Source organism: Capra hircus, chromosome 10 (assembly GCF_001704415.2).
Source record: "Capra hircus breed San Clemente chromosome 10, ASM170441v1, whole genome shotgun sequence".
NCBI lineage: Eukaryota > Metazoa > Chordata > Mammalia > Artiodactyla > Bovidae > Capra > Capra hircus.
Window position 1 is genome coordinate 67,620,450 of NC_030817.1, and position 144,179 is coordinate 67,764,628.

At 38.8% G+C, this 144,179-nt stretch overlaps 2 protein-coding genes and 1 long non-coding RNA gene across 3 annotated transcripts; all 3 read left to right on the top strand.

The window, feature by feature from the left end:
- On the top strand, nt 1,152-15,497 carry LOC108636998. Its single transcript, XR_001918703.1, has 4 exons — nt 1,152-1,301; nt 8,942-9,074; nt 10,037-10,181; nt 15,261-15,497. It is a non-coding gene; the product is annotated as an uncharacterized LOC108636998 (long non-coding RNA).
- LOC102174745 (fibrous sheath-interacting protein 1) lies at nt 20,173-75,112 on the top strand. Its single transcript, XM_018053766.1, has 9 exons — nt 20,173-20,362; nt 21,645-21,738; nt 42,341-42,439; nt 44,791-44,915; nt 46,370-46,480; nt 54,132-54,290; nt 64,438-64,578; nt 74,963-74,972; nt 75,078-75,112. The coding sequence occupies exons 1-9, from the start codon at nt 20,261-20,263 to the stop codon at nt 75,110-75,112; spliced, it is 876 nt and encodes a 291-aa protein (XP_017909255.1). The 5' UTR covers nt 20,173-20,260.
- On the top strand, nt 94,190-94,688 carry LOC102174478 (small nuclear ribonucleoprotein E). Its single transcript, XM_018054471.1, has one exon. The coding sequence runs from the start codon at nt 94,225-94,227 to the stop codon at nt 94,501-94,503; it is 279 nt and encodes a 92-aa protein (XP_017909960.1). The 5' UTR covers nt 94,190-94,224; the 3' UTR covers nt 94,504-94,688.

Genomic DNA, 144,179 nt, shown 5'->3' on the forward strand with positions numbered 1-144,179 from the left:
TGATTCCTAAGGTTTAACTCTTGCAGGAGAATTAGAACTCTCTGTCCAATTTTCCTGATTTCTCAACTGACTTTCTTTTAATTTGGAAAAACATATAAAGATTCTGAGAAATGTTGGGAAGAAATTCTTGAGTAGAAACACTAACAAGGAGGACCTTGAGGAAGCAATTATTATCTCAGGCCCCAAGGAGGGCCTGAGACTGGCAGGATGCAGTTATTGATTAGGTAAGATAGGTAAGATAGGTAAGAAGGTGAGGTGGAGGAGGGGCCGTGGAGAAGTTCAGTTTTTTGACATCTTAAATTTGAGGTCCTTCTTACATCGATGTCACCTAGTCAGATAAGCGTGTGGATTTCAGAGCTGGAGATAGAAATGCAGAGTTTAGAAGTATATGGATGACATTTAGAGTCAGGTTTTTACAACCACCACTGTCCTAGTCTGCACACATCACTTTTATCTATTTGATCTTCTGAAAAATACTTACAGAATACATACCTCACCACCTAACAATGAGGCTAAAAGGTCCATGTATTGAAAATGTCTTGTAAACTGTAAAATGCTGCTTATACTGGAAGAAGCAGACATTTGATGGCACTGAGGATGAAGAAAAGTCAATTTGAGGACCCAGGGAAATAGTCTTCATGCTCTGAGAATTATAGAACCACAAAAGAAAGAAAGTGCATATAGAAATTATTACCTTCTTTGGATTGTAGTCCAATCTGGGCAAAACTACTATTTTTTATTTACATGCCATCCAACATTTACTAAGAACTTCACAGAACATTATGTTTTTGAGCGCACAACAATGTTGTGAGGAAGCAATTATTACTACCCCATTTTACGGAGAAGCAAACTGAACTCCGAGAGGATGAGCTAACCTGTAGAGCATCATATTAATAGTGAGGACAGAGGCATACAAACATCCATACATCCTCGTTCCGGCTCCAACCTAAATACAAACAAACCATTCCACACCCTCCACTGTCCGCCCAGAAGACAGAGGAGACAGTAGAGATTCCCCAGGTCTCAGGGTTTCGTCAGGTTGTACCCCAGCCGTTCTTGGGCTCCCACGTCTTGTTCCTAGATGGTACTGTCCTTTTCTCCTATCGCGAGACTGGAAGCGTCCGCTTCTGGTTGCCAAGGGAACGGCGTTCCGAGAGGCAAGAGGGCTTAGGACCAGCCGCTTCTTCCACTTGTAGAGAAAGAGAAACTGCGGTGGCGGGAAAAGACCCCTCCCTTTCGGGGGACAGTGGGTGACGCTGTGTCAATGCTCTGACGACTGGACACTAGTTTTCGCCCAGAAGGTGAGGGACCGCACAGATTAGCAGCGGAGCTCTGTCGCCGAACTACAAGCCAGTGAAGGAGTGGAGCGTAGTCCCATCTGGCTGCTGGGCTGGGGATGGGCGGGAGGGTGTCCGCAGGGGGCCGGCCTGGAGTCCTGGGAGGGGGCGGTGGGTCCGACCTCGGAGAAGCTTCAGTTTCTTCGAAGGCTGTGCCAGGATTTCCTGGACACTGTAGCAAACGTTCCTGACCGTAAGACCTAGTACCAAGGACTCCCACTGTCCTAGCCCATAAGATCTAGAACTTGTGTTACAAATTAATTACCAGTCATTTAAAATAGTCTATAAGTGACAAAGGATGCCAATAGATATTTCACAGGGGGAAAAAAAAAAAGGTGGGCAGTAAACATTTGACTAGCGACAATTTCTTTGGTAATTAAAGAAATGTAACTCATAGATACTTTTTGACACGTACCAGCTTGACAAAGGTGAAAATCTTTGACATAATCAGATTGGCCCTGCTGGCGAAACAGACGCTTTCATCTCAGCATACCCTGTTGGTAGTAATGTAATCTGGTACAGTTCTGTTGTAGGACAATTTGGTAGTTTACCAAAATTTGAAATTCAAGTGTTCTTTGGCTCAACAATTTAAAAAAATTTATTGAAGTGTAGTTGATATACAATGTTAATTTCTTCTGTATAGCAGTGACTCAGTTATGCATACATATATATTTATATTCTTTTTCATATTCTTTTCCATTATGGTTTGTCACAGGATATTGAATATAGTTCTCTGGCTATACAGTAGGACATTGTTGTTTATTGATCCTATTTTTAATAGGTTGCCTCTGCTAATCCCAAACTCCTGTTCCTCCCCTCTCCTCTTTCCCCTCCCCCTTGGCAACCACAAGTCTGTTCTCCATATCTGTGAATCTGTTTCTGTTTTATGTATGTTCGTGTTGTACTAAATTCCTCAATAAGTGATATGGTGTCTTTCTCTTTCTGACTGACTTTGCTTAGTATGATAATCTCTAGGTCTATCTGTGTTGCTGCAAATGGCGCCATTTCATCCTTTTTAATGGCTGAATAATGTATTTAATGGCTAAATAATTGTATATATGTACCATGTCTTTGGGCTTCCCTGGTGGTTCAGAGGGTAAAGCATCTGCCTGCAGCGCGGGAGACCTGGGTTCAATCCCTGGGTCGGGAATATCCCTTGAAGAAGGAAATGGTAACCTACTCCAGTACTCTTGCCTGGAAAATCCCAAGGGTGGAAAAGCCTGATAGGCTACAGTCCATGTGGTCACAGAGAGTCAGACACGACTGAGTGACTTCAGTTTCACTTTTTCCCTGCCTCTTCTCTATCCATTCATCTGTTGATGGACAGATTTAGGTTGTTTCCCTGTCTTCGCTATTGTAAATAGTGCTGCTATGAGCATAGGGGTGCATGTATCCTTTTGAATTATAATTTTGTCTGGGTGTATGCCCAGGAGTGGGATTTCTGGGTCGTATTGCAATTTTTTTTTGACTTAGCAATTCAGTTTTATATTCTGGGCATATAAACATAACTAAGCAAAAATTTGTACAAAGAGGTTAACTTAAAATTGAGGTATTCTTTACATACCGTAAAATTTACCCTTTTAATATTGCAGTTCTGTGAGCTTTGGCAGACGCTTACAGTTTGTGTTTATGTTATTACCCATCACAGTCAAGATACAAAACACTTGCATCATTCTCCCAGAAATCCCCTGATACCAGTTTATGTAGTTAACCCTTCCCTATGCCCAGCCCTGGTAACAGTCATCCATTTTCTGTCCCTATAGTTTTCTCTATTCTAGAAGTCATATAATTGGAAACAAATACTATGGAGACTTTTGAATCTGGCCTCTTTCAACTTAGCAACATATAGTTGAGATTTGCCTAAGTTTTCTATCAGTAGTTTGTTTCCTTATGCTGTCGAGCAGTGTTCCATTGTATGGATGTACCACAGTTGCTTACTCATTGTCTAGTTGAGGGACATTTGGATTGTTCCTAGTTTGGGGAAGTTGTTAATGGAGTTGCTATGAACCTTTTTTTTTTTTTTTTTTAGTTTTTTATTTTTTAAATTTTAAAATCTTTAATTCTTACATGCGTTCCCAAACATGAACCCCCCTCCCACTCCCCTCCCCATAACATCTCTCTGGGTCATCCCCTTGCACCAGCCCCAAGCATACTGTATCCTGCGTCAGACATAGACTGGCAATTCAATTCTTACATGATAGTATACATGTTAGAATGCCATTCTCCCCAATCATCCCACCCTCTCCCTCTCCCACAGAGTCCAAAAGTCCGTTATACACATCTGTGTCTTTTTTCTGTCTTGCATACAGGGTCGTCATTGCCATCTTCCTAAATTCCATATATATGTGTTAGTATACTGTATTGGTGTTTTTCTTTCTGGCTTACTTCACTCTGTATAATCGCCTCCAGTTTCATCCATCTCATCAGAACTGATTCAAATGAATTCTTTTTAACGGCTGAGTAATACTCCATTGTGTATATGTACCACAGCTTTCTTATCCATTCATCTGCTGATGGACATCTAGGTTGTTTCCATGTCCTGGCTATTATAAACAGTGCTGTGATGAACATTGGGGTACATGTGTCTCTTTCAATTCTGGTTTCCTTGGTGTGTATGCCCAGCAGTGGGATTTCTTAAAAAATTGCAAATAGAACTACCTTATGACCCAGCTATGAACCTTTATATGCAGATTTTTGTGTGATTATAAATGTTCATTCCTTGGGTGAATATCCAAGTGTGAGATTGTGGAGTCGTAAGGTAAGTGTATGTTGAACGCTGTAAGAAAGTGGCAAGCGGTTTATGCAACACTGCTATCCCATTTTGTATTCTCATCAGCAATATATGAAAGTTCCAGTTGCTTCAATTTTGTCGGCACTTGGTATTGTTAGTTTCTAAAAAAGTAATTTTCACCATTTGAATGTGTAGCAGTATCTTATTATGGTTTTAATTTGAATTTTTCCCATAGCTTAATGATGTTGACCATCTTCTGTGCTAGCTTGTGTCTGCTCAAATCTTTCTTATTATTGAGTCTTGATACTTCTTCATATATTCAAGATGTAAGTCCTTTGTCAGCTATGTGTTTTGCAAATATTTTCTTCCAATATTTGACTTTTGTTTTCCTTTTCAGTTGTGTCACTTGAAGAGTGGTACTTTTAAACTTTGATACATTCCAGTTTATCAGTATTTTCTTTTATGAATCATACTTCTGATGTTGTCCGCCAAGGGATTCCCTGGTGGCTCAGATGGTAAAGCGTCTGCCTGCAATGTGGGAGACCCAGGTTCAATCCCTGGGTTGGGAAGATCCTCTGGAGAAGGAAATGGCAACCCACTGTAGTACTCATGCCTGGAAAATTCCACGGATGGAGAAGCCTGGTGGGCTACAGTCCATGGGGTTGCAGAGTTGGACACGACTGAGCAACTTCCCTTTCTTTTCACTTTCTGATGTTGTATCTAAGACATCTTTGCCTAGCCCACGATCACACATATTTTATAGAAAGTTTATAGTTTTGAGTTTTTCTTTTAGGCCTGTGATCAATTTTAAGTAAATTTTTGTTTTGCTTTTTATAGCAAATCTTCCATATAAAAGCTAAATGAAACTGATTTTTAAAATGCTACATCTATGCAATAGAGTATTATGCCATGATTTGAAAGCATGAAATGTATTTGTATGTGGTGGTACAGAAAAGTCTCTGAAATGCATTAAGTGTGAAAAAGCAAGTTGTGAAGCACCGTGCCATTTGTGTGTGTTTGTGTTGGGTAGCAATAGGTAGTTAAAGGATGGAAAGTTTGCATATGCCTAAATAAGTAAGACCTACAAAAATCTATTAACTGTTGTTTCTTGGGATGAGGGTAAGTTGAACTTGAAAAACTTTTACATTGTTCTATATTATGTGCTTTTCTTCCCCTCTCATAGGCAAATATTTCTTACATAATAAATATAGAAGGTAAAAAAAAAAACACCACAAATAGTTTTAGACATTAAAATCATGAAAATAAATGTAATTCTCCTTTTTAAAAAGGCTGGCTATTCATTATAACTAAACAGAGGAGGATTAATTTTCTTTTGATTCTTTCATTCGTCCCAAAACATCAAATTACATTGGCCCGGTGTCCCCATTTTGGTTTTAAATCATTCATGGTGGTTGCATTTCTCACAAGCCTATATGAAAAAGTTTAAATTAATCTCACTTGAAATGAATGTTATGAAAACTTTGTACCTCTTAAAGAATAGTGATTTGTTGCAAGTTAGAATCTGGTCATATATCCTTCTGTTTAATGGAATATCAAGAACTGAATAATATTCTATTTTAGAACTATCTTTAATGGAATAAGAAAATGCTGATCACTTAATGTTAAGTGAGAAATACATGGATTCAATTTTTTTGAAAAAATATACGAGGCAAAAATGGAAAAGAAATGTGCCAGCAGTGTTTAGCTCAGGGTTATTCCAGAACATTTACTACAATAAATAAATTCTTTAATTATGAATTTAAGATACTAGAAAACCAGCAAGTAGAGGTAAGCAAAAGGTAAAAGAAGACACAAGAACATGCGTGAACCTACTTATCCAGAACCCACCACTGTCACTTCTTTGGTTTGTGATCATCTTTCAGGTCCCTCTCTGTATATGTCTTTAATTAGAGAAATTGGTCTTGTTTTTTAAACAGGATGTCAACTTCCTTCCTTCCTGCTTTCTGCCTTCCTTCCTTGTCTATGCCCTTTGCCAATTTTCTATTGGAATGCTTCTTTTCCTTGTTGATAAGAGCTCTTTAAATATGTAAATGTATTAATCTTTTGTATGTTATCTGTATTGCATATATTTCCTCTAGTTTCTCATCTATCTTTTAATTTAAAGTGTTTTTTTTTTCTTTTTGCTTCGATACTCAAGAGCAGTCAATGTTATGTGATCACGTCTATTAGTCTCTTATTTTTTGACTTATGCTCTTGAAGTCCTGCTTGGTAAGTCACTAACCTCATTTTTGGGCTTCCCAGGTGTATTTGTGCATGCTCAGTTGAGTCTGATTCTTAGTAACACTATGAATTTGTAGCCCACCAGTCTCCTCTGTCCATGGGATTCTCCAGCCAAGAATACTGGAGTGGGTTGCTGTTTCCTCCTCCAGAGGATCTTCCCAACCCAGGGATGGAACCTGTGTCTCCTGCATTGGCAGGCGGATTCTTTACCACTGAACTTGTAAAGTGGCTTCCCAGGTGGCTCAGTGGTAAAGAATTTGCCTGCCAAGTAGGAGATGTGGGTTTGATCCCTGGGTGGGGAAGATCCCCTGGAGAAGAAAATAGCAACCCACCCCATGATTCTTGCCTGGGAAATCCCATGGACAGAGGAACCTGGCAGCTGTAGTCCATGGGGTTTCAAAAGAGTCTGAACAGGACTTAGCAACTAAACAACAAAAAACCTCATTATTATGTAAATTAGATGTATGTTTCCTTCCAGCCCCTTGGAGATTTCATATTTTATATTTATTTATTAAGCAATTTAAAAAACTTTTAATAAAGTAATGTGGTAAAATACGTCAAACTACATTATAATATTTACAATGGAAAAAAGTCACATCCTTCAGGGACAAATATCTTGAACTTGTAAACATTATGCTTGTTTAACTATTGTTTAGATTTATCAAGTTTTGGATATTCTCTTTGATTTCCTATTTTGACAGATTAGATTTTTTATACATTTCCTTTTACATACTCCTTCTCACATACACTCAATATAATTAAGGCATAGTATTTGGTTAAATCAATATTCAGTGCTTATATAATTAAAAGTATTTAATTGTCATTTGATTGTTTGCTTTCTAGTACAGTGCTTTATTTTTCTTGTGGAATTTCTCTATGGCTACTGAGATTGTTTTCTAATACGCTCAGATACATCTCTAAGTTCCTAATTCACTGCCCTTTATCCATACTTTTTTCTAGATGGCCAAATCATAAGATTGTTAGTTATATCCCTACCCATCCTGGGAAGTGTGTTTTATTTATGATTTTCAGGAGCAAACATAAAAGAACAGACCTATTTCTAAAGCAAATTGAGAGATTTCTGGAGCCTCTTAGCTGATCGTGCCATTGGTGGTTCGCTGTGCCCCTCCCATTATTGATGTGTATTATATGGGCTCTGCACAGGCTTCCATCTCATTGCTCCCTCTGTGCACTGCAATAAGTCTCCCTTGACAGGCTGCTTAGCGCATTACAAGACATTTGGCCTTTCAGTGACTTATGCTTTTTGATTGTGATGTGACGGGCCAGAGTGATCCGTCATCCCACAATAATAATGTCAGTGCCTTCCTGAGTGAGCCAGAAACCCTTTTACAGAGTTGAATAATGTTGGGATCAATGCCTTTTTCATTTGCTGAGATGGAAAGAGTTGACCTACTGGTCCTTGACGCCTCGGTACATTGAATGGTTGGGAGCTAAATCATATTATCCCTCTGTGTGCCTTGGAGGAGCATGGGGTTGTTCATGTTTGGGCTTCCTCCTGTGTCCGGAACTTCCTTGGACTCTGCCTTCCCTGTTCAAAAAGAGAAAGATAGATGAGTCATTTTGTAGGGTAAGAAAAGGACATTGTTTCACTTGCTGGGCCAGAGGCAGTTGCCTTTATTCTCTTATGAGAGAAATGGTTTGATTCATAACCAGTAGGAATTTAGGAAAGGATTTGTTGGAAGATATCCAGTCACACATATGTAAAGCTAAGTATTGAGAAGGCAAACTCTGAAATTCTCTCTGTTTCTTCCATTTTATTTGTCATGTATGCCACCCCAGCGTTACTGAACAAATCTGGGATGGTCCTAATCAAGGGCACAGTTTGGCAGGATCGAGGTGCTGGCAATACTCAAGTTTTCTCATGAGATTAAACCACCCTGCCTAATATCTCCTGCTTTAGGAAACAGTCCTGGGAACAGAGCAGCCAAACTGGTATAAGGCCTTTGGATGATGTTACCTGAAAAATAGTTAAGGAGATTGGCAATGTGTATCCAGATAATGAAAGTCTGTCCTCTAGTAGATAGAGTAGGTTCAGTTCTCTCTTCCTTCAGGGCAGAAGTGGAATTGCATGTCTCAGAAGGGCAGGGTTGAAAGAAGAGTGATTATCAGCAGCAGCAGCAGCAGCAGCAACAGGTACTCCATGAAGATTCCGTACCAAGGAAGAGAGGAGAAATCAGAGCTGAGAGGGAGCCCAGGCTGAAGGCTGAGCTAGAATAAGGAAAGCAAAACCAAAAGCAAGTAGAGGCCTTGGGAAATTATTACTATGAAGCATGAGTCTTGGCTGAGAGGTGTGGTTCTCTAAAAGGGTCTTCTAAGGCCTAGGACATAGTAAGTGTTTCTGTTGGAGATGCAGAAAGCCGCTGAATGGCATTCACTTCTGCACTTTTTTAGCCACTTTCAGAATCTAACATCCTGGGCAGCATGCTTTTTTCCACTTACAGTGATGTAAAATGTAATGATCTGTGGACATAGACATCTTTTGATGAAGTTAGGGTCCTGTGAGTTTGGTAGCAACATAATCCTTGTAATAAAGGCTCTGAGTTAACTGAATGTTAACAGTGATGAAACATTTAAACATACAAGTCACAGCTTGCTTAAAATTTTGTTTTAGGATATCAATGGATATTATAAAGGGAAACTTAGATGGAATTTCAAAACCAGCCTCAAATTCAAGGACACGTCCTGGGAGCCAAAGTTCAAATGCTTCTTTGGAGGTGCTCTCACCAGAACCAGCATCCTTCAAGGTACTTTGCTGTTTAGAAATGATATAAATGACTTCTTTCAATCTCTAGCAATTTGTAAACCAGAGCTGTTGCTAACATCCCCTTCTAATGTTCCTCTTTAAAAGGTGTGTTCTGGGAGCACTCATAGATTTCTTGTTTGTTACTTTAGATCTTTTAATGTGAAAATACTCTCCTTCTTTACTTTCCCGTCTTTTGGTGGGGGGGATAGAGTATGGCTTATTTTTTCATAGTTGTACATTGATAATACTCATTTGTTAACTTTTCTTCTTTCATAAGAGAGCTTTGTATTCCAATATCTACTATGCCACCATTGACACTTACTATGAAAAAGATTCATTAATTTAAAAAACAGAGTTTGGATCAAGACCACATGGTATATATTTAGTAGGTACATTACCTGGCTGTGACTCCCTTTATTAGTCTTTCTATCTTTTCTCAAAATATCTAATTCGATGTGTTTTTTTTTTTTTAAAGAATCTGTTTTTCTCTCTGTGATGTGGGGCAGTTTATTTGTCTTAAGGTTGTGGGAAACAAAAATTTTGAAGCTTATGGTGAAAATTTGCTTTGCAGTTTTATGACTCCTTTCTCACTTATTCTTTTGTCTTATGGGTTAGACTGCATTACGAAACTCTTAGAGGATTGTCTATCATGATTTAATGCTGGAAATAGAAAGCATTCTAGGCATTTCCAGCCCAGAATGTATTCCAGATTGAATACAAGAAATTCAGCTCCTAAATCAGTTGAGGGCCAGCTGAAAAGGAAATCACAGGAGGGACTTTTCTTGGATCATTGTTTCTCAGGTCACGCTGTGCATGCATGCTCAGTCACGTGCAACTGTTTTGTGACCCCATGGCCTGTAGCCTGTCAGGCTCCTCTGTCCATGGGATTTTCCATTTCCTCCTCCAGGGGGTCTGCCCTACTCAAGGATCAAACCCAGGTCTCCTGTGTCTTCTGCATTGCAGGCAGATTCCATACTCCTGAGCCACCAGGGAAGCCCAGTCACACCACCTTATCCAAAATCCAGAGATCTGAAAGCTGCTGCTGTTGCTGCCTCTGATATTCTACACATCTCTCAGAACCAGAAAACTGGTGGCTAGACATGCAGAGGTGACTGCCTTTGATATTTCTTGTCCATATTATAGGGGTTCCTTGGTGGATCAGTCAGTAAAGAGACCAGCTGCATATCAGGAGCTTAGCAAGATGGCTTCTACCTTATTCCTCTGGTATAAATTCTGTGCCGATGTACCTAATTGGATGAAACTAACACATATCCAGAATCCAGCCTGCAAGCAGCTTTGTAAAATACAGTTTCTAGCTTAACTCTTATGTTTTGTTTCACCTAATCCTGCATCATCACTGTGTGTTAACTCTTACAGCATTGTAATAATTCTTGATATCTGATGAGATCGGTCTCCCCATCATATTTTTCTCTAGGACTGTCCTAGCTGTACTTGGCTTTTTGTTGTTTTTATATTTTAGAACAGTTTTCAAGTTCTATGAAAAATACTGTTGAGGTTTTGATTGAAATTGCTTTGAATTTATAGATTAATTTGGAGATAATTTCTAACTTTATGATAGTAATCTTCCCATCCATTTATATAGCATCTCATTGAATTCTTTGCTTCTAATTTAAACATTTTACAAACTGTGCAATTCACTCTTTTTTGGTGTTTAATTCTGAGTTTGGCATGTGTGTGGAGTGATATTATCACAGTCACAATATAGAACAGTTCCATCATTACCTCTCAAAAATGCTAGCCTGTCAAAAACAGTCTCTCCTACTCTTAATCCCTGAAAACTCTGGATCTGTTTTCTGTCTCTATAGTTTTTCCTTTTCCAGAAGGTCATATGAATGAAGTTAGCTTTTGAGTCTGGCTTTTGTTTGCTGGCACAATGTATTTGAGACTCATCCATGTTGATGCTTGTTCACTTACATCTTTTAATTGCTTAGTAGTGTTCTATTGTGTGGGTAAACCACTGTTTGCTTATTCATTCCCCAGGTGAGGAACATTTGAGTAGTTTGCAGATTTTGGTGATTATGAATAAAGCTGCTGTAAATATTTGCATACATACAATAAGTATAAAGTAGTTTCTCATTGAGGGTGTAACTGGAATTTCCCTGATGACTAATAATGTTGTGTTTTTATGTGCTTATTTACAATTCACATATCTTTTTTGGAAAGTTTATGTTCAAAAGACTCTATCTAGAATACATAAAGAACTCTGAAAAATCAACAGTAAGTAAATAGTCTTTTGTCAGATATATGATTTGCAAATATTTTCTCCTAGTCTGTAGCTTGGTTTTTCTTTCTTTTAACTGTGTCTTTTAAAGAGCATTTAACATTTTAAGTGCAATTCATCATGCTTTTTTCTTTTGAGAATTGTGTTTTTTGGTTGTATCTAAGAATCCTTTGTCTAACCCAAGTTCCCAAAGATTTTTTTCCTGTTTTTTCTTCTGAAAGTTTTATAGTTTTATATTTTGCATTTAGATTCTTGCCTCTTTTGTTGCCAGTGAGAAGGCTTTTCTAAGCCCAATATTCATTCCAGTGTGGGTTGTCTAGTTTAGATATTTTTCTCTGGCCACTTTATTTTTTCCCCTTTGTCTTGATATCTATTATTACTCCCCTAGGTATGGACTTATTTAACTTGACTTTCTGAAGACTAGTACTACTTCAATGTAAGAATATGTGTTTTTAATTTATTTTTTAAAAAAAATTCTTAGCCACTGTATTTTCATATGTTTTGAATATTGCTTGCATTATTTTTTTCTATTTTGACATCCTGGAAGTCCAATAAAATTTCTGTTGAACCTTTCTCTTCTATTCTTTATGTCTCTTAAAATTTTTTTTAAAAATTTCTTTTATTTCTCTGTGCATCATGCTGGGGAATTTTAATATATATTTCTTGGAATTCTTTCTAATACTATGTCAAATCTGTTCTTTAATCTGTCCATTGAATTTTTAATCTTAATGATATATTTTTAATTTCTTGAAGTTCTTTGTCATTTATTTTCAGATGTATCTTAATCTTTTTGTGTTATTTGGATTCTTTCTTCAGACTCATTAGAACTATTTATCAGCTTTTTATAATAACATCTTAAGTTCTTTTGTTTATTCTGATAGGGATTCCCTGGTAGCTCTGTTGGTAAAGTATCTGCCTGCAATGCAGGAGACCCTGGTTCGATTCCTGGGTTGGGAAGATCTACTGGAGTGGGATAGGCTACCCACGCCAATATTTCTGGGTTTCTCTTGTGGCTCAGCTGATAAAGAATCTACCTGCAATGTGGGAGACCTGGGTTGGGAAGATCCCCTGAAGGAAAAGGCTACCCACTTCAGTTTTCTGGCCTGGAGAATTCTTAAAAAGAATATCTTATTCTTTTTGTGTTATTTGGATTCTTTCTTCAGTTCAGTTCAGTTCAGTTCAGTTCAGTTGCTCAGTCGTGTCTGACTCTTTGCGACCCCATGAATCGCAGCACGCCAGGCCTCCCTGTCCATCACCAACTCCCGGAGTTCACCCAGGTTCACATCCATCGAGTCAGTGATGCCATCCAGCCATCTCATCCTCTGTCATCCCCTTCCCCTCCTGCCCCGAATCCCTCCCAGCATCAGAGTCTTTTCCAATGAGTCATCTCTTCGCATGAGGTGGCCAAAGTACTGGAGTTTCATCTTTAGCATCATTTCTTCCAGAGAACACCCAGGGCTGATCTCCTTTAAAATGGACTGTTGGATCTCCTTGCAGTTCAAGGGACTCTCAAGAGTCTTCTCCAACAACACAGTTCAAAAGCATCAATTCTTTGGTGCTCAGCCTTCTTCACAGTCCAACTCTCACATCCATACATGACCACTGGAAAAACCATAGTTTTGACTAGATGGACCTTTGTTGGCAAAGTAATGTCTCTGCTTTTGAATATGCTATCTAGGTTGGTCATAACTTTTCTTCCAAGGAGTAAGCGTCTTTTAATTTCATGGCTGCAGTCACCTTTTGGAGCCCAAAAAATTAAGTCTGACACTGTTTCTACTGTTTTCCCATCTATTTCCCGTGAAGTGATAGGACCAGATGCCATGATCTTCGTTTTCTGAATGTTGAGCTTTAAGCCAACATTTTCACTCTCCTCTTTCACTTTCATCAAGAGGCTTTTTAGTTCCTCTTCACTTTCTGCCATAAGGGTGGTGTCATCTGCATATCTGAGGTTATTGATATTTCTTCCGGCAATCTTGATTCCAGCTTGTGCTTCTTCCAGCCCAGTGTTTCTCATGACGTACTCTGCATAGAAGTTAAATAAGCAAGGTGACAATATACAGCCTTGACATATTCCTTTTCCTATTTGGAACCAGTCTGTTGTTCCATGTCCAGTTCTAACTGTTGCTTCCTGACCTGCATGTAGGTTTCTCAAGAGGTGGGTCAGGTGGTCTGGTATTCCCATCTCTTTCAGAATTTTCCACAGTTTATTGTGATCCACACAGTCAAAGGCTTTGGCATAGTCAATAAAGCAGAAATAAATGTTTTTCTGGAACTCTTGCTTTTTCGATGATCCATCAGATGTTGGCAATTTGATCTCTGGTTCCTCTGCCTTTTCTAAAACCAGCTTGAACATCAGGAAGTTCATGGTTCACGTATTGCTGAAGCCTGGCTTGGAGAATTTTGAGCATTACTTTCCTAGTGTGTGAGATGAGTGCAATTGTGTGGTAGTTTGAGCATTCTTTGGCATTGCCTTTCTTTGGGATTGGAATGAAGACTGACCTTTTCCAGTCCTGTGGCTACTGCTGAGTTTTCCAGTTACCCCTGAATAAAAACCCATTCTCAGGGAAAGATCAGCTTGATTCATTTATGCCAAGATATAAATTACTGACAGGGCTTGTGTGACTTCTAGCAATTTCAGCATTTTCAGAAAACTATGCAGCTTTAAGAATTAACTAGATATTATGGAATTTTAAGTTTTACCTGGCCTTTCACAGAAGAATAGTTTTGAACAGGGAACCCTCTTTAACACTTCCCACATCACATAAAGTAAGCATTGTTTTGCTTATTATAAATTAGGTTTCTACTAGTTTCAGTCCATAATGTACCTGTTTTCTTCTCTGTTAAACTGGGGCAGTAAAACCTATCCCAGAGGGTCATTTTGAGATGTGAGAGGCAGTGTGTGTAAAGCAGTCAGCACAGGACCTGGCCAGTAGTATTTCCTCAGTAAATGTCAGTTATGATTTGTATAGTACGGACTCAGCTCAGTTCTCCTGGGGCTTATGTCCTAGTTCAGGTGAAGAGAGATGCTTGTGCAGTGTGTAAGCAGTTAAACCCTGGCAGTTTCATTCTCAGCACCACCTGCCTTCTGTCCTGGAGATTCACAAGGGGACCCAGATTGCAGTGATGGAGTGTAGACCATGAGCATAAAAGCCTCCAAGGGCTGAGTCCTTCAGGGCTGGAGCAGAGATTCCCTCCGTTGGAGGGGAAAGGTATGTCTCCACTCTCCCTGAGGTTTTGCCTCTCTTGTGGGCTCTGTTAATTTCCAAGGTGACTTTTACTGCCAAGCACAGCCTTCAAGCCCTGTGATCCCTGTTTTTGGTTCGTGCAGCCATGGATGTCTTTTCCTGTCCTCTCTCAGGAAAACACAGCTGCACCAAACTGGTGTCTTCACCAGTTTTTAGCAAATGAACTTTGCTAAAATGGAAAGAGATACGAAAATGAAATAGAAAAGCTGTGACTAGTAAAAGAGTAAATGATTAACCAAAGCACATGGTTCTGATTTGAAGAACTCCATTAGAAGCACACTGTGATTCAGACTATTCACTTTGCAGCTGTTCAATAGCCACATGTGACCAGTGACTCCAGTGACTACTATGTTGATTAGCCCTGCTCTAGATCCTTGATTCTCCATCTGAGAGTAAGCTCAGGCAGCAGGGACCATCATGCCTCATCCTCAGAGCTTGACAGAGAGAGATTCTCTTTGGGACTGATTCTTCTCTATTATTGGTAGAAATTGCTGAAGAGTGGTGCATATTACTTTGGTGCAAATGTTATTAAATTCAATTGTGTATGTAAATTGTATTTTATCAAGTGTTATAGAATAATTTAACACTTCTGTATGATGCATGTCCTTACATAAATACTTATATTTGAGTTAAAATAGTCTAGAAATTTAAAATAAAAAACATTATTTTTGAAAACTATTTCTTTGGAAATAATTTTTAGGTTGATACTGCAGTCAATTTGAACTCTGATAAAGAAGCCCACTCAGAAAGCAATAATGCAGAGAAAAGTAGAAACAGTAATGATAATAAAGGGGAAAGCTACTCTGAGAAAATAAAATTGCCTGAAGAGGGGTCAGATGAAGATTCAAACTTGGGTCAACATCAGATAGTCCCTGAATGTTCAGGTAGGATAATTACTTGGTAATTAGCTAATGATAATTACAGATGCTATAGTTAAAATATTAGAATTACATATGTTTTTTATTATTTATTTTTTATTATGTAGAAATAATATACATTTTTTTTGTGAGCAAGCAAATCAGCAAGTTTTTATTTACAAGAATATTGAGTTCTTAAGTACGTGTAGAAATATAATAAAATATGTCATATAATAAAATTGTTACTATAATCATTTTAATCAAGTAGGGAGTATTTTTGTATTTTATGACATGATCTTTTAATTGATCTTTTTGAAAATTGTATGATAAAATGTATCCTGTAATATATAAATGCCTTTTAAGGGATAATCTCATTTGATTTTAATAACTTCTGGATTTCAAAAAACTCCTTTTTTCTCATGGTTATTAATACTGGTCATAGTGAATTAGAACAGCAATTCTCAAAACATGGGCTGCAGAGCCCTGGGCTCTGAGGCCCTTTTAGGAACTCTGCATAAAAACTAGTTTCATTGTAATACTGATATGTCAGTAATATAATTCATTATAATACTGAAATTATTCTCTTTGCTTTTTTGCCCACTGAATGGTTTCACTGATGGTACAAAAGCAATGGTGGGTAAAATTGCTGGTGCTTTGACATGAATCAGGACAATGAATGGCATCAAACTGTACTAATAGTCATTGTGTTATTTAAGGCCTGGCATAGGCAGAAGAAAGACACAGCCGATGTTACTCAAGAATGTTCTTGATGGAGCATTAAAATTTTAAAATTCTAATTAATCTTGACCTTTGAGTACACATCTTTTTTATATCCTATGTGGTAAATTGGGAGGTACATATAAAGCAATTCGGCTGTATGCCAAAGTGTAAAGCTTGTGTTGAGGAAAAACGTTTGTTGAGGAAAAGTGTTTGTGTGGTAATTGGAGAGTTGAACTGGTCATTTTTTAATGGGACTCCATTTTCACTTGAAAGAATAAGTGGCAGACAAACCACTATCGTTCAGGCTTAAGTATTTGCCAGACGTTTTTGTAAAAATTGAAATGGACCTGTTGATTCAGGAAAACAATGGACAGTATTTTTTGTCAATGATAAAATTTGAGCTTTCAAGTAAAAACTTAGAATCTTAGAAAATTTGTGTATGTCAGTATGAGCTTTACAACTTCCTAGTACTTAGATTTTTCTGATAAAAATCAGTGGCAATATTAACAAATGTGATTTGTTGATATTGTATATTGAAATGTGTTAATATTTTGAAGGTTTGCGTAATTCAGTGAACCACTGTTTTCCAAATAACCAATGCAGGATAAAAGATCCATTTAACATGAAAAATAGATCCATGGATTTATGGAATAACTAGGGTTACAGATTTCACATTATAGCTAACCTTTAAGAAACTACCTCTTGTCCAGTTCTGATATTAGTATTAAAGAAGAATATCCACCATTATTTGAAAAGGGTATTTCTCCTCCCCTTTCCAACTACTGTGTAAGGCCAAATTTTCTTCATATACTTTTAACTGAAGCAACAGATTACCATAGATTGACTTTGAAGCAGGTATGCGAATCTGGCTGTCTTCTATTAATCCAGATACTAAAGATTGAAAATATCACTATTCTTAACAATTTTTTGGGAAAATATAGGTATTTGTCATAAAAGTGTTATATTTGTGTTAAAATGTAATAAGTAATGCCATGTTTATTATTTCAAAATGAATAAATATATATTTATAATATTCTTCAATTTTGATTTCTAATATGGTAATTATCCATAGACATAACCCATAAACAAAAGTTACTTTGGGTTCTCCCTAATTTATAAACTATAAAGGAAAGCTGAGCTTGTAGTGGTGGCCTCCCCAGCCTGAACCTGAGGCGTGATGGGCTCTTCCTTCTCTGGCACCGGCCTGTGGGCTCCTTCGAGGCAGGGGCTGCTCAGCTGCCCGTCTCCACTCAGGCCTTGACTAAGCCCACCAGGCTGGCTGGCTCCCGCTGCACAAGCAGCCAGGTGGGAGCTCCACTCCAGGGGCACCAGCTCTGAGGCTGTCTTGGGGGTCACCGGCTGGCTGGTATGGCCAGCAAAGGGCTGTGCTCACAGTGCCCACTGCCTCAGACAGTGGTTCTGGTTGATGGGCGTGTCAGCCACCTCCACATGGCCACAATGGTCTCTGCCACCGGCACACCTTGCACTGTGGGTTGAAGAATGATGTTGCTGACCAGCCGGGTGCTAGTTCAGACCTGGCTGCTTTCTGCAGTTGTACCTTTCTGCTTGGGGTACAGTAGCAGCGAGGCAGACACCAGCCATAGTGGCCCCACCCAGTCATTGGTTGGTGCCACAGTGGGCCCCTCCCCCAAGCAAGTGACTGTTAGTGAGCAACCGTCAATCAGCAACCATTAGTAGCCCTGCTCAGCCATTGGTTGGTGCCACAGTGGGTCCCTCCTCCTCCCCCTGCTGTATACTAAAAAGAGCCCAGGTTTGGACTGACGGGGAGATGTTTTTTTGAGATGCTAATCTGACATCTCAGTCTGCTAGTTTTTTGACTCAAGTTGTCATTTCTTGTCCCAACAGCTCGTTTTCTGATTTATTGGCCTGTCATGCGGTGAGCAGAATGAGTTTAGGTTCAGTAACAAGCTCATAAACTTTGAGAACTGATTTAAATTGTGTCTGGGGTGAGATCCGCTCTCAGACCAGGTGACTCAGGATTAGAGTTATTAGGAAACGAGGTATTAGAGTTGAGACTAGCTAGTGGCCCCATTTACATTGTAATGTTTATATTACATAATATTATATTGTTTCTGTGTAGCAAGAGTTAACTTCAAAATGCCTGCTGGATAAACCACCTGTATACATGGAGCTTGCGAATGCTAGGGCTGCCAGTTGGAATTAGAACTAGAGGCTTTTGCGTTTGACGTACATGAGCAATACAATTTGTAGAGCCTCCTTATTAGTAAGATCAGTATTCTTTTTGGGTAAGCTTCTTCCCTCTAAACATATCTCCTTTTCCTTTAAGAGAAAATGATATACATTATAGGGAAACACCATTGGACTCTTTGTATTTTCAAAAGTTGCAAAACTTGGCTTTTGCATAATATGACATTTCTGATGATCTAAGCTGGGGTAACTGAGACTTCAGGACTTGAACACCTATGCTCATTGCCAGGTTATCATCTTTCATCAGACTTTACAGAGGAATTATCTCCTGATGGTAAAGAGCTTTAGCTCTGAAGTCAACACAGATCTGGGCAGAGACTGACTCTGCCTTTTACTAGTTATAAGATGATAGATCTTGGACATATATTTAACTCAGTTACAAATTAGCCTCAGTTTACTAATTTGTAAAATAGGGGCAATGATTATTCCGTCTTGCTGGTTTATGGTGAGGATTACACAAAATAATGAATGTAAATTAAGCATTTAACACTGTGCCTATCAGGTAAATGTATAAATGTTAGTAGTAGTGATAGTATTAGTCTCTCAGTCATGTCTGACTCTTTGTGACCCCATGGACTGTAGCCCGCTAGGCTCCTCTGTCCATGGGATTTTCCAGGCAAGAATACTAAGTGGATAGGCATTCCTTTCTCCAGGGGATCTTCCTGACCCAGGGATTGAACTGGGGTCTCCTGCTTTGCAGATGGATTCTTTACTGTCTGAGGCATTAGTTGCTATTATTAATATGACCATTAATCATAATAATAATTATTAATATTATTAATCATAGTCATAAGTGAAAACTTAAATATCAGAAGTTCTAAATAGTTCCTAACTATCAATTATCCATAATTAAAGAACATTTTAGAGTGTTTTGGGCTTCCCTGGTAAAGAATCCGCCTGCAATGTGGGAGACCTGGGTTTGGTCCCTGGGTTGGGAAGATCCCCTGGAGAAGGGAAAGGCTACCAACTTCAGTATTCTGGCCTGGAGAATTCCATGGACTGTATAGTCCATGGGTTTGCAAAGAGTCAGACATGATGGAGCAACTTTCACTTTTACTTTAAGGTGTTTCAGGAAAATAACAGGAAGGGGTGTAGATAAAAGGTGTTTAGTTACATGGTGTACTTTTCTGAATTTGTTTCTAACATGGTGGAATTACTCTGTGTCTCTGACATGCTATACTTTACTATAGCTATTTGTGTAAGTGACTTCTCTTTCAGTTAGTCTGAAGCAATTTCAGGATAGGGTCTTTGTCTTATTCTTTGTTAACTATGAATATTGAAAGTATAGCAGAATGAAGGAGAAAGAATTTGGGGTTAAAAATCATATGAGACCCACTTCTGAATTCAGTGCTATAATTTATTAGCTATTTGAAAGGATTAAGTTATCTCAGCTGTAAAAGAGAACTAAATGTCTATTTCACAGGATTGTTAGATAATTATATGAAAAAAAAAAAAAAAAAAAAAAGCGAAAGCAGGCTTCCCTGATGGCTCAGATGGTAAAGAATCCACCTGCAAAGCAGAAGGCCCAGATTTGATCCCTGGGTTGGGAAGAACCCCTGGAGAATGGAATGGCTACTAATTCCAGTATTCTTACCTGGAAAATGTCATGCACAGAGGAGCCTGGAAGGCCACAGTCCATAGGGTGGCAAAGTGTTGGACACGACTGAGTGACTAACACTTTCACTTTTTTCCAAACCAAGATTCACGACACCAATGTTAGTTATTACACCAACCATAAACATCTGTTGAATGAAAGAACAAATAGTAAAAATAAAACAAGAAAAAAAAGCCTTCTGATTTTAATAAACTTCATGCTCGTTCCTACTTTCAACATAATGCAGATGAATTTGAATTAAAAGAATTAGATTTTCAACTTCAGGATGCTATTCGGAAGATGAAGAGGCTTGACAAGATATTGGTGAAGAGACAATACAGAGAAAAAGAAATTAAGAAGCAAGGTCTAGAAATGAGAATAAAGCTGTGGGAGGAACTTAAGGTAAGAATTGTATAATCTTATGCTGACATGTGAGAAGCAACTTCCTCTAATAAGTAGGAAGAGCATGGCCTCTGGTAGTGTTAGAGTGGTCTTCCTTAATTTATTTTGTGCAGGTAGGGCAGTAGTGTTTACATGTGTGTATGGGGTGAGGGAGCAGTGAGAGAGAGTTTTCTGGAACTGGAGAAGGTGATTTTGCCGGATTCCAGATTTCGGGCACTGCCCTGAGCATCTTCATTCCCCAGACAACAAAATAGGCTTCTCTCACCAGTGGACAGACAGCAAAATAGATTTCTCTCTCCAGTATCTGGCCTGGGTGCCTGGGTTCCTCCATATCTGGAATAGAAAGGAATTTGGTGCCTACGTTCATCAGCTATATATGTCAGCTTTTTCTTCAGCAAGCTTGCAGTTTGGAGATAAGTACACAAAACAAAAAAATCTAACTCCCTGGTTACCATTATTATTTGAGTAAACTTTTGTGACAGACAAGTGAGGAGTTGACTGTTTCACATGCTGGTCAAGATCTCTCTGGGAAGCTGTAAGATGCTTGTGATCTGTGACCATGCTCTATATACTTCTGTTTTAGTGCATTTCTAATGCTTGATTAACTCTCCTTGGCCTTCTTGGACCTTATATTCTCTGTAGTGTTGAGGGGTGGAAGTTGACCAGATGTTGGCACTGACTTGTGTACAGCCGTTGCACTTTTAAGATAAGGAACATTATAACAACAGATGAATTGTTTTTGATAAATTCTTCCTTGATTAGTTGACTAACTTCCAAGGAAATTTCCCAGGCAATGATGTGAATTAACAGTAAAGTAGTTAAGAATACATTTTTACAAGGTTCCCAGGAAGACCAATGGGATGGAAAAGTAAGTATATAAAATGCAGTGCTTTAAGCTAGAGAAATAAATTTTAGCAGGAAAAGTTAGTCTATCACTTACCTCTGTTGAATCTCAAAGCAAATTTTTACTTGCTTGGAAATATGAATTATAACTAGAATTATAATAATACCAATTTTGAAATGTATGAAACTTGCTTATTATTAAACAGAAACTTAAAGCAAGGTAATTATCGTATAGAGATAAACATATTCCAACTCTTAACTGGGAATACTCATTGACAGAATTTTGAGGGAATGGGAAACATGAACAGATTTCCTAATTAAAGGAGTAAAAATGACCTGTATTTATGAACAGAATTGGAAACCATCTTAGAATTAAAAAATATCAATGAATACAGTTGCTTTCTTTCCCCATGTTTAAGCTTTTATTCTCTTTTATTAGTCTGCAAAAAATGGTGAAGTTTTGCAAAGTAATGAGGAGATGGAAAATACAAAAAAGTTTCTAGCTTTGACTGCTGCATCAGAAGAAACTGTTGGTGAGTAAAACTGATTCATCTTTTTTTAAATCTAAGAGTCATAGAATATTTGGGTTAAATAAAATTCCCAATTCAGTTATCTTTTCTTTTTCTTTGTGAGTTTAATTGTTCTTTAGGAGAAACCATCATGTAAGGTAGGACAATATGAAACTATGGTGAATTTGAGTATGTTTCAGAGTCTTCTAGGGTTTGTGTCTGCTCAAAGATGAGGAGACAGGGGAGTGAAAAATCAGGAAGTAGACTAAGCATGTCTTTGCCTTTAATGGCTGAGCCTCTTGGATGTCTCTAGACACCCAGTTTATGCTCACAGTCCCCTAGTTGTGTGAGAACGTCCCGTGAGGTGTCTCACTCAGGCCTCTGCAACCTTTTGTAAAAATCTGTTACTGATTTGTCCTTTTCCTATTCTCTCACAATGCTGCTTTATGAGACCAGCTAGTTAATTCTGTGCATGCGTTTCTACTCCCCTTGTGTGTATGTAGCAGTTGATCCTTGAACATGTGGTGTTTAGGAGCACTGGCTCCCGTGCAGTTGAAAATCCAAGTATAAGTGTATTGTTGGTCTGCTGTCTCTGTGGTTCTACATCCATGAGTCAGTTCAGTCACTCAGTCATGTCCAACTCTTTGCGACCCCATGAACTGCAGCATGCCAGGCCTCCCTGTCCATCACCAACTCCCGGAGTTCAGTCAAACTCATGTCCATTGAGTTGGTGATGCCATCCAATCATTTCATCCTCTGTTGTCCCCTTCTCCTGCCCTCAATCTTTCCCAGCATCAGGGTCTTTTCAAATGAGTCAGCTCTTCGCATCAGGTGGCCAAAGTATTGGAGTTTCAGCTTCAACATCAGTCCTTCCAAAGAACACTGAGGGCTGATCTCTTTTAGAATGGACTGGTTGGATCTCCTTGCAGTCCAAGGGACTCTCAAGAGTCTTCTCCAACACCACAGTTCAAAAGCATCAATTCTTCAGCACTCAGCTTTCTTCACAGTCCAACTCTCACATCCATACATGACCACTGGAAAAACCATAGCCTTGACTAGACAGACCTTTGTTGGCAAAATAATGTCTCTGCTTTTTAATATGCTGTCTAGGTTGGCCTTAACTTTCCTTCCAAGGAGTAAGCGTCTTTTAATTTCATGGCTGCAATCACCATCTGCAGTGATTTTAGAGCCCCCCAAAATAAAGTCAGTCACTGTTTCCACTGTTTCCTCTTCTATTTCCCATGAAGTGATGGGACCAGATGCCATGATCTTCGTTTTCTGAATGTTGAGCTTTAAGCCAACTTTTTCACCCTCCTCTTTCACTTTCATCAAGAGGCTTTTTAGTTCTTCACTTTCTGCCATAAGGGTGGTGTCATCTGCATATCTGAGGTTATTGATATTTCTCCTGGCAATCTTGATTCCAGCTTGTGCTTCTTCCAGCCAGCGTTTCTCATGATGTACTCTGCATAGAAGTTAAATAAGCAGGGTGACAATATACAGCCTTGACGTACTCCTTTTCCTATTTGGAACCAGTCTGTTGTTCCATGTCCAGTTCTGCTTCCTGACCTGCATACAGGTTTCTCAAGAGGCAGGTCAGGTGGTCTGGTATTCCCATCTCTTTCAGAATTTTGTACAGTTTATTGTGATCCACACAGTCAAAGGTTTTGGCATAGTCAATAAAGCAGAAATAGATGTTTTTCTGGAATTCTCTTGCTATTTTGATGATCCAGCGGATGTTGGCAATTTGATTTCTGGTTCATCTGCCTTTTCTAAAACCAGCTTGAACATCTGGAAGTTCACGGTTCATGTATGCTGAAGCCTGGCTTGGAGAATTTTGAGCATTACTTTACTAGCGTGTGAGACGAAGGCAATTGCGTAGTTTGAGCATTCTTTGGGATTGGAATGAAAACTGACCTTTTCCAGTCCTATGGCCACTGCTGAGTTTTCCAAATTTGCTGGCATATTGAATGCAGCACTTTGACAGCATCATCTTTTAGGATTTGAAATAGCTCAACTGGAATTCCATCACCTCCACTAGCTTTGTTCGTAGTGATGCTTCCTAAGGCCTGCTTGACTTCACATTCCAGGATGTCTGGCTCTAGATGAGTGATCACACCATCGTGATTATCTGGGTTGCAAAGATCTTTTTTGTACAGTTCTTCTGTGTATTCTTGCCACCTCTTCTTCATATCTTCTTCTTCTGTTAGGTCCATACCATTTCTGTCCTTTACTGAGCCCATCTTTGCATGAAATGTTCCCTTGTCTAATTTTCTTGAAGAGATCTTTAGTGTTTCCCATTCTGTTGTTTCCCTCTATTTCTTTGCACTGATCACTGAGGAAGGCTTTCTTATCTCTCCTTATCTATTTTTGGAATTTTCAGATGCTTATATCTTTCCTTTTCTCCTTTGCTTTTTCACTTTTCTTCTCTTCACAGCTATTTTTAAGGCCTCCTCAGACAGCCATTTTGCCTTTTTTCTTTTTTTCTTTTTCTTGGGGATGGTCTTGATCCCTGTCTCCTGTACAGTGTTGCGAACCTCCATCCATAGTTCATCAGGCACTCTATCATGTCTAGTCCCTTAAATCTATTTCTCACTTCCACTATATAATCATAAGGGATTTGATTTAGGTCATACCTGAATGTTCTAGTGGTTTCCCTAGTTTCTTCAATTTAAGTCTGTGGATTCAACCAATCAAGGATTGTGTGGTACTGTAGTACACATTTATTGAGAAAAATTTGTGTATAAGTGAACCTGTGCAATTTAAACTTACATTGTTCAGGGATCAACTGTATATTGTGATCTGCCTCCTCTGCTTCCTTCTTTTCTTTTTCTTTTTCTGAAGAAGTACTGTGAATCATATAACTTATTTTAACCTTCTTAGTGATGAATGTTTTAGTGATTGGGAAGAGTTGGTGTGTTTTGGCAGAACACATTTTAAATCCTTTAAGTACATCATCTAAATTGGTCAAATAGTGTTGCTTGGGCATTAGACTGGCTCTGAGTAGGGCTTCCAGAAGTGGGATTGTGGGGTCATGTGTTAGTTCTATTTTTAGTTTTAAAGGAAGCTCCCTATTGTTCCCCATAGTGGCTGCCCCAATTTGCATCCCCACCAACAGTGTAGGAGAGTGCCTTTTTCTCCACACCTTCTCCTGCGTTCATTATTTGTAGACTTTCTGATGATGGCCATTCTGAATGGTGTGAGGTGATACCTCATTATGGTTTTCAATTGCATTTCTCTAGTAATTAGTGATGTAATGGAGCATCTATTCATATGCCTATTGGCCATCTGTATGTCTTTTTCGGAGACATGTCTGTTTAGGTCTTCTGTTAATTTTTTCTTTGGGTTGTTTGGTTTTTTGCTATTGGATTGTATGAGCTGTTTGTACATTTTGGAAATTAAGCCCTTGTTGGTCACATTGTTGGCAAATATGTTCCCCCAGTCTGTAGGTTGTCCTTTCATTTTGTTGATGGTTTCCTTTGATGTTCAGTAGGGAAAGATTGAAGGCAAAAGGAGGAGGGGGCAGCAGAAGATGAGATGGTTAAATAGCATTGCTGACTCGATGGACATGAATATGAGCCAACTCCAGGAGATAGTGGAGAACAGAGGAGCCTGGTGTGCTGCAGTCAGTGGGGTTGCAAAGAATTGGACACGACTTAGCGACTGAACAACAGTGATCAAAATCTGTATTCTAGAATGCAGGAGTTAAATGCTGATTTCTCCACTGAGGCATTTGTAAGAGGCCACACTTGCTGTGCTTGACTCTGGAGCAAGGACTTTAAGTCAGGCCTCTCTGTAAGGGAATCCATGGTAGTAGCCTTTTAACATCAGCCTTTTTGGTCACAGGGTTCACTACTGAGTGAGCTTTTGGCCCTGGAGGGTAAGACGTTTGTTTTCATCTGGCCTTTCTTCACAAATTTGAGCTATCAAATATATTTAATTTTTAAAGCCTATGGAAGGTCTATATGGTTAAGTCAATCCTAAAGGAAACAACCCTGAATATTCATTGGAAGGACTGCTGCTGAAGCTGAAGCTCCAATACTTTGGTCACCTGATGTGAAGACCTGACTCAGACAAGACCCTGATGCTGGGAAAGATTGAAGGCAGGGGGAGAAGGGGATGACAGAAGAAGAGATGGTTGGATGGCATCACAGACTCAATGGACATGAGTTTGAGCAAGCTCCAGGAAATGGTGAGGTACAGGGAGGCCTGGTGTGCTACAGTCCATGTGGTTTGCAGAGAGTCAGACGTGACTGAGCGACTGAACAGCAACAACAACATGGGGTTCACAGTTGTATCTCTGGAGTCACGTCACTACTTTAGACCCTGAGACATTTACATGAATACTGATATTCTAACATGGAATCTTCATAGCCTTCATGAGCTGAAAGCTGGAGTTACTAGAGGCTTAGAAGCTACAGCCAGAGACAGTCATTGCTTTAAATATTATTATTTCAAAGTTTCAGTTTTTAGATTTTGAATTCTTAGTTGATTATCATGTATTGGCAGTGTTTGTTGTGTGCAGAGCAGATAAGATGTAAAAGTAGGGTCAGTATAAAAGGAAATGGGATCAAAGACACTTTTGGGTAAGCCAAGTGTCTATTGTTTTTCATTCTTGCTATTGTCTGTCTGGATTAGTTCACACTTGACCAATTCACCAGAACGAAGAGATGTTATTATTGTATTCCTTGTTCTTCAGATTTAATTAGATGTTTTTGATGACTAGCCTTTTATAGGAGGCGAATTTCTTTTTTTTTTTTACTTTACAATATTGTATTGGTTTTGCCATACATTGACATGAATCTGCCACAGGCGTACACATGTCCCCATCCTGAAACCCACCTCCCACCTCCCTCCCCATCCCTGGTCATCCCAGTGCACCAGCCCCGAGCATCCTGTATCATGCATCGAACCTGGACAGGTGATTCGTTTCACATATACATGATTCAGTGCCATTCTCCCAAATCATCCCACCCTTGCCCTTTCCCACAGAGTCCAGAAGACTGTTCTATACATCTGTGTCTCTTTTGCTGTCTCACATACAGGATTATCATTACCATCATTCTAAATTCCATATATATGAGTTCATATACTGTATTGGTGTTTTTCTTTCTGGCTTACTTCACTCTGTATAATAGGCTCCAGTTTCATCCACCTGATTAGAACTGATTCAAATGTATTCTTTTTAATGGCTGAGTAATATTCCATTGTGTATATGTACCACAGCTTTCTTATCTATTCGTCTGCTGATGGACATCTAGGTTGCTCCCATGTCCTGGCTATTATAAACAGTGCTGCGATGAACATTGGGGTACACGTGTCTCTTTCAGTTCTGATTTCCTTGGTGTGTATGCCCAACAGTGGGATTGCTGGGTCATAAGGCAGTTCTATTTCCAGTTTTTTAAGGAATCTCCACACTGTTCTCCATAGTGGCTGTACTAGTTTGCATTCCCACCAGTAGTGTAAGAGGGTTCCCTTCTCTCCACACCCTCTCCAGCATTTATTGCTTGTAGACTTTTGGATAGCAGCCATTCTGACTGGCGTGAAATGGTACCTCATTGTGGCTTTGATTTGCATTTCTGTGATAATGAGTGATGCTGAGGATCTTTTCATGTGTTTGTTAGCCATCTGTATGTCTTCTTTGGATAAATGTTGGTTTAGTTCTTTGGCCCACTTTTTGATCGGGTCATTTATTTTTCTGGAATTGAGCTGCAGGGGTTGCTTGTATATTTTTGAGATTAATTCTTTGTCAGTTATTTCATTTGCTATTATTTTCTCCCATTCTGAAGGCTGTCTTTTCACCTTGCTTATAGTTTCCTTTGTTGTGCAGAAGCTTTTAATTTTAATTAGGTCCCATTTGTTTATTTTTGCTTTTATTTCCAGTATTCTAGGAGGTGGGTCATAGAGGATCCTGCTGTGATTTATGTCAGAGAGTGTTTTGCCTATGTTCTCCTCTAGGAGTTTAACAGTTTCTGGTCTTATGTTTAGATCTTGAATCCATTTTGAGTTTATTTTTGTGTATGGTGTTAGAGAGTGTTCTAGTTTCATTCTTTTACAAGTGGTTGACCAGTGTTCCCAGCACCACTTGTTAAAGAGATGGTCTTTTCTCCATTGTATATTCTTGCCTCCTTTGTCAAAGATAAGGTGTCCATAGGTGTGTGGATTTATCTCTGGGCTTTCTATTTTGTTGCATTGATCTATATTTCTGTCTTTTTACATCATAGACATGTATTCATTAGTCACACATATCTGATTTTTAAAAATCTTAAAACCCAAAAGAGATGGATTTTAGTATGTGCTAAGTGTCCGACTCTTTGTGACCACATGGACTATAGCCTACCAGGCTCCTCTGTCCATGGAATTCTCCAGGCCAGAATACTGGAGTGGGTTGCCATTCCCTTCTCCGAGGATCTTCCTGACCTGGGGATTGAACCCAGGTCTCTTACATCTCCCGCATTAGCAGTCGAATTCTTTACCACTAGCACCACCTGGGAAACCAGCATTTACTATAGATTATGTTATTAGCCTAATTAAACATTTTGAAACATTTTACATAACATAAATTATTAGCTTATTCCAAAAGAGGTAACTTCTGGAATCTTCAGTTTATGAAATGTATTATTAGCACATGTGAAAGAAATGAACAGAAAAGCAAGAGTCTGATTTGACTGCATGACACTAATTTTGACAGTCTCATATTTCTACTATTACAACATAGCCTCATATGATGAAATGGCGTGACACTGCTTATATCTGTTCCATCCTGAGGGTAGTTTCTTTCCCAGATAATTCTCTGAACTTCAACTATCCCCTCTTAATTAAAAATGTAAAAAATTGAAAACTTTAGCAATTATTTTGATCAGACCAATAATAGCCATAAAATTTAAAGTAAAGTGTTCCTGTAAAGCTTATTATGAAAACAAGAAACCTTTTGCTCTGTTTTCCTCCACGGTCATCTTTTTCTTTGTTACAAGGGAAAGCTCAACCCCTTGTAAACTGTCCAGTAGGTGGCGGCATCTAGTTAAAATAGTGCTTTAAGAGTACCTCTTGAAGAATTTAGAGCCAGGCTTATTTAGACTTGAACTTTAAACACACATTTACAATTATCCAGACCTACTATTTACCATTCTTTTAATTTTTCCCCTTTAAACTAAAGGAAAAATCTTAGAATGAGTATTCTTTATTTTCCCAGGTTATTTCCTTTACTTCTTACTTAAGAGTAATTCAAAGGACTTCAGGCTAGTGGCAGAATGGCAATTTCCAACCTGTTTTCCAGCCCCCCAAACATAAAATGCATTGTAGTCCCTTTCTAACATCACAAATAACCAACAGTAAAAAGAAAAGTTACTTGTGTATTTTTTATAGGTGCTAAACACAAATGAGGACTTGGCTCTAACAGATAAAGGCCACATTAAATTAATTTTTTAAAACCATATTTTAGCTTTATAAATGAGATAATAACCCACACTGAAGTTTTGAAAGGGACAGTATTGTACTTTCTAGATGTCTCAGAAATATTTTAAAAGTCTGTCTCACCACATTTGTGAAGGATCACTTTAAAGTTTTTCTAGAGAAATATGAAATTACCGAACTAGGAGTTTTCCCTTAGTTTGTAGCATTTATCTGACGGATAGAAATAAAATTCACTACTCTCTGAGACAGATATGTCCAGTGATGGGATTGTGTGTTACCGGTGTTTTGGACAAAGGTTCTTTGCCTCTGTCACATTTGTGACTTGTGTTTCCAGCTCCAAATGTTCAAGTTTGGGTAAGCACAAAACAGTGACATTTTAATCAATTAGGTTTCTCAAAATTTGCAAATACCTCTTTTAAAGTGCTTTTCTGTGAAATTCAGGAAATTGTTGCTTCTACTCTCGGATGTTAAGATGAAATTATTCCAAGAAAATTTGGTATTTTCTTTCTGCTCTGATTTGCAGAGGACTGGGGGAGAAAATCACATACCTGTGCTGACTGGTATAGCTAAGGAGTCTTTTGTTTTTTAACCTCTGCTGGATTCTCAGTATAGCTTAGCAGTTTCTCTTATATTCTCCAGTATGGCTCTTCTGAATTATTACTGTGTGCTTAAGGGTTCCCTTACCCTACTGCTCTCCATCCGGGTGCCCTTTCCCAATAAAATCTCTTGCTTTGTCAGCACATGTGTCTCCTCAGACAATTCATTTCCGAGTGTTAGACAAGAGCCCAGTTTCGGGCCCTGGAAGGGGTCCCCCTTCCTACAACAAATGGCGACTCTGGCGAGACTCTTCTTCGCTGAGACTGACATCCTGACCGCTCGGGGTACTCAGGAGCCAGCTTGCCTGCCAATGGACCAGACCCAGTGGCCGCAACTGGGTCCCTTTTGTCCCTGGTCTCCTCCTGACTCGGACGGCTGGCCAGAGTGCCCCGACCGGTAAGGAACAAGAGACTTTATTGACCTCTCTCCCCTTGCCTCTCTCTTTCCTCTTCTTAACCCTTCCTATCCTTCCCTGTTTTTCTAGTCCCCCGGTCCTGGATGCAGGAATCTGGTCAAAGGGCCGTCAGCCTGAGCTGAGGATTGGAGATTGATCACCTCCTCTTGGCAGAGAACTCGAATTCTGGTTCTGCTCTAGTCTGATTTGTGGTAGGTCCGAGTTCCAGTCCTCCCTTCTCTGGAGGCCCAGGGAAAAGTCCCATAACGCCTGGGTATCTGTAGGTGGCAGGAGACGTCTGTAAGGCCACCCCTTTCGCCCTGCCTCTCCCACCTCCTCCCCCTTTTTCCTCCCTCCTGGCTTCCTTTCCTCTCTTGAAATCTTTGATGTTAGTACTTGGATTCCTGTATTTAAGGGCTTCCCTGGTGGTGCAGAGGTTAAAGCGTCTGCCTGCAACGTGGGAGACTTGGGTTCGATCCCTAGGTTGGAAGATCCCCTGGAGAAGGAAATGGCAACCCACGCCAGTATTCTTGCCTGGAGAATCCCATGGACGGAGGAGCTTGGTGGGCTACAGCCCACGGGTCGCAAAGAGTTGGACACGACTTCACTTTCACTTTCACTTTTAACCTCCAGTCCTCTTCTGCAAGTCCTTAGCCCAGGCAGTCTTAGTGTTCAGAGAAAATGGATCAGCTGGGTGGGTCCATTCTTACTTTCTGCCTTTAAAGTGCACTCTGACTGTGCTTCTCCACCCTCTTCCCTCTTCCCTTACATGAGGATGTGTGCTCTTTTTTTCTGAGGCCGAAGTCAGTAATATCCTGTGCCTTTCACTCTGCCCCTGGCTCCTGACCCATCAGTTTTCCTCTCTTACCCCCTTCACGTCTTTCATCTCCTCTGGGTCCTTCCCTTCAGTTAACCACATTTAAATCTTTTGACTGTAAAACAGAATCAAAGAGCCCTCAAATCAACTAAGTGAAAGTCACTCAGTCGTGTCTGACTCTTTGCGACCCCATGGACTATATAGGCCACGGAATTCTCCAGGCCAGAATACGGGAGTGGGTAGCCTTTCCCTTCTCCAGGGGATCTTCCCAACTGAGGGACTGAACCCAAGTCTCCTGCATTGCAAGCGGATTCTTTTACCAGCTGAGCCATGAGGGAAGCCCCAAATCAACTAAACATGCGTATAAAACCAGATCAACTAAACATGTGCAGAAAACCTCCTCTGTTCTTCATGCTGCTCCCAAACAGGTACCCCTCTGTTTCCCTCCTCTCTTAGGGTCAGATTTCTTGAGCGAATAGTCTACACCTACTGGTGCTCCCTGGTCAACTTCCATTTACTTCGCAACTGTATTTTCTTTTATCACACTACAGAAACTACTTTATCAGTGGTCCTCCTAACTTCTAAATCTAGTGACTTACTCCTGATTTTTATCCTATTTGATATCTCTGTAGCATCTGACACAGTTGACCACTCATCAGATAGCAGCATTTTTACTGGATTCATCATTCCCCGCTGGCTCTCCTCTGCCTCTCCTTACATCCCATTCCTTCTTTTGTATATTTTCTCTATCTTGGCGGATGGTTTCATCGCCCCCCAGTGTCTGTGATGGCTAATTGTATGCGTCAACTTGACTGGATCACAAGATGCCCAGATGTCTGTTTAAACATTATTTCTGGGTGTGTTGGCGAGGGTGTTTCTGGAAGAGACTAGCCTTTGAATTAGTAGACTGAGTGGAGTGTATTACTCTCCAGATTGTGGGTGGTCCTCATCCAGTTGGTTGAAGGCTTGAGTGGAACTAAAATGTAGAGGAAAGGAAGATTTGCCCTCTCTGCCTTACTGTTTGATTTTCTCAGGCCCTCAGTGATAATTATTTTATTTATCCTAATTAGCTTTAGTTGTTTGCTTTGAGTTTTGTTAGTTTATAATCACCTGGAAATAATACAATTTTTTTTTGTCCTTTCAATTATTGTTCCTATTCTGAGAACTTTGTAAAGACTTAGGTGTTGAGATTTATGCAATGTATTTCAATATCTATTTAAATTATTATAAAGTTTTTTTCTTCTTGACAAACTGTTTCAAAATTAATAGGTTTAATTACTAAATTACTCTTGTTACTAGATGAATGAATTTCTTGGTTATGGAGGATTATTCTTTTAATTTAGTACCAGATATGAATGGTTGAATTTATTCAGAATTTTCACAACTATGTTGATAAGTGAGATTAGCTGTGTGTGTGTGTATGTGTATATATGTGGGTGTGCCTGTGTGTATGTATGTCATGGGCTAGCAGGTAGTGGTGGGGTTAGTAGTGGTTGTGTGTATGCTTTTTCAGGCTATGTTAACTTCATAAAATGAATGGAGCTAGCTGTCTATTTATTTCCATGCTTTGAAACAGTTGATATAACATGGGGATTTTCTGTTCCCTAAAATTTGAAAGATTTCACTGGAAAAAACCCATCTGGTTCAAATAATTTCTTGGAGGCAATTCTCCCGACTCTTTTCAGTGTCTTTCTTATTTACTATTGTATTTCAGTTTACCAGTCTTCTGGAGTCAATTTTGGCAATATGTGCATGTCACTGAGATTTTAAAGTTTCCATTAGTGTTTAAAAATGATAATTCTCCTTCTTATTGTGTATATGCCCCATTTCTTACTTCTAATTTTGTTAAGTGTTTGTTTCTCTTTTTAATATAGAGTCTTCATAAAGTTAATTTTTAATTTTAGCAGTTTTGGATTTATAGAAAAAATATGAAGAAAGTACAGGGATTTTCCATATACCCACAACCAGTTTCCCTTTTTATTAAGATTAGTATGGTACCTTTGTTAAAATTAATGAACTGATATTGATACATTCAGTTCAGTTCAGTTCACTCACTCAGTAGTGTCCGACTCTTTGCGACCCCATGAATCGCAGCACGCCAGGCCTCCCTGTCCATCACCAACTCCCGGAGTTCACTCAAACTCACGTCCATCGAGTAAGTGATGCCATCCAGCCATCTCAACCTCTGTCGTCCCCTTCTCCTCCTGCCCCCAATTCCTCCCAGCATCAGAGTGTTTTCCAATGAGTCAACTCTTCGCATGAGGTGGCCAAAGTACTTGAGTTTCAGCTTTAGCATCATTCCTTCCAAAGAACATGCAGGGCTGATCTCCTTCAGAATGGACTGGTTGGATCTCCTTGCAGTCCAAGGGACTCTCAAGAGTCTTCTCCAACACCACAGTTCAAAAGCATCAATTCTTCGGCGCTCAGCTTTCTTCACAGTCCAACTCTCATATCCATACATGACCACTGGAAAAACCATAGCCTTGGCTAGGTGGACCTTTGTTGGCAAAGTAATGTTTCTGCTTTTGAATATGCTATCTAGGTTGGTCATAACTTTCCTTCCAAGGAGTAAGCATCTTTTAATTTCATGGCTGCAATCACCATCTGCAGTGATTTTGGAGCCCAGAAAAATAAAGTCTGACACTGTTTCCACATCTATTTGCCATGAAGTGATGGGACCAGATACCATGATCTTCGTTTTCTGAATGTTGAGCTTTAAGCCAACATTTTCACTCTCCTTTTTTACTTTCATCAGGAGACTTTTTAGTTCCTCTTCACTTTCTGCCATAAGGGTGGTGTCATCTGCATATCTGAGGTTATTGATATTTCTCCTGGCAATCTTGATTCCAGCTTGTACTTCTTCCAGCCCAATGTTTCTCATGATCTACTCTACATATAAGTTAAATAAGCAGGGTGACAATATACAGCCTTGACATACTTCTTTTCCTATTTGGACCCAATCTGTTGTTCCATGTCCAGTTCTAACTGTTGCTTCCTGACCTGCATACAGGTTTCTCAAGAGGCAGGTCAGGTGGTCTGGTATTCCCATCTCTTTCAGAATTTTGTACAGTTTATCATGATCCACACAGTCAAAGGCTTTGGCATAGTCAATAAAGCAGAAATAGATGTTTTTCTGGAACTCTCTTGCTTTTTCAATGATCCAGCGGATGTTGGCAATTTGATCTCTTGGTATTATTAACTAAAGTCTGTACTTTATTCAGATGTTTAGTTTTTACCTAATGTCCTTGTCCTATTCCAAGATCCTCTTCAGGATACCACATTACATTTAGTCCTCATGTCTCCTTAAGCTACTCTGGGCTATGCACTTTCTCAAGCTTTCTTGTTTTTGTCGACCTTGGCAGTTTTGAGGAATACTGCTCAGGTATTTTGTAGCATTTCTAGCAGTTGTGACTTATGTCATGGTTTCACATGATTATATTTGTGTTGTATGTTCTTGGGAGGAAGACCACAGAGTTAAAGTGCCATTTTCATCACATCACATTATATTACCAGTATAACATCACGGCTGATATTAACTTTGGTCACCTGGCTAAAGACGTATTGATATTTGTCAGATTTCTTTAATGTAAAATTTCCCAATATTTCCCCTTTTCCATACTTTCTTCTTTGGAAGAAAGTTACTATGCACATCTCATACCTGAGGAGTGCGGATGTTTCGTGTCACTTCTTTGATGGCAGAGAATTTACATAAATTATAGTGAATTATTCAGTGTGGGAATATAGGTTCATTCTCCCATTCATCTAGTCTCCCTATTTATTTATATCACCATAGACATGGATATTTGTTTTATACTTTGGATTATAATCCAATACCACTTTGTTTTATTGCTCAGATGTTTCCCACCGTTGGCCATTGGGAGCTCGTTCAGTTGACTTTGGGCCCCTTGGTCATATTTCCTCCATTGTGAGTTTTGTTGTTGTTGTGTGCACTCCCTTACTTTCTGCCACTATAAGATGCTTCAGATTCGTCTTCCATATTTCCTGCATAAGTCCTAGAAAATCAGCTGTTTCTCCAAGAAGCCCTGGTTCCTCCTATTGGAGGATGATACTAGAAACCAGATCTGGGTGCTTGATCAATTTGTTGCTATTGGGGAGTTGTTGCTTCTGAGAAAGAAAGTATTTGTGTGTATGCTAACCTGTTATACACATATCTGTAAATATTTCTATATATAACCATCTCTCTCTCTATTAAGCTAAATATAGGTTCATACTGATGTCTCTGGCTTTATTACCACATGGATCATCTTGACTTTTCCTCTTGCTCATGTGTAACCTACATTCCAACAGTGAAAAACCTGGTTCTCACCATTGGCCATCTATTTAGTTAATTGTTCAATTCTACTGTACATGTGTAGTCATATCATAATTTTTGAGGACATAACCTAATCAACTGGAGTAAAAAGCTCACATGCAATTTCTATTGCCTCTAGTCTTGCAGACTGTATTCATTTCCTGTTCACTTAAAATGAGCATTCTTCCCTCCATCCTCTTCAGTGAAATTAATTTGTACATCAGGAACACAGATTTTTTTTTTTAACCAAATTCTGTACTTTGTCCTGGGATTTTATTACATCTAAAATAATCTTTTGATAGTTTGTGTACATTAAGTTTCATTCTCTGTGCTGTGAAGCTACAGGTTTCCAAGAATGCGTAGTGACATGTAATCACTGTTATGGTATCATACAGAATAGGTTTACCACCCTTAAAGATCCCCTGGGTGAATCCCCATTCAACACTCCCATCTTCCACCAAACCCTGGGCACCTGATCTTTTTACTGTCTTTCTAGTTTTACCTTTTTCAAATATTGTAAAGTTGGAACCATTCTGTAAGTAGCCTTTTCAGATTGGGTTCTTTAGTTTAGCAGTATACAGTTAGGATTCATCCATGTCTTTTTGTGATTTGATAGCTAGCTTCTTTTTGTCACTAAGTAACCTTTCATTCCATGGACAATATCACTGTTTTTCTCTTCATCTATTGAATGATATCTTGATGTTGTGTCCGAAAGCTTCTTAAACATTCGTGTGCAGGTTTTTGTGTGGACATAAAACTTCCATTTTGTGGGTTAAATATCTAGGAGCAGGACTGTTAAATCATATGATAAATGTCTAGCTTTGAAAGAAACTGCCTGTCTTCCATATTGACTGTACCATTTTGCATTCCCACCAGCAAAAATGAAAGTTCCTGTTGTTTTGCCTCCTTGCCAGCAAATGGTATTGTCAGGTTTTTGGATTTTATCCATTCTAATAGGTGTTTATTGGTATCTCATTGTTGTTTTAATTTGCATTTATATTTCTGTAATGGCAAACGGTGTTCAGCATCTTTTCAGGTGCTTATTTGCCATATCTATATTTTCTTTAGTGAGTTGTCTGTTTGTTTTCTTACGGTTGAGTTTTCAGAGTTCTTTGTCTATTTTGGATGCAGGTCCTTTATGTGATATGTGTTTTGCAAGTATTTTCTTTCAGCCTGTGGCATGTCTTTTCTGTAGGGCAGAAGTTTTTAATATTAATAAAGTTTAAATTATCAACTTTTACTTTCATGGATCATACTTGTGGTGTTGTTTATAAAAACTCATCACTAAACTGAAATTCACATAGATTTTTATCCTATTTTTATAGTTTTGCATTTTACATTTGGGTTATAGTCCAGTTTTATTTCATTTTTGTGAAAAATGTAAGGTCTGTGTCTGGCTTGTTTTTTTTGTTTTGCATGTGAACATCCAGTTGTTCCAGCACCATTTGTTAAAGAGATTATCCTCTCTCTATTCAGAAGTCTTGCTCTTTTATTAAAGATAAGTTGAAAGGATGACCCTATATGTGAGACAGCAAAAGAGACACAGATGTAACAGTCTTTTGGACTTGTGGGAGAAGGCAAGGGTGGGATAATCTGAGAGAATAGCATTGAAACATGTGTATTATCATATGTGAAACAGATCACCAGTCCAGGTTTGATGCATGAGACAGGGTGCTCAGGGCTGGTGCGCTGGATGACCCAGAGGGATGGGATGGGGAGGGAGGTGGGAAAGGGATTCAGGATGGGGAACACATGTACATCCATGGCTGATTCATGTCAATGTATGGCAAAAACCACTATGATATCATAAAGTAATTAGCCTCCAATTAAAATAAATAAATTAAAAAAATAAAAAGCAGGCATTACTTTGCCAACAAAGGTCTGTCTAGTCAAGGCTATGGTTTTTCCAGTAGTCATATGTGGCTGTGAGAGCTGGACTGTAAAGAAAACTCAGTGCTGAAGAACTGATGTTTTCAAACTGTGTTGTTGGAGAAGACTCTTGAGAGTCTCTTGGACTGCAAAGAGATCCAACCAGTCAATCCTAAAAGAAATCTACTCGGAATAGTCATTGGAAGGACTGACGCTGAGGCTGAAGCTCCAATACTTTGGCCACCTGATGTGAAGAGCCTACTCATTAGAAAAGACCTTGATGCTGGGAAAGATTGAAGGCAGAAGGAGAATGGTACAACAGAGGACGAAATGGTTGGATGGCATCACTGACCAATGGACATGAGTTTACGCAAGCTCCAGGAGTTGGTGATGGACAGGGAAGCCTAGCGTGCTGCAGTCCATGGGGTAGCAAAGAGTCAGGCAAGACTGAGCAACTGAACAACAAATCACAGTTATAGGCTCAGAATAATGCTAGGCTCAGAATAGTTCTCAAGGAGGACTATTAAGCCAGAAAAATCAAGCTCCATTTATCTGTATGACTCTGGGTAAATTACTCTGCCTCTCTGAGCCTGATTTACCTCATCTGCAAGTGGAAGTAATACTACTGTGTGTTGTGGTAATGCTATGAATGTTCAGCGAAATGATGGGTGTAAATGAGACATTCACTAAATAAATAAATAAAGATAAGTTGAGTATCTTTTTCTGGGTCTGTTTCTCAACCCTCTGTTCTGTTGCAGTGGTCTTTGTGGCTGTTCTTTTTCCAGTACCATGTTACTTTGATAGCAGTGAGTGTTTTCTGTTTTTAAAATTATACTTGAGGGTTTGTCTTTTTATACTTCTGTAAATCAATTTTGAATTTCTTTGTTAATTCTAGCAATTACTTGATTATTTCTTTTCTTGAACTTGTTTTGTTGTTTTCAGTTAAATTAGTTTCTTCATTTAAATTAGTTAAGTTCTTTTTATTTTCTCTTAAAATCTGTGTCTACTAGGGCTGCCATTAAAAAAACCACAGACTGAGTGGCTTAAAGAGCAGAAGTTTATTTTCTTACAGTTTTGGAGACTATACGTTTAAGATCAAGGTACTGGAAAATTCATTTTGGGTGAGCTCTCTTCCTGGCTTACAGACGGCTACCTTCTCACTGCGTCCTCACATGGCCTTTTCTCTAGGCCCAGGGGTAGAAGAGGTTGGGGGTGAAGATACCTCTGGTGCCTCTTCCTCTTCTTGTAAGGACACTGGTTCTACTGGATTAGAACCCTACCTAATAATCTCATTTAACTTTAATTATCTCCTTAAAGTACAGCCGCGTTAGGGGTTAGGGCTTCAATATGAATTTGGGGGGCATACAGTTCAGTCCATAACAATGTGATAAAGGCATCATTGGTATGAATTTGTTTCTAAATAAAGACTTAGCTCTATACTGCATTCTTTCTTACGTGTTGTTATCATTATTCTCTACATGTTGTTACTGTACTCTTATTTCCTCATTGACCTTATAGTTAATTAGAAAATGGTGCTTTTCCTTTGTTCTCCAGAATCTTTTATAAGCCGTCTGCTTTAAAAGCCAATATAGAAATCTGTAATACTGTGGGCATTTTTTTGATATTTTGAGTTTATTGAACTTTTCTCTGTAGTCTAATGGGGGTGGTTCTTAATTGCATGGGACATTTGGATATGTGCATTAAAAAAATATTTGTTTTTATTTATTTGACTGTGCCAAGTCTTAGTTGCAGCATGTGGGATCCAGCTCCCCGACTGGGGACTGAACCCAGGCCCCCTGCATTGGGGGCATGCAGCCCCAGCCCATGGGCCACCAGGGAAGTCCCTGGCTGTGTGCATTTTTGGCTGGTGTCATGATGTGTGCTGGGAAGGGGTCTGTTTCTAACTCTTAGGGGAAAGCAAGCACTCCTGGTTCTCGTCCATGCTCCAGGCCAGCCATGCAATTGTATGTCATATGTTTCTGTGTGTGTATTAGGAGCAGGGGAGTGAGTGAAAAAGAGACAGGGAGAAAGAAAGGGTGAATATATCATGCCCTGTCTCCCTCAAAACATGCCACACTGCCATCGGTGCTTTGGAGCCTCAGGAGTATGTGTGGAACACTGTGAGCGGAGTCTCCTAGAATTCCAGGTGTTCAGTGAGGCAGAGCCCCCTGTGCTCTGGTTTCCCCATTTTCTTTGATTATCTCAATCTAACTCCAGGATTTCACCTCCAAAAGGGTGAGTTCCAGGGAGCAGTCTCACTTGTGAGTCACCTGTGTCTACTCTAAACTCATGCCAGTGATGTTCTTCCAGGTCTTTCCCGTTGTCTGGGATGGGCTTTCTTCCCTAGGTGACAGGAAGCAACTTAAATCAACCCTTCAATCTTCCTCTTTCAAGACTCATATTAAAAATTGTGCTCAAAACTTTTGAAAATTGTAAAACACTATAGAATTTAATGAATCTTTCATTCAATAAAAAAATTAATAAAAAAATTGTGCTCAGCCCTTGATCTCTGAAGGGAGATTTCTTTTTTCCCTTTAGCTAAATGTTTGTAGTGAGGACATTTGAAAAACTGCCTATTAACTTTTAATTTTGATATAATTTCAGACTGAAAGTCTCAAAAGTTTGAAGAGTTCACAAATACCCTTGACTCAGATTTTCCATGTACTAGCATCTTACCACATCTTCTGTCGTCTTCTCTACAGACGGACACACACGCACACAAATCAGGAAATTAGTATTGATACAATACTATGATCCATCAAGACTTTATTCATGGTTCACCAGTTATCCCACTTAAATCCTTTCTACCAAAAAAAAAAAAATTCAAGCTCTTTCATTGCATTTAATTGTTATGTCTCTTTAGTCATTCTTTGTATTTTATGACATTGGCATCTTTGAAGACTATAGGTCTGTTATTTTGTTGACAGTTGCTCAGTTTGGGTTTGTTTATGTTTCCACATATTGGGTTCAGGTTATGTATTTTTGGCAGAAATCCCATAGAAGTGGTACTGTATTCTCAATGAATCATAACAGGAAGTGTGTGATGTCGATTGTTCCATTGCTGGTGATGTTAACTTTATTTGCTTAAGCTGGTGTCTACTAGATTTCTCCACTGTAAAGTTACTATTTTTCTTTTTGCACTGGATAAATTATCTTGTGGGAGGATATTTTGGGGCTGTTATCTTGTTATTCATTAATTTCTACTTGAATCAGTTATTATTATGGTGTTTGTCAAATCATTATTTTCTAATCCCATCATTTTTTCTACATGAATTAGAATTTTTGGTTTGCTTTTTACTATAAGGAAGAGCTTTCTAATGAAGGACTTTTGTAATTTAGAAAATGTTTTTTTCCTCTCAAGAAGTTGAGTTTCTGCAGTTGAATGTCTTTTACAACTGTTGTCTTTTAAACTCAAGGCTAAACTATGAGACCTTTGTGTTAGGGCTGTACCCTAGCTGTACCCATTCTGTCTGAGGCAATGATATCCTGAGACTATGCATGAAGAGCCATAGGGTCACTTAAATGATTTCAGCTAAGAAGAACTCCTTGGTTTAAAACCTTCAGTGTCACCTTGCTATAATAGTTTTTTGTTTGGCAGGTTTTCATATTTTTAAGTCTCTATAGGTACTTTAGAATAAAATTAAGTGAAACTGCTATTAAAGAGGAATTATGTGATCAAAAATATACTACCGTTTTGGGTATATGATGCAACTTAAACCAATAACAGAATGTTGCCAAATTGCTGACTTGCTGTATGCTTCAATGAATGTTTAAGAGCCCTAATAACAATGGTTGCAAAAAAATTAAAGTTTGAAAAGAACTTCAAAACTTTTCGCCTGCTAAGTAGCTTACCTGTCTTCTTGTAAGGCTTATACCACTAATTTGCTAGATAAACTCATCAAACACTGGACAAGGATTATGGTTGCACTGTTAATCCTGGTGGTGCGACACTACATTATTATGAATTCCAAATTAGGGAATTTGAACTGATGAATTTGTTTTTACTATCAGAAGTTGTATGTTTTGAATTTGTTGGTATTTGTGTCATGGTGAATATATCTTGCCCATATCATCTCCAAGCAGGTGCTCAAATCAGGTTTGTTTCAGAGGTAGGTGGTGAATCCTCTAATATCTTAAAGATATGTCATGTTTTCTAAAGCAAAAACATTTCTGTGCCACAGCCTGGCAGATGCTTTCATGTTAAGGCAAAGTGATATTTATTTATGTTAGCTGTTTCTTATAAATATATGGTGTCTAAATTAGCTTAATAGAACATAAGACAAATTAAATTAAACAAAAAGGGTTAAACACAGTTTCTTAATTTTTTATGTGTAGTATCCCAAGAGAATCCAAAAAAGAAAGCTAACTGCCAAGTATCTCTCCAGTTTTCCCTCAAACACATTCTGTTATTTTAATGACGGATCATATATCTGAAATCTCACCTTGTGGATCTAAAATAAGGACTAGAAACACAAAGTTATTCAATGTGTATATTCTCTGTTTTAAGAATGTTAGAATTTGGGTATATTATATCCAGGTAATTAATGTGGTATTTTAGCACACCCTGGTGCATACTTCTTGCACAGAAGTTCTAGGGAAACTGTTCACTGGCTTTGATTTCTCGCTTTCAATGGCTCATGTGTACAAAGATGATTATCATTTCTATCTGAAAGTGACATTGTCTTAAGAAACGTGTAGAGGAAATTGAGGAATATTGCAGAGAACATTATTAGATCTTATCTGTTTTTTAAAACAACTGTCCACATAAACGATTCCTTATTTATTTTGTATGTATTGAACAAATGATTTTTAAAAAATTCATATATTTTTAATTGAAAGGTAATTGCTTTACAATATTACGTTGGTTTCTGCCATATAATAGCATGAACCAGCCATAGGTTCCCTTCCTCTTGAACCTCCGTCTGACCTCCCACCCCATCCCACTCCTCTAGGTTGTTACAGAGCCCCAGTTTGAGTTCCCTGAGTCATACAGGAAATTCCCACTGGCTATCTGTCTTACATATAGCAGTGTGTATATTTCCATGTTACTCTCTCCATTTGTCCCACCTTCTTCTCCCACCACCGCTTCCCCATGTCCATAAGTCTGTTCTCTATACCTGCGTCTCCATTGCTACCCTACAAATAGATTCATCAGTACCGTCTTCCTAGATTCCATATATATATATGTTAACATATGATATTGAACAAATGATTTTTAAATCACTAGATCCTTCTTGTAACAAGCATGAAGATACCTTTTTCTCGGTGTTTCACACTCAAGTTCCACCAGAAAACTATGAAAATCATATACAGAATGTCAAACAAGGTATGTGATTTTATATACTGTCACAAGAAGACACTAGCTATGTATACAAATATTCACAGATGAAATGATTTGATGTGATTTAATTCAGTGGTGAGGGGAAGTAGGTGAGGTTCTAGATGAAACAGGATTGGTCACAAATTAATCATTATTGAAGTTAGTTGTTGAGGGTCCATTATAATAGTCGTCTTTTGGACATTTGAAATTTTGTGTAATAAACAGTTAAATCTGGCTGCTAGTAATGGAAATCTAGTTTAAGTGAAAAAGAAAGTTTATGGAAAGAATCTTCCTGGTAGATAGCTTCTTTGATTCCTAAGATCATATCCTTTCGTTAGTCACTGGGTGAAAGTGAAAGTGAAAGTGAAGTCGCTCAGTCGTGTCCGACTCTTTGTGACCCCACGGACTGTAGCCTACCAGGCTCCTCTGTCCATGGGATTTTCCAAGCAATAGTACTGGAGTGGATTGCCATTTCCTTCTCCAGGGGATCTTCCCAACCCAGGGATTGAACCCGAGTCTCCCACATTGTAGACAGACACTTTACCGTCTGAGCCACCAGGGAAGTCTGGAGTCATTGGGAGGGTGATTCAATTCCATAATCCTCGAGAAGAGACCATGATCTGTCTTGGGTTAGGTGACCACCCTTTGTCCAACCAATTCATCCAACCCAGCAAGAGTTGGGGTCACTACTGGGACATGGTAACTTCTACCCTGGATCACTCCCAAGATGGAGAGGAGAAGAGGACATTTCTAGGCAAATAGTTTCTACCAGACTATCTAAGATTTTTTCCTACAATGTATTGAAAGTGTATTTTAAAGAAACTATTATAAATGTAGACAAAGATGCATTTAATTTGATTTATTTTAATGTGTTAAGAGAATATGAAACTTCAGCTGAATGAATAAACTTCAGATTTCAGTTAAAAAGACTATATACAACTTGGATTATGGGAAAGAGTTATATGTTTTATATCTAAGAAGGCCACTCACCAAAAAAATAACTCCTGCTTTAACTATTGGTGTTTGTAAGTCGCTCAGTCATGTCCAACTCTATACGACCCCATGGACTGCCTCCAGGCTCCTCTGTCACTGGGGTTTTCTAGGCAAGAACGCTGGAGTGGGTTGCCATTTCCTTCTCCAGCGGATCTTCCTGACCCAGGGATCAAACCCAGGTCTTCCACATTGCAGGCAGATTCTTTACCATCTGAGACACCGGATTGATTAAAGAATCAAATCTCAGTTATAAACCATAGATTTTTTTTTTTTTTTTTTGCCTAGAAATGTGTAACTTAAATTTAAGTAAAACTTTTTTTTTAACTCAAATTTATTTTAGTCTGAAAAGAAATTAAATCCAGAGATCTCACGCTTTTTCTTGGTCTTTCCAACTAGTGTTATCAAAATTTATTCTTTAATTATTAAACTTGTACTGAATCTTTGCTAATGAACCACAAAAACACCAGTTGACTAGCTCCCTTAATCCTTTTTATTGAGGTTACCTCTCTTATAAAACAAAGATAACTTTTAAGTAAGCCTGTCTGCATTGAGTTACTGGCTCGTGTTTTTTATTTTTTTTCTGTAGAACTTTAATATGGCAGTTTATCCTGTTTTGTAAGGTGGACTCTATTTGTCATTTAGGAAGACTCTTTTTATGCATATTTTTAGGGCTTTAATGAAGGATTCACATGGTCTTTTAAAAAATGCTTTAAATGTGACTACAGTGAAAACAAGATATTTTATAAAGGGGATAAGAGGCCACAAGTATTTTTCTTGCTCTTGTCTTGAGCACTCAGGGTCTGAACAACTGACGTTGATGCAAAGCTCTTCAAAGGTTGAGAAAAACTGACAAACTGAGATGGGCTTTAGGGGTTTGTGCAGATAGGATGTAGGACATCTAGAACACTTATGCCCCGACTTGGCTTAAAGAACAGGTTTGAACAAGAAGTTTATTGTTCTGAGAAGAGAACAGCGAATCAATGAATAGTAGGTAATGATTCTAGTCTTTAGAGTAAGTTTTGTCATATAAATACTAAAATAAAATATATGTTAAAATTCTCATGACATCAGTGATTTCTCCTTCATGTATATCACTTGAAGTTCTTTTCATATCTCCCATGATTCCAAAGGAATGGAAACATGATAACGAGTAACAAAAGTTTTATGAGAACTTCATTGCAAATTATTGTAGCACACTTATCTTTTTAAGAATAAATGTTTGTGTGTCTTAAGATTCTGATCTGAAATTTAGGACCTTTTCTATGTGTGTTTATTTCTTATATGTTTCAATATATGCTTAAGGTAAATTCTGGCATAATGGACAATTATAATTCTGAAAAAATTTTGAACTTTTTTATTATTAGATTTTACCTATGATGTGGAAAGAAATGAGTCAATGATCAAAGAAGAAAATAAACCTTTCTCAAATACAGAAAAGATTGAGCTCAGGGGTAAACACAGCCAGGATTTTATTAAGCGAAACATTGAGGTATGTACTTAGAAATTTAGAAGCCAGAATGTGGGACTAAATGAGCTGCAAAAATGGAGATAGCTGTGTTCATTGTCTTTAAATTTTTTTTTTTTGACCATGATACATGTATATGTAATTGAAGCAGTTTATATAACTGAAAGAGAAGTTTTATGAACCAATGCTTAATTTCACGATTTTCTACTCCATCCTAGCCTATTCTATCTCATCCTACCCTCTTAAAAAATGCTAGCTGCAACTTAATACATTTGTTTCATTGCCCAGAAATGAATCTGGTTCCTGCAATTTGAAAAACATTTATTTAAATAATAGTTTTATATACTGTTTCCCAGATTTTAAATTGCATATTAGTAAAATTGGTTTTATTTAAGTAATGAGATTGATTTTATAGTTGGTGCATTTAGAAACTTGAGTGGAAAATGCTCTTGGCAGAGGTGGAGAGGTCAGCTGGTTGTCTGCCTACTGGCCCTGCCTCTCCTCTCCTAGCTCCTGGAGCAGCCCATTATTTGCTTGGATTAGCTCACTGATACAGAGGCTTAACTTGGTTTTAAAGGCCGTGCAGTCTGACTTGGTTTGTCCTCAAGGCAGGCTTAGACTAACCAAGGGCACAAGGACTCCTGTATTCGACCAGAATGCGAAATAATACAGCAAGAAATAAAAGTATGGTGAACAGAAGGTTCACGGCGAGCCACTCAGGCAGTTAAATCACTAGAAAGCTACATTGATAAGTGTGACGTTTTAAGAGGAGAGAGTTAAGTAATTCATAGTTCAAGCCTGATGTTTTCCACAATTAGCACGTCTTTTCCAGGAAGACTGGATTCATGGGTCAGCCTGCCACTGCCAGGACTGGCCTCTGGGACTCTTGACTTTTAGTTGCTGCATGTTCCTATGATCTGAAAGAAACCTTCTCCAACTTGTTCTTTTTGCACTGGCTCATTGTTGGTTGACTTAATATATAATTTTCCAAGAGCAGTAGGGTTTTCCCCATATCCAAGTTCTTGCTGACACAGATAGCAGCTCTGCCATAGATTTTCCTTTTTTCCTTTTATCAATAGTAACTGAATCCTATTTAAACTCCTGATGTAATAGTCTTGAAACTTAAAAGCATTTTCATTTAGTGGATATATGCCACATAGAAAGTGGTGAGATTCCTCCCAAATGTCTCAGCAGGGATGTTGCATTTGATACATTTAATATAAAGAGAGGTTTGCAAACTGCCCATGTTTTATTTTTTATATAAAATGTTTGTTGAGATGGTTGAATATCTTTGCTTGGAGAATGGAGCTCTACCAAAATTTAGAATAAAATAAAATTAACCAGCAAATGAAAATACCTAATATAACAAATTTTACCTTAGTGAATCTGTATTATAGAAGCCTCAGATTCCATTTTAATTTTTCCTGAACTATGAGTTGCTTTGAGTATTTAATATTTTCTTTTGATACATTCTATAGTTGGCCAAGAATTCGGGAAAACCAGTGGTGATGATTGACAGAGAAAAGGAAAAGCTGGTTGAACTTTTGAAGGACTTAGACGATAGTGATTCAGGGCTGTCCAGTTCTGAGGTAAGTAAACTCTGATATTCTACAGGCTCCACACGTCTTAATTTTTATTTTTAAAATCATGTTGTTGATCAAATAGCAAAAACTGCAGTAATTTTTCAAATTATGAGACAATGTTTTTAACTTAAAAAATCCTGCTTTACAAATGTATTTTTATTGAAATTTTCCAATTTATTCTTGTTGATTCACCATTGACTCTCTTATGTCATTATGAATGACCTACATGTTGGCTTTCACAGTAATACCCTCTGCCTGTGATGTGACAGGCTTGCTCATTGATGACATAGAAATATGTTTCTCTGGATCCTTTTATTTTGGACATTTCTTATTATCCCTAAACTGATTCCACATAATTTCAGTGTAATCTTTAGTAACCCTTAAGACCACCATCCTGCTCCTGTCCAGGTAACGTTGGGCATTCAGTTCCCTGAAGAGTCTGGGGCAAGCACAGGCTGAGTCTGAGGAGTGAGTCCAGGCTGTGATTGTGAGTATTTATAGGGCCTGGCAGGTCACATAAGTAATGCAGGCTCAGAGTTTGCGCTTCTAGCCCTGTTCTTACTTCCACAAAGAAATACATTGTCCTGTGTTCTTTGAAACTCTTAGCTCTGTCATCTAATTTTTGTTCCCCTGTGTTTAGTAGAGATGATATGGCGACTGCTGCTGACACCCTGCAGCAGCCTTTTACCTAGCACATCTGTGCATCCATCCCCTGCCGTGACTCCTCTGGAGAATTGTCCTGGGCCAGATGGGAGCTGACCAGTCCAGGACAGGATGACACCTGCCCCCCGCCCTGCCCAGCCCCTTTGTTTCCTCACCTTGAAACAGGATGAGCTGTGTGCTGTGGTTTGTCCTCCAGAGCTTCCCCAGGGGTCAGTCGGTCTTCAGCTGAGGCAACATCCTTGTCTGGCTTTGTTCCCTTGTTCCTGGCCTGCTTTCCTCACATCCCTAATCCTGACAGCACTCTTCCACTAAGTCACTTAAACAGGAATCTCTGCCTCGGGTTCTGGGTCTAGGGAACCCAGCCTAAGACATGTGGGTTCAGAGGGCAGTTTTAGCTCTGGCTAAAAAGCAGTGCATGTGCAGCAATATCTGGGCCAGTATGCCAGTCAGTGGCTGCTGTGGCATAGAAATCCTCCAGTTTGTCAAGAGAAGCTAGAAATTCAGATTAAAAAAAAAAAAAAACAATTCTCTATAATTCCCACTCTAAGAAAGGCTGGTGTACATTCCTCCAGGTTATGTATTCACAACTGACACTGTGTTATGGCGAAATGGAAAATGGAATCTACAGACACTGGAGGTGGTTTAGGAGAGTGGTTGAGTGTCCTAGCTTCGACTGGAGGTGGTTTAGGAGAGTGGTTGAGTGTCCTAGCTTCGACTGGAGGTGGTTTAGGAGAGTGGTTTAGTGTCCTAGCTTCGACTGGAGGTGGTTTAGGAGAGTGGTTGAGTGTCCTAGCTTTGACTGGAGGTGGTTTAGGAGAGTGGTTGAGTGCCGGCTTTGGCAGACTGGCTAGAAAGCAGGATCTGCCACTTTCCAGTTCTGTCACCTTAGGAAGTTAGTTCTTCTCAGCTCAGTTTCTCCTGGACAGAAATCTAAAATGGTCTCACTGGACTAGGATCAGAGTGTTGGCAGTGGGCTGCTTTCCTTTCTAGAGGTTCTTCAATAATTAATTTCTAAAATCTTACATCTTAACAGGGCAGGATCTTTGGTATGCCTTGATTTCCCTCTTCTCCCATTTCTTCTCCTCTAGAATGCATTGAAATCACTTGGAATTTTAGTTCCAGGATGTTATACGTTTTCCTTTTAAAAATAGTATGCTGCTTATATTTCAGGAATCTTTCTCAGCAGTAGCCAAATTTTAAAACCACCTTATTACCTGTGTATTTAAACTCAGCTAACTGTTTATTGGGGCTTCTCTGATGGCTCAGTGGCAAAGAATTGGCTGCAGTGCAGGAGATGCAGGAGTTGTGAGTGCGATCCCGGGGTCAGGAAGATCCCCTGGAGGAGGAAATGGCAACCCACTGCAATATTCTTGCCTGGAAAATCCCATGGACAGAGGAGCCTAGTGGGCTACAGTCCATGGGGTCAAAATCATTTTTCCTGAGTTAGTTTTCTGGAATTAAAAGAATTCCCCTAAATACGATGGTGTATAGATAATTTTTGAGTGTTTGCATATTCAAAAATTAATTCTTCTCCCACTTGAATGATGGCTTCAAATGGTAGCTTTAAATGGTGTTAACTAAATTCTAGATGTAAAATCCCTTCTGGAAGCTTGTGGGATTTTTCTCTTTATTTTTGAATTCACCAATTTTATCAGAACTTATTTGTGTGCATCTTTAAAAACATTTTTGTTCTTGCATGGCACCTTCTAGGCAGGCACTTTTTACCTGAAGTTTCAATTTTCTCATCTGTTCAGAGAATTTTCTTCTGTTATTTCTTCTCTTCTGTCATCCCTTTTTCTTTCCTTTTGGGCTTCCTATAAAGTAGGATATCAATTGGGAAAGGGATTAACTGCAAGTCACAGAAAACTTTAAAAACCATGACTTAAATAAGAAATTTATTTATTTTTTTTCTGTAACAAGAAATCCAAGTGTAAGTAGCTAGTGTCTTTTGATCTTCTTGACTCATGGTCTTAATGTGTTTTTGTTATTCCACATGCAAGATGACTATGTCTGTAGATAATGTGTAAATTTTCCAGGCAGAAAGAAAGGGGGAAAGGAAAGGGTAAAAGAGATACCTCTGAAGCTTTGCCTTTTCATTTGGAAAGCTGTGGTCTCCCCATGACTTCCACCTGCAGCTCCCTGGCCAAGCTAAGACTGCACAGTCATTCATTTCATACAGCTGTGCAGTCAAGACTGGGGATTCAAGGATTTCACTTTTTTTTTTTTTTTTTTAAGCAGAAGAAGGCAAAGAAGGAGGAGATGGGAAGAGGGGACCAGGTCAGTCTATGTACCAAGCCCATACTTGGGTATAGAATCCCCTCCTGGATCTCTTCTCCAGGCCTTCAAGCATTTTTCTCATAATCTTTATTCTTTGTGCCATTTTGCTTATCTACATTCATTTTACAGTTTTCCGAGTTGAGTTTCAAACATCTCTATTCTGCTTACTTTGCTTGTGCAGCCCCCCTCTCTTTTGAGGTTGTTGCTATTTTTACAGTTATTATTGTTTTTTAAACTAATACTTGCTGAAAGTTCTTTCTGCAAGTCCTCCGAGGAAAAGGTGTCCTTTTTTATTATCTGATGTGGGAGTCATTTTATGTGGAGATTCTGTGAAGCCGGATGGGTGGTGACACATGATGGAATAGAGATCAGAGGAGGAGGATGTGAAAGTGGCAGGAAGGGACTGCCACCTTGAGGAAGGGACTGATCTATCTATTGTTTCCTGAAACTGTACCAGACTGCTTGCCATGCCTCAGATTTGCTGTATTCTTTCAAGTGTCTGTATGTCCTTTTGCAGTGCTCTGCCGCTTCACCTCTGACAAATCCAACATAAAGAGGATGACTAACATGATAATTGTGTTTGAATTCCTCAGAACTCATGCCTGCCAGTTGTTCCTTATAGTGGCATGCTTCATTGCATGGATGTAATGTTCTCTTCAATTTGTCTAGGATACTTTGAATTTGTTAAAGATTTTTCCCTATGTTGGGAACTCACAGCTACTAATGACTTTCCCCAAAGCCAGAAGCCTCTGCTGTTACCCTTCCCAGCAAAATGGGTTTTGCATCAGATCTTAAATTCCTCACATCTAAATCAATATTTTATGGGTGAATCTGATTGTAGACCCTCATTACTGGCCTGAATCCTAGCTGTAAAGCAGGTGGTGAAGAGCATTTTCTGGGTTCTGTCTTAGGGAGGCGAGACTCCCACACATTGCAAGTGTAGGCAGAAACCACGTACATCATCTACTACATGTTATACACCTGTATGCAGGTCAAGAAGCAACAGGTAGAACAGGATGTGGAACAACGGCCTGGTTCCAAATTGGGAAAGGAGTACGTCAAGGCTGTATATTGTCACCCTGCTTATTTGACTTATTTGCAGAGTACATAATTCGAAATGCTGGGCTGGATGAAGCACCAGCTGGAATCAAGATTGCCAGGAGAAATATCAATAGCCACAGATACCCAGATGATACCACCCTTAAGGCAGAAAGCAAAGAGGAACTAAAGAGTCTCTTGATGAAGGTGAAAGAGGCGAGTGAAAAAGCTGGCCTAAAACTCAATATTCAATAAATGAAGATCATGGCATCCAGTCCCATCACTTCATGGCAAATAGATGGGGAAACAATGGAAACAATGACAAACTTTATTTTCTTGGGCTTTAAAATCACTGTGGACAGTGACTGCAGCCATCAAATTAAAAGATGCTTGCTCCTTGGAAGAAAAGCTATGACCAACCTAGACAGTGAATTAGAAAAGCAGAGACATTACTTTGCTGACAAAGGTCTGTACAGTCAAAGTTATGGTTTTTCCAGTAGTCGTGTACAGTGTGAGTGCTGGACGATAAAAAAGGCTGAGCACTGAAGAATTGATGCTTTTGAACTGTGGTGTTGGAGAAGACTCTTGAGGGCCCCTTGGACAGCACAGAGATCAAACCAGTCAATCTTGAGGGAAATCAACGCTGAATATTCATTGGAAGGACTGATGCTGAAGCTGAAGCTGCAATACTTTGGCCAGCTAATGAGAGGAGCCGACTCATTAGAAAAGACCCTGATGCTGGGAAAGATTGAAGGCAGGAGGAGAAGGGGAGAACAGAGGATAAGATGGTTGGAGGGTATCACCAACTCAATGGACATAGCTTTGATCAAACTCTGGGAAATGGTGAAGGACAAGGAAGCCTGGCGTGCTGCAGTCCATGGGGTTGCAAAGAGTCAGACATGACTGAATGACTGAACAACAACACACAATTTCCTTCCTATAAAACATGAAACATTTCAATTTCTGCTGCACTTAGTTGAACAGTTCCTTTTCCCTCCAGTGTCATTTAAAAAGAATTCCATTCAAACAAGAATTTAAAATTTATTAACCAATATTTAATCATTGATTCCATAGTTGTTTTTTTTTTCCTGTCAGATTCTTATTTCTCTTTTAGGTCATACAGTATTTATGTCACTTTTACTTAGGAAAAAAGATGAGAATTTATTTGTGACTAGTTAGATTTTTTTTATAATTATGTGTAATTTTCATATGCCAACTTGCAAGTAAATTTTAAATGTTTATTGCTATAGTATGTCTTCTGTGGATATAGTATAATCTCACTTTCTCCCTACTTTCAGACTTTATGCAGTTATCCTTTATTATAAGTAACATGGCAAAAAAAATTCAGTGTTCTGGGTTGCAAGAAATGGAGGCAAATTTTGATTAAAAAAGGGAGAAAATGAATTTTTCGGGAGACGTGGGTAGCTCAAAGGCACAGTGGAAAGTTTGAAGGACCAAGTTTGTAAACCAGGCAGAAATCAAGAAAATGGCCAGAAAAAATAGCCAGAAAATGGCCCTAGAAACTCCTCAGAAGCAGGCTAGTTCAGGGTTGCACTGCAGCGGCCAGACGCCAGACACCCACGCTAGCCATCACTGCCGCCGCCTTCCCTGCTCCAACACTGGCTCCTCACTGCTGCTGCTGTCACCATTAACCTCTTCCCCACCTTCCTGGCATCTTTGAATCTCTGTCTCCCTCAAGAGTCTAAGTCCAGGCAGGGTGTACTTCCAACTGACTGCATCTAGTTCATTTGCTGGTCTTGATGCCAGTGGGTAGGGAGAAGGAGTGTCTGGTGGGGACCTGTTCCCTAGAGAGGCTTATGCAGTATTCGTGTCACTGAAGCAGGAAGGGAGATAGGATGCTGGGGCCAGGGAGAGACACGTGTTGTCTTTCTGCATAATTTTTTGCATGTGCTTTTTCTGGTTACCACTTAGAGATTGATCCCTGGTTTTAGAGTCATGAAACCAAAGGACATGAAATTCTTAGGCTTCCTTGCCCTCCATCTGCCCCTTTATTCTTAGTGTTCTTCATGGTTCTTCTGCCTTCTTGCTTCTCTTTGTGACCTCACCCATTCCCTGAGGGTTTGAACCACTATAGAATTATGGGTGAGTCCAAAATACTTATTTCTAAGTCTCTATCTTGGACTTCAGACAAACATATTTAACTACCTGACATAATCGGTGGATATCCTAGGGGTATCTGTGAATATTGAAAGGCCCCAAACAGAATTCATTATCATTTGCCTCCTCAAACCTACAGTGTGTCTGGGTATTTCTTATTTTGATCCATATGACCACTATCCCCCTAGTTGATAAAAATCAGAAATTTGGTTTTTATGCTTGATTCATACTCCTCTCTCATTCTTCCATCAAATTATCTCCAGATTCTGTACATTCTGCTTCCTAAGTATCTCTGGAATTGGGTCTGTGTTCTGCATTCCTAGGAAACATTCCAAATTCAGACACTCATCACTTTTCTTTTAGATTGTGGCTTTTGCTTCTTAACTGGATTTTCTGTCTCTCATCCCACCCTCACCAGCTCCAGTTTTAAAGTGCACAGCTAATTGTGTTGTTTCTCTAAGATGTTACTAAGATTGATTATTTCCTTTAGGAAGCCTTCTCCAAACACTTTTTCTCCTTGCTCTTTCCTGTTCAGAGAGGCTAGTTGACCCTCCCTGATCCCCGTGGAGCCCTGGATTTACCAATACTTTTCACACCTTGTTAAAATCTTTGCTGTCAAGGGACTGAGAACTCCTAAAGGCAGGAATGTGTGAGATTCATATTGAATCACTACTGCCCAGTATAAGGCCTCCCCACAGTAGGGGATTTAAAAAACTTTTTAATCTATTTTTAAATTGAAGGATAATTGCTTTAAAGAATTTTGTTATTTTCTGCCAAACATCAACATGAATCAGCCACAGGTATACATATGTCCAGTTGGGGATTTTTGAATGAAATATTATGAATGGCTTTTAACCTGTGAAGAAACTAAAATTGAGATTGACACATATACATTGTTGATACTATGTATAAAATAGATAACTAATGAGAAAATACCATATAGCACAAAGAACTCTAAATGCTCGGTTGTGGCCTGAATGGGACGGAAATCCAAAGGAGGGGATATAGGTATATATATACATGTATTCATTTTGCTGTATAGTAGAAACCAAAACAACATTGTAAAGCAACCATACTCTGATAAAAATTAATTTACAAAACTAAAAATAAAAAAGAGAAACTAATGTTGGTTGAATGACCAGTTGTGATCTTGAAACCCAAACAACCGAGTTTATAGACTCAATTGCTTTTCAGGGACAAAATTTGAAAACAACATGTCCACTGTAGTGTAAACATGATTTCTTCCTATTCAACAAACCACTTTTCCAGAGTGGAGAAATATGGATGTTATGAAACTCAGACTTTGAGGCCAAGAGATTTATTCCATAGTGGGAAAGCCCTGCAAAATATAAGAATATACTTTACGCAGACTTGGCAGATAATGAAACCTTAAACCATTTAATTCTTTTCTTGTACTATCCCAAGTTAATTTTGTTGTTTTTTTTTTTTAATTTAAAATTTTTATTTGTTTTTGTGAGGAGCATTGATGTGGCTATTTAAAAGGTATATTTTGGGAAAAATGTAGTGTGAGAATGACCTGGTGACCCTTGTTTCCTTTTAGGGAGGTCAGTATGGCTGGCTGGTCCCGGGAGAAGGATACACGCTTGCAGTCACCCAGCATCAGCAGCTTGCTGAAATTGATACAAAACTCCAAGAACTTTCTGCCATCTACCCAACAATTTTCAGCTCTTCTCCAAGACCAGAACATCAGAATGATAAGGTATATTTGATTCAAGAGCCTGAATCTAGATTTCAGGTTTATATGTACCTACGCTAGTTCACATCATTTGGCAATCTGCTTGTTAACTAGAGAGATTTCTTCCCAATTGCTTTTCCCATGACTATAATTGTAGTGATAGTGATTTCCAAAACAGTGTGTATTTTCCCTGGCTGACTTTCTGTTCATTATTCTTTCAGTTGATAATTTGCTAGGATGGGGTTACTGAGGAAATATTTATTTTAATATCTTTATGACTTAAGCTGATTCTTGATCATGAACAGAGAAGAGGAGAGGGAAGAGAATCAGCACAGCACTCATTCCTTTGAGAGCTTTATTTCTCTCTGTTCCTTGGTTCTAGGAGTTAGCAATGATAGTCACCTGTCCCTTACTCTGCCACATTCTTCTAGCTCCTCCAATTTAACAAGCAGTGAAGCTCACCAAATGGGTTTCCCTCTGGCTCAGTGGTAAAGAATCTGGCTGCAGTACAGGAGACTTGTAGGAGATGTGGGTTCAATCCTTGGGTCAGGAAGATCCCCTGGAGAAGGAAATGACAACCCACTGCAATATTCTTGCCTGGAAGATCCCATGGACAGAGGAGCCTGGTGGGCTACAGTCCATGGGGTCTCAAAGAGTCAGACACAATGAGTGACTAAACAACGATGCTCACCATGCTGATGGCTTCTATCCTGTGAGGATTCTTCACTTAATAGGTTCCCCCAGATACTCTTTTATGTAGCTAGTAGAAGGTGGAGAAAAATCGAAGAATGACGGCATCTTTGGAAAAGTAAATGCTTTTCCTGCCCTTAGGTGTCAGTATTTTGTGGGATCTAGTTTGCAGTTGGGTGGTAATTTTGCCTGAAGGGAAAATGGCTGGTCTTTCCTTAGTCTACTAAGCCTCCATCAATTTTGTAAACACATCACCAAATCATTTTCTGTACAATATTAGATGCTTGTACTTGTTTTTACTTGTTACTTTACTTGTTTTTTAAAAAATTTAAATATTTTTATATACTTAAATTTAAATATTTTTATATACTTCTATATATTTATAGACTACTATCAGTAGTCTATAGGTAATAATTCTGCTTTATAGTGAATCTTTTCTTCAAGCTGTCAGTTGAAGATTAGGGATCTGGATTTGGGTCAGTTGAACTACCTTAAGAGAAAGGAGCAGTGTTAATATGCTCCCAAGAAAGTTTGGTTGTGAGGGAACCTTTATGGAGTCATCACAGCTTCCTTAAATTACTAAGGACCAGGCATAGCTGCCTCTGAGCCCTTGACACAGCTCAGTGGTGGTAGTGGGAACCACTGTTTTCTGGATTGGGGGCAGAGTTCTAAGAGAGAACTATAGAATCTCTGTCCTCACCCAAATATACCCTAGGACTTTGACACATCAGCACTTTTGCTGCTAGTTTATTTATGTTTACTGGGTACCCATTCCCAAAAGGAGGAAGCCAGGACAGGGGAATAAAATTGTTCAGGGATATTCTTTGTTCTTTCTCTGTTATAGCTGATTTTTGTTGTTGTTATTGTTGTTAGATTTCAAAGGTTGCTGAGATCTCAAAGCTGGATAATGGTCCTAAATACAGAAAATGTCTTTTTCACAATCATCAAATGTTATTCTTGAAAGAGAGACTTAGAATTTAGAGATTTGTTCAGCCATTAGAACTTCTGATAAAGCATGAAAATGATCAGATGCTGTCATTGTCATCTAAATCACATTTCAAAGTTAGCATTTATGATTTAAACAAAATATTTAAAAAATAATAAAAGGGAAAACCAGTACATTACTTGGTTGTTATATACTGATATTATATATTTTTATGTGAAACAAATTATATTTAGAGAAAAGAGAAAACTGCATTTTGGGACTCCCATTGGATGCAGAAACAGAAATGTGACATCCTAGTTATTGCAAGAAGATAATTAATGCTCCTTGTATGCAAAAAAAAAAAAACAAAAAAAACAACAACAACCTCTTTTGAGCTTTTATTAAATCTCCTGTTGGCATTTCCTCATTTCTAACTAACACCAGTATTGCACTTTGAATTTTCAAGCTAGAAATGCTAGCATGGCAGATTACTTTACGGATATTATTTTTGGATTGGAATTCTTTTTGAATAATACACTGAAAAGTATCTCAGGATAAACCCTGCATATCTATTCAGTTGATGAATGGCCTCCAATCTATTGCTGAACCACAAATATTCATAATGCATAGTCATGGTGTTTTTAAGCTTTCTGCAAACCATTAACTCATCAGTAATTTTTCTCCATGTTCCTTAAGAAAAAAATGTCTTTCAAGTGGAATATAAATTTCTATTTTCAACAATCAATTAACAAATGTTAATCAAGTGCTCACTGCATGCAAGGAATTGCAGAGCATTTAAAGATGAGTCAGGAACATGTAGAACTGTGGAGTGAGAAAGCCTTGTTTAAGGTTCTGGCTCTTCCGCTTACTGGCTCTGAGGACTTGGGTGTTAATTAGAAGCACTTTAAACCTCAGTTTCTTCATCTGTAACATAGTAATGATAATATTATTCCTGAGGGTTCTTTTGAAGTGTAGGCGAGTTACAAGTTACTATGTGTAAAGTACTTAGCACAGTGTCTGACCTGAAACTCAGCCAAAGATGTTATTATTAATATAATAAGTGCCTTAAGGAACTTATTGCCTTGTGGGAGGCACAGAATATATATAGATAACTGTGGTACAAGACATCATAGGTAAGAACAATAGAAGGCTATGAGCAAAGTGATTTGCTGGTTCAGAGGAGAGAGAGAAAGCACATCCATAAGGAATATCAAGAAAGTTCATTTCAAGTGAGGATAGGAGGAGGAAGAGAAACCAGTGAGTGAGGTAGAGGAGGTCAGAGTCCCTGGAGAAGGCCACCATCACATCGTATGAGGTTGAAAACTGGTGAAAATGGGTGAACTCATATTCATGTAAAAAGTTCAGATTTCTAGTTTCTTTTGAAAAATTAGAAAATTTGGCAACATTAGGCTTGAAGCCCTGATTGACAAGGTATAGGACTGAGCTGAGTAGCAACTGCTGCTTTCCATGAAGCACAAGTTCTCCAATTTGGTACACCATCCATCACACCATGTTGTGTTGCCTACAAAACATGGGCCTGCTTCTTGCATTTAAGTAACTTGCCCAGCCCCTACCCAGGCCATCAAAACGTCTTTGGATGCCTGTTATTTCATGAGAGATGACGTGGTGGTGGAAGTTGAGTATCCAGATTAGTATGTGGCTTTACCTCCGACCTTAAAGCACCTTGTAGGATTCTAGAGGATAGGATGTATAAACATAGACCAATTTGTGCAGTGGGCCGACCATTCAGTGAAAGAAGTACCACAATACGGGAACTTATCTTATGAGAAGTCTGGAAAACTTATGTTGGGGGAGCACAGGGAAAGGAAATTTTGATGAAGGAGTGGTATTTTAATAAGGAGTGATATTTTTAAAAAAATCATTTGAAAGTTTTAAAATTTTGATCAAGAAAATAGTTTCCCAAACAAGTTGAAACACACAGGGTTTCTGACTTACCTGACTGTGGCAACAATAAGATGCTAAACTGGTAGGCACATAAGCCCAGGATGAATCAATACTTTGAGGGGCTCCAGAGAGGTGACTCTGAGATTAAGGAAGTATTGGTTGTTGTGAAAGGGGCAGATGAGGAATCTCTTCCTTGAGAGTTTGCTGATTACAATGTTCTCATGTAGGTGCCCTTGCTGTTAGCTTCATGGAGATGTTTTAAAAGCAGCATTTGGCTTTCACATGTCTGATTTCTTTAGTGTAAAACAAAGCTTGTGGTCACTTTCAGAAGAGAGAATGGCTGCTGTTGCTGTAATGTGAGTAATATCATGTGGTTGCAGTTTTACATCTGGTTTTTATTTTCATTCATCACAGCAAAAGAGAACTAATTGAAGCAGTTTTTTTCCTTAGGATCTGCGGTTTAACTGTGCATACCTTTTTGTATCCATCCTCTAACCTCCAACAAATCAGTTATTTCTTTCCACGTACTGTAAATCCCACCATAAAACTGAGTGATGTTCTATAATTTAGTTACTGTATTTCTTGCTTGCAGCTGTGTTACATTCCAGCTTTCTCCAGAAATATCCAAGATATAGGCGTTATGTAAGCACTCAGTTTAAGTCCTTAGCAACTGGATTCAATAATAAATTCTATTCAGTTTGGCTCTTGTAAAAAAGTGTAATTTATTCATCTCTCATGCAGTCAGTCTCACTAAATCTAGCATTCCAGTTCATCATTAGATTTTGTTTTCCTGGTTGGGAGAGAGTGTTCAGAAATGGCTCTCATTGACATATGAGGAATTTCTTTGTTCTTCAGTCAGCTAGTTTAATTGACTATATAAAGGTTTTCCTCAACTCAATTTATTTTCTTGTTCTTAAACTGTTGATTCAGTTGTATATGATTTTGATAAGACCAACAAATATTAACAAACATTTGATTGAGGAAAATTGTAGCTGTATTTACCTCTTCTATTGCCAAGAAAATTTTGACCAGCATTTAACTGTTTTTTTGATCTCTTTCTGTTTCAATGTTAGCTAACCTTGAGGGAATATAAAACATGGTTTGATGTGAATCTTAAAAGATGTTTTATTATTGAGTCCAGGAATTTGCAGAGTTCCAATAATGGCCATGCTGTTTACTTGACCTCAGATTGCTTAACATGCTGATCAAGGTCAGGAACTGAGGAGTTTTTTATGTATGTTAGTCACAAGCACAGAAATCTTATTAACCATCTGTTCATTAAAAAAAAAAATAGAAGTATGGGTGTTTGGATTGAGGAATAAACAGGAAGTTAATTCAGACATCCTTGCCTCTGATGCTAACCTGGCAAACATGTGCATGTGCAAGCTGAGCCATTCAGACTCTTTGTAACCCCATGGACCATAGCCTGCCAGGCTCCTCTTGGTCCCTCCTCCAGGGGATCTTCCCTGCCCAGGGATCGAACCTGCATCTCTTGTGCCTCCTGTTTTGGCAGGCAGATGCTTTACCACTGCGCCACCTGGCAAACACTCCCAGTTATATCTGTGGAATTCTTGCTACCTGTGTTTTACAGATTACTTTGAAGTTTATATTTATATTTCTTGTTTTTTCTATGCTAAGCCTCTTGTGTAGTCAAGATTTCTTTCATTTCATGGAAGTATTTCAAAATGATAAAAACAATCTGGCTAAAAGATTTTTTTCTTTAGTTTTAGTACTGCCAGGCAAAAGAGCCATCTGATGACAGGAAATAGCAGTAGCCTGTGGAAAAGCATACCATTAGCTTGAAAACACAGGGCAAGATGGCTTTGTTTAGGTAGGTTTGTATTTTTCTGGCCCTTAACTCAATGCCTTATTTTCATATCAGATAACTTATGAAGGCGTGAGTAATTTCCTCTGTATTTGGCTTTTAGAAATGGGTTTACTTAGCTTCAAAGACCCCTGTTGGCTCAGTCAACATCACAGATATTTTTCTAAGAATGAACTTAGAATCCCTTGGCAATCAATTAGTCAAATCAGCAAATATCTTGACCTCATGATCTGTTCTATTCTTGTGCCTCCTTAGATGTTCTGTGCATATTATAGAGAGCTTTTATGGAACTGAATTTTACTTTAACTGAATAAAGGCATTTCTGTATGACTCAAGAAATAGAGAAACAATATGCATGGTCAGAAAATCTGCTAAAAACTTTCACCCAGAGGAAATCAAGATCTTTCTGATGATCAGGAAAACAGACGGTACTGATCGGCACTTGGATGTGACAACAGAACCTCTCCTGGCTCCGCAGAGCTTCTTGAATATACCAGTGTGTGATCTTTGCCAGAACAGATGATTGCCTTTTCTTGGCCTCTGCTTTCATCACATGCTGTCTTTCAGATATTTGTACAATGTGGTTATGCTATCAGAGACAAAGATTGAGGAAAGATCTTATATATCCTTGGCTTTGATTGTGGTGAATTGCAGACTCAGCTTTCAGAACGGGAAGAAGCTTTCTCAGAAGAAGTTGAGACCAAGAAAGAAAAAGTGACTTGCAGAACTCAACTAAAGTCTAACCTTGAGACAGGTATCTTTTGGTACAGAGAGTCACGTTGTCAAAACAGAGTGAAGATAGGCTTGGTAATGTTTTGTTTTCTTGAAGATAAAAAATAATTTTTTATGCATATGAAATCAGTATAGGTTTACTGTAGAAAATTCAGGAAATGCAGAAGTGTCTAAGAAAAACAAGGTAAAATCAAGATTTTTACCTTACCTTACCATTTACCATCAAGCTAAATTTCCTTCCAGTCTATTTCTCTACAAGTGTGTGCACATACACGCATACATACACAGTTAGAGTTCTGGGCAAGGAACAGAAATTGACCCAGGTTGGATTTTGAAGATAATGAAATGAAGGAACTATTTATAGATTTAAAGAAAGGAGCCAATGAGGGATGCTGGGATACTTAGGGACTAGCACCAGGGGTTAGGGAAAAGAAAAATTGTACTGGAACTTGGGGAGGCTAGAGTTGTGGTAGAAGAATCTGCCATCCAAAATTGTAATCATATTGGGATTGGCAGAGGATTAACCAACTCCTCCCTCTTCAGCATGACAATTTGAGCTGTTTCGGTGGCAATCTGCTGAAAGTTGAAATGTCAACAATGATAGGAGGCGACTTTGCTTATGCTAAAAATGACCTCTGGATTGGAAGAATTATAGAGACCTGAAGGGGAAACCATAAATGCAGTGATTCTTGTGGCTGGGAATGTCCTTTGCTGAGACCCAGATAATGTACCTATGGAGTCATTTCAACAGATGAGGCTTCTATTGGATATGAAATATTTAAGCCAGGGTGGCTTCCTTGCCGCTTGTACCTGTATTGTTATGATGTGGACTGCAGCAAAAACTCCCATTGACCAGGGATACCTGACACTGTGTTTCCTGTCCTGTAGCCTCTGAGTTGGGGCTTCCCAGGTGGCTCAGTATAAAGAATCTGGCTGCCAGTGCAGGAGACGCTGGAGACATGGATTCAGTTCCTGGGTTGGAAAGGTTCCGTGGAGGAACAAATGGCAACCTACCCCAGTATTCTTGCCTGGAGAATCTCATGGACAGAGGAGCCTGGTGGGCTACAGTCCATGGGGTTGAAAAGAGTTGGACGTGACTAAGCAGCTGAGCATGCACGCACTCATCTTTCTGAATTGACTGGCTCCAAGTGTGGCCTCTGTTTGCTTTTGAACATGAGTATTCAGTTGAATCTAAGAAAATCCCCTTAATGGGCAAGTCAGGGATATATTGCTGCCCAAATCATAGTGGCAAAGCAGAGAGTGGAAGGGGAGAGTACCCAAAACTCTTTTTCTTGCTGCCCTCCAACCTTCTAACACTCCTTCCCAACACTGACTAAACCTAACCACAAGACAGAGGTCAGGGAGAAAGAGTGAGTGTCCCAGCTTGCATCAAATATTCATTATAGTTTATCATTCTGGTCTTATTAGTAGGCATTTGGCTAAGTGCATGAAGCTGCTCAGAATATTCATGTTCAAAGTTTGAGTCATCATTTTCATTTCTCTTAGATGGAGACACAGGAGTGGAATTGTTGAGTCATAGGATTAGACAAGCATTTAATTTTTTAAGAAACTGTCAAGCAGTTCTTAAAATGTTTGTGTCATTATATACTGTTACCAACAACGTGCAAGAGTTCGCTTGTTCCATACCTCTCCACTGTTTAATTTTAACAAACTTTTTCTTTTGTCCTTTTCTAGTGGCTATGTAGTGACCTCATTGGGACTTTAATTTGCATTTCTCTGATGACTTAATGATGTTGAGGACTTTTTCATGTGCTTATTTGTCATTTATGTTATCTTTTTTTATGAAGTATCTATTCAAGTCATTTTAAAACTAGATTCTAAAAAATTGATTCTTTTTTTGGATGCAAATCCTGTGTCATATTTATGTGTCATATTTTTCTCTCAGCCTGTGGCTTGTCTATTTTCTTAGTGGTGGCTTGGATAAGTAAAGTTTAAAAATATTGATGAAGTCTGCTTAACAATTTTTTTTTCTGTTTTTCTTTTTTAGCCTATCCGATGATTTTTAGAAAATCACAGTTGTAGATTTTTTACAAACAATGTCCTTTAAAAGATATTTTTTAAATTAAAAAATGAAATCCAGTTTGGGTGTTTTTCAGGTCATTATATTCTATAGACTGTGTACACACCAAATCCATATGTTGAAATCTAATCCCCAGTGTGATTGTATTTTGAGGGGAGGCCTTTGGGAGTAATTTGGTCATGGGATGGAGCCCCCATGAATAGGGTTAGTGCCCTTGTAAAAGAGACCCAAAGAGCTTCTGTGTCCCTTTTATTATGTGAGGACATAGCCAGAAGATGGCCATTTAGGAAGTAGGAAGCAGGCCTTCTCTAGATATGAAATCTGCCAGCACCTTGATCTTAGACTTCCACACCTCCAGGACTGTCAGAAATACATGTCTGTTGTTTATAAGCCACCCCATCTGTGGTATTCTATAATAGCAGCTCAAACAGATGGAGACATTGTGTATCTTAACTTCAAAGTGGGCTGTAAAATGTTGGATGCTTAGAGCTGCAGGGAGACCTTGGTACCAGCTATTACAAACTCCTCCTTAACATTAGGTTTCCTTCTTAAAGATCTTGTCACTTGTAATTTACTCAGTGGATGCTTCTAGAGCTACCAGAAGCGAGTTCCCTTTGGGGGAAATAAGATGCAAGAGAGTCACTTCTTGAAACTGAGATACTCTTTTAATAGTCTCTTCATTAGGGCTTTATGCAATATGAATTTCATTAAAATATTGGTGTGATCAGAGTTCTGAGAACTGAAATTACAGTCTGTTGGCAGTGCTGATCCAGCTTCTCGTTCGTGTTGGGTACAGGGACACAGGGTGGGACCAGTCACAATCCCTGTCTGGGCAGGGACCGTGTAGTGAGTACAGGGAGGGAACATGTGGCATGATTGGGAAAGAACTTGCCTTTACTGGGTGTGTCAGGAGATATGTTTTTCGGGAAATATGTTTGTGCTGAGCTCAGAAAAGTAGGAGTCTCTATGAGGAATTGGAAGGAAGAGGCATGGAGAGTGGAGCGCTAGCAGTGGGCAGTATCCCTGGAGTTTTGAGTCTGAGACCCAAGCAGCAAGAGATGAGCCTAAAGAGCCATGAAGGAGTGAGGACTTTGTGCTTTAAGTCAGCAGTTCTCAAATTTTCGAGCAGTTGTTTCTTCAGGTGTCCCTAGTTCTTATCTATTGAGTCAGAGTCTCCAGGGTGGAGCCTGAGCCTTTGAATGTTTTCTCGGGCTCTGGAGGTGACACGGAAGCACACCGGAGTCTGAAAACTGCTAGTTCAAGTGAATGATGAGGAGGCAGTGAGGAAGAGAGAAAGGCCTTGATGAAAAAGGCATTGAAAAAGGTATTAAAAGGGAATGGTGACCAACTCTGTTTAAAAAGCGAGAATGTGGGCAGATTCTGCCTAAGGCAACTTAAAAAATGTCATTTTTGCCTGTTACCTCATGGTAATACACAGTAGGAAATCTGTGGCGGAAATGTAGGAAGTTCAGTTATAGACACAAGACCAGATTTCTGTCAATAAATATCCATTTTAATTATCTACAAATAATACTGACTTTGGGAGAATATCGTTCTGTCAGTTCAAATATTACTGATAGTACTGAAGCCTAATGAGATACTTCCATTACATAATGTTTATTCTTTTCAAAGGACATCTTCAGCCTGTATTTGTTAGTTATTAAGATTTATGCATGCGTGTGATGTACTGTGATGACTTTGGGGCTAGATCTTAAAGTTATTATCATTTTGCAGATGATGAAATTAAAGCTCAGAGAGGTTTTTTGATTCCCCTAAGGCCATCTCAGTCAGGAACCAGGAAAAGCCAGAGTTCAAAACTCCTGACTTTGAGAAGCCCAATTCTCTTCTCATTGTTGCACAACCACCTCTTGTTTTATGTACAATTGGACCTTTCCCCCCCAAATAGGAAGACATTAGAGAATTATTTCCAATATTATTTTGAAGAGAAGGAATATTGTCTGAGAAGCAAAGCCAACCTTCAGGGCTCAGTTACTCTGGAAAAATGTGTGATGGCACAGTTTCAGCCTGTGTATGATTTTTTTTTTTTAATTAGAAACCTGACCTTAATGGTGATGATAGAAATACAGAAGTAACTCCAGGAGAAAAGGTTCTTCAAAACGCCAAAGAACAACGGGATCAGCAGAATCGGTTGAGAGAGATAGATGAAAAACTAAGAAAGATGAAGGAAAATGTGGTAAGTCTTTTTTTATTTAAAATAACCATTTGATTGTATGAAAAGGTCTCAATTTCCTTTGACTAATTTATGACTGTTTTCATGTGTTACATCAGGGAAACATGGGGATTTGTCAGTAAGGATTTGAATTAAAGCTAAAAGTGTAATTCATAGAACATAAAGTAGTGTTATAATTAATATGACAAAATAAACCTGTGAAATATCTGAAGTCAGAATAATGATCCATATGCCTATATCCTGTGTCTTAAGAGACATAACTATTCTTTCTTTGTGTGGAAAAATTTGGTAGTTATTCTGTATAAGATCATCTTTACATATTGTACTTAAAGCTCAAATACTCCCATTTTTTGTTCATAAAAATATATTATTAATCATTAATATTCAGTTCGGTTCAATCACTCAGTCATGTCTGACTCTTTGTGACCCCATGGACTGCAGCACACCAGGCTTTGCTGTCCATCACCAACTCCCAGAGTTTACTCAAACTCATGTGCATTGAGTTGGTGATGTCATCCAACCATCTTGATATCCTCTGTCGTGCCCTTCTCCTCCTGCCTTCAGTCTTTCCCAGCATCAGGGTCTTTTCCAGTGAGTCAGTTTTTCACATCAGGTGGCCAAAGTATTGGAGTTTCAGCTTCAGGATCAGTCCTTCCAATGAATATTCGGGACTGATCTCCTTTAGGATGGACTGGCTGGATCTCCTTGCAGTCCAAGGGACTCTCAAGAGTCTTTTCCAGCATGACAGTTCAAAACCATCAATTCTTCAGTGCTCGACTTTCTTTATAGTCCAGCTCTCGCATCCATACATGACCATTGGAAAAACCATACTTTTGACTAGACGGACCTTTGTTGGCAAAGTAATGTCTCTGCTTTTGAATATGCTGTCTAGGTTTGCCATCACTTTTCTTCCAAGGAGCAAGCGTCTTTTAATTTCATGGCTGTAGTCACCATCTGCAGTAATTTTGGAGCCCCCCAAAATAAAGTCTGTCACTGTTTCCATTGTTTTACCATATATTTGCCATGAAGTGATGGGACCGGATGCATGATCTTAGTTAATATTAATACTCATTAATATCAATACATCCTAAATCCATCTTGAGCCTATTTCATGTTTTAATTGCTTGCCTTTTAAAGATGCATTTTTGCTGATGAGAGAAAACTCTTAAATCAACTTAAAGACTGTTAGAAATGCTGTGTAATATTGTGATTTTTCCAGCTACCCATTGGATGTTTCTGAATTTTGGCAGCATGTCTAATTTTGGTTTTTAACCTAAAATGAATCATGGCAAGGCTGAGCTTATGATTCTGCCTACATCGTCTCCCAGGGCTGGTCCATCATGATTGTCAGCAGTATTTACTTGCTGTGTCCTACTAAATCCTACTACCTTGAGTGAACTTCAGGACTCTCTAAGTGTTAACCAGTACTTCTGTTTGTGGCTCTGTCTTACCACTGTTCCTTTTGCTGCTGCTGCTGCTGCTGCTGCTAAGTCGCTTCAGTCGTGTCCGACTCTGTGCGACCCCAGAGACGGCAGCCCACCAGTCTCCCCCGTCCCTGGGATTCTCCAGGCAAGAACACTGGAGTGGATTGCCATTTCCTTGAGTTTTTGAAAATCTTTTCTTTTTTGTCCCTACTTGTATAATTCTTCTCTCAGCATCATTACCTCCTGACTAACCTCTTATAATCTTGTCACTTTCTTCTCTCGTATTGCATTTCATAAGCTGTTCCATGAGAGTAAGTATCAGGGAAGTGACTTTGATTAGATTCTGGTCTCCTCAGAGCCCTTCAAGACTGTCCACCAATCCTGACCAAGGTTCTTCACCCCTGACGGTCATGTCCAGCTGAACTGCTCTTCCTATTTGCCGCCGTGGGCAGCAGCACTGGCTCAGACTTAAAGGGTATCCAGGTCTACCTAATAAGAATCAGGGAGAAGGCAATGGCACCCCACTCCAGTACTCTTGCCTGGAAAATACCATGGACAGAGGAGCCTGGTGGGCTGCAGTCCATGGGGTCGCTGACTGAGCGATTCGCTTTCACTTTTCACTTTCATGCATTGGAGAAGGAAATGGCAACCCACTCCAGTGTTCTTGCCTGGAGAATCCCAGGGATGGGGGAGCCTGGTGGGCTGCCATCTATGGGGTCACACAGAGTCAGACACGACTGAAGCGACTTAGCAGCAGCAGCAGCGGCGGCAATTAGAGTCAGGCAACTGCATGTGTTTCTCTTTGTTGTTCATTATTTGTTTACTTTTCATGGGAAATTTAATGGAATTATGTTTTAGGGAAACCTCTATTCTTGTTTCTGAGGGATGTTTTTTTCTCCTTGAGTCTGTTGATATGGGTAAAAGAAGCAGGAATGTTTAGGAAGTACAAAGGTGTTTTTGGCTAGTAGTTGTGGTGGTGGTGGTTGGCATTGCAAACTTTGATGTGGTGAATAAAATGTTTGTGATTTGACTGGTTTTAAGAACAGTTGGCACTTCTCACCCTACACATGCCAATCCAAGGCAGGCAAAGCCTGTGATTATCCATGATTCAGTTCTCCTGATTTCTGACCATTTGTCTTATGCCATGTCTCTTATCATTATTTAGTTTTTGACTGAAAACCTGGCTCCTTTAGAAAATCTTTCATTTCATTCCAATGTCATATTGGTGCTTGGCTAGACTTAAAGAAATACGATAAATACCAAGAGTTGCTTGATTATCTAAGTGGAAAAGAATAATATGTAAATAGAGAAGGGCAAAAAAATGAATAGAGAAAAACAATTATTGTGTTCCTACTACATGCCAGGGACTGTTGTCCATATAGTTTACAATTTATTGACTTATCTTTACAACCACAGAGCGAGGTAAACGCTACTATCCTCATTTTATAGATGAGGAGATGTAGGCATGGAGAGGTTGAGTACCTTCCTCAGGGTTATACAGCTGTTAAAAGGAAGAGAAAGGGATTAAGTGGTTAGCTTCTGACAACCGTGCTACACTGCCTTTATGGCACTTACTTGATTTTCTTTTCTCATTAGCATTATTTTTTGTTAAGTAAAATGTGCAAATTTATTATATTTACTAGCATTCATGGGCAAAATATTTAGAAGCTCTTATGTAAATGATAATTTCATGATTTTCTGTTTTATGGTCAACACGTTCAGAAACTGGTATCTGGCAGATAAAGGCCCATGAGTATTGATCTGTATTGTCTTTATGTTTTAAGTGCTTAGTGTCTCATAATGTCCTATGAAGCATACTGTGTACTTTGTGTGACTTCTGAGGGATGATCTTGTGTCTGTTTCTAACTCTGTGAAGCCTGTTGTACCTCATAGACTTCTGGGTACTTTGTGGTTTGGGAAGCTGGAAACTGGAGTCTTTGTGTTGTCAGTAGCCTGATCTTTTGCTTTGAATAAGTCATGTAGTCTCTTAGAGACTTAGTTTTATTACTTTAAAGTCGAGGGAGTGGGGCTAGCTGGCCTTTGCCCTTTTGCATATTTAATGAGAGATGGTGTTACTTATAGTGTCTAAAGCTCAGTTTATGTGCTTCCTAACTAGTTGGTATTAATGGGTTTAAATCTTCTATTGAAAATTCTTTTGAAAATTAAGTAACTCTTTTTAGGAGAATGTGCCACTGTCATTTATGTATATGCTATGCTGTGCTGTGCTTAGTCACTCAGTCATGTCCGACTCTTTGTGGCCTCATGGACTGTAGCCCGCCAGGCTCCTCTGTCCATTGGGATTCTCCAGGTAAGAATATTGGAGTATGTTGCCATGCCCTTCTCCAGGGGATCTTTCCAACCCAGGAATCGAATCCAGGTCTCCCACACCCAGGCAGATTCTTTACCGTCTGAGCCACAATATGTTAGCCTCTTACCTAAAGACAAGAGACTCTTGTTTTCTAAATGATAGTTTCTATAAATGGTTAATTTTGCAGTTTGTCTTATTGTCTCTGTTGCAATGGAACATTGTTGCAAGATCAGTGATTTATGTAAAAGAAGTAATCTGTGTCCATTGAACTGGTGATTAAAGGATCAAATCTACACCACTCTTAGCGATAGAAGGAGGAAAGAGTGAGCTAACGGGCAATGTTGGAGCCCTGAAGGGGCACTCCTGGAGCCACCTGGATCCCAGGACCAATTATCAGTGAGGCTGGAAAAGTGATTTAATCCACTGTGTCTGATGGTAGCCTGAGGCTGGAGATGCACATTTGCCATATTGGTTAAGATTATTTGAGGCAGTAGGATTTGATTTAATCTGGAGGTGGTGGTGATATTGGTAGCAGTGGATCTAGCTCTTAGGAGCTAGGGGAAGAAGATACTATGAAATGAGGGCAAGGCTCACAAATGTAATATGAAATTCAGTGGACATACAAGAGCCTGAGCACCAGCTCTGTAAATAGAGGAAGAATAAGCCATGGCTGCTAGAAGCAGCATAGATAAAACAAATCTTTAGGGTTTACCCAGTATGGGAGAAGGCAATGGCAGCCCACTCCAGTACTCTTGCCTGGAAAATCCCATGGATGGAGGAACCTGGTAGGCTGCAGTCCATGGGATCGTGAAGAGTTGGACACAACTGAGTGACTTCACTTTCACTTTTCACTTTCATGCATTGGAGAAGGAAATGGCAACCCGCTTCAGTGTTCTTGCCTGGAGAATCCCAGGGATGGGAGAGCCTGGTGGGCTGCCATCTATGGGGTCGCACAGAGTCGGACACGACTAAAACGACTTAGCAGCAGCAGTATAGGTTAGCAGTATAATGTTGCTTCTGTGCTACACATCAAAGAAGAGGTAAGCAAAATGGATCACACTTGGATAGTAGAGTGACAAAGATAAGGAAGATATTAAAACCAGGTCATAAGAAGGATTGTTGAAGAAGCTGGGTGTATTTATTTAGCCTGGTGAAGGAAAGATATGCATGTGTGTGTGTGTGTGTGTGTGTGTGTGTGTATTCATGTGTGTGTGTGTGTGTTGTGGGAAGGAGGGGAGGAATGGTTTGGTAGAAAAGTCACACATGTTAACTTCCTAAAGAGATTTGAAGGACTGGCATTAGAAGTATTAGTTTTCTTCTTTGTAGTGTAGGAAAAAGGAAACACGGTGGTTGGGAAGCCGTAATGCCACAGATTCCTGGTAGATACTAGGGAAGAAAGCCAGAGTGATCTCAGTGGGCGTGCTCTGTCTGGGGCAGGGTTTTCAAATGAGGCTTGAGTGACACTTGCTGGGTGGCTGTACGGAGGGTTTAGTATTAAGTCCCCCTCCTGGGCATATGGGGCTTCCCTGGTGGCTCAGACAGTAAAGAATTCGCCTGCAATGAGGGAGACCTGGGTTTGACCCCCAGGTTGGTAAGATCCCCTGGAGGAGGGCGTGGCAGCCCACTCCAGTATTCTTGCCTGGAGAATCCCCATGCACGGAGGAGCTTGGTGGGCTACACACCATGGAGTTGCAAAGAGTCAGACACAACTGAGCACAGCACCTGGGTATGTATTTGGAAAAGCTGAAAGCCCTAATTTGAAGAGATACGCACACCCCACTTGGAGACAACCTAAATGGCCCCTGACAGATGAATGGATAAAGGAGATGAGGTGCACGGGACTAGTGCTCATCCGCTAAGAAGAATGCAGCACTGCCATCTGCAGCAGCATGGATGAACCTGAGGGTTATCATACTAAATGAAGGAAGTCAGAGGAAGAAAAATATCATAGAATACCACTTACATGTGGAATGGTAAGCCGTGATGCAAATGAACTCATTTACAAAACAGAAATAGACTCACAGACAAAGAAAATGAAATTATGGTTATCGAAGGAGAAGGGCGGGAAGGGAGGTATGAGTTAAGAGTCAGGGATTAACAGGAACATGCTACTATATATAAAATATATAAACAGCAAAGACATTGTATAGCACAAGGAGCTATATTCAATATTGTGTGATAGTATGTGATGGAAAAGAATCTGCAAAAGAGTATATATCTTATCTGAATCACTTTGCTGTACATCTGAAACTAACACAACATTGTAAATCAACTATACTTCAGTGAAATAAAAAGATGGCTGGATGTGGATGGTGTAGGTCAGTTTCTCCAGCACAAGTAAGCGGCTTGTGTATGGTGAGTATGTGAAGGTGCTGTGCTTTGGGCTCTTTTTCACATGTAGGGGAAGATTTGTGCTGAGCCATTCACCTCTCATCTAGTTGATTCCCATTGGCTTTGGCCATGATCTGTCAGGCAAACTACTTGTGTGGAGATAATCTGAGATGATGCAATCAGGAGGAAATGGAACTAGCCATATTCACAGAATAGGCAACAAATGCCAGAAGTACCCTCTCCATCATTTTTCATATGGTGCCCTCTGGTACCTTTCATCCCTGACTTTCCCGTCTAGCTCTGAGAATCCCTTTCCCTTGTTTTGGTGCTTGGTACGCTTCTCTGCCCACGCTGCCTTCTAACCCCACTTTGCTTTACATTACCCACCTGGGTTATAGTCATGTTACGTAAGCTTCTATACGTGGGACATAGTGGTTAAAAGCCAGACTACTTGGGTTTGAATCTCAACTCTGTACTTAGTATCTTGTGACCCTGGACAGGTCTCTTGACCTCTCAGTGCTTCAGTTCCTAGATGTGTGAGATGGGGATAGTTGTAATTAATACTTACCTCATAGGCTGATATGAAGATTAAATTAGTTAACACACGTCAAATGCTTCAAACAGGTCCGATACATTTCAAGTGCTATGTAAATGTTGTTATTATTATTGTTATTATTAACATTATTAATACAGCATTTACATAAGTTTGTTTCTATGATAAGGATGAGGCAGATATAGTACAGAGGATGAAACTGAAGATGGAGAGATAAGCCTTGCAGAAGAATCAAGATACCCTTTTCCCAACTTAGGATGGAAACCGGGGAAGGATGGCCTAGAAGGGGAGGTTCAGAGATGAAGAGAAGGTGAGAGTGGTCGTGCCCGAATGTTCTCTGTAAATTAGAGTTCAAGCCATATGGTCAGGATAAGAGGTAGAGTGGTTATAGGGCCTTGAAGTAGGGTAGGAAAGGATGGGAATAGACCTTATGAGGTTGAGAAGGAAGCAATAGTGAATAATGATGACCGCCCAGCTGAGATTGGAAACCCTAGCTATGAAATGATGCCTGCTAGTAAGACTTGGAATCTTCTCTGAAGGCCCTCTGTAGTCCACCAGAAATGGAGAAAATGGGTTGTGAATTGAGCAGGGTTAGGAGAGGTTGGGTGATTGCATTGGAAGATCAAGGAGGCAAAGGGAATTGGAGGTACCTATGAGACCATAACTAAAATAAAAAAAAAGGAAACATGGGACTTCTTGGCAGTCTAGTGGTTAGGACTTCACCTTCCAATGCAGCGGGTACAAGTTCAGACCCCGGTTGGGGAGCTAAGCTCCCATATGCCTCAAGGCCCCAAACCAAAACATGGAACACAAGCAATATTGTAACACATTCAATAGCAACTTTAAAAATAAATAAAGGAACAAATACACACACACACACACACACACACACACACACACACCCCTTTGCCTTCTTCAACCTGGTTTCAGTAAGTTATCTTTACTGTAAGAGAATCCTATACTGCCATCAAAAGAATGAGGCACATCTATATATCTTGGAAAGATGTCTGTGATACCATACGAAGGAAAAAGAGCCTGTTGCATAAGACAATGATGAGTATTATTCCATTTTTATAAACAAAGCCATGGAAAAATCCTAGGATGATATATATCAAATGTTTAAGAGTGTTTTTTCTTTTAGTGTGGATGGGATAGATGGGGAGGTGAAAAAGGAAATTCACTTTCTATAGCATAAGCTATTGAAAGGGATAAGCTTGTTGGGTTTTTGAGTGATTTTTATATTATTTCTCATACTTTTATGTTCTAACATATGCTTATTGCAATTGTAAACAGAATTAATGTTTAAAAATATGGAATACATTGATGCATATGAAAGATTGCTACTTACTCTCCTTCAATAGGTGGTATTTATACATTTAGAAAAATAAAATGGGTCATCACAAGTAATAATGTTCAGCTTCACTAGTGATTAAAGTTCATATTTAAGCAACCATTAGGCACTATTTACATTTATCAGACCAGAAAAAACAATGGTAAATGTGATATGATCATGTTACTATAGAGAGCTGTGGAGGTGGGTACAGTAATATTTGAACGTCATTGGTGTAAACGTCATTGCTGAACGCCATCTCTCAGTCACTCAGTTGTGTCCAACCCTTTGGCACCCCATGGATTGTAGCCCACCAGTTTCCTCTGTCCATGGAATTTTCCAGGCAAGAGTACTGGAGTGGGTTGCCATTTCCTACTCGAGGGTATTTTTCCTGCCCAGGGATTGAACCCACATCTCTTGTCTCTTATGTCTCCTGCATAGGCAGGCACATTTTTCTGGGAAGCCCAGTTTTTAAAATCGGTTGCTTTCCTTTTGGAATGCAATTGTTCAATTGTTATAGCAACAATTATTATACTTTTTATATTTTTGATCTACATAATTCTAAAGAATGTTTTAGAAATATTTCTGAAGAAATAACACCTAAACCAAACCAAACAAGAAATAACTTAAATGCTCTCAAATAGAATGTTAAAGCATTTATACAACCTTAACCCATTTAATACTGTAATGGCACTAATAAAATAACAAGTATGTGGATTTTGTCAGTAAAGGACTTTTGATTGGAAATGAATTTTATAAAACGTAAAAATTCTAGGGACTTCCCCTGATGGTCCAGTGGTTAAGAGTCTGCACTTCCAATGTGCAGAGTTTTAGTTCCTTAATCAAGAAACTAAGATCCCATATGCTGCAAAACACAGTCAAAAATTAAATAAATAAATGGAGAAAATGAATTTATTAAAAAAATTCTAGATGGATTCTAAGTATCAGCTATAACTATGTAATGTAGATATGTATATATACTGACAATTGTCTGAAGGGAAACACATGTGTTAATAGCTTAGGTTTATTTTTCCACTTTGTATTAAAATTTCTTTACTCCTAAAAAAAGAATCATAATTGAGGCAATTTCTAATTTTCTTGTTTTATTTATATACATTTTAATCCTTTAATGTAATGAACTTTTTGGGTAATTTAAAGAAATAATTCATGTTTGGTTTTATTTTTCTGAAGTATCAAGTGTTCCATTGTGATAATAAAACTAAGATGATGTTTTAAAAAATAAAGAACATCTTTAATTTCTAGGATTAGATAAAAATTCCTTTAATGAAGTTGCATAATAATTCTAGCTTTCACGAAAGAATTCAATTTTAGTTTTTGCATTTTCTAAGAAAGAGTAGTAGTCAGTGTAATCTATCTCATTTACTCCTTTAATGATAAAATTTTCTCAAAGATGTTTTGTTACTATTGTCAGGAACTGCTTTCCACGGTTCCATTCATTCTAAATACACCGACCATACTTTTTACGTCTTTATTGTGTCTCTTTTCGAATCTCAGTTTGAACTTACTTCATTTTTTTCATCATTTGGAAGTCTCTACTATTTCTTTCTACATTCTTTTGCTTTTCGGTTTCCTGGAAACCGCTGAGCCTGACCTTGTCTGGTGAACTGCATTGTCACGATCGCATCAAAATGTTTAGTACTTGAAGTCTTGTTGCTGAGCATTGGAGATAAGAATGCAGTTCACAAAGGGTGATAAATCCTTGTGTTCTGATTCTTATTTCGACATGCTCTTGCCACTTAACCTAGTACGAAAATACACAGACCCCAATCAGAAGATTGGAGGGTTTCTTCTGCTCAGTGAATGGATGGAGGGTCTACCTTCAATTGCTATAAACATGCCATAGAATCAGAATTACAGAATGTGAGAGCTGAAGGGGCCTTAGAGGTCACATGGGCCAGTTCCATGGATCAGAAACCAATGCCTTGAACAGCTAAAGGATTTTTCAAAGACTCACAGTTAGTTATTGATAGACTTGGGGCAATCCCCAATTCTTTTGACACTTAAACCTGTGGACATTTCATTAAACCCAACCTCTCTAGGTCACACCTGTATAGTTCAGTCAATTTTCAGCTAAGGTTTGGGGCTACTCACAAATGTGGGCTTTATTCTTAAACTGTTAAGCAGTCATTGTTTATACATCTTTTCTGAATTCAAAAGAACTCCAAACAAACCTGACATGTTTGTGGTTAAACTAGAAGACTAACTAGTAAGCTTTAGTATTTATACATTAACTAATTAAGGCCTGAGTTGGAAAAGTAATTACACTTTTTCTTTGGTGTCATTGTTCAGAACTGTAGGGTTCATTTAATCTTTATATTTTCATTTGTCATAGCTTTTAGGAAGATGGATAAAATAACATTGACACGTTAAAATTGGTATTTTTTTTTATAGCTCATGTAACCTTTGTTTTTCTTCTGTAGGTGATGGCAGGTATGTGCAATGATGATATGAAATATTTAGTTGAGAAATTTTGAGAGTGAGATTTACACATTGATAGTCAAACAAATCTTAAAATTTTTCTTCTCTTAATCATAGGCCAAGAAACACATTTTGAAACAAGTGGAACGTAAAAAGTTTGCTCTCATAATCATAGACGGAGAAACATTTTGAAACAAATAAGTAGAACATAAAATTTTTACACATATATTTATGTGTGTGCATGAACATATATATATATATAAAACAATGCAGAAATTTGACAAAACTTCCTGCAACTGAATAGTATCATCTAATGGTTGAGAAACAACATGTACCAATTATAAGTACATGGCTGATATTCAGAAATTATTGTGGAGTGAATAAATGAGCCAGTAACCTTTGAAAAGATATTGGTTACATGTGATATTTGAGTACAGTGTAGGATGAATTGAAAACAGTTAGTGGTAGTGCTTTGGAAATAGAATGTTAAAGATAATTAGATGTTTTTTCATTGACTTCCTTTGTTTCAGTTATCATTTAAATCCATTTATAAAATACATTAGTCAATTTCAGTTTTAAATCCATTTTGGAACAAGAAGAGTTGTAAATGTATCTTGTATTCTGTTTATATAACAAATATTTTTATAAGTATGAAGGATATTTTCTTCTGGTTTTTGACTGTTCACGTGTATTATGATAATGTGGACTTGATATTATGATTGGGTGTGGTATGGTGCCTTTTTTGAATGATAATGTGCCGTATCTTGAAAGTCATTTTCAAAATGAAAATTTTGATGGCAGCTTTGTTTCCTAATACTGAAAAACTTTGTTTTTCCTTAAAGCTTTACTATTGAGAGAGGCTCTAGGAATAGATAATAAAGTTAGTTAGATTTTAGCATAACACATTTTGCTTTCTGAACTGATTTTCAGAATTCACTTGTTGAGGCCATGTGTCATGGATGGGACCAATGCATGGACATACTCCAAGAAATAAGCAAACAATAACACATTGAAGGATATGATTAAATATAATTATTAAAAGTAAATGGAGAAGGAAATGGCAACCCACTCCAGTATTCTTGCCTGGAGAATCCCATGGACAGAGGAGCCTGACAGGCTACAGTCCATGGGTTGCAAGAGTTGGACATGATTTAGCAACTAAAGAGAGAGAGATAAAGTAAAATAAATATTATTAAAGTTGTAATGTATACTCACAAAATATAGTTAACCAGTATAGCATTTGTCAATATAAAATTAGAATGCATAGATAAAAATTATGACAATTTTAGACGTTAAAACTAAGCCTGTTACTTGAATGTTAACTTGGAGTAGGAATACTGTTTATTTTCAACACCAAATTTCATTTTTAGTATCATTCTTTTAGTATATTAAATTCTAAGTGAACGATTGAATGATTCTTTCCTAATGAAATATTATTAGTATTCATTGTTGTTGTTGTTTAGTTGCTAAGTTGTGTCCAACTCTTTGCGACCCCATGGACTGTAGCCTGCCAGGCTCCTCTGTCCATGGGATTTTCCAGGCAAGGATACTGGAGTAGGTTGCCGTTTCCTTCTCCAGGGCATCTTCCTGACCTAGGGATCAAATCCTCACCTCTTAGGTCTCCTGCATTAGCAGGCTGATTCTTTACCATCGAGTCAGCGGGGTAGCCCCTATTAGTCCCATAGATAGTCTTTAGTCCTTTTGTTATTTCTTCAACCAGCTACAGCTGGTACAGTTTTTCACTAGACCTTCAGATCCTAGCTCTGCTTCTGGTTACCATCTCAGACTCCCTCTGGCCAAAGCAGGGATTATCTAAGGCAGTGATCTCAGTGTAGATGGTCAGAGAACTATTTGCTACTGGTGGGATAAGGAAATGTGACCAAAACATAAATCTGTATACTTTTTACTTCATCAAGAAAAGCTTGCTTAGTGACATGGCTGATTGAAATTCTGGCATATCTCTTTCTCTCATAGCAGGACATTAACAATGAGTTTGAGGCCTGGCATTGCTAGCAGGCCATTCTCGGAGGAACACTGACCGCAGGTCCATTCTTGACCTCTTCTGGTGAGGCCGGGGGACCCATGTGAGGTTGGGGACCAGAACCACATTCATTCTGGGCAACTGGGGGCAGAGCAGAACCAGTTGGGCCATGTGGAAGACAGCCATGGAAGGATGCTGAAAAAGCTGAGGCAAGGTGAAAAATACTGACTGGAATCATATAAAGTTTTATACTTAGAAATAGGGGAAGACAATAGCCTTGTTTTCTGTGCCAGGTCTCTAAGTAGGTGGATTTGACTTCTAGTTATAGGGCAGACTAGAGTTTAAAGAATATCCTCTCAGTAGGGGAAACCTAAGTATGCTGGATAAGATGTGTTGTTTGAAAAGTAATTTTAAAAGCATTGCTGAGCTGGCAGAAACATAAGGAACTGTCTTGGAGGACAGAGATGAAAGGGCGGTATGAATCAGGAGGGGGAAGCAGCCGCTGGAGCCAACTTTTGTCCTTGAGGTATCTAATGATCTCCAATGGCCCAAAGCCTGGGTTTTAGCAGGCCATGTATAGGGGGCTCAGGACATAGAGCCTGAGGCTGAGGAACTGGCAACCGTTGATTAAAACCTCAGTGAAGGAGGAAAAACTTGCTGTGGAGGGGGAGTGGTAGAGACCTTGCCTTCTCATGTATGTATGTATATGTGTGTGTGTATGTATCTGCCTTTCTCTATCTATCTGTCTGTATCTATCTCTGCTTTGGTTGTGGGTGGAATGGAAAAGAAGTCTTCTGTGAGAATTTCTAACTACTAGCCTGCATGAAGGTAGGTTTTGGGTTTGAGTTCACACTACTTGTAGGGCCTGAGAAAGCCCAAGCTCAATGTTCAGTTGCAAGTGGTCTTAGGTTGGTGGTACTCCTGAGTCCTGATAGAAGGAAAGGGAAATCTTGTCTAGAAGAATACAATTTAAATCCTTGCAGAATTCCCATGAATTCACAATAAAGATCCCCTTCTCCCCTCAAAAAACCATAAGGAAATAAGCCACCATACGCATGAATTAATAGAAAAAACATACTGCAGAATCAGTTCCATATAAACTGCAATTTGGAATAGTCTATTTCAGAGTGTAAAATAAGTCTGCTTAATATATTTAAAGAAATCAAAGAGACTTTTGAGAGTATGGCAAAGGAAGATTTGAAATGGAACCAGTAAGAACTCATAGAAATGAAAAAATAGTGAAAGTGGAAATTCTTGGAATGAGACCTTCCTTGATCTTTTCTCAGAATTCTGGCACTTACAGTTATTTTCCCCCTCATTTTTCTGTAACTTCTCTAAAGTTTTGCATCATCCCTCTAGTGAGAACACCACCAGTGTTATCCAACCAGCCAAAGAAAAGTTATTATGTAACTTTTCTAGAACAGCACATCAGTCTCTGAACTCTAGGGCAGAAGAAAGAAAAAGGTATAATTACACACAACCTACATTTGTAAGAATCAGTTCAGTTCAGTTCAGTTGCTCAGTAGTGTCTGACTCTTTGCGACCCCATGAATCACAGCACACCAGGCCTTCCTGTCCATCACCATCTCCTGGAGTTCACTCAAATGAATACACCACTGTTATTCTTTTCCTAGTAAAATGGATTTTTCCCCCAACGCTTATCTGCCTTTCTAATGGAACACTTATGGGCAATCTTGTGTAGACACTCATAGGCAATATTTCTTCTCTGCTCAAAAAGCCAGAGACATACATCCATTCATATAGTTGAAATTAGTTTTCTCTATTTGGATACTAAGTGGAAAGCAGTGAGCTAATTATTATTTTGATGCTTATAATTCCTGACCAGATTTTAAAAGCCATGTTGGTCAGTGATGTTGGAAGATTAATGTTAACTCTTCTGTCAATTAGAAAAAAACAAGTCCAGATTTAATTAGATGCAAACAAATTTCTGAGTAAAACTCTTTTAGAGGTAAAGTATAGGTTCAAGCTTTTGATCTACTGCTCCTCTGTCCATGGGATTTCCCAGGCAAGAATACTGGAGTGGGTTGCTGTTTCCTTCTCCAGGGGATCTTTCCGACCCAGGGATTGAACCTGGGTCTCCTTCATTGCAGGCAGATTCTTTACCGTCTGAGCCATCAGGGAATCCCATAGAGTCAAGCTTTGATCTAGTGGAAAAGGACTAAAAAACAAATATGATAATATTAAGCAGAAAAAAACAAGGGACATGAGAGAAGTACAAAGAAAGTGCTGCACTTTGTTCAAAATGGGTAGGGATTATAGCATTGGGATCTGGAAAGGCTATGTGGAAAATGTGAAATCTGTGTTGAGTCTTGGGAAATGAGTAGGGCTTTCCTTTATGGAGATGGGAGTAGGTGTTATAGAAAGAAGATACTTTGTAGAAAAGGGCTAGATGTGTGAAAGCTTGGGCATTTTTAGGGAATAGTAGGCAAGATCAGTGGCATTTATAGATTAATACAAAGTTTTGACTTCATGCTGGTGACACAAAGACACATGACAATTTGGAAACTTGAACTTTGCTGAAGCAAGAATGTGAACCAAGCTTTCTGCAATATTCTTGTTTGGGAGGGGTCACTTAGAGAGTGAGCATCCCTAGTTGCCAGCCCAGCACTGACCACCAGGATAGTTCTCCTAGTCTCAACTTGGCATCACATGGACCTTAAAGCTTGTGGAAATTAAAAGTAATGTTTCTATGTTTTCTGTAATTTAAAAAGCTCTTCTAGTGGTGGTTATTGAGATTTGCAAAGAGGGCAAAGACACTGCTTGCTTCAGATAAATGTGGAGGTGGAATTCTGAGTTTGCTGTTGGATTGGATTGGGACAGGAGCTTGAAATTTTGCAAATGACTTGGGACAAAACCCTTTCTGTGATCAAGGGTCTACTACTTGTCTCTAGATTAACTGGAAGGGAACAGAGGAAAATTACAAAAATAGAATAGGGCCATATTTAATGGCAGGCTATGATAAAGTTGTATGAGCAGCTCTTTCATATGACCTGAATTGAACTTATAGGAAAGTTTTTATTGGTGTGTTAATTGAACTTTCATGATCAACAAGGTTGATGCTGAAAGTAACTATAAGGACTATTGAAACAAGAAGTTCAGTAAAATGAAACCTTTTACATTTGTTGTTGTTCAGTCATTAAGTTTGTCTGACTCTCTGTGACTCCATGGACTGCAGCACTCCAGGCTTTCCTAACCTTTGCTATCTCCCAGAGTGTTTTCAAGCTCATGCCCATTGAGTTGGTGATGCCATCCAACCATCTCATCCTCTGTCACCCCCTTCTCTTTCTGCCTTCAATCTTTTCCAGCAACAGGGTCTTTTCCAGTGAATCAACTCTTGGCATTTAGGTGGCAAAGTACTGGAGCTTCAGCTTCAGCATTAGTCCTTCCAGGGAATGTTCAGGGTTGATTTCCTTTAGGATTGACTGGTTTGATTTCCTTGCTGTCCAGGGGACTTGCAAGAGTCTTCTCCAGCACCCAACTCAAAAGCATCAATTCTTTGACACACAACCTTCTTTATGGTCCAACTCACATCCGTACATGGCTGTTGGAAAAGCCACAGCTTTAACTATACAGACCTTTGTTGGCCAAGAGATGTCTCTGCTTTTTAATATGCTGTCTAGGTTTGTTATAGCTTTTCTTCTAAGCGGCAAGCATCTTTTAATTTCATAGCTGCAGTCACCATCTGCATTGATTTTGGAGCACAAGAAAATAAAGTCTGTGACTGTTTCCATTGTTTCCCCATCTATTTGCTATGAAGTGATGGGACTGGATGCCCTGATATTCATTTTTTGAATGTTGAGTTTTAATCCAGCTCTTTCACTCTCCTCTTTCACCTTCATCGAGAGGCTCTTTATTTCCTTTCTGCTTTCTGCCATTTGGCTGGTATCATCTGCGTATCTGAGGCTGTTGATATTTCTCCCAGCAATCTTGATTTCAGCTTGTGCTTCATGCAGTCTGGCATTTCTTGTGATGTACTCTGCATGTAAGTTAAATAAGCATGGTGACAATATACAGCATTGACATTCTCCTTTCCCAATTTTGAACCAGCTTGTTGTTCCATGCGTGGTTCTAACTGTTGCTTAGTGACCTTAGTACAAATTTCTCAGAAGATAGGTAAGGTGGTCTGGTATTTCTGTCTCTTTAAGAATTTTCCACAGTTTTCTGTGATCCACACAGTCAAAGGCATTAACGTAGTAAATGAAGCAAAAGTAGATGTTTTTCTAAATTCCTGTGGTTTTTCTGTGATCCAATAGATGTTGGCAATTTGATCTCTGGTTCCTCTGCCTTTTCTAAATCCAGCTTGACATCTAGAAGTTTTTGGTTCACGTTCTGCTGAGGCCTAGCTTGAAGGATTTGAGCATAATCTTGCTAGCATGTGAAATAAGCACAGTTGTATGGTAGTTTGAACTTTGTTAGGCATTGCCCTTCTTTGGGATTGGGATGAAAACTGACCTTTTCCAGTCCTGTGAGTGCTGCTGAGTTTTCCAGATTTGCTGGCATATTGAATGCAACACTTTAACAGAACAGAACCATCTTTTAGGATTTGAAGTAGCTCAGCTAGAATTCCATCACCCCCACTATCTTTGTTCATAGTAATGCTTCCTAAGGTGCATTTGACTCACACTCCAGGGTGTCTGGCTTTAGGTGAGTGACTACACCATCATGGTTATCTGGATCATTAATATCTGTTTTGCATAGTTCTTCTGTGTATTCTTGCCACCTTTTCTTAATATCTTCTGCTTCTATTAGGTCCTTGCTATTTCTGTCCTTTATTGTGCCCATCTTTACGTGAAATGTTCCCTTGGTGTCTCCAGTTTTCTTAAAGAAATCTCTAGTCTTTCCAGTTTTGTTTTCCTTTAATTCTTTGCATTGTTAAGAAGGCTTTCTTATCTCTCCTTGCTGTTCTCTGGAACTGTGCATTCAGATGGGTATATTTTTCCCTTTCTTCTTTGCTTTTTGCTTCTTTTCTCAGTCATTTGTAAAGCCTCCTCAGATAATCCCTTTGCCTTCTTACATTTCTTTTTCTCTGGGATGGTTTGGTCAATTCATCCTGTGCAATGTTACGAACCTCCGTTCATAGTTCTTCATAGTCTATCAGATCTAATCCCTTGAATCTATTCATCACCTCTGCTGTATAGTCACAAGGGATCTGACTTAGGGCATATCTGAATGGTCTAGCGGTTTTCCCTACTTTCTTCAATTTAAGTCTGAATTTGGCAATAAGGAGCTCATGATCTGAGCCACAGTCAGCTCCTGGTCTTGTTTTTGCTGACTGTATAGAGCTTCTCCATCTTTGGCTGCAAAGAATATAATCAATCTGATTTCGGTGTTGACCATCTGGTGATGTCCATGTGTAGAGTCATCTCTTGTGTTGTTGGAAGAGGGTGTTTGCTATGACCAGTGTCATAACACTGGTCAAAACTCTGACAAAACTCTGTTAGTCTTTGCCCTGCTTCATTTTTTACTCCAAGTCTGAATTTGCCTGTTACTCTAGGTATCTCCTGACTTCCTATGGAGAGTTCTGACAAATGTGGTCCACTGGACAAGGGAATGGCAAACCACTCCAGTATTCTTTCCTCAAGAACCCCATGAACAGTATGGAAAGGCAAAAAGGCATGACAGCAGAAGATGAGCCCCCCAGGTTGGTAGGTACCCAGTATGCTCCTGGAGAAGAGTGGAGAAATAGCTCCAGAAAGAATGCAGAGGCTGGGCCAAAGCAGAAACACTGTTCAGTTGTGGGTGTGTCTTGAAGTGAAAGTAAAGTTTGATGCTGTAAAGAAAAGTATTGCATAAGAAGCTGGAATGTTAGGTCCATGAATCAAGGTAAATGGATGTAGTCAAGCAGGAGATGGCAAAAGTGAACATCAACATTTAAGGAATCAACTAAAATGGATGCAAATAGGTGAATTTAGTTTGGATGACCTTTGTATCTACTACTGTGGGCAAGAATCCCTTAGAGAAAAGGAGTAGCCATCATAGTCGATTAAAGAGTCCAAAAAGCAGTACTTGGGTACAGTCTCAGAAACAACAGAATGATTTCAGTTCATTTTCAAGGCAAACCATTCAACATCACAGTAATGCAAGTCTGTGCCCCAACCATTAATGCTGAAGAAGCTGAAGTTGAACAGTTCTATGTCCTTTTCATCTTTAGGGATTGGAAATCAAATGTAGGAAGTCAGGAAATACCTGGAGTAACAGGCAAGTTTCACATAATATTTGTTATACTCTCGAGGCTTCTAGTCTTCTAATTTTGTACCCTACATTAAGATTGTAGGTTATGTTGGATTTTTCTGTAATCTCCATCTCTTTAGGTAGTTTTTCTATGTCTCTGGAAGAATTGCAATCATAGCCAGCCTTGGCTACTTTGGGCAGGTCTTTTTTTTCTTTTTTAATGAAGGCAATACTGACTGATATGGTATCCTACTTCCAGTTAGATACAAAATGTTTAACATTTCATGTCTTGATCTGAACCTGTCACATTTTAGGAACTCAGTATCCACATATGGCTAGTGACTACTGTAGTGGACATGGCAGTTTTAGAGAAGAACAAAGTGATTTATATGTATAGAAATACGTTGGTTTATTCTAAAAAATTTTTTCACCAAAATTCTAATTGTCTAGGGTAGTAGAAGAAATATGCATAAATTAATTTCTAGGAGAATCTAACAATAGTGAGGAAAAAGTCCTATTGAATTTGTCCAACCATCTTTTTAAAGTGAGTCTGACCTGGGTTGTTAGATATGATCTGAAAAGAAGATGACCAAGAAATGAAAATTAAAAGATTTATTGAAACCACGTGTGTAATCTTGGAAGTAGGAAAAATACTCTCAGTTTCACCTCTAGGATATATTAAGAAATAGGAAACTTATTTGTGTCTTTTTGCAATTATTCACAATGTCTAGCTAAAATGTTGGGAATTTATTTAGCCTGTTTTACCATTCTGTTATTACAGCCTTTTCCTTCTTAAATTGGAAGGGATGAGAGAAGATGAATTTGGGGAACACAGGAAAGGCTTTATTACTTCATTATTATAGTCATTGAACTTCATATCAACTCAATTTGATTCCTAAAGTTAGAATATCTCAACAATCTTTATTTGGGCATAATATTTGCTAATGTAATTGTTATTTATCTCAGTTCATTTATGAATCAAATATTCCGAAGAGTATTTAACTCTTTACTCTCTTTTTGGTCAACCAGCATCAGATACTCTGTTTACCAGTAGCAAAGAGTCTGATGTCTCAGCAGGGCCCAGCTCCAATAAAATTCCTCCTGCTGGAAGTACTAGAGAACATTTAAAAAGGTTTCTGCAGACATACAAGAAGTTTTTTAGTTTGTTTTGTTTTGATATGACTAGAGACACGCTTTGTGAAGACAAGGGATTCTTTTGTGCTCAACTAGAAATAATAGATGACTGTTTCTGTTTTGTTTCTATTATCTTTATTTTTTAAATTGGCATATAGTTGATTTATAATATTGTGTTAGTTTTTGCTGTACAGCAAAGAGATTCAGTTATACACATATATACATTCTTTTAAGTTTTTTTTTCATTATGGTTTATCACAGGATATTGAATGTAGTTCCCTATGGTATACAGTAGGACTTTGTTGTTTATCTATTCTATATGTAACATTGCATCTGCTAGTCCCAAACTCCCAATCCACCCCTCCTTCATCCGCAACCTGCTTGGTAACCATAGGATGTTCTCTATGTCTGCGAGAGAGAATTGCTTCTAAAGACAATGAAGGAGATTTTGTGGAAAGATTTCTCTAATAATAAAGTAATTATGTAAACCTGGTTAGCAAAAATGGCTTTTTAGAGAATTCAAGCAATCCAGAAGATATATAGAAGAAAGGAAAAATCACCTATAATGTCACCTTCCTGAAAAGATGACCAATAACACAACCATAGTTAACCCGTGGCTATTACCCTACCAGACTTTTTTCCTATTCACTTGCTGCTCTCCACCACACACAACCCCCTCCCCTCTTCTCTCTTTGCTTTCCTTCTGGGTTTCTTTGTCTTTGTACAAAAGTGGATTCATATTCTACAGATATTTCATAGCCTGCTCTTTTCCTTTAACATCCATTAATAGGCACATTCCTATGTTAATAAAGTATATACCAACCTCATCATTTTAAGTAATATGCTATTATGACGAGTGTATGAGTGTTTCTGTTGTGTGAGTCCTGTAATTGTTCATCTCTAGTTATGGTCAGTATTTTTGTTGTTATAAACCATGATGGAGTGAGCATCTTCTATGTATTTGTTGAGTTATTTTCTTAGGATAAGTTCCTAAGTGGAATTGTTGAGTCAGAGTGTATGTAGAAAGAGTTTGGCTGTATGTTGTCAATGTACCTTCCAAAGATGATGTTTAATTTTTACATGCACCAACAGTGTTCCAGAGTGCTAGACCTATGCCAGCTGTGTTATCATTAAAAAGTTTGTTGCCACTCTGATAGTTTAAAATGATATCATTACTTTAGTTTGCATCTTTTGGTTGCTAGTGAATTTGGACATGTTTACAAATGTTTTTTGGCAGTTTGTATTTTTTATTTGGTAAATTTTCTATTTATATATATTAAAAATTAAGGTGTTTTTCTTTTTAATGTATAGCTATCTTTATATATTTAGGGTACATACTCTTTGTTACATATTATAGACCCAACTGTTTCCAGAGTGTTAAATTATACTGACTATTTTCCGGTATTAAAGAAGTTTACAAGGGGCTGTTTTTCTAGCTTGTTATCATGTGGTGTCATTTGTGAGAAGTATATGTGGGTTGTTGCAACTTGCTTTATATTTCTTGAAATGGTATATCAAAAATATTTATATCCTTTCATGTCTAAGCCCTACATCTTTTCTGGAATATGTTTTGAGTGAATTGTGCCAGGGAATCACCATCTGAATGATGTTTCTGCTAAAGAGTCTGTTACTGACTTTGAAGTCTGCTGCGAATCTTTTCTTAGCTACAGTTCTTTGGATCTAAGTTTTAGATAAGCAGTGGCAAGTGAAACATGGAAGAATGTAATTTCTTTTCTTCAGGGAGTCTGCTTTTAATATTTTAGTTTAATGTTGAAAACAGAATTAGCCAAACACGGTTTTTATTTTTATTCTACCTCTACATTACATGAAAACACACACAGTCAACATCAGTGATCTGATATTGCCCTTCAGAATATTTTATGAGTTGATTATTCAAGCAACATGCAGCAGTAGGAAATTTTTTAAAAAATGTATTAAGATTTGAAATATCTGTTAACTGATACTGTATTATATACTTGAATGTTGAATAGTCGCATGCAAAAATGAAATAAATTAGGAACAGAATGGAGATAGTAGAAAATGCTATGGTTGGGACCACTTTTTGCAACATATATCTATCAGTATGTTTGTATGCCTTAAACATGTACAATGTTGTTAATATATGTTAATTATATCTCAGTAAAGCTAGAGAACCAAAAAGTTTTGAAATACTTATGAAAGCACAGGGCTTTTCATGGTTTGGAAAGTTTACCCACTAATTGATGTTTTTAGCCACTGTTACACTGTTGAGTGTGAAAGTAACATGGTAATATTAAATTTGATGATGAAAGCTAATAATATGTATTAAAGTTTTCTCTAAGAATTTAAGATTAAATAGAGGACATGAGACAAATAAATACATAACTAGTGGGAGAATGTAAACAATAAAGATTTTGAAGGATAAAGTATAGAAGGTGGTATTTGATGCTTTGGCAAATGTGACAGACACCTCTGCAGAGTTTGAGTTATTCATAGAGAAGGAGGGGAATGGGACAAGGAGGGGAGTAGTAGCTGGATGCCACAGGGATATGGATGGGAGTGGCAACTGTGGAGGGCAGGATGGCAGGGAATACCCAGGGCAGTGACTAACAGTGGATCCTGAAGTAGGGGTCAAGGACTGTCCCCAGGTAGTCAGCTAGAAGTTTGTCAAAATAGTGGTCTTGACATGACTATTGCAGGCAATCTAAGAAAACGGGTAAAATGAGATATGTACATACGAGAGAAGCACAATGTATGTGAAAGCAAGACAGAGCGCTCTGAAACCCTGTGGTTTGCGTCTGTATCCTGGGAAAATGTAAACCTCACTGACAGTGCATCTCTGCTACAAATTTATGAGAGAATAAATGGACTAAGAAAAAGAGACTGTGTAATTCATTATGATTTTTCAATGGTACCTAACTCACATTATGTACATTTTAAATTATATAGTTAGTTGACTAAAAATACCTTTGAAAACTGCATCAGTGTAATTCGCACCTTGTTTAAATATATATATAATATATATAAAGACGTGAACTGATACAGTTTTAAAGAATTTTGTGTATATAATTTGGATCTTCTAAAAGTTGACTTTGTTTTATAATGCTTTCTGGGTTTTAGCCATCCATCTTGTGAAAGAAAGTGTGAAAATGAAGGTCGTTCAGTTGTGACTGTATAATCCATGGAGTTCGTCAGGCCAGAATACTGGAGTGGGTAGCCCTTCCCTTCTCCAGGGGGTCTTCCCAACCCAGGGATTGAACCAGGTCTCCCACATCGCAGGCAGATTCTTTACTAGCTGAGCTGTAAGGGAAGCCCAAGAATACTGGAGTGGGTAGCCTATCCCTTCTCTAGCGGATCTTCCCGACCCAGTAATTGAACCGGGGTCTCCTGCGTTGAAGGCGGATTCTTTACCAACTGAGCTATGAGGGAATTTCCCATTTCCACGAATTTCCTAATTCTTAAAACTTTGATATTCCGGCTTCTGTATTCTTGACTCTGGGTTCAGAAAGTCCCAGTGATAACGCATAGTAAATGGAGTGAGATCACAAGGCCTCAGAGGCCAAGATGGCTACATACTAAAATCTTTGAATTAGCATGAAAAACATAAAGACTACTCAGTGTCATTTGCAGAGCATCATCATTGCCTTTGTTTTTTAGTGCATTATAGTTTGGAAAGTACTTGTCCCTGCAGTATGACTTGATCTTCATGACAACCTTGGAGGTAGGTATAGTCATCACCTCTATTGTTACAGGTGAGACATCAAGACATGGGGTTTAGGTGACCTGCTTGTAACCCATATCTCCTGACTTCTGGAAGAGTTCTTTAAACATACATAGCCTCTGTCATCGTTACTTGATCATAACTCCCTAATTAGATGGTATCAGAAAGCAATGGTTTTAATTTTCTTCTTCTTTGTAGGGGCCATACTGTTTCAGGTTTAGTGGATTTGGTATTCAAATATTTGAATGAATTCTTTTTCCCAAGGAAGGTGATAATACAGCTCTACCTTAAATAGATTGTTAAAACCTGCTCCACTCTGGCAGATGTTTTGAAAAAATTAGATATAGGAATAGGTCAATAGCCACGCACTCAGCTTGATTCCTTCGCAAAGATTTATTGCAGCAGTTAAGAGTGGAGAATCAAGTGGCCAGACAAATCTTTTAATTAGCCTGTGATCATGGAGCTTACCTCATTCATTCGCTAGATCTGCAGGGGCACAAAGAGAGGTTTTTTCAAATAATTTTCATACTGTTTTTTGTGGCTCGTATACTTGACTGTTCAGGAGCCACTAGACCATAAAATCCAGCCAGTGAGAGCATTGGAAGTCCCAGAGCTCAAAGGTTTATTAAGTGGTGTGAAACTCTATTGTTTTGTGCATGTGTTAAATAATTGCTGTCAATGCAAGACTGTTAAAAATTCCCAGCTAATAATAACACGAAGAGTACTTTATGGCTTCAAAAGGAGATAAAAGAATTTCTTATTCAGCACTTTGGCCATATCACAGCAGATGTCAGTTTTGTGATTGTGAGGACTTTACTTTTGGCAGATGCTCTCCCTTCTGGCAGCAGAACTCTAATTACCATATAAATTAAGCTGGGAAATGAGCGGAGGGCACAAAGCCTGGCCCCTTCTGCTCATACCCACACTGAGAGGGCTGCTGTGCCAAGCAGGCAGAATGGGGGCCCCGGCGATGGAGAGCGTTCCACCTCCCCTTTCTTTCCATTCAGATTGATTAGAAGGACATTAAGCTGCTTAGCTGCTGTGCAAACACAAGGATCATTCTTTCCCACTCACTCTCTCTCTCTTTCTCTTTTTTTAACCCAGTGTCTTCTCTCCAACAGCATTCCATGAATTAGCCTAATCCATCCTGCTTTAATTCAGAGGCACTAATTATATTTCAGCGTACATTCTTAGACACTAAATTATAAGTATCCTTACTATAATCAGTTGTAACTAGTCCTTAAATTGAGGGTTTAGTACTTTCCTTTTATGGGATAACAGGCTTTGCTGTGTTATGTGATGGGATTAAATCCTTTAGGACTTGGAGTTGAAGATGCGGATGATGCATTATTATTATTATTTTTCCTGAAAAACTCTATGTTTTCTTCTAGCCAGAGTGTAATTCAAACTTTGCAATGTCCTTTTACAATTTGTAAAATGGTATTTGATGCTTAGGTACATTTGGCATGTGAACTAATAACCACAATTTGTTGGGACATAATTATAACACAGATGAATAACAGTTTATAGTTGCAAAGTATTTCCCATGTAAATTATCTTGTTGGTATGTAACAACCCTCAACATGGGTAATTTAGGAATTTGTATGAGGTGACTGCTGCAGGCCACATAGTTAATTGGTAGCATAGCTGGTGTTAGAAGACTTATTTGGCTTTGGGGGGCTCTTTCCTCTCACCTTATGCTGCTTATTTACTGGAAGATTCCCCCAGTGTTAAGCTTACAGATTTATAAAATTCCTGATGAAATGATCTTTCCTACCAGCATTATTTATTTGTTTTTTATTAGGCTTGGTGGAAAATCATCACAATTTGTAGTTTCAAGAGAACCGCTTGTGAGTATTGTACAAAATTTTACATTTTACTCATACCATAAAATAAGGAGGGTGTCTCTGGTGGCTCAGATGGTAAAGAATTTACCTGCATCTCAGGAGACCTCGGTTCGATCCCTGGGTTAGGAAGATCCCCTGGAGAAAGGAATGGCTACCCACTCCAGTATTCTTGCCTGAAGAATTCCACGGACTGAGGAGCCTGGAAGGTTACAGTCCAAAGGGTTGCAAAGAGTCAGAAATGAGTGAGTGACTAACACACTTTCCACATAAAATAAGAAACCAAATTTTTTACTCTTTAGCTATTCTGGTTTCTTTCTTTTTTTTTTTTTTATTCTGGTTTCTTTAAACAATTATGCTTTAAAAATATGTGTAACCGGTTTTAAGCATCTTTAGAAAATTATAGAGACTTCCCTGATGGCTCAGATGGTAAAGCATCTGTCTACAATGCGGGAGACCTGGCTTCGATCCCTGGGTCGGGAAGTTCCCTGGAGAAGGAAAAGGCAACTCACTCCAGTGCTCTTGCCTAGAAAATCCCATGGACGGAGGAGCCTGGTGTCCATGGGGCTGCAAAGAGTCCGACAGGTAGTCTGATGATTTTTCCCTTGAGAACTGTCTAGTCAGAGTGGGTAAGAGAACTACAGAGACTTTCTCTTTTCAGAAAAGGGCTGGGTAAGAACCATATCAGTTGAGAGATATATCAGTTTCCTGTCCAGTGTCCCCTTTCTGCCATGAAAAAAACTGTATACCCATTAATCCTCTCTGCTGTCTTAACTTACCTCATTGGGATTTCTCCTCTTTAATATTTAGATTTTAATAGATGAGACTGGGTAGAAAGAACCTTGACTTGTCAAGGTCGGGGACTCATCTGGAACTTCTTAAAGAAGAGCATTCAGCGATGGTAATCTGAAGCAGAGGTTCTTAGTCACTAGGCGCTGCCCAGAGATCACCGGCTATTCCCTTGGCCTCCATTTGGTAAATCCTGTCCATTGACAGGACTTGGTTTACATACATCAAGAAATGATTGCCATAGTAAGTTTAGTGAACATCCATCATATTATATAGATGCAAAATGAAAAGTACTTTTTCCTTGTGATGAGAACTCTTAGGATTTACCCACTTAAGAACTTTCATATATAATATATAGCTGTGTGCTTAGTTGCTCAGTTGTATCGGACTCTTTGCAACCCTGTGGACTGCAGCCTGCCAGGCTCCCCTGTCCATGGGGATTTTCCATGCAGTAATACTGGAGTGGGTTGCCATGCCCTCCTCCAGAGGTAATATACAGCAGTGTTAATTATATTTATCACATTTTTACATCTCTGGGGCTTCTTTATCTTATAACTGAGATTCAAGAAGTATTAGAAACCACTCTTTACCCCCTCCCCCAGTTAGACATAATGTTTAATGTTAACCATCATATACAGGGAGGAGCAGAAAAGATTCCTGTTATGTGTATTTAGATGATATTTGTGACAAAAAAAAAAGGAAAGAAATATGTTCCAGTTCTATGCTGTGATATTGGAATGATACATTACCAAAGAGAGAAGGATACAGAATACTAATTCGTAATTACGGTTTGGTGAGATATTCTTTGATGACTATAAACCAAAGCATTATATGTAGAAAGTTATGTTTTCTAAATTTGTCTTTGTCTGTTTCCTTTGTTGAAAGGAGGCACCTGTGTATTCTGCTTTGCTGGCATTTCGGGCTATAGTAAAGGAGGAGATAATGTTCTGAGATGAGAAACGGTGTGGAGGTGCCACCTAGTGGTCACTTCATCACATCTGATTCTCTCTCTGGCCAGTGCTGCTTGGGTGTCATTGCTGGGTTGCCTGGGAGAGGTGTTTCCTGGAGAGTCATTTTAAGATATGAGTGGTGAATCTGCTAGCATACTGTTGTCCTTGGCAGGATAATGTTTTTACCTCTGTGTTACAGTCACTAAAGTTGTTCTGCTCCAAATTCATTATTTAAAATTAGTCTTATTAGCTGGATGGCTTTTGTTATTCTTTTCGCTAATGTTAGCTAATTATATCAGCAAGATTTGAGTTGTACTTGAAAATCACAGCTCATGATTGCTTACCATTTCATTGAAATGATCTCATATTTGAATATGCAGAAGGAATGTAGAGTGTCTGGAGTGCATTGCGAGACCAAACCGACTTCTGGATGATGGCCAGGTGCAGTGAGATTTCGTTAAAAGTCTTTCTTGTTCTTTTAGGATTAATCTCTCTTTAGAAGAATGCCATAGAAGAAAAAGATCAATGGGAAAACTCACCTTTTAGAATACTTTTTAAGATTAGCTATGTTCATTCAGCAAGTACATACCTCATTAGAAAGATAGCCAGGGACAGCTGACTATACTAATTTCTTTTCTTTACCCTTAAATCTGTGTATTCCAGAAGTGTCAAATATTGAAGTTCTTCAAAACAAACTGTTGGTGATAGAGATCTTAAGAGTGGTCAGATTCCCAGAGGTATATCTTCTTTTCTTAGTGACAAATGTTCTCTGAAGTTTCCTCTATGTGTGTGTTTGATGTGGGAGGGAGTTACAGGCTGGACAGATGGGAGGAGGGGATGCATGTATCATAACTGACTTTCATTGGGATATAAAATAAATTTCCTTAGAATGATTTTTACCTTATTAGTATTGTTTTGGTATCCATTTGGGGCAGTATTTGCACAAAGAATCTTAACATCTGATTAGGTACTAACATTTTGTCTTTATTATTAGCACATTGAATAATTTTTTTTTTGTCAAAGAAATTCTCATGGTGGAATTAAATAAGATAAACAGGAGAGCATTTCAAAACAACATAGACTTTAGCTAAACACTTCTCCTAAAAATGACCTCTGAATTTGCAAAGACAACCCAGATAATATACCAGTTACTTAGGTTGTAAAGTGTCTACTGCCTGCCCAACACTATGTAGGGGTCATGTCTGAGAAGACTGTGGAAGTATGTATGATGGAGTGTGTTCTCAAGGTTCTAATGAGAGGCACTGTTGAGACAAGTGTGGAGCCAGATTGCCTGTGTTTGCGTCCCTGCTCTACCCTTGCTAGTAGTGTGACCACTGCTAACCTGCTAGTAGTGTGACTTTTGAAAAGTTACTTGACCTCTCTTTGCCTCCACTCCTTCCTCTGTGAGTGGAGATAGTAGGAACTGACCTTGTAGGAGTAAAAGGAAAGTGCCTAGGACAGTGCCTGGGGATATACTGGGGAAACTCAAACATTAGGTCCTCTTATCATCTGGTGAGGAAGCCAAAGCGTAGGCACCATAGACAGGAGGACACTTCAAACTTGTGTTTTATCAGGTAGGAAATTGTTAGGACCACTTATTAGAATGATTCACAAAAGAAATACCTGTATTGGCTAGGATATTTTGGAAAGGAAGGGATAATGAAAAGAACTGAGGTTTGAACATTAAAAAATGATCTTAAGCCATCTTCTCCATTCCCATTTCAAATGAGGAGAATTATGATTCTTGATGCTGTTTCCTTCTATAGTGCTAAGGACAAAATCACGCTCTCCCCAGGTCTGTTCACCATTTGTTTTTCATTCATTCAGCAACAATTTATGGATTGTGTCCCCTGTGCCAGGCACTGTGGTTGGCGCTGGGGCTCAAACGGGGAGTGAGGCAGATAAGAATCATCGCTGTAGATTTTGTTCTCTAACTTTTTCAGTGATGTTCCCCATGTGCCTCAGTGTCCTCTCTGGATTCCTCATGTTCAACTTCAAAAATTTTTTTATGTTAAAAAGCCATTGATGTGAGAAATTGCAAACACATACAATGTATTCAGAGGAGTCTAATGAAAATTCAGGTACCCATCCTCAGCTTCAACATTTATCAGGTCTATGACCCCCACCCTGACCCTATGCCCACTGGAGTTATTTTCGGGAATATCCAATGCATTATGTCATTTCATCCATAAATACTCAGTATGAGTCTCTAGTTGATAGACTGTTTTTAAGAAGTATAGCCATCATGTCATTATTCACCTAACAAAATTAATAATAATTACTTAATATTAAATAATCTCCAGGATATTTAAAATTAAAAAAGATTTAAGTTAACATACAGAAAGTTGGTTTAACATGCAGAAAATGGACTTTTTTATGTGTAAGGTCCTATGAATTTTAACATCTGTAAGAACACAGAACAACTCCATTGCTTCTCCAAACTCTGCATGCTGCCCCTTGATAGTTACCCCTTCCCACATCTGCGAGAGAACAACACACAAATGGAGTAACGCAGCATGCAGTCTTGTGTCTGGTTTCTTTCACTCAGCATAATGCCTTTGCAGTCCATTCAAGTTGCATATATCTATAGTTCTTTCCCTTTTTTGCATATTCCATTATGAATTATGAAATACAGTGAGTAGGTGGAGCATTGTGGTGCTTGTGAGCTTCCAGCATGGCGTACCGGGGCCAGGGCCAGAAGGTGCAGAAGGTGATGGTGCAGCCCATCAATCTCATCTTCAGATACTTGCAAAATAGATCGCGGATTCAGGTGTGGCTTTATGAGCAAGTGAATATGCGGATAGAGGGCTGTATCATTGGTTTTGATGAGTATATGAACCTCGTATTAGATGATGCAGAAGAGATTCATTCTAAAACAAAGTCAAGAAAACAACTGGGTCGGATCATGCTAAAAGGAGATAACATTACTCTGCTCCAAAGTGTCTCCAACTAGAAGTGACAGATGAAGTGAGAAATTGTTTGGCGATACCAAACAATTGGGTTTTTTAGGTGTCCTTTGTTAGAGATGTAGTTCTAAAATGTGTATTCATATTGTTCTGCTCACCCTTATGTTATTACCAGATGACAATAAATGCTGTGGGACTGTTTGTATCAAAAAAAAAAAAAAAAAGAAAGAAATACAGTGAGTAGTTTTTCATTGTATGGATGTGCCATAGTTTATCCTTTTATCCATTGAAGGATATTTGGGCTATGTCCAATCTTTGGCAGTTATAAGTAGAACTATTACAAACTTTGTATCCAAGTTTTTGTGTGAATATCAATTTTCATTTCTCTGAGATAAATGATCAAAAGTGAATTGCTCAGTTGTTTGGTAAATATATGTTTACCTTTAGAAGAAATTGCAAACCTCCGTTTTTCACAGTGGCTGTACATTTTGTATTCCTCTCCAGCCACATATAAGAGTTGGAACTGTTCCATAGTCTTGCCAACACTTGGCACTATTAGAATTTAAAATTTAGCCTTTTTAGTGTGTAGTGGTATATCATTGTTGTTTTAATTTGTATTTTCCTGTGGCTCATCATCATTCAGTCACTCAGTTGTGTCTGACTCTTTGCGACCCCACGGACTGCAGCACACCACGCTTCCCTGTCCTTCACCATCTCCTGGAGCTTGCTCAAACTCATGTCTGTTGAGTTGGTGATGCCATCCAACCATCTCATCCTCTGTCGTCCCCTTCTCCTCCTACCTTCAGTCTTTCCCAGCATCAGGGTCTTTTCTAATGCTTTCGCATCAGGTGGCCATAGTATTGGAGCTTCAGCTTCAGTATAAGTCCCTCTAATGAATATTCAGGATTGATTTCCTTTAGGATTGACTGATTTGATCTCCTTGCAGTCCATGGGACTCTGGAGAGTCTTCTCCAACACCACGGTTCAAAAGCATCAATTCTTCAGTGCTCAGCCTTCTTTATGGTTCAACTCTCACATCTATACATGACTACTAGAAAAACCATAGCTTTAACTACAGAGATCTTTGTTGGCAAAGTAACGTCTCTGCTTTTTAATATGCTGTCTAGGTTTCTCATAGCCTTTCTCCCAAGGAGCAAGGATCTTTTAATTTCATGGCTGCAGTCACCATCTGCAGTGATGTTGGAGCCCAAGAAAATAAAGTCTGTCACTGTTTCCGTTGTTTCCCCATCTATTTGCTATTTAGTGATGGGACTGGATGCCATGATCTTCATTGTTTGAATGCTGAGTTTTAAGCCAGCTTTTTCACTCTCCTCTTCCACCCTCATCAAAAGGCTCTTTAGTTTCTCTTTGCTTTCTGCCAAAAGGGTGGTGTCATCAGCATAGCTGAGGCTATTGATATTTCTCCCAGCAGTCTTGATTCCAGCTTGTGCTTCATCCAGCCCGGCATTTCGCACGATATACTCTGAAGCAGGGTGACAATATACAGCCTTGATCTACTCCTTTCCCAATTTTGAACTAGTTTGTTGTTCCTTGTCTGATTCAAACTATTGCTTCTTGACCTGCCGACAAGTTTCTCAGGAGATAGGTAAGGTGGTCTGGTATTCCCATCTCTTTAAGAATTTTCCACAGTTTGTTGTGATCCATACAATCACAGTCAATGAAGCAAAAGTATATATTTTTCTGGAATTCTCTTGCTTTTTCTGTTATCCAACAGATGTTGGCAATTTGATCTCTGGTTCCTCTGCCTTTCTAAATCCAGCTTGAACATCTGGAAGTTCTCGGTTCACGTATTGCTGAAGCCTAACTTGGACAGTTTTGAGTGTTACTTTGCTAGCATGTGAAATGGAGAAGGCAAGGGCACCCCACTCCAGTACTCTTGCCTGGAAAATCCCATGGATGGTGGAGCCTGGTGGGCTGCAGTCCATGGGGTCGTGAAGAGTCGGACTTCAGCAACTTCATTTTCACTTTTCACTTTCATGCATTGGAGAAGGAAATGGCACCTCACTCCAGTGTTCTTGCCTGGAGAATCCCAGGGACAGAGGTGCCTGGTAGGCTGCTGTCTATGGGGTTACACAGAGTTGGACACGACTGGAGTGGCTTAGCAGCAGCAGCATGTGAAATGAGTGTAATTGTGCAGTAGTTTGAACATTCTTTAGCATTGCCTTTCTTCGGGATTGGAATGGAACCTGAGCTTCCTGTGGCTAATGATGTTGAATGTATTTTTGTAAGCCTGTTCCCCATGTATATATCGTGTTTGGTGAAGTGCCTGTCTTTTGCCCTTTTTTAGAGTTGGGCTGTTTATTTTCTTACTGTTGAAGTTTGAGAGTTCAAATATTCTGTTTACAAGTCCTTTATCAGATAAAGGACTGATGTATCTTTTTTGCAAAGTATTTTCTTCTACTTTGTTGGCTTGTCTTTTCATTTTTTTAACAGTATCTTTTGCAGAGCAGGAAATTTTAATTTTGAGACAGTTTATCATTTTCTTTTTTTGGTGTCATGTCTAGAAATCTTTGTCTAACCCCAGGTAACAAAGATTTTCTTTTATGTTTTCTTTGAAAAGTTTTATAGCTTTACATTTTATCACTAGGTATATGATCCCTTTTGAGTTAATTTTTATAAAAGGTATGAGGTTTAGGTCAAGGTTCTTTTGTTTCTGCATAGTGTTAGTTTCTCTGTCATATCAACTCTTTGAGTCCCCATGGACTGTAGCCTACCAGGCTTCTCTGTCCTTGGAATTCTCCAGGCAAGAATACTGGAGTGGGTAGCCATACTCTTCTCTAGGGGATCTTCCCAACCCAGAGATCAAACCCAGGTCTCCTGCAATGCAGGCAGATTTTTACTGTCTGAGCCAGGAATGTCTATTTGTCCCAACACCATTTGGTGAGGACTGTTTTTTTCCATTGAATTGTTTTTACACCCTTTTCAAAAATAACCTGGCCATGTATGTGTGGATCTATTACCAGAGTCTTACTCTGTTCCATTGATGTATTGCGTCTGTCCCTTTGGCAGTGCTGTACTGTCTTAATTACTGTAGTTTTATAATAAGTCTTCAAGTCAGGTCATGTTGTTTCTCCAACTTTATTTTTCTTTTATCAGAATTATTTTGGCTATCCTAGTTCTTTTGTCTTTTCACATAAATTTTAGAATCAACTTGTCTATATGCATAGACAGTCATGCTGGGATTTTGATTGAAGTTGTACAAATTTGTAGGTAAGTTTGGTGAGAACTAATATCTTTATTAAGCTGAATCTTCTAATCCATCAACATGGTACACCTTTCTGTTTATTTAGGTCTTTGATTTCTTGCAGTAGTGTTTTGTAGTTTCAGTATATAGATCCTATACATACAATTTTTGTGGGGCCTTCCCTGTGGGGCTCAGATGGTACAGAATCTGTCTTCAATGCAGGAGACCCAGATTTGATCCCTGGGTTGAGAAGGGAATGGCCTTATTATTATGACTTATTCATCATCTTTATTATGTTGAATCTTCCCATCCATCAACATGGTACACAGTTCTATTGATTTAGCTCTTTGATTTCTTTCAGTAGCATTTTGTAGTTTCAGTGTATAGATCCTGGAAGTGGAAGTGAAAGGAGAGGAAAAAAGTTCTCACTGCCACCCCAGTATAATACAACATGTCCGACTCTTTGAGACCCAGTGGACTGTCAGATACCCCGTCCATGGAATTCTCCAGGCAAGAATACTGAAGTGGGTAGCCATTCCCTTCTCCAATATAGATCCTATACATGCATTTTTAGATTCACATCAAAGTATTGTATTTTGTGTTTTAGAGCTATTCTAAATGATATGGTTTTTGAGTTCTACTTACCATGCTAGTCTATATAAAAATATGATGAATTTTTGTGTGTTAACTTGTATCTGGTGAACTTGCTAAAATCACTTATTAGTTCCAAGAGGGTTTTTTTTTTCCTTCCTAATACTGTGGGGTTTTCTCCATAGCCAATCATCTTCTCTGGGATAGAAATAGTTTTATTTTTTAATTTCCAGTCTTATACACCTTTTATTTCTTTTCCTTGCCTTTTTGTCTTACTGGTGAGATTTTCCAGTACAATTTTAAATAGGGACGGTGAAAGTGAACTTTTCTGCTTTGTTTTAAATTTTGGGATGAAAGCATTCAATCTTTTACTGTTTAGTATGGTTTTAGTTGCAGGTTTTGTTCAATTGAAGTTCTCTTCTATTCCTTCTTTTCTGCAAATGTTAAAGTCAAGAATGGATATGAAGTTTTGTCAAATGCTTTTCAGCATCAATTGATGTGATTATTATTATAATTTCTTTCTGGTAGACTGCTACTCTGGTAGATTACATTGGTTGGTTTTTGCATATTAAGCTAGTCTTGCATTCCTGTGATAAACCTACTTGGTTGAGGTTCATGTCAAGTTTTGAAGTTCCAGCTGAAGATGTTGGATAAGGGATCAACTAGCAGAGAACACGTAGACTTGCGTTTGGGCTGATACACTGGAAATCAGTTGGCTATTTGTGTTGTTATTCTGCTGCTATTCTGCTGACCTGTTTGCCAAGAACCCACCCAGAAAGCATCCATGACTCTGCTGCTTATATACTTTGCCTCTACCCGCTTCTATGTACATATATTTGGTTTTGTTCTCTTTCTTTGCCTTTAGTAGACCAGGATCTTTTATCTATTGACCACTTCTAGGCACCTACTTCCTCCATCTGTGCTTGGCATAATTAATTTATAGCAGAAAAGTTTGGGGATAAATGATATTTTAAGAAACAAAAATCTACTTTAAACACATCTATGATTAGAGCGTTAAAATTTACATGATATTAAAGAATTGCTTTCACAATTATTTAGCATCCTTTCATGAGACAAGAAAACAATATGGATGTCTTGTCATATATAGTCCTCTAAGATTTGATTTTAAATTGCAGTTTATTTTGGAAGGTCCTGGAAACAAACCAGAGAGTAATATAAATGTTTGCATGTGGTTAACATAATTTGCTTGCCTCCCAGGGGCTAAATTCCAAAGAATTTGTTTCTGTATTCTCGAGTCTGGAGACAGTACAGCAATGCAGAGATCCCTGTGAAAGCAAGCCCTCATCCACAGAGGCTTGGAGCACAGGGCCTCCCGCCTGCCCCTTCCTGGGGAGCGGTGAGGATGCCGTGGATTGTGGCGTGAGCTCAGAATTCTGCTTTCTGTTAAAACATAGTCTCAGTTTCTTTGAGCAAACCATTAATAGATGTCAAGTTCACATTATAGGTTTTAGTTCCCAAGCAGTGTTAAAAGCAAATGTGTGGGGTTTTATATTTCCAGCTGCCTATTTTTTTTTTTTCCAAAGTAAAATATGTAGGTTTTGGTTTTCAGCAAGCCACATTTCTTCTAATAAAAACAGTTGGAACAAAATATGTTTTATAAGTATATAAAAATGTCAGACCATAATGATTTTAGTGCTGCATATTTAAAAAATGTGTCATTAATACTTAAGATATTAGTATCTGCAAAGAAAGTAAACTATGGAAAGTGAATGACAGTGTATCATTTATACAAAGGAGAAGGTGGTTAGAAACTAGCTCAACAACCATATTGAGACCATTTTGTTTCAGCTTCTATACAATATGGACGTCTTTCACAGCTTTAAGTTATTTAAATTTTGACCTTAAAATTATTAAAGTTTTGTGCTTGAAACTGGGCCCCAAAGTTTCAAAAATCCCATCTGTGTTTGGAGACATATCATTAATGTGAAAAAGTACCTTCCTTCCATGGTCTCACCAGAGAAGGCATCTCAGTAGGTTCTGGTCCCCAAATTAGTTGTGTTTCCTTCTCGTATGTTCATTTCTATCATCTGATCAACACATTGAGCTCCTTTGGCCCTGTCTGCTAGGAAGCTCAGAAAAAGATTTTTCAGCCCATTCTAACAAGGCTGTGAGACTTTAGCCTATGCATTTGGCACACTATCATTTTCATCTTATTTCTTTCATCTTTAGTTTTGCTGAAATTTTTTCACTTAACTCTCTTCCCTTGATAAACTGTAGTGTTATAAGTTGCTGTATATCCATATTGGAAAAATATAGTTAGAAATAGACTTTCATAAATCTGATCTCTTTGACGACTTTATCTATATCTTTGGATTTTCCTAGCACTTTGCCTTTTTGTTTTGCTTTTTCTTTTGGTAATTTAGACAATTACATATTCTTAAATGAAAACATTCCAAACAGAAAAATTCCCAGGACATATTTTAAGGGAAATTTTTACTCTCCTTTTCAGATAATAAAAGTAATGCTAACTGGTTACAAAATCTTCAAAAGTAACAAATAAAAGTCCTCTATAATCTTCCAAAACAAAAGCAAAACTCAAAAACCAAGACCGCAAACTGCCGACTGTTTGGTGTGACTATGGTATGACTTTAAGTTGTATTATATTGGAGTGGCAGTGAGAACTTTTTTTCCTCTCCCATATTTATGTCTGGATAGAAGGTCCAGGTTCCACAGTTATCAAAGATCCAGGTTCTTTTTTCTCTGTTGCTCCTAGTCCTTGGTATCCATGGGGGATTGGTTCCAGGATCTCATGGAACTCATGTCCCTTATATGAAATGGCAATAGTACAGTCAACCCTCCATATGCATGGGTTCTGCAAGGGTTGAATCCATGGATGTAGAACCTACAAATATGGAGGGCCCTCGTAACTTCCATCTGTCATTTCAGATATAGCAGAACTCTTACTTTTAAATCAGACTTCAGCCTTGTCTGAGCAGAATAGTAGCTGAGACTATGACCAAAATTTGGGTGTTACTTGGGGCAGACCCTCTTTTCCCAGACAATTTTCCAGGGCCACAGTTCAGAAAAATGTACACGAACTTGCACTATTTGTTCAGATCTGTTTGATTCCTAAAACTAGATTTAAGATATTCAGGGTTTTTAGTTGCTTAGCTTTTACCCTACTTTGGACTTTTGGGCTACTGCAGTGATTATAGTGAACTATTCTCCATCTTTCTTAAAAACCTAATGTCAGTTATTTGAGTGTAGAACTTCCTAAAATTTCATGAAAATCAATTTAGCTTGTTTTAATTAACAATGAGAAAAACCAATTCAGAGACATTAAATAGCTTAGTAAACATGGCTGAAGAAGGAAACTATGTATGAATAGCCCAACACTCAGATAAAATCCACCTTTGCTTTTGAATTCTGTTTTGAGATTTTTACAGAGAGGACTTCTCTTGGATTGAAAAAAAAAAAAAAAAGACAACAACAACAGAATACCCAAAGAACTGAAAAACCTAACAATCTTTTGATCAGTCAACAGTGAATCTGGTTTCTAGCGTTAAATTTTTGCCGCTTTGGGGGCTTGCTGTGGGAAGTTTTTACTGAGAAGCAGACTCAGGCTCTGTGACTCCATGTTGCCTTCCTGTAGGGATGCAGTGTTTCCAGTGGATGAAACCAGAAATCTATTATCATCATTGATTTTATGCAGTGATGACATAAAAGGACATTAAAGAAAGAAAATCATACCCTTGATAATACCCTTGATATTAAATCATATGTTCAATATAAAATCATACCCTTGATAGTAATTGGTAGCAGAATTTTATTTTTAGAAAGCAAAATTTAGAAATAACTATTTATTATTTTAAAAGGTTTTAGAGTATTTTTGTAAGGTGTGTTTCAGTGTTATCATTACTCTACATACGAATGTGTCTATATTTTAAATAAAATATTCTCTGATATTTACCTTTCCAATGAGATATTTTATTTGCACAACTATTTTTAAAGCATGTGCTCATTTTGGTGGAGTTGCTCTTGTGGTGTTTAAACTGTATTTACATATTTTCCTCTTTCTTATGAATGTCTCGTTTCTGACTTATAAGACTAAATACCAACTGCTTTTTTTGTGTGGTTGTTGGGTAGCTCACAGATAGAACACACACACAAAAAGAATGGTTATTGTTAACTAAATATATTTATATTTCATTTATAAAGGGTTATTTTTGTTATTTTTATGTTTTTAAATATATTAATTACTAAATTTTAGTAGTAAAATATGTTAACTACTTTTAACATTTCAGTGTATTTCCTTTCTACAAGTCCTTTTTCTATGTATACAAATTACTCATCCATACCCGTATAGCAAATTAGAATCTAAGTGTATATGTATATGTGTGTTTGTATATATATATAAAATATATAAATATACAGTGTATAAATAATGTTATATAGTAAAAATTCCCCTTTTAATAATTATACTTTGTGAACCACTTTTAAATAACCGCCTAGTACCACATTACATTGTGTGATATACCACATTTTACCAATTTCTTGTTGAACATTTAGATTTTGTGCTATTAGAGAAAATGCTGCAACCAACAGCCCCATATATTTATTTTTGTAGCTCTGATGATTTCCTTAGGATGAATTCCTAGGAATAGAATTAAAGAAGTTAGTTTTATTAGATTTAAGAATTTAATAGGCTTAATGAAGTATGGAAAAAAATTTAAACTCTTTATACATAATTCTGAGTTCCCTCATTCAATCAAAAAATATTTCCTGAGCACCAATAATATGTTGTGTTATTAGGATACAACAATGAATAAGGCAGTCCCACCTATCAGTTCACAGTCTAGGTGGGGGTCAGACATGTGTATGATTAAGCTTAGGTCCATGCTCTCCAGAAGTTTACATACTGATATATGCAAGTAGTTTTGGAATGTGTTGATGTGTTCTGTTGAAATTAGGGCATCATGGAATACATTGTAGGAAATATTTGTGTTTTGATTAGTACATATCATGAATCACATACCTAATAATTTTTGACATTAGTAAGTTAGAAAACCTAATCCACTTCCATATCCTCATTTCTGTAGCAAGGTGTTTGCCTGCATTTGTGCTGTGTTCTCATTTCCATAGCTTTATTAGGGCTTTCCTACCTTCTCCCAGTGTCCTGGCAACTTTCTGCCACTGCCACGGAGGAGTAGAACACTACTCTGACACTTGAAATGGTTGGTGATGAACCCATTTGCTTTAAAACTATCTTACCACAATTTTGTTCTCCTTTTCAAGGAAGAAAGACCCTTGTTTTATATGTATTCTTTATAAATATGGACAAAGCATGTAAGAGTGAAATCTAAATGACTCTAGTAGTGAAAACTCATGATAATGCTATTGTATTTAACCTTAGGTTCTCTGATACCTATTAAGCACTGCCTAAATAATTCAGGACAAAAATGGCAGATTTTCCAGTTTTCAGGATAGTAGGTTTACTGGTTGTATTCATATAACTAGTATGTTAAATATCTGGCAGTCAAAGGCAATTATTTCTCATCAGAATAGACTAGTGACATTAAGGAGGGAAAAGTCACATGGTTTTAATGTTATCTGAGAGTTGGGAGTCCAAGTGTGGTTTTCGTGGAGCACTGGGCTGTAGTCCCATGCCCAGAACACGCAGTCCTTGGGAATAATGATCCTATTCACTGCTTGATAGGTTTCCCACATGTGAGGGCTGCCAAGCTCCTTTGGCTTCTAATTTAGGAGCTAAAGAGATTTCCTTACTGGGCTCAAGACTGATCTTTGAGCAAATGTATGGCTTTCCCCATTCACTCAAAAATGGCTGCAGATGGATACTAAACCAAGTGTGGCAAGAAAAATTACATGACTGAGCCGTTTTCCAAAACATATCTTTTCATAATAATATACCTAAAAATGTTTTTCTCAGTTCAGTTCAGTGGCTCAGTCTTGCCTGACTCTTTGCAACCCCATGGGCTGCAGCACACCAGGCTTCCCTGCTGCTGCTGCCGCCAAGTTGCTTCAGTCGTGTCCGACTCTGTGCAACCCCAGAGACGGCAGCCCACCAGGCTCCCCCATCCCTAGGTTTCTCCAGGCAAGAACATTGGAGTAGGTTGCCATTTCCTTCTCCAATGCATGAAAGTGAAAAGTGAAAGTGAAGTCGCTCAGTCCTGTCTGACTCTTCGCAACCCCATGGACTAAAGCCTACCAGGCTCCATCCATGGGATCTTCCAGGCAAGAGTACTGGAGTGGGATGCCATTGCCTTCACCCCAGGCTTCCCTGTCCATCACCAACTCCCAGAGCTTACTCAAACTCATGTTCATCGAGTCAGTGATGCCATCCAACCATTTCATCCTCTGTCGTCCCCTTCTCCTTCTGCCTTCAGTCTTTCCTACCACCAGGGTCTTTTCAAATGAGTCAGGTGGCCAAAGTATTGGAGTTTCAGCTTCAGCATCAGTCCTTTCAATGAATATTCAGGACTGATTTCCTTTAGGATGGACTGTTTGGATCTCCTGGCAGTCCAAGGGACTCTCATGAGTCTTCTCCAACACCACAGTTCAAAAGCATCAGTTCTTTGGTGCTCAGCTTTCTTTATGGTCCAACTCTCACATCCATGCATGACAACTGAAAAACCATAGCTTTGACTAGACGATTGAAGGTGGGTTTGAAAAACCATAGCTTAAACTAGAAAAATATTTTTCTGGTGCACTGGAATTCTTTGAGGCTGTCTTTATGACTGCGTGGATGATCTCCATCCTTAAATTTATTAAATATACTGTTTTTAATAAATAATGAGGGATGGCATAACATCTATCACTGTACACTTTTAGTTTCATCCATTTGTATTTCATTTGATCTTGATGAAGTACATATTTTTATTTAGCAAATGAAGTAAGTGAAGTAAATTACATATTACACCATGAAACTTCTGAAGATTTGTACTTTTAGGATACATTTTTAGAGAGGTAGGTATTTCAGTTTGATTATTATTTGGATTCCTGGTTTAATATACTCTTAAGTTTATATTTGGGTTTAGATTTGATAAAAGGCATCTGGTAATCTTTGGGGACTTAAATTTCCAGGCATTACTATGTTGCCCAGATCTATCTGTATTTTGTATGCATCAGTAATGCACTCCTTCTGAGGGCTGTGTAACATTCCATGGTGGGAACATACTTAAAATTTTTTATACATATTCTTAAAAGCTTTCAAATTATGGTGCTGGAGAAGACTCTTGAGAGTTTCTTGGACTGCAAGATCAAACCACTAAAGGAACCCTAAAGGAAATCAGCCTTGAATATTCATTGGAAGAACTGATGCTGAAGCTGAAACTTCAGTACTTTGGCCACCTGATGCGAAGGGCCAACTCATTGGAAAAGACCCTGATGCTCGGAAAGATTGAGGGCAGGTGAAGGGGATGGCAGAGGATGAGATGGTTAGATAGCATCGTGGACTCAATGGGCATGAATTTTAGCAAACCCCGAGAGATAGTGAAGGGCAGGGGAGCCTGGCGTGCTGCAGTCCATGAGGTCTCAGAGTCAGACATGACTTAGTGACTGGATAATAACAATGACTTTTAAGTAGACATTTGGGTTATTTCCAGACTTTTTTTTTTAACTATGAAATCTCTTGTCATGAACATTCTTGTCTGTGTTATCTGCTTTACATAACACAGTAAATAAAAGTTCCTCTAGTTTTTACTACTTTGGAGTGGAATTCCTATTTTAGGGTATCTGAATATTCAACTTTCCAAGATAATCCAAATGCCTTCCAAAGTAGTTGTACCAGTTTACATTCCTACCAGCAATACTTAGGAAATATTTATTCATATTCTCTCTGAACACTTGGTATTATAAGACTTTAAAATTTGTGGTCAGTATGTGAGTTTATAATGGTCATTTGCATTTCTTTGATCACTATTAAGGTTAAATATTTATTCAAATACTTATTGTCCTTTGTATTCCTTCTTTTGAAAAATGCCTGTCCATGTCTTCTGCCTAGTTTTAAAAATTGGATTGATTCATTCTTTTCTTATTATTATATGAATTTTTTATATATTCTTAATACTAATTCTTTGATGATTTTGTAGGTGGGAGATATCTTCTCCCAGTTTGTAACTTGTTTTTTTCACTTTCCTAAGGTGACTTTTAATGGTGAGACATCCTTATTTTTAAGAGTCAAACTTATTAATGTATTATAAGGAATACGTCTCATTTAAAAAAATTAATTTATTCATTTTAATGGGAGACTAATTACAATATTGTGGTGGTTTTTGCCTTAGATCGACATGAATCAGCCACAGGTAGACATGTGTCACCCTCTGTCTTTTAAAGAAAGACTTTCCTTTCAAGGTCAGAAAGAACTAAAAAATATTTTCCACTGAAATTATAAAATTTTTGCATCTGATATGTTTCGTCCGGATCCATCTGGAATTAGTTTTCGTATGATGTGAAACAGAGGTTCAGCTTTCATTTTTATTGCATAATTCACCATCTTGGTCATATATTAAAGTTATAGATGTGTTTGGGACTTTTCTGCTGAGCTCTCTTCTAGTCCGTAGGTCAGTATGTTTATCCTTGCCTGGAGTCATGGTCTCTTACTTGGTTCTTAAGAAGTTCTCATATTAGATTGGGCACATCTCCCCTCTGTGCTCTTCTGTTTCCAAAGTGTCTTGGCTGTTCTAGGCTCTTGAGTGTTCCACATGAATCTTTAAATCAGCTTCTAAAGATTCATGAAGAACCTTCTTAGGATTTTAATTAGTATAGTATTGGATTTTTAAGTTAATTTGGAAAGAATGTCATCTTTATGATGTTCAGTTTAGTTCAGTCTCTCAGTCATGTCTGACTCTTTGCGACCCCATGAATCACAGCTTAACAGGCCTCCCTGTCCATCACCAACTCCCGGAGTTCACTCAGACTCACGTCCATTGAGTCCGTGATGCCATCCAGCCATCTCATCCTTGGTCGTCCCCTTCTCCTCCTGCCCCCAATCCCTCCCAGCATCAGAGTCGTTTCCAATGAGTCAATTCTTCGCATGCAGTGGCCAAAGTACTGGAGTTTCAGCTTTAGAATCATTCCTTCCAAAGAACACCCAGGGCTGATCTCCTTCAGAATGGACTGGTTGGATCTTCTTGCAGTCCAAGGACTCTCAAGAGTCTTCTTCAACACCACACTTCAAAAGCATCATTTCTTTGGTGCTCAGCCTTCTTCACAGTCCAACTCTCACATCCATACATGACCGCTGGAAAAACCATAGCCTTGACTAGATGGACCTTTGTTGGCAAAATAATGTCTCTGTTTTTCAACATGCTGTCTAGGTTGGTCGTAACTTTTCTTCCAAGGAGTAAGCATCTTTTAATTTCATGGCTGCAATCACCATCTGCAGTGATTTTGGAGCCCCCCAAAATAAAGTCTGACGCTGTTTCCACTGTTTCCCCATCTATTTCCCATGAAGTGATGGGACCAGATGCCATGATCTTCGTTTTCTGAATGTTGAGCTTTAAGCCAACTTTTTCACTCTCCTCTTTCACTTTCATCAAGAGGCTTTTTAGCTCCTCTTCACTTTCTGCCATAAGGGTGGTGTCATCTGCATATCTGAGGTTATTGATATTTCTCCCGGCAATCTTGATTCCAGCTTGTGTTTCTTCCAGCCCAGCATTTCTCATGATGTACTCTGCATATAAGTTAAATAAGCAAGGTGACAATATACAGCCTTGACGTACTCCTTTCCCTATTTAGAACCAGTCTGTTGTTCCATGTCCAGTTGTAACTGTTGCTTCCTGACCTGCATATAGGTTTCTCAAGAGGCAGGTCAGGTGGTCTGGTATTCCCATCTCTTTCAGAATTTTCCACAGTTTATTGTGATCCATACAGTCAAAGGCTTTGGCATAGTCAATAAAGCAGAAATAGATGTTTTTCTGGAACTCTCTTGCTTTTTCTGTGATCCAGCGGATGTTGGATATTAGGTCTTCCTAATTATGAACCTGATATATCTCTCAGTCTATTTAGGTATCCTTTAATGCCTCCCAATAAAGTTTAAAACATTCCCCTGTTTGAATCTGGCATCTATTTTAAAATATATTTATTCCTAGTTAAACTGGATGGAACAACAGACTGGTTCCAAATAGGGAAAGGAATACATCAAGGCTGTGTATTGTCACCCTACTTATTTAACTTCTATGCAGAGTACATCATGAGAAACACTGGGCTGGAAGAAGCACAAGCTGGAATCAAGATTGCCGGGAGAAATATCAACAACCTCAGATATGCAGATGACACCACCCTTATGGCAGAAAGTGAAGAGGAGCTAAAAAACCTCTTGATGAAAGTTAAAGAGGAGAGTGAAGAAGTTGGCCTAAAGCTCAACATTCAGAAAACGAAGATCATGGCATCTGGTCCCATCACTTTATGGGAAATAGATGGGGAAACAGTGGAAACAGTGTCAGGCTTTATTTTTGGGGGCTCCAAAATCACTGCAGACGGTGATTGCAGCCATGAAATTAAAAGATGCTTACTCCTTGGAAGAAAAGTTATGACCAACCTAGATAGCATATTAAAAAGCAGAGGTATTACTTTGCCACCAAAGTCTGTCTAGTGAAGGCTATGGTTTTTCCAGTGGTCATGTATGGATGTGAGAGGTGGACTGTGAAGAAAGCTGAGCGCCGAAGAATTGATGTTTCTGAACTATGGTGTTGGAAAAGACTCTTGAGAGTTCTTGGACTGCAAGAAGATCCAACCAGTTCATCCTAAAGGAGATCAGCCGTGGGTGTTCTTTGGAAGGACTGATGCTGAAGCTGAAACTCCAATACTTTGGGCCACTTGATGCAAAGAGTTGACTCATTGGAGAAGACTCTGATGCTGGGAGGTATAGGGAGCAGGAGGAGAAGGGGGCGACAGAGGATGAGATGGCTGGATGGCATCGCCGACTCGATGGACATGAGTCTGAGTAAACTCCGGGAATTGGTGATGGACAGGGATACCTGGCGTATTGTGATTCATGGGGTCACAAAGAGTTGGATACGAGTGGCTGACTGAACTGACTGAACTGAATTGATATATTTAATCCTAATTGTAAATCATGTTTTAAAAATTTTGTATTTTAGCAGTTTATTGGTGGTTTATAAAAATGTAGTTAGCTTTTGTATGTTGATCTTATATCCAGTCATCTTTCTAAACTTGCTTCTTAAAAAAATAATGTTATTTGTAGATTTTTGGGGCATTTATATGTATACAGTCATAGTTGACATTGTTATCTCCTCTTTTCCATTCTTTTTGCCTTTTTTCCTCATACTGTTTAGGAGTTCCAAGACAGTGTTGAATAGAAGTCATGATGATGGGCAGTCTTTTTCTTGTTCTTGATTTTAAAGGCCATGGGGTGGATACTTGGGATGTATTATAGTGATTATGAGCATTTGGAATCAGACAGGTTTAAATTTGAACCTTGGCTCTTCTTTTACCAGCTGTGTGGTCTTTAGAAAATTTAATAACCACTCTGAGCATCAGTTATCTGAAAATTTTGTATGATATCTTCACCAAGGTCTTTGTAGGTGTTAAACTACATCTATTATTATTATTGCCATATCACCATAATTAATTTTTGTATCTCCAAGTATACTGGATGCAGATTCAAATTATTGGTCTGGTTTATTCCCTCAAGTGTGCTAAAAGTGCCAGTTGTTTTATTCCCTAAATTCTGAAAAGAACCGCAGTGCCAAAATATCCTTATCTTTACTTTTCAACCAGTGATTGTTTCCTATTGTGTCTGTAGAGACAGGCCCTTTCTAAGCTCAGCTCATGTATGGAGGTGTTTGGGCTGATCTCAATTCCGGGAACAATATTAACAGCAATTAATGCTCGTGGGAGCATCTCTTCAACAGCCCCTGTACTGAATGCCTTACCCTTAGCATCTCACTAGATTCTTACCCAATTCCCCAAAGCAGATTTTTCACTTCATTTTAAACATGAGGCAGTTGGGCTTGGAGAGATTCAGTAACTAGCCCAGTGTCATGCAATTAGTAATTTTCAAAACCAGGAGGCACCCCTGGTCTTCCTGACTCCGAAGCCTACACTCATAACCACTGCCTATCCAGATGGTATTTCCTGGAGAATTTTTATATCCCATTTTTTTGGATACTGACTTGCAAGTATGTGGAGCCCAGAACTCAGTGGGATTTGCTGAGTAGGTGATAGTTGGATTCTCTGTGCCATTTGGGGAAGCCAGCCCCTACCTGAGGCAAAAGAAGCTTTGGAATCTTTGGAGGCTAGCTGGCCATTTTCTACTAAAAATTCAATCTGAAATGTTCAGTGCTGAGGCTGGTGGGTTTGAGAGACTTTGCATTATTCACTTTGGGTAGAAATATTTAGATATGTGACCTTCATGGCTATATTTTGAGTTTTTAAGTCAGAAAACTAGAGGGTTTATAAATGTCTTTGGAAAATATCTGTAGCATGCTGAAATAAAGTGAGAGTTTAATAAAAATATGCATTAATGCAGGAATCCACTGCCCTCACGCTAAGCACAAGAGATCTCTGTTGAACCTTGGGAAAAATAAACTTACTCCCTTGGCTTTTATGGCGGTAGCACTAAAATTTGGTGGTTGTGTCCAGCACGAGGTAGGGGCATAGAGGGAAAACAGTCTGCAGGAGCCTTGGAGTTCTTTAAAACCCAACCAAGTTAAACATTAACATCGTCTTTACAGAATGCATTCCTGATTCCTTCATTCCATCAGGCAGCTGATTTTTTGAAAAAGAAATTCAACTTAAAACATTAGTTTACTCTTCTACTTTGACCAAGTATTTAATTAATTGTAATTAACCAAAGCATAAAAGAATAAAAATTTTCATTTAAAAGTCTTTCCTTCTCCAGCACACCAAAAAACTGACACAAGTTTTAGGAAGAATTGTTAAATTTTTATTTTTTGCTCTTTTGCTAGTTCTCTACCTTGACGCAGTTAATATTAAAATGCTCAAAAAGCAGTCATCATTCATCTTTCAACTTGATGAACAAGTATTTTCATTGCAAATGAAGTATGTTCTGTAAATAATTAAACATTAATAAAGACTAGAATCAACCTGATTTGTTTCAACACCTCTATTTCTCTGCAGGAGGTGACATTTTTCTGTCAGTTTGTCAGAGTGCTATTTTTGCAGCCTCCCTTTTGCTTAAGTAGTGTATATTTGGCTTGGTTTTTGAATTCAAAGAATAGGATTGAATTCTAAAATGAAAAATATCACAATGCTCAGATTCTGTTTGTAAAAATGTTGCAAACATTCTTACAGTACATTTAGAAGTTTGTGACTCCCAAGAATTTCTATGGCATCCCTCAATATTCAGCATTTTTAGTCTATTTAAGTTATTGGTAACACTGATTAGCAGGCAGTATAACGTGTCAATCCTATTAGGATTTTTGTTTAAATAGCCTTACTAAGATAGTGGCTATTTCTGCCTATGATAGAAGTTAGGTGCAACATACAACCAATTGATCAGTTGACCTTTCTTCAGTATTCTTTTGTATATCATTAAGAGAGCTGGATTTCTCTGGCAGTCCAGTGGTTGAAAATACATGCTTCCACTGCAGGGGGCGTGGGTTCCATTCTTGGTTGGGAAACTAAGATCCTGTATGCCACACAGTAATAAATAAAAACAACTCTCTGGGCTTCTAAAATATGCTTCCTTAAAAAAAAGAAAGTGTAATAATCAATACTCTTTAGTTTACATCTAATACATGGCTCTTTAATTTAATGTGGAAGTACATTTTCTGCCATTTTCATGTGTTTGGGGGCCGAATTTGTTTCCTGAATTCCTATTTCTGTTCATCAAAAGAAGTGATCACTACTGGAATAGATTTACCCTTCCAAATATTGATTGACACATTGTAGGTACTCAGTAAGGAATGTTTGAATGAATAAATGCTGGATACTGAATGCAGGGACCTTTGGGCCTCTCTGCATGTCTAATTCAGTGGTCATATATTTAACGGTTTAGGTGAACATTTCTTTCTATATCACTGCTATCTATGTAATATAAATTATCCTTACCTGAATAGTTTAAAACCCCAGTCTTTAAACATCACCTTCAAATTTAGATAAAAGTAAAATTGAGGCATTGGCTATAATTAAGCAGGGAAATATATTAAATTCTGGTTTTCAAGAGTGTTGGAAAAAAGACTTTCGTAGACTAATCATGGTTCCACTGTAAGTGAAAACTAAAATTAAATGGCTCTAGTTGCATTAAGCCTTGGCAGTAACTCGTGAGTGGATCTTCTCTCCCTTGTTGGTTTTATATACATGTTTTGCTGACAAAAATGCTGATTGTTAATTTACTGATGCCAAACAGTTATAGAACCAGCTTTTTGTAACACACTGAAAACTAGACTGAAGGGTGTCACATGTGTGGGTTATTATCTTTGTTTTTGTTCTCTTTTGCATCATGGAATTGCATGTGCACATGTAAAAATAACCTTATTGACGTTACTAATTCACTTCTTATATTTCAGAATTTACTTGCTGAGATATAGTTGAAAGTTTGTGTTCAGTAAGGGTAAAATGACAAGTCCTTTGAATGAGAACCTGAAATAATGTATTATAATGAGAATGCATGTTTTAATGCTTTTTTTGAAGTACATACTTTTTTGATGTCACATATGGTCTGAAGGGAAATCTGAAGCCCCTGATTATATTAATTAAATATGCAGAGAGGCCAAAAGTTCTCTTCCATACTTATCACAGGAGGAATATCATCTAGTTCTAATGTAGTGGATCTCTGCTGTATAGCGGGGCTATGGCAGTCTCAGTGCAGTGATGCTGTCATTCCATTAGACATGCTACTTAAGTTTTATTTTTAGCTTCATCACTCTTTTCCAAGGTTATTTGAAATAAAAAATCAGATGTTCAGACTTGGCCTATGATTAAGTTAACTTGAGGGTTTTTTTTTTTTTTTTAGTATCAGCTAGGATTCAATTTACTTAAAACAGAAATAAAAATATCCTCTGTTAATGAATAGAACAGTTTCAAGACAAATTACTCAACAGGCCTGTTCTTGGCATTTCAAATATGTACTGATAGTTAAGTTTTACCTTGACCTGGAAAGTGTCTCCAGTCAGTAGCATGTGGCCGTTTGGATTCTCTAGCCAAGGTGTGTCATTGGAGTTTGAGGTGCAAGATGTTTATTGGGAGCCTCACCTGTAAAAGGGAGGAGGAGGAAGCATATTTGGGCAGAGGGAGAAGCTGAGCTGCCCACAGACCTGGAGAGCCTCCACCCACTGAGGGTTGCCATCCACAGTGTCCTATGTTGACTGAAGTGCCTGGCCTTCCTATCCCCTCCCTCCATCAGTGAACGAAGGCCATCCAGGAAAATATATGACCTCAGGCAGGAGTCTTTCAGCAGCCGAGGCCGCTCAGAGAGCTGCTTGCTAGAGGCTGTCTGCTGACCACACTCCCCACAGCCGGGCAGAAGGTCCTTCTTAAGGGAGGACTTAGCTCTACCATGTGGGGGTCTCATTATTATTAGCATTAATACTTTTCTGTTGTACACCTATGTCATCATCTTCATCTGACCAGTGGGAAAAAAAAAAAAAACCAAAGAGTTTGCTTAAGATCTTGTGGATAATTCTAGACAAAGCTAGAAAGAATAACTTGTGTGTGTCCTAGTCTCTTAGCCTTCAGCAAACTGACCTCCTGCTGCAATGGACATACTGTTTTTAAATGCTTGGGGCTGGTGCATGGGGATGACCCAGAGAGATGTTATGGGGAGGGAGGTGGGAGGGGGGTTCATGTTTGGGAACGCATGTAAGAATTAAAGATTTTAAAATTTAAAAATAAAATAAAATGTTAAAGCAGCAAAAAAAATAAAAATAAAAAAATAAATGGGTGGTCACTGTAAGTGAGGAAAAAGTGAGGGGAAGAAAGTATAGCTATTCAAGAGCTGGTGTGGTAACCAAGGAAGGGCCCAGGTTTAGATTCCAGCTGACTTGTTGTCCTGGTTCATGCTCTCTTTGGCTCCGTGAAAGTCACATCCCTAGTCACTCTCACCTTTGGGTTTTGGTCGGTTAATAAAAGGAATGTAGTTGATGTTATCGACTAAATAGCCTAGATGAAAGTACATAGTATTGATGCTTATAGGAGGTAATACATACAGTGCTCTCTTATGTTCTTAAATACCCAAAACAAGTTAAGATGTAAAATGTTGTTAAAGAAATGAAGATTTGATCCTGAAGGCAGGGGAAACTTTTTCTCCCTAATTTTTTCTTTTGTATCTCTCTTGTATCTTCAGTGTTGATGAATCAGGAAATAAATTAACAGATTTATTTTTCTGGAGAATTTGCTGCTGCTCTGTGGGGTCATTCTAGACAGATACGAGAGAGCACTTTTTTAAAAAAGAGAAGAAACAGGGAATGAAAAGATTGACTGAATCAGCAGATATTCATGGAGACACTTACTGGGTACCAGGCCTTCTTAAAATTTGAATAACATCGTTCATTAGGATAGTAATAAGAGTAACAAATCTGAGAGCATTAAAAACTGCCTGCATCTCCCTTTCCCACTGCCGCACTCTGGGTGTAGTCTCCCATTATTATCCTTGGTTTACTGAAGTAGGCTGGCAGCTGTTGTCCACCTATCTACTGTAGGCCCCCGTACAACCCATTCTTCACTCTACAGAAATTCTGATCAGTATTTCCTACTTTCATAAAGCCAAAAACACTTGGCACTGACTGTTGCCTGGAGCTCATCAACCTCACCTCTCACTATTTACATTTCCAAACCCAAATCCACAACCTGTGCCCTCCCCTCTGCCCACCCCTCTTCCCTCACTAACTCCTCCAGCGGGCTTTGCCCCTTTTGCCCGTGCTGGTTCCTAATCTTGGACTGCTCTTTTCCCTTTTCCTCTCCACCTGGTTAACTTCTCATGTACCCATTACTTCCTTTGGGAACACTTGCTAATACTGGGGCTAGATTGGGCTCTCCCCACTCCTCTGTGACTCCCTGTTAACACTGATCATAGCAGATAGTTACATGTTTGTTACCAAATCAAACTTGGGTCTGCTCACCCAAGCACAGTAAAGCCAATTTACTGAAACCAGGCTGTGATGAAGGAGGGTGTAGCATTTATTGCAGGGCACCAAGTAAGGAGCTCAGGACAGCTAGTGCTCACAAAGCCTGAACTCAACTCTAAGTCCTTGAAGGGTTTTGGCAAAGCATTTTTAAAGGCCAAGCAAGCTGGTAGTGGTGGGGTGTTGTAGAGTGTGTGATGAGCTCATGCACAATTCTCTGACTGGTTGATGGTGAAGTAACAGGGTGGTGTCACTGGGGTGAACATCATCAATCCTCAGGCACCAGTAGGTCTGGGGGCTACCTGCTGATGGTCATCAGGTAGTTTATTTCTTCCATTTGGTGATGGTTTTAGCATCGGTAACAAAGAAGAGAAGCTAAAGGCAAAGGAGAGAAAAAAAGATATACCCATCTGAATGCAGAGTTCCAAAGAATGGCAAGGAGAGATAAGAAAGCCTTCCTCAGTGATCAATACAAAGAAATAGAGGAAAACAATAGAATGGGAAAGTCTAGAGATCTCTTCAAGAAAATTAGAGATACCAAGGGAACATTTCAGCAAAGATGGATGCAATAAAGGACAGAAATGGTATGGACCTAAGAGAAGCAGAAGATATTAAGAAGAGGTGGTAAGAATACACAGAAGAACTATGCAAAAAAAAATCTTCATGACCAAATAACCACAATGGTGTGATCACTCACCTAGAGCCAGACATCCTGGAATGCGAAGTCAAGTGGGCCTTAGGAAGTATCAGTACGAACAAAGCTAGTGGAGGTGATGGAACTCTAGTTGAGCTATTTCAAATCCTAAAAGATGATGCTGTGGAAGTGCTGCACTCAATATGCCAGCAAATTTGGAAAACTCAGCAGTGGCCACAAGACTGGAAAAGATCAGTTTTCATTTCAATCCCAAAGAAAGGCAGTGCCAAAGAATGTTCAAACTACCGTTCAATTGTACTCATCTCACGCACTAGAAAAGTAATGCTCAAAATTCTCCAAGCCAGGCTCCAATAGTATGTGAACTGTGAACTTCTAGATATTCAAGCTGGATTTAGAAAAGGCAGAGGAACCAGAGATCAAATTGCAAACATCCGCTGGATCATCAAAAAAGCAAGAGAGTTCCAGAAAAACATCTACTTCTGCTTTATTGACTATGCCAAATCCTTTGACTGTGTGGATCACAACAAACTGTGGAAAATTCTGAGAGATGGGAATACCAGACCACCTTACCTGCCTCCTGAGAAATCTGTATGCAGGTCAGGAAGCAACAGTTAGAACTGGTCATGGAACAATAGACTGGTTTCAAATTGGGAAAGGAGTATGTCAAGGCTGTATATTGTCACCCTGCTTATCTAACTTATATGTGAAATGCCAGGCTGGATGAAGCACAAGTTGCAATCAAGATTGCCAGGAGAAATATCAATAACCTCAGATATTCAGATGACTCTACCCTTATGGCAGAAAGTGAAGAACTAAAGAGCCTGCTGATGAAAGTGAAAGAGGAGAGTGAAAAAGTTGGCTTAAAACTCAGCATTCAGAAAACGATGATCATGGCATTTCTTCACTTCGCGGCAAATAGATGGGGAAACAGTGGAAACAGTGACAGACTTTATTTTTTGGAACTCCAAAATCACTGCAGATGGTGCAGTGAAATTAAAAGATGCTTGCTCCTTGGAAAAACAAAACACTATAATCAACCTAGACAGCATGTTAAAAACCTGAGATATTATTTAGCTGACTTAGGTCCTTCTAGTCAAAGCTTTGGTTTCTCCAGTAGTCATGTATGGATGTGAGAGTTGGGCCATAAAGAAAGTTGAGCACTGAAGAACTGATGCTTTTTAATCCATTTAAAAAGTTTGAGCAAGCTCTGGGAGTTGGTGGACAGGGAAGCCTGGCATACTGCAGTCCATGGGGTCGCAAAGAGCTGGACAGGACTGAACGATTGAACTGAACTGAACTGAACTGAACTGAGCATCTGTAAACCGACTCAGGAAATGTGATTCCGATATTATTATCTAGGTACTTCAGAGAAGAGCTAAAGCAGGTATTGGGGAGGGGCCTGTACTGGGGAGGTTCTCTAGGGTCCTGCTGTGTTACATTTATGTAGGTGTGTGAGACTGTCTGTTTTTCTCCTTGGAGTACAACCCCATGAGAAACCAGGTCTGTTTTGGCCCACATTTGGCAAGCATAGTCCTGGCATAGAGTAGGGACTCATTGAGTGTTTTTGAATGAAGGACTTAGAAGGCTCACATAATCTTCTCCAAACCAGCTGTGCTTCACACTTCACTGCTGGGGCCATCTAAGGATGGACATGTGCCAGTGTAAATCCCACTCATATGAAGTTGTATATTTGCTACCACAAAGGCTAGCAGCCAAACCTTTACTGTGATGTCTGCAGTTAAAAAAATTTCTGATCTTTGCTTAAACCTGGTACTCTTCATGTTTTAGTGTATGTTGTTATGGCAGATGAAAAGATATGGTACTTTGATTTTAAAAATTATGTTTCTTAATCAAGTCACTGAATTATGAGAAATAATAATCTTCAAATATTATTATTAAAATTAGGTTTTTTAAAAGGACTCTTTTTTGGAGGGGGAAGAATATCAAGCACTTTATTCACTTCTTCTCCTAAAAGCCCTCCCAATCTAATGTGTTTCCTTGGACCCGAAATTTATCTCTTTACAGCATCAAGTATTTTGTAGGAAGAGCTGGAGGAAGAGTAGGATGGAAGTGAAGAGGGGAAATCTGTAGTTTGCTTACAAGAGGGAATGTAAACCTTCTCTTAATAAGTGCATTTCTTGGCCATTTTATGCTGGTCTGAGTTCAGGCTGGCCTACTTTAAGATGGACATTTTCTATTTTCATAGGAAACACATGGAATGTCTGGAATTCTGCTGAGAAAAAGGAATCTGCATCCTGCTGTGAAGCTGCCAAGTGCTTGCTTTTTGTTAGTTGTGGTCCCAGACTTCAATTCTAAAGGCATCCTAAAAATCGCACATGATTGACTCACGTCCAATACTGTGTCTTCAACTGAAAATGAGAGACTACATATATTTAGTTTGAAAAATTTGAAAATCTGGGTTTCATTCACTTTGATAGTATAGTTTAACGGGCCATTTTGCCTTAATGTTTTATTTTGAAGCCATTTTCTTTATAAAGCCTTCCATATGGCTATTTATTTTCACTTTGAATAAATGAAAGCAATTGGTATTTTAATTGTTGCCTCTCTGACATTCCAGTGGTCCCTACATATGAATGCCAGAACTAATGGACTAAAAAATAGTTCAGAATCATTCATGCAAATAGCAATATTGAAATCATAACAAGAATAACCATTTGGAACTTTTTCTTGTCTTTTTAAAATTACTGTTAAAACGACTTCTTGTAAATTGTAAGCTTATAGATTTATAGTTAGTTAATGTTAGTCTCTTTAAGTCTTGGCCATGTCATTCTACCATACATGTTAATTGTACCAGGAACAGGGCTGGCTGAGCTTTTTAGTTGCAGAGATACAGCTTTATCTTATTTTATTCTTCTGTGCAGTCTGCCATTTTCACTATGAGGAAACAGGAATTGATAGATCAATAGAGTTGATTAGCATGGAGTTTCTTGTTTCACTGTTTATTCCTTTCATGATTAGCCAGAAGCTCCAAACTGCTGATATATTTTTTAATTTTTAAGTTTAATGAAGTTAATAAGTATATGAGATTCTTCGACGAGCATCAGTTTCTACACTGTGAATGTAAACTCTCTTGGGAAACACAAGAATTCAAGAAAAAAGGAAATTAGGTGTTTTTCTTGCATAATCATTATCTTGTAGGAATCCACACAGAAAAATAGCTATTGTGCTCTCAGGGAGTTTTTTAAAAGTGGCTTTTGTTTAGCTCTGTGTGGAATGGCCCAGAAAAAACTCTGGTTTGTTCTTATTAGTCACTTCCCATTATGTGGTTTATTTAGTACGATTAATTAATTAAAACTTTACTTTGCCTTTGTTCATAGGCAAGATAAAATTATCCACTACCTCCATAAGAACAGAAATCTTGAAGTCTGAGGATGTGGATTGATGGAAAATGAAAGATCTTTTTAGTGTTGGTGAGATAAAGTGAAGTTAACTGACTTTGCAATGGAGTTAATCTTTGGGGGAAAAACATGATCAGTTTTTAGTTTTCTCATTACAGACTTAGACTATCTTTTCATCAAAGTGATTCTGTGTGTGTCAACTTTATGTCTAAATGACTTGCAAATAAAGAAATTTTTTGGTTATCCATAAAATACTTTATGGTACATGTTTTTTTGTGAAAAACTATGAGCTGGAACTTGGAAATTAATTAATAAAGCAAATTTGGGCTTTTCCACCAATTCAGCTAGTCCTTCCTGGAAAGTACAGGATTAAAAAAAAATTTTCTCCTTTGTTCTGCTGCTGCTGCTGCTAAGTCGCTTCAGTCGTGTCCGACTCTGTGCAACCCCATAGACGGCAGTATAGGAGGGATACAAATGTATGGGAGCAGTTAATTTTCCCTGGATGTAGCTGTGTTTGTGTGTGCTTATGCTTAGTCACTCAGTCGTATCCAACTCTCTGCAGCCCCATGGACTTGTAGCCTGTTAGGCTCCTCTCTCCATGGGATTTCCCAGGCAAGAACACTGGAGTGGGTTGCCATTTCCTCCTCCAGGGGGTCTTTCTGACCCAGGGATCAAACCCGGTCTCTTGTGTCTCCTGCATTGGCAGGCGGATTCTTTACTACCAGGGCCACCTGGGAAACCTGCAGTCGTTGGGGGTACGCTCCTTGATTGAGAGTGTGGTAGAAGAGGTTGTGATTTTCCAAAAATATTCAAGGAATCCTTTTTGCACACCTACTATATATGGGCACTGTTGTACGTGTTAGAGAGCCATTGTGAACAAGACATCTGCTTTTAGGAATTTCTCTTCTAGTGGGAAGACATATCAGTAGCTATTTCTGACAAATAGTATTCTCAAAGGTAGAGAGGAGGGAAGTTATTTCTGCATTTTCTCCCCTTGAATGGGTCATAGATGCTTTGTGGAAGGTCAAGAGTGCATGCTGGGGGCTTAGCCTTGGTTGGAGGAGGGGCACCTCTCCTTGGTAATAGAAGGAGAAAGGGAAAATGGGCATTGAGGCAGAGGTTTGTACCCTGATGGCGGTATTTTTAAGAACTCTGGTACAGGCTTTTGTTTTGCCAACAGAGTTGAGTGAGGTCATCAGGTGAAGTTGGTGTTAGGTGTCATTTTGAGGTGGTTAAAGGAGAGGAGCAGGTGTGACACAGTTGTCTGAGGTGGGAGTGCACACTTAAGAGAAATGTAGCAGCACTTCTGGGCAGCACTGAGGAGAGCAATCATAAATATAAAACAAAATCCATTTGCTTGATTTTCCTCTTGTAATAGTCTACTAATATTCAGCTCCTTGCCTACAGCTTGATGTCTGAGTTCATCTAGGGTTGAGGTGTTGACTGACTGCAAAAAGTCTGATGACTAGATGGATTCTTGACCAATTTTCATATTTTAAAAATTCTTTAAATTGGGCTCATTTAGCCAAAATTCCAACAGATTTCTTAATTCTAATTCTTTTTGAGCATAAAAACTTTTACAGATTGACATTTAAATATGCCCCGCCCTTTTCAATTGCCATGTCAGTTCATTAGCTTGATTTTTTAGAGGGAGTAAATTTATCAGGTGAAACTGCTATTATGGAATGCTTTTTAATTTCTGAAGAATAACATAATTTTAGTAACACAGAAACCCTTGCCTTCCCTCAGTGCTCTCTAATTGTGAAGACTTTTTCCCTGCCTCAAACCTTGCAGGTTATTTCATGGCTGCACTTCTCTTCCTTTGTTTCTAACAGCCCTTTAATGTTTTCAATTCAAAAAGCTTTTAGTTACCATTAGGAATGGATCCAAAATCAGTGACAGAAATTAATAGACAATGCCTTTGAACAATGCTTTGTTACATTCCATTGCACAATATCTATCTCCATCAAATTCTTTTCTTGCCAGTGAAGTAGAGTTTAAATAGAGTGTAGGATCACTGAATAAAGCCTTAAGAAACATTCTTAAAACCTAGTTATCCCTTTAAGACTTCTGTCTGTTTCCTTTTTCTGTGCCCCTGAACAATGTTTTATGGTGGAAATTAATTCTGCAACCCCTTTTGTTTCATACCTTGTTTCTCTCAATACATTGCACATTGTTACTTCTGCTCAAGTTACCTTCAATGAAAATGGTTTAGTCCATTTTCATTCCTAATCTTATAAGGATGTATTATGAGTGTGCCAAGTGCAGTTCCTATTGTTTTAATTTGAATATAACTACTGCTACTATAGAGACCTAAGAGGGAATTTTCATTATCCTCTCCTTACTTTATATTAGAATTTAATTTGACTGAATATTAAGTTGGATATAGTAATATTAGATTTGAGCACAAATAAACAGATAAATATAAAAACTACTAGTATCTATTGAGATACAAAATCAAATGTATATGTATATTTACTTATACCCTGGGGAGTACATTACTTCTGTTATAATGGCAATTATTTGTGGTGTATTTAGAAATTCATTGTGTAGTGTATATATATATATAGGTTTTGTTGAAAAACTCTGCACAGATGGGTATAGTAGTGTGATCTACTTATTTTCAAGTGGTAAGGAGTTGTGTTAAATTTAGTCACCATTATATGGCATCTAGGGGATTTGAGAACACTGGTGTAAACTTGTAAGGAATCTTTACATATCATGAATGTTTCAAGTTTTCAGCAGAATTAATTTTATCAAAGCAAATTTTAACAAAAGAACTTGTTGAGTTTAGCAAGGATGTTATCTAAGATTATGTTTTAAATATATCACTTTGTATTTTTGCTGGATAAAGTTTTTTCCAGTGAGAAATGTATAAAGCACACGAAACAGTAATCCTTTGGCTGTGTTTTGAATTATGGTCTCTTCTTTTGTCCCATTAACCAGATTTGCAATTAGCAGGGAATTGCTTAGCTTTCCTCAGCACTATTTAATAGCAGTTGCATTATATTATCAATTAATAGGCTTTTTAAGAAAATCAATTAATACAAAGCATTGATTGTATTATATTTTTCCTACAACATAATAGATTTTCCTTAACCTTACAGCCTAGTGCTGAATGTTAAGATAATTATCCCCATCTAACTGAGGAAGTCAATTTAATTTCCCTGTACTATTCAGTATGAAAGACTGGAGAACACCTCACTGCCTATTAATATATCCTCTTCATTATTCTTCTTTCAGTAATATTATGCAAGTTAATTGAGAAAGATTCACAGAGTATATGACTATACATCTTTAATCTATACAACATCTGTTATTTCAGAACATCTTACCTGCTAAATATTTCCTTTTTGGGTAGGTGCTGGGACCCTCACGATAATTCATCTTCTAAAGGGCCTTTTAGGACATGGGTTTTCAACTTTCTAAATTAAAAAAAAATTGAAGTAGAGTTGATTGGCTTTTATATTTATAGCTGATATTTTAAGGCAGTTAAGTCTCTTCTAGGCATAGCACATCTAGACTCTTGCTAACCAACATAACTTTATTAAAATAAAAAAATAAGGCAACTTTCCTAAGTATTTGTTTGAATTATTTGAATAATGACCTTCACCCCTCCTCACAACCATTTTTCCCACCAATCCCCACTCCAGCTAGAAAGAGAGATGAGCAGTTGCACATGAAATCAAAGACAGTCTTTTAATGTTATCATTAACTGTATTTCTGAAAACTGGATACCAGCCCTTCTTCCAGTTAGTCCTATGACTCATTCATTTGGGTTACAGTATCCTTCAGGAGGCGATCTAATAATTTTTCAAAGACATCCTGGCCTGTCTTAAGAATATAACCTTGACAATGCGTACACTGTATCAGAAGGTGTTAATGGAATGAAGGAGAGCAGGCTTCTGAATGCCTGATTAAGTAATATTTTTATATCCCAAAGTAATGTTAAAACCAGGCAATCTTAGTGGAAAAAAAGAGTGATTTCCAGCTGGGCAGAACTCTACTAGATATGATCTAAAAATTAATATTTGAGGTTAGAAAGTTATATTGCTTACAGAGTCAAATTTTCTCTGGTGTGTGACTTGAGGGAAGGAATAAGGTAATAAATTAATTGGTTCTGACATCTGTAACCAAATCCATAGTACTGAGTCTAGATTGTCACATTTGAAGCAGTTCGGGCCCAGTGAATTTTTACCAGCAGTGCTTAGAAAAAATATATACCATCTTGAAGCTTATGGTGAGTAAACAAAATCTATTTGAAATTGTCTTCTCATCTACATATTATTCAAATTTTTCTCAGGGTAATCATGTAATTAGACTTGAGTATGAAAAATATCCGAGTAGTTAGATTGTACAAAATAATCTGGGATTGATTTAAGTGTGAAACTTTTACATTTGCAAAAACAGGCTCAGGAGTGTCGAAATTAGTAGCAGCAGCTCAGCTTCCCCATTATTTAGCCATCTCATGACTTGGATGTAACCTAACTAGAAGTTTATCCTTGTGCTATATGTTGAAAGAGAGTTGGTTTTGAAAATAAAAGGGAGAAAAAATTCCACGGGGGATACTTATTCCTTAGTATTTTGAAGTTCTTAGTTTGCATACCAACAGTCTTGATTGTTTTTCACCAGAGAAGTCTTCATTTTCTCAGTGATTGCTTTTGGATTAAGCTTTCTGTTTCACATAGGAAAATTCACTAAGATTTAGAATGCAGATGTGAAAAATTTATATAAGATTAATTTCAATTTTCTTATGAATAAAGTTCTTCTCTAAGTTAAGCAAATAATCTTTTGTTTTAAACCAGTAAGTTGTTACATATTGTATGTCTTAAAGACTTTTCTTAGCCATTTTTCATTTAGATTAGTTATTTATTTTGTTAAAATATACCCAAAGTTACTTTCTGATGGAAGAAATCTAACTGTAGGATTTAGAATTGAGGAATCAATCCACTGGTTTATATTCCATCTAAACTATTATATTAAGGATGTCATACATACGCAATGATCTCTTCTCTCACTTTTTTTTTCTGATTAGTTTAAACTTTTTCAATGAGTTCAACTAATATTTCTTGAAAGTTATTAAAAAGACCACAATAAGCTCCATTTGCATAGTGTCTGGGGTGAAGAAAATATAAAAATTGTTGACATTTATAAACTTTTCCTTCTGTATGGGAGCAGACTGCCCTTCCTGTATTCCATGCTTAGCAAGGGGGAGGGAAACCAAGGACACTGGACCTAACAGAAGCAGAAGATATTAAGAAGACGTGGCAAGAATACACAGAAGAACTGTACAACAAAGATCTTCACAACCCAGATAATCACGATGGTGTGATCACTCACCTAGAGCCAGACATCCTGGAATGTGAAGTCAGGTGGGCCTTAGAAAGCATCAGTACGAACAAAGCTAGCAGAGGTGATGGAATTCTAGTTGAGCTATTTCAAATCCTGAAAGATGATGCTGTGAAAGTGCTGCACTCAATATGCCAGCAAATTTGGAAAACTCAGCAGTGGCGACAGGACTGGAAAACGTCAGTTTTCATTCTGATCCCAAAGAAAGGCAATGCCAAAGAATGCTCAAACTACCGCACAATTGCACTCATCTCACACGCTAGTAAAGTAATACTCAAAATTCTCCAAGCCAGGCTTTAGCAATACGTGAACCTTGAACTTCCTGATGTTCAAGCTGGTTTTAGAAAAGGCAGAGGAACCAGAGATCAAATTGCCAACATCCACTGGATCATGGAAAAAGCAAGAGAGTTCCAGAAAAACATCTATTTCTGCTTTATTGACTATGCCAAAGCCTTTGACTGTGTGGATCACAATAAACTGTGGAAAATTCTGAGAGAGATGGGAATACCAGACCACCTAACCTGCCTCTTGAGAAATCTGCATGCAGGTCAGGAAGCAACAGTTAAAACTGGACATGGAACAACAGACTGGTTCCAAATAGGGAAAGGAGGCTATATATTGTCAAGACTGTATATTGTCACCCTGCTTATTTAACTTCTATGCAGAGTACATCATGAGAAACGCTGGACTGGAAGAAACACAAGCTGAAATCAAGATTGCCAGGAGAAATATCAATAACCTCAGATATGCAGATGACACCACCCTTAGGGCAGAAAGTGAAGAGGAACTAAAAAGCCTCTTGATGAAAGTGAAAGAGGAGAGTGAAAAAGTTGGCTTAAAGCTCAACATTCAGAAAATGAAGATCATGGCATCTGGTCCCATCACTTCATGGGAAATAGATGGGGAAACAGTGGAAACAGTGTCAGACTTTATTTTGGGGAGCTCCAAAATCGCTGCAGATGGTGATTGCAACCATGAAATTAAAAGACTCCTTGGAAGAAAAGTTATGACCAACCTAGATAGCATATTCAAAAGCAGAGACATTACTTTGCTGACTAAGGTCCGTCTAGTCAAGGCTGTGGTTTTTCCAGTAGTCATGTATGGATGTGAGAGTTGGACTGTAAAGAAGGCTGAGCACCGAAGAATTGATGCTTTTAAACTGTGGTGTTGGAAAAGACTCTTGAGAGTCCCTTGGACTGCAAGGAGATCCAACCAGTCCATTCTGAAGGAGATCAGCCCTGGGTGTTCTTTGGAAGGAATGATGCTAAAGCTGAAACTCCAGTACTTTGGCCACCTCATGCAAAGAGTTGACTCATTGGCAAAGACTCTGATGCTGGGAGGGATTGAGGGCAGGAGAAGGGGACGACCGAGGATGAGATGGCTGGATGGCATCATGGACTCGATGGACGTGAGTCTGAGTGAACTCCGGAAGTTGGTGATGGACAGGGAGGCCTGGTGTGCTGCGATTCATGGGGTCACAAAGAGTCGGACATGACTGAGCAGCTGAACTGAAATCTTTCCTATGAACTTTTACAGTCATCTCTTTTTATGATAACTTCCTTTTTGCCCACAAATAGTAATTTTTTGTATCTTCTTTTACTCTTGGATGAAATCGCTTCACTGCATGTCTTCTGGCTACGATTTTGTATTAATATTAATCTCATGGTCAGAAGGTAGAGACTTTGGTTGTCTTCATTTTTATGTCCCCTAGGATTGACATAGTACTGGCACATTGTGGGTGACCCCAAAGTGTTTGTTTTATCAGTAAAAGAAAGAATGAGTAGAATTTGACACTGAATTTTTTATTTTCAAGAAGGAGGAATAGCAAAGTAAGAGCTTCAGTTCAGTTCAGTTCAGTTTAGTTGATCAGTCATGTTTGACTTCTTTGCGAACCAATGGACTGCAGCATCTCAGGCTTCCCTGTCCATCACCAACTCCTGGAGCTTACTCAAACTCTTGTCCAAAAGTCGGTGATGCCATCCAACCATCTTATCCTCTGTTGTACCCTTCTCCTCCTGCCTTCACTCTTTCCCAGCATCAGGGTATTTCCCAGTGAGTCAGCTCTTTGCATCAGGTGGCCAGAGTATTGGAGTTTCAGCATTAGCATCAGTCCTTCCAATGAATATTCAGGACTGATATCTTTTAGGATTAACTGGTTGGATTTCCTTGCAGTCCAAGGGACTCTCACAAGTCTTCACCACCACCACAGTTCAAAAGCATCAATTCCTTGGTGCTCAGCTTTCCTTATAGTCCAACTCTCACATCCATACGTGACTACTGGAAAAACCATAGCTTTGACTTGCTGGACCTTTGTTGGTAAAGTAATGTCTCAGGTTTTTAATATGATGTTTAGCTTGGTCATAGCTTTTCTTCCAAAGAGCAAGCATCTTTTAATTTCATGGCTGCAGTCACCATCTGCATTGATTTTCAGTCAGTTCAGTTCAGTCACTCATTCGTGTCCGACTGTTTGCGACCCCATGAATCACAGCATACCAGGCCTCCCTGTCCGTCACCAACTCCTGGGGTTCACCCAAACTCATGTCCATCGAGTCAGTAATGCCATCTAGCCATCTCATCCTCTGTCATCCCCTTCTCCTCCTGCCCCCAATACCTCCCAGCATCAGGGTCTTTGCCAATGAGTCAACTCTTCGCATCAGGTGGCCAAAGTATTGGGGTTTCAGCTTCAGCATCAGTCCTCCCAATGAACAACCAGGACTGATCTCCTTTCGGATGGACTGGTTGGATCTCCTTGCAGTCCAAGGGACTCTCAAGAGTCTTACCCAACACCACAGTTCAAAAGCATCAATTCTTTGGCGCTCAGCTTTCTTCACAGTCCAACTCTCACATCCATACATGACCACTGGAAAAACCATAGCCTTGATTTTGGAGCCCCCCAAAATAAAGTCTGTCACTGTTTCCATTGTTTCCCCATCTGTTTGCCATGAAGTGAAGAGACTGGATGCCATGATCTTAGTTTTCTGAATGTTGAGTTTTAAGCCAACTTTGTCACTCTCCTCTTTCACTTTCATCAAAAGGCTCTTTAGTTCCTCTTCACTTTCTGCCATAAGGGTAGTGCCGTCTGCATATCTGAGGTTATTGAGATTTCTCCCGGCAATCTTGATTCCAGTTTGTGCTTCTTCCAGCCCAGCATTTTGCATGATGTACTATGCATAAAAATTAAATAAGCAGGGTGTCAACATATAGCCTTGGCGTACTCCTTTCCAGATTTGAACTAGTCCATTTTTCCATGTTCAGTTCTAACTGTTGCTTCCTGACCTGCATACAGATTTCTCAGGAGGCAGGTAAGGTGATCTCATATTCCCATCTCTTGAAGAATTTTCCACAGTTTTTTGTGATCCACACAGTCAAAGGCTTGGCATAGTCAATAAAGCAGCTGTTTTTCTGGAACTCTCTTGCTTTTTCAATGATCCAACGGATGTTGCAATTTGGTTACTCCGCCTTTTCTAAATCCAGCCTGAACATCTATAAATTCACAGTTCACATACTATTGGAGCCTGGCTTGGAGAATTTTGATCATTACTTTACTAGTGTGTGAGGTAAGTGCAATTGTGTGGTAGTTTGAACATTATTTGCCATTGCCTTTCTTTGAAATTGGAATAAAAACTGACCTTTCCCAGTCCTGTGGCCACTGCTGAGTTTTCCAAGTTTGTTGGCATATTGAATGCAGCACTTTCACAGCATCATCTTTTAGGATTTGAAATAGCTTAACTGGAATTCTAACACCTCCTCTAGCTTTGTTCATAGTGATGCTTCCTAAGGCCCACTTGACTTTGCATTCCGGAATGTCTGGTTCTAGGTGAGTGATCACACCATTGTGGTTATTTGGTCATGAAGATTTTTTTTTGTATAGTTTTGTGTATTTTTGCCGCTTTGTCATAATATCTTCTTCTTCTGTTACGTCCATACCATTTCTTTCCTTTATTGTGCCCATCTTTGCTGAAATGTTCCCTTGGTATCTCTAAATTTTGAAGAGATTTCTCGTCTTTCCCATTCTAATGTTTTCCTCTATTTCTTTGCATTGATCACTGAGGAAGGCTTTCTTATCTCTCCTTGCTATTCTTGGGATCCATCTGCATTTGGATGGATATATCTTTCTTTTTCTCCTTTGCCTTTAACTTGTCTTCTTTTCTCAGCTATTTGTAAGGCCTCTTCGCACAACCATTTTGCCCTTTTGCATTTCTTTTTCTTGGGGATGGTCTTGATCACTGCCTTCTGTACAATGGCAGGAACCTCTGTCCGTAGTTCTTCAAGCAGTCTGTTTATCAGATCTAATCCCTTGAATCTATTTGTCATTTCTACCGTATAATTTTAAGGGATTTGATTTAGGTCATACCTGAATGGTCTAGTGGTTTTCCCTATTTTCTTCAATTTAAGTCTGAATTTGGCAATAAGGAATTCGTGATCTGAGCCACAGTCAACTCCTGGTCTTGTTTTTGCTGACTGTATAGAGCTTCTCCATCTTTGGCTGCAAAGAATATAATCAGTCTGATTTCAGTATTGACCATCTGGTGATGTCCATGTGTAGAGTCTTCTCTTGTATTGTTGGAAGAGGGTGTTTGCTATGACCAGTGTGTTCTCTGGACAGAACTCTATTTAGTCTTTGCCCTTGGACTGTACTCTAAGTCCAAATTTTCCTGTTACTCCCTGTATTTCTTGACTTCCTACTTTTGCATTCCAGTCCCATATAATGAAAAGGACATCTTTTTTTGGGGTGTTCGTTCTAGAAAGTCTTGTTGTTATGCCCGAAGTCCGAGTCCCCAAAACTGAGAGAATAAGACATCCACAGCAATGCAAAAGCATAAAGGGGTTTATGGCTAGCTCGAGTTAGGGCCCAGGTCTCATCTAGCACAGTGGAATCCGACAAGAGCCCTGAACTCTGAATCACATCTACTTTTGTACAGACGGTTTTTTGTTCCTGTAACAGCATAGCTGTTTGGCTAAACCATACGCATGTGCGGGACTTTTAAATTTCACATCTCTATCCGGATTGGCTCGGGTCTGGCGCGGGTGGGGGGCTACGGGGATTTTTCTGATTGGTCGAGCTACACTGCCTGCGGGAGTTTCCAGTGTCTCAGCCTTCCTCGAGACTAAACCTCAGGCCTAGCCTGCCCCTTAGAGCCTGTCCTGGCTCCAGTTTGGTCCTAACACTTGTAGGTTTTCATAGCATGTTTCAACTTGAGCTTCTTAAGCATTACTTGTCAGAGCATAGGCTTGGATGACTGTGATATTGAATGGTTTGCCCTGGAAATGAACAGAGATCATTCTATCATTTTTGAGATTGTGTCCAAGTACTGCATTTCAGAATCTTTTGTTGACTCTGAGGGGTACTTCATTTCTTCTAAGGGATTCTTGCCCACAGTAGTAGATATAATGGTCATCTGAGTTAAGTTCACCCATTCCAGTCAATTTTAGTTCGCTGATTCCTAAAATGTCAATGTTCACTCTTTGACCACTTCTAATTTGCCTTGATTCATGGACCTAATATTCCAGGTTCCTATGCAATATTGTTCTTTACAGCATCAGACTTAACTTCCATCAGCAATTACATCCACAACTGAGTGTTGTTTTTGCTTTGGCTCTGTCTCTTCATTCTTTCTGGGTTATTTCTCCACTGATCTCCAGTAGCATATTGGACACCTACCGACCTGGGGAGTTCTTCTTCAGTGTCATATGTTTTTGCTTTTTCACACTGTTGTTCTTGGAGTTCTCAAGGCAAGAATACTGAAGTGGTTTGCCATTCCCTTCTCCAGTGGGCCACGTTTTGTCAGAACTCTCCACCATGATCCATCTTGGGTGGCCCTACAAGGCATGGCTCATAGTTTCATTGAGTTAGACAAGGCTGTGGTCCATCTGATCAGTTTGGTTATTTTTCTGTGATTGTGGTTTTCATTCTGTCTTCCCTCTGATTTATAAGGATAAGAGGCTTATGGAAGCTTCCTGATGAGAGAGTGACTGAGGGGGAAACTGGGTTTTGTTCTGATGCTCAGTAAATCTTTTCTGTTATGCATGCAGCTGTGTTCCCTCCCTGTTCTTTGGCCTGAGGCCAAACTATGAAGATAATGAAGATAATGGGGACCTCCTTCAAAAGGTCCTGTGTACGCACTGCCGCTCTCAGTGCCCCCAGCCTGCGGCAGGCCACTGCCAACCCATGCCTCCACCAGAGACTCCTGGACACTCATGGGCAAGTCTGGGTCAGGCTCTTGGGGGTCACTGCTCCTTTCTCCTGGGTCCTGGTGCACACAGGGTTTTGTTTGTGCCCTCCAAGTGTCTGTTTCCCCAGTCCTGTGTAAGTTCTGGCGGCTCCTAATGGTGGGGTTAATGGCGACCTCCTCTAAGAGGGCTTGTGCCATACCCAGGTCTGCTGTACCCAGAGCCCCTGCCCCCTGCAGCAGGCCACTGCTGACCCGTACCTCTGTAGGAGACACTCAAACACTCAAAGGCAGGTCTAGCTCAGTCTCTGTGGGTTTTCCTGGTGCGCACAATGTTTTGTTTGAGCCCTCTGAGAGTCTCTGGTGGGTATGGGGTTTGATTCTAAATGCTATTTTGCCCCTCCTACCATCTTGTTGGGGCTTCTCCTTTGCCCTTGCGTGTGGGGTATCTTTTTTTGGTGGGATTCAACATTCTCCTGTCGATGGTTGTTCAGCAGTGAGTTGTAATTTTGGAGTTCTGCAGGAGAAGATGAGCGCATGTCCTTGTACTCTGCCATCTTGGATATGTCAAAAGCTTATTTGCTCTATTTATAAGCGTAATTTGAGCCTCCCCAAACACAGGAAGTTCACTAGTAAATTAAAGGTGTGCCAGTTTTTCTCCAAGAACATAAAAGACAGGATAAAGCTTTTTTGTTTAAGGTTAATACAATAGAAATAAACATGCCATTTTTTGTTTGCCAGTACTTTTTTCTCATTATATCAATTGAACATAGTGGTGATGAGGATCAGTTATGATCCACTTTTATAAGTTGTGCAACTTTGTCCCTGCTTTTATGTATAAACTCTTCTCCACATTGAAGACATAAAATTCTGAGTATGAAACTGATTTATTTATTTGGCCATGCCAGATCTTAGTTGCAGTATATGGGATCTTGATCTTCACTGTGGCATGCAGGATCTTTGCAGGACCTTAGTTGGGGCATGTGGGATCTAGTTCCCTGACAAGGGATCGAACCCAGGCCCCCTGCATTGGGAGCATGTAGTCTTAGCCACTGGACCACCAAGGAAGTACCTGTTTGTTGATTCTTTTTGATAATTCTTTTCATTGATCCTGATTCAGGTTACCGCTCCCCTTCTCTCCAGTTAAGAGGAGGTTTTGCGTATCATAAACTTTTTGTGAACTTTTGGACCAAATCTGCATTTGAAAATCCAAATTTCTTACTTCTTGATGATTTCATTACTAAAGTTCTCTTTTGTTACTTTTCATCACAGGGGGACCTACAGTAATGATTTTGTTCTCCCAATTATTTCTAACAATATTCCACAGACAGAGGAGCCTGGGGGGCTACAGGTCATGGGGTTGCAAAGGGTTGGACATGACCAAGCAACTGAGTATTTACACACACACACACAAACAGAGTAAAAGCAATCTTTAAATATATAAAGAGGGCTTCTAGAGGTTTATAGAATTATGTTCATGCACAACATTCATCCTTTCTAAAGGACACTGATTTTTCTGATATTTGCTGTTTGTACTTGATAGCTTTCCACTTATTCTACTTTTTCCTTGTGCCAGGAAAGTCAAGAAAATGCATTTTGTGTTAAGCTCCTCCAATTTCCCACTTGTCTGATTTCAGCAGTCACAGAAACTACATTTTTTGTTTAGCAGATGCCCCCTATGCTCTTCTTCATACAGGATTGCAGAGAAACCATTCTTGGACTTTAGCAATTTTGTCAGTTATTGAGGTTCACTGAGTTGCTAGAGTTTGTTACATGATCTTCCCCTGAGTAGATCTGAGAAATTACTATAACAGCCACACTGCTTGTTGAAGAAGAGAGTGGAGTCACTGGTGAACAGGAACAGCGTGACCAATCTTAACTGTTACTGTTCAAAACCCAAGCCATCTTGGCTCAAAGTACTGAGATCCAGGATGTGAGAGCTATAGTGCATGTTTTTAGGTGCACAGCCAGTATTCTGAGGATCGGTGCTGATGGCTTTTTTCAGGGAGTGCCAGATACATTTGGTCCTGCATCTGTGTGGTCTGCCGGAGCGCAGCCAGCAAAGCGCAAAGCCCAAACCTCAGAAAGCAGATTTGGCTCTGCTGACTTCTCTTAGGGAGTCATTAAAAACGGAAAAAAAAAAAAAAAAAAAAAAGCAGCAATATTTGTGTTTAGCCTTTTTTAAAAAAACAAAAACAACAGTTCTTCAAAGTTGACTTACAAGTGCAAAAGTTAAAAAAGGTCAGTATTTTGAAAAACAAATAAAACCTATAGAATCTAATAATTCATATGATTCTGGAAAATACACAGTTTCATTGCTGCTAATAACTCTGCTCTTAAAGGACTTCTTTTTGAAAAAGAGTAGGATAAAGCCTGTGTTTAAGGAGTCATAAATATGACTCAGAGAAATTGTTCTGGAAAAGAGAATTATGGGGACTTGGGGGCGTGTCTGGGCTTCCCAGGTGGCACTGGTAGTAAAGAATCTACTTGCCAGTGCAAGAGACGTGAGACACAGGTTTGATCCCTGGGTCAGGAAGATCCCTTGGAGGAGGGCATGGCAACCCACTCTAGTACTCTTGCCTGGAGAATTCCATGGACAGAGGAACCTAGCAGGCTACAGACCATCGGTGGGGTGCAAAGAGTCGGGCATGACTGAAGTGACTTAGCACGCATGCACAGGGGCACGTATAGAGTCATGCTGCCTGTCGGATCAGAATGGAAAAGACATGGGTTGACATTTAGACCTATTGGTAGTTAGCATAGTGCCCTTCTTCTGCATGATGTGTGGGGTGAAGAATTAGCTCTTACGCTGAGCACTAGTGAGGGTCCTGAGGAGTGATGACCCTCCATCCTCCTTAGGAACTGTTGAATCTTCTCTGAGACCCACTTTAGCCCATGTATGGAAGGGGCCGTCATGGAAGGGTGCCCAGGTATGCTTTCCACAGAAGGTGTTACTTTTTACTTTTTCTTGGCATTAATGATGAGCCTTCTGGCTTATAATTGGGGAAAGGATCTGGGATCCAAGAAGCCTGAGCTCATTTGCCTTTGTCACCAACACAAGAGGGCCCTCAACCTCTCTGCCTTTTCTCCTCTGTAAATGAGGGTACTAGATGGAGGAACACACGATCTCCTGAGTATAATTAGTAAAATATAAGTGATTATCTCTTTCTCAGAAAAATGTAAGCTCTGATGATTCTCTAAAAATGGTTCAGAATTTCCAAAAATGTCACCTAATTCAGCAAATTTCAGTCATCTATTGCATATTAATACAAATCCACAAGATTGTGACAGTGAGAACTTCTTAGAAAATACATTATAGATAGTAGGGTATTCCCCTTGTCTCTCGATTTTCAAAAAACCATGTGAGGTAGGTTATTTTGCTCCCTTGATAGATATAAAAATTGATGTTCACATTGATTAAGAATTTGCCCAAGTCTCCAGCAGGTGGCAGAGTCAGGACTTGAACTCAGGTCTTCTGCTTCAGGCTCACACCCTCAGACAATTGTTCATTCCCCGGGAAGGATGCTGGACCTCCTTGATATGTGTCCAGTAGCAGGAAAGGACGAGCTTTAGAACAAGACTGTCTATTGGTAACTTTGTTTTGGTTTTTAATTTCATAGGAGCTATCAGTTCAGTTCAGTTCAGTCACTCAGTCGTGTCTGACTCCCTGCGACCCCATGAATTGCAGCACGCCAGGCCTCCCTGTCCATCACCAACTCCCAGAGTTCACTCAAACTCATGTCCATCTAGTTGGCGATGCCATCCAGCCATCTCATCCTCTGTCATCCCCTTCTCCTCCTGCCCCCAATCCCTCCCAGTGTGTCAGCTCTTTGCATGAGGTGGCCAAAGTACTGGAGTTTCAGCTTTAGCATCAATCCTTCCAAAGAAATCCCAGGACTGATCTCCTTCAGAATGGACTGGTTGGATCTCCTTGCAGTCCAAGGGACTCTCAAGAGTCTTCTCCAACACCACAGTTCAAAAGCATCAATTCTTCGGTGCTCAGCTTTCTTCACAGTCCATGGAGCTATAGGTATAAGGAATTTATATCTTATTCTGTGTTGTATGCATTGAAGAAACATTATAATAATGATAATTTAACTTGAAAAATCATTATAAGCAGGCTGTGTACTATACTCAGGCATGAGAAGTGTTGTGGTAAGGCACTGTGCTTTTGAAGCCTCTTGCATTTTTACATTCTCTTCTGAGCTGTTACAGCAGACTCTTCACTGGCTCCCCAGCCTCCACACACTTCTTGCTCCAGTCTGGTCTAACAAAGGCATTTTTTTTTTTTTTTTTGCATTGGATTTTATTTTATTTTTTTGTCATATTAGATTTTTTTAAATTTTTTAATTTTTTTTTACTTTACAATATTGTATTGGTTTTGCCATACATCAACATGAATCCGCCACGGGTATACATAAGTTCCCGCTCTGGAACCCCCCTCTCACCTCCCTCCCTGTACCATCTCTCTGGGTTATCCCAGTGCACCAGCCCCAAGCATCCTGTATCCTGCATCAAACCTAGACTGGCGATTTGTTTCTTATATGATATTATACGTGTTTCAATGCCATTCTCCCAAATCGTCTCGCCCTCTCCCTCTCCCACAGAGTCAAAAGGTCTGTTCTGTACATCTGTGTCTCTTTTGCTGTCTCGCATACAGGGTTATCGTTACCATCTTTCTAAATTCCATATATATGTGTTAGTATACTGTATTGGTGTTTTTCTTTCTGGCTTACTTCAGTCTGAATAATAGGCTCCAGTTTCATCCACCTCATTAGAACTGATTCAAATGTATTCTTTTTGATGGCTGAGTAATACTCCATCGTGTATATGTACCACAGCTTTCTTATCCATTTGTCTGCTGATGGACATCTAGGTTGCTTCCATGTCCTGGCTATTATAAACAGTGCTGCGATGAACATTGGGGTACACATGTCTCTTTCAATTCTAGTTTCCTTGGTGTGTATGCCCAGCAGTGGGATTGCTGGGTCATATGGCAGTTCTATTTCCATTTTTTTAAGGAATCTCCACACTGTTCTCCATAGTGGCTGTACTAGTTTGCATTCCCACCAACAGTGTAGGAGGGTTCCCTTTTCTCCACACCCTCTCCAGCATTTATTGCTTGTAGACTTTTGGATCGCAGCCATTCTGACTGGTATGATATGGTACCTCATTGTGGTCTTGATTTGCATTTCTCTGATAATGAGTGATGTTGAGCATCTTTTCATGTGTTTGTTAGCCATCTCTATGTCTTCTTTGGAGAAATGTCTATTTAGTTCTTTGGCCCATTTTTTGATTGGGTCATTTATTTTTCTGGAATTGAGCTGTATGAGTTGCTTGTATATTTTTGAGATTAGTTGTTTGTCAGTTGCTTCATTTGCTATTATTTTCTCCCATTCTGAAGGCTGTCTTTTCACCTTGCTTATAGTTTCCTTTTGAGAGGGTAACAGGCAGGAAGGCCAGGGGTCTCCAAATAGAGGAAATAGCCTGCAAGTGTCAGACATTTTTATCTCTCTTAAGCGGCAGGAGGAAACAAAGTAGTGATATTTTTCCTTCTCTATACAAATTTAAAAGGAGGTTTCTCTTAAAATTCTGTGTTGCCATGACACCTGGTTTCACCTGAAGCTAAGAAATGCCTTTTTCTTATGGAAATGTTTATCTTAAGCTATGCTAATGTACTATGCATTTACCCCAAACTCTGTCTTCAAGTTGGTTCTGCCTTTTGGCTCAGAACCTACTTGATAAACCAGTATTTTATACTCTGATATTGTTCCTCTAATCTATGTAAATAACACTATTTGTATGGTGCTCTGCCCTTCTTCAAGATTCAAGTTAATCCTTTTATGGCCCAAGACAAACCATTTGGAGCCAAGATTATCCCAAAATACATCCTATGGGTGAGGGGCCTGGTGCCATCCTAAGTTTTGAGACATTCCTTTCTTTCATTAACAGGCTGCTGGTGACTGTATAACATCCAGCTAAAGACTAGCAGGGGGGTACTCTCTCTGCCCCCTTCTGATGCCTATGTCAGAAGCTTTCTCTATCTCCTTTATACTTTAATAAAACTTTGTTACACAAAAGCTCTGAGTGATCAAGCCTCGTCTCTGGCCCCGGATTGAATTCTTCTCCTCCGGGGGCCAAGAATCCCGGCGTCGTAATTCAACAACAACTTTCACTTTGTTGTGCAGAAGCTTTTAATTTTAATTAGGTCCCATTTGTTTATTTTTGCTTTTATTTCCAATATTCTGGGAGGTGGGTCATAGAGGATCCTACTGTGATTTATGTTGGAGAGTGTTTTGCCTATGTTATCCTCTAGGAGTTTTATAGTTTCTGGTCTTACATTTAGATCTTTAATCCATTTTGAGTTTATTTTTGTGTATGGTGTTAGAGAGTGTTCTAGTTTCATTCTTATACAAGTGGTTGACCAGTGTTCCCAGCACCACTTGTTAAAGAGACTGTCTTTAATCCATTGTATATTCTTGCCTCCTTTGTTGAAGATAAGGTGTGGATTTATCTCTGGGCTTTCTGTTTTGTTCCATTGATCTATGTTTCTATCTTTGTGCCAGTACCATACTGTCTTGATGACTGTGGCTTTGTAGTAGAGCCTGAAGTCAGGCAGGTTGATTCCTCCAGTTCCATTCTTCTTTCTCAAGATTGCTTTGGCTATTTGAGGTTTTTTTGTATTTCCATACAAATTGTGAAATTATTTGTTCTAGTTTTGTGAAAAATACCACTGGTAGCTTGATAGGGATTGCATTGAATCTGTAGATTGCTTTGGGTCATATACTCATTTTCACTATATTGATTCTTCCAATCCATGAACATGGTATATTTCTCCATCTATTAGTGTCCTCTTTGATTTCTTTCACCAGTGTTTTATAGTTTTCTATATATAGGTCTTTAGTGTCTTTAGGAAGATACATTCCTAAGTATTTTATTCTTTTCGTTGCAATGGTGAATGGAATTGTTTCCTTAATTTCTTTTTCTACTTTCTCATTATTAGTGTATAGGAATGCAAGGGATTTCTGTGTGTTGATTTTATATCTTGCAACTTTACTATATTCATTGATTAGCTCTAGTAATCTTCTGGTGGAGTCTTTAGGGTTTTCTATGTAGAGGATCATGTCATCTGCAAACAGTGAGAGTTTTACTTCTTCTTTTCCAATTTGGATTCCTTTTATTTCTTTTTCTGCTCTGATTGCTGTGGCCAAAACTTCCAGAACTATGTTGAATGATAGTGGTGAAAGTGGGCACCCTTGTCTTGTTCCTGACTTTAGGGGAAATGCTTTCAATTTTTCACCATTGAGGATAATGTTTGCTGTGGGTTTGTCATATATAGCTTTTATTATTTTGAAGTATGTTCCTTCTATTCCTGCTTTCTGTTTTTATCATAAATGGATGTTGAATTTTGTCAAAGGCTTTCTCTGCATCTATTGAGGTAATCATATGGCTTTTATTTTTCAATTTGTTAGTGTGAATTACATTGATTGATTTGCAGATATTGAAGAATCCTTGCATCCCTGGGATAAAGCCCACTTGGTCATGGTGTATGATCTTTTTAATGTGTTGTTGGATTCTGATCACTAGGATTTTGTTAAGGATTTTTGCATCTATATTCATCAGTGATATTGGCCTGTAGTTTTCTTTTTTTGTGGCGTTTTTGCCAGGTTTTGGTATTAGGGTGATGGTGGCCTCATAGAATGAGTTTGGAAGTTTACCTTCCTCTGCAATTTTCTGGAAGAGTTTGAGTAGGATCAGTGTTAGCTCTTCGCTAAATTTTTGGTAGAATTCAGCTGTGAAGCCATCTGGACCTGGGCTTTTGTTTGCTGGCAGATTTCTGATTACAGTTTCAATTTCCGTGCTTGTCATGGGTCTGTTAAGATTTTCTATTTCTTCCTGGTTCAGTTTTGGAAAGTTATACTTTTCTAAGAATTTGTCCATTTCTTCCATGTTGTCCATTTTGGCATATAATTGCTGATAGTAGTCTTTTATGATACAAAGGCATCTTTTTAAGAGTTCAAACTTATTCATATCCTGCCTTCCTCTATGAACAGATGTTCTTGCCTGACATTCAAAGTAAAGTCCTTCAACTACACACAGCTGTCCTTTCAGCCTCATCTGATCTCTGAAGTTTTATTCTAGACATGGAGTTCTCTACTGAATTTCTCCCAATATCCTCAGATAATTAATTACTCAGTGCTTTTGCTGACATCCCCTATCTCCCATTTCCTACTTCTGTTTATTCAGTTCAGTTCAGTTTAGTCGCTCAGTCGTGTCCAACTCTTTGCAATCCCATGAACTGCTGCACACCAGGCCTCCCTGTCCATCACCAACTCCCAGAGTCCACCCAAACCCATGTCCATTGAGTCAGTGATACCATGCAACCATCTCATCTTCTGTCGTCTCCTTCTCCTCTTGCCCTCAATGTTTCCCAGCATCAGGATCTTTTCAAATGAGTCAGCTCTTCACATCAGGTGGCCAAAGTATTGGAGTTTCAGCTTCAACATCAGTCCCTCCAATGAACACCCAGGACTGATCTCCTTTAGGATGGACTGGTTGGATCTCCTTGTAGTCTAAGGTCAGTGCACCCCAATGTCAAGCCTTCCCATAAGACTCCAAGCAGAAGCAATCTTTTCCCCCTATTTCTTTTTTAATGGTGATGAAATACATGTAACATAAAATTGATCATTTTAACCATTTTTTTCAGCTTTGATGAGATATGATTGACAAAATTTTAAGATATATGAGGTGATGGATATAGTGATTTGCTAGATGGTGGGAATCTTTTCAAAATTTATCCATATATCAAATCACCATGATGTACCCTTTCAATATCTTACATTTTAACCATTTTAAGTACACAGTTCGGTGGTGTTAAGCACATTCATGTTTTCTTGTAACCATCATCTCCATCTATCTTCAAGACTTTTTCGTTTTCCCAAATTGATACTTGTGTACTGCTTAAACAATGACTCCCCAGTTCTCCTTCCTCCCAGACCCTGGAAGCTACCATTCTACTTTCTGTCTCTATAAATATGACTACTCTAGGTACCCCATGTAAGTGGAAACATACAGTGTTTGTTCTTGCTTGTTCTTTTGTGTCTAACTTGTTTCACTTACCATCATGTGCTCAAGGTGATCCATGTTGTAGCATGTGTCAGAATTTTCTTTCTTTTTAAGCCTAAATCACATTCCATTGTGTGTGTGTGTGTGTATAAATATACCACATTTTGTTCATCCATCCATCCTTTGCAGGACACTTGGTTTACTTCCACTTTTCAGCTATTATAAATAATACTGCTCTCTATATGGGTATATAAATGTCTGTTCAACTGCTTTCAATTCTTTTGGATATATACCTTAGAAGTGGAATTATCAGATTGTATGTTTAGTTTTTTGAGGAACTGATGTTTTCTGCAGTGGTTGCAGTATTTTACATTTCCACAACGAGTACCCAAAGGTTGCAATCTCTGCATCCTCACCAAAACTTCTTTTCTTTCTTAATAATCATCCTAATGGCTATGCAAATTGGTGTATCATTGTGGATTTGATTTGCATTTCCCGGTGGTTAGTGATGCTGTGCATCTTCTCATGTGCTTATTAGTCATTTGTATGCTGTCATTGTAGCAGCACAAAAGAAGATTTGAAATGACATACTTCAAGACTATCAGGAAAGTTTTGAATCAACTGGTTTTTCCAAGCCAATAAGAGCAGTTCTGTCTTTAAAATCACAGAAGTCCTTGCACAAGGCATTTCCAGTTTGGAGTATGCTGGTAGCAACAGGCCAAGGGTGACATAACCCTGCCTTCCATTCACTCCCACAATCAGCTACTGTTTTCAGAGGTTTCTGGGATTTAGGGGCAATCCTGTCATATTACACTCAATTTCTGCATCTTACCGCCTTCTTGACTAACTTCCAGAGACAAAAGTGAGGGTTCATCCGAACACCGGCTGTGATTGATGCCTTCAGTGTCTCTACATCTCAGCTGCTGTGTAGACTTACATATATCCATATGCAAAGGGAATGGGACACTCAGTGTCTCAGTGAGTGATCTTGTTCTTCGACTGGTGGAAGGATCCAGAGCAACCTGCCCAAGATTGTGAGTTGAATCCCCAAATAAAATATATCATAGTCTCCCTTTAGGTTGGTCCATGTACTTCCCCTCCTGGGGAATTGGATGGCATCTGAGTAAGGAGGATGGTGTTTCTCTAGCTTGGCTTTTAAAAAGTAGTTACACACTAGCAACCAGTATTTTAGAGACAAAGACACTGACACTGAGAGTTCAAGAAATTTACTCAAGATTACACAGATTTTGAGTTTCAGAGCCAAGATTTCTAGAGCATTATTACAACATGCGGACTTCCCAGCTGGTGCCATGGTAGAGTCCACCTGCCAATGCAGGAGTTGCAAGAGATGTGGGTTTACTTCCTGGGTCAGAAAGATCCCCTGGAAAATGAAATAGCAGCACACTCCAGTATTCTTGCCCAGGGAATCCCATGGATAGTGGAGCCTGGTGGGCTACAGTCCAAGGGGTTGCAAAGAGCCAGAGATGACTGAGTGACTAAGCACACACACGCGCGCACACACACACACACACACAGACACACATTACAACATGGGTTTTGTGATAGGCATTCAATAAATGTTTGTTAAATGAATGGATGAATTAATGGATGGTCAGTCTGTTAATGTCAGCTGAAATGTCAGATCAGCAGAAGAATTGGTTGAGATTGCAACTGAACAGAAGATATCCATTCTTAGGCTTGTTTCTCTGAAAAAAATTCTAGAATGGAGACATTCTTTTAATATAACAGGTCTCTAGTTCAATATTTTTGAGCCTAAATGGCAACTGTTGGTAGGGCAGTGGATAGGGGGATCATCTATATCCATGAAGACCCTTAGAAAAAGATTTCCTATGTGTTTAAATTTCTTTTCCATAAGGACAAGTTCTCGTATAACTTAGTTCATGACATGTCTTAAATCTCTTTATAGACAGTATACCTTCTCACATTGCTAACAAGGAGAAAACAGGTGCTGGGAAAACTGTAGTTTGAGGAACCCAGATGACAGGGAATTTCCTTGGGATCTTTCTGTACTTGTTATATAAACTCTCGTACCCTGATATATTTTGATTGGTGAAACTGAAAAGACAGAGAGAATGCCAGCTTAAGCAATAGCACGTGATTATAAAGGTTTTGATTTTTTTTGTGTGTGTATTACTGGAGAAGCCATCTTTTTATCAGCTAGTGCGTCTTTTTCCAGAACATGTGCAGTTCCATGATTCACCTTTAAGCCTTTAGGCAAACAGCCTCCCTGTAAAGGAAAGGAATTTACATGGTCAGAATAGGCAACTATTTTCATTGTCATTCATCATTTACCATACTTGGGGGCTATGGAATTTTGTTCCCTGTTTAGTCCATTAGTCATGAGAGCCATTGGTCACACAGGTCATCCTGACTGATGTGTCTTTGTAAACTAGCCCTTGTGAGCCTGCAGGCCTTGAGACTGGTGAAAGATGGATACACTTGCTATGTCTGAGAGAACATTCACTCTTGCCTCCTCTTTTAAAACTTCCAAAGGGCTGTCTTTTTCTACTGGGCAGACTGAATTAGATGTATTTTCTCTCAAAGGGCTCTAGCAGTTTTTCTCTGTAGATGCTCTATTTAAAATTTCTCTTCAGTTGTAGTATTTCAGGCATCCAGTATTCTCATCTATTGTTCTTTTGAAATTTTCTGCCTTTATGGTGATAAATATGAGGTCATAATTTTCTAATCTAATAAATGATAAGACCAGTTCTTCTGATTACCTTTAAGAAACATGCCTTTCATGCAATTTATGTGACTTTGAGAACATTTCCTAGACACATGGACACATGAGAGGACAGCTTCTCCTCCATTATTAGGCACCCTAGAAGGTTTGCTTAAACGGCTGGTGTAGAACGGATGATCTTGTTATCTATTGCACTATTTAATTTAGTGATTTATACAATCTCTCCTCTAGTGATAGAAATCATTGTAATTAGCAAGACAATCTCTGGGCTTCCCTGGTGGTTCAAGTGGCAAAGGATCTGCCTGCAATGCAGGAGACCTGGGTTTGATCCCTGGGTCAGGAAGATTCCCTGGAGAAGGGACTGGCTACCCACTCTAGTTCTCTTGCCTGGAGAATTCCATGGGCAGAGGAGCCTAGCAGGCTACGGTCCATGGGGTAGCAAAGAGTTGGACGCGACTGAGCGATTAACACTTTCAGCCTCTTATGAATATGAATGTAGTTTGTGGAACCCAGAGGAAAGAGAGGAAAAAGCAATGAGAAACACATACCTTAAATTATTTATTGGTCATTAGGCACATTCATTTTTCACATTCCCAAAGGTATACTTGAACTTCTACAGACTTTTTCAAGAAACTTGATGTGTTTTACACATGAGATCTTGCTAATCTATATATCCAAACTCAATTTGGAATTAGAGCAGAACAATTGGGAAAATGGAAATTGTTACACACTATGAAAGGAAAAGTGTTAGTCTCTGGTCTGTGTTCACTCTTCATGTGTGATCCCATGGATTATATAGCCCTCCAGGCTCCTCTTATCTATGGAATTCTCCAGGCCAGAATACTGGAGTAGGTAGCCATTCCCTTCTCCAGGGGATCTTCCCAACCCAAGGATTGAACCCAGGTCTCCTCCATTGCAGGCAGATCCTTTACCATCTGAGCCAGAAGGGAAGCCCACACACTATACACAGAGAAATAAAAATATACTATTAAAAAAGCACAAGTCTTCGTATCTAGAATCTGACATTTATAACCCTCTATTTGGTGAGCTTCCGGAGACCAGAAACTGTACTTTCAATTCTGTAATGTCCTTAGTAACCTCTAGGATGCTTCTTTTCATGTCACGTTAAAGAGAATGGAATACTGTGAACTTCACTGCGTTTCTCATCTACATCATCAAGGTTAATTATTGTAAATTGCTGTGGGTGGGGACTCTAAGTAGCCTTGTTCTCCCCAAAATAGCTAGCACAACATATAGTTAATGATTAATATATTCTTAGTTAGTTGTGTTTGACTCAGTCCAAAGGAAGGTAGTGTCTGCTTGAAGAGCTTCCATTAGTTAATAATTATTAAATGTTATAACAAATGAAATGTGCTGAAGTCTTAGAAAAAAAATGTTTGAGCAATATCATAGAGTAAGTTTACTTTTCCTTTGGTTTCTTCGAGCAGAAAGGAACCTTTCTTAGATAAGTAGGATCCAAGATTAAGAGGGGAAAAATAGAAGGAAAGGTTTAAGTAAATGAAATCTTTTCGTTGCTAATCTGCATGTGGAAAATCAACAACAATTTATTTTTTTCAGCATCGCTTAGTCCTATACA

Excerpts from the sequence above, each read along its gene's own strand:
- LOC102174745 (XM_018053766.1), top strand. The coding sequence starts at position 20,261 with ATGAAGAGGCTTGACAAGATATTGGTGAAGAGACAATACAGAGAAAAA. Across the intron at positions 44,916-46,369 it reads TTATTAAGCGAAACATTGAG|TTGGCCAAGAATTCGGGAAA; the intron begins GTATGTACTTAG and ends TACATTCTATAG. Across the intron at positions 54,291-64,437 it reads CAGAACATCAGAATGATAAG|AAACCTGACCTTAATGGTGA; the intron begins GTATATTTGATT and ends TTTTTTAATTAG.
- LOC102174478 (XM_018054471.1), top strand. The coding sequence starts at position 94,225 with ATGGCGTACCGGGGCCAGGGCCAGAAGGTGCAGAAGGTGATGGTGCAG.